This window comes from Triturus cristatus, chromosome 5_2, assembly GCF_964204655.1.
Source record: "Triturus cristatus chromosome 5_2, aTriCri1.1, whole genome shotgun sequence".
Lineage (NCBI taxonomy): Eukaryota > Metazoa > Chordata > Amphibia > Caudata > Salamandridae > Triturus > Triturus cristatus.
In genome coordinates, this window is record NC_140588.1 from 905,524,775 (window position 1) to 905,668,953 (window position 144,179).

General features: G+C 44.0%; 1 protein-coding gene across 1 annotated transcript; it reads left to right on the forward strand.

Annotated features, from left to right (window-relative positions):
• Positions 1–12,711: 12,711 nt before the first annotated feature.
• Positions 12,712–100,095, forward strand: LOC146829403 (putative defense protein Hdd11). The gene is made up of 5 exons (XM_085608077.1): positions 12,712–12,989; positions 55,673–55,785; positions 72,467–72,582; positions 80,367–80,431; positions 97,480–100,095. Exons 1-5 carry the CDS (start codon positions 12,788–12,790, stop codon positions 97,602–97,604), a joined length of 621 nt encoding a protein of 206 aa, XP_085464203.1. The 5' UTR covers positions 12,712–12,787; the 3' UTR covers positions 97,605–100,095.
• Positions 100,096–144,179: the final 44,084 nt, after the last annotated feature.

Genomic DNA, 144,179 nt, shown 5'->3' on the forward strand with positions numbered 1-144,179 from the left:
TCTTGAGAAGCTGCCCCCTTTGGACATACTTATTTGAAATGGGAGGTAGATGTAGGGAGAGAGATACCGGAAAGGGCTTGTGCTGAGATTGTAGAGTAAGCGTGGAGGTGCACCAGGCACGCGCGCTTTCAATGGCTTCTTTTTAATGTTTTACATCGCCTTACCTCACACCGGCAAAGAGTCAATGCATGTTTCAACACTGACTCAAGGGTTCGGGGAGAGGGGGCAAACTTCCCTCACATGATTTGGGGGTGACCACTTTGGGCAACTTATTGGACCGTAGTGATGGCACTACTGAAGGTGTTGACGAACAGGGAGGTAGATCTGGTGTTGGGGGCTTGTAGCCTGCATTGCTTCCCACACACAGCTCAAAGTGGGATCGCAGCAAGTTTATGGATAGGGGATTATTAGTGGCCATATTACGATGCACTGGAAGGCAAGTGGGGCCACGAGTTTAGATCAATGGATGTGAGAGTTCACCAAATGGGCAGAGTGTGATGGGATAGTTAGGCTACTACTGGTCAAGGGTACGGTGAGCAAGGGATCACTTGAGGCGGCTAGGGCATGGGAACATTTATTTGAACTACTGGTAGACCAAGACAGTGAGAGCGATGTCAACACTGAGCCAGGTGAGCTGGTACCAGGGTAGAGCCTTTATAGCAAGTAGATGTAACCATTCGACACCATTGTAGACATGCATGATGGGTGAATCTAAAGCGGCAGCCTGTATATTGGGTTTTTAGTATTTACCTTCTGGATACCACAGATTACGCACTGCTAATGGATATTAAAGAGTACAGAGCAACATGGGTTGTGACATGCCTTGAGGGAGTGTGAAATTGACTTTAGGATGGATTTATTTGTGGTAATGATGTTTGTTTATATGGCCTGTGTTGAATATTGGTTGTTATTCCCCTTATTACATGGTTCTTCATCTTAAAGGTAGTAGAGGAGAAATGTCAAAGTAACGAGCCAAGGATCCTATGTTCGGACACTTGTACATCATAGTGAAGGGAGAGGGACTAGGTTGGTGCTATTGGTAGATTTCAAGATCTAGCTTTCTCAGACCTAATGATTTTTTGAATTTGCAAGAGGAAATAGTACATGCCAGGTGTTGATGTGGGGCGGAGGAGGGTGGTGGGTAGTATGGACAGAGATATGTGTGAATGCAGGTAAGTAGACTTAGGATGACTGAATGGATTTCATGGTGCGCCCTGCATCGCATTTTGCAAAGGAGGGCACACAACTTAATCTGTATTTTTGTTGTGACATTGCATGTGTTGTCGGTATACAGAGTCACTCGTTACTTTCTCATCTTGCTGTACGCAGTACTGCATAGCATGTACAGGCAAGGGGGGCATTTTTGTAGAACATGCATGAGGTTGTCACAATGTCCTCCTTGCCTCATTACCACACATATCCAAATCATCTGCACAAGGCCGCATCTCCCATGTGCCAAAATGAGTATGCAGTGTGAATGTGACTGATCACGTGCACGAGTAAGCATGCCAGCGACAAGCTTGGCACACCTGCAACATTGCACATGTGTCTGGCTCATGTGCAAGGTTGTGTGTGGCCCTCCAAGTCACCCTTGTTGGCCACGCACATCCTTGCACACGAGTCACATGTGCAATGTTGCAGGTGTGCTAGGCTTGTTGTTGGCATGCTTACTCGTGCACGGGATCAGTCACATTCACACTGCATACTCATTTTGGCACATGGGAGTTGCGGCCTTGTGAAGATGATTTGGATATGGGTTTTGATGGTGCAAGGGGTGCATTTTGGCAGCATGCTGCGTCTCTATGTGATGTGGCATTTTGCTGTGTGATGTAGCACTTATTTTGTGGTCTGATGTTGTACCTGGACTGTGTTTTTCTTACTTTTCAGTGCACATTTCAATGTCAGTGTGTCCGGCAAAGTGTGTCTAGCAATGTTTATTGTGGATCAGATGATGTGTGTCCATGCCAACATACACAGGGCAATCTGGGACCTGAACCACAGTAATTGTGGGTGTGCAATGCTATTCTTGTACATGTGTGCCATTGTGCCCATCCACCCCCCGTCCACCTACTCCATAGTTTGTACTCACCCTGTGGTTGTGTCTGCTCACAGTCAGTAGTGACCCGACCCGGCACTCCAACCACCGTTTCCTCGGTGATGACTTGCGCCACCATTGCCTCCTGCTCATCCAGCTCCAGCAGGGGCCCAGGACTACCACCTCCAGTCGTCATAGCTGCCTTCCGGTTGGCTGCTATCTTCCCTTTGGTGTTCTTCTTGCTGTCATTCCAGCGCTTCTTTACCTCCTCCACTGTCCTCCTCTTGCTCTCTCCCACAGCATTGACCTTGGCTGTGATGTCCTCCCAGATTTCTTTTTTCCTGGACAATGGCACTGCCCTCCTGATGAACAGCTCCTGCTGATGTTCAGCCACCAGACAATACAGGACCTGATTTTCTTGGTGGCTGAACCTGGGGTTCCTCCTCTTGGCCTTCCCCTGGCTCTCTCTCTGCTCCTCCTGGCTGGCTGGGGGGTTTGCTGTTGACTCCGCACTTGTCCCAGCTTCCTCCATGTCTCTGCTCTCTTCTGTGTTCTCTATTTTGTTTTTCTTTTTTTCTGTCCTGCTTGGGGGCCTTTTATAGTGTATTTTCCCGCTTGCAGCATGCAAAATGCAGGCCTGTTAGCAATTGTAGGGTAGATTTTGGAGATAATTGGCCCATCGCGCGACCTTTCTTCTGTTAGCGTGTGTTTTTTTATCGCCGGCGCTCAGATTTTCTCGCCATCCATTGGCGCTGGAACTGCTAGCTATCGCCGGGTAGCGGCGCATTGCTAATACGTCGCTACCGCGGCGATAAAAACAGGACTTCGCCCTCGATAAAATGATCGCAATTTGTTGATGATATGCTCCCACATTAGGTGTTTGATTAAAAACGACTACTACTCTGTTCCTTTGCCTTAAATCAAGCAGGATGAACTTTAAGAAAGAACATTGTCACTTTACTGACTCTGTATACTGCAAATGAGATTCAGGGCCTTATTACGAGTTTGGCGGTCCATAGGGCTGCCGAACCCATGGTGACAGTCCGACCAGCACCACACTGTGGGCTCACCCGCAGTATTATGAGTGTTCCGGTACTACCACCATAGGACTGCAGCGACCGCCAGGGATCAAGGATCCCATGGCGACTGCACAGCGGTCAGGAGCACTAATATGCTGGTGGTGCCGCTGCGGCACAACCAAGCATATTAGGATTTGCCTGTCGGTGATTCCCACCATATAAAGGGTGCATGCAGGGAGCACGTTTAGTGCCCCCTGGTTTGTCACCCCCAGTTCCTGTACAGTGTGGCATGTGCAGGAAGGTGCAATCGGCGCTCTGAGTACAGCGGTCGGCATGTCAGGCTCTTCAAGAAGCCTGACAGACCGCCGCCTTAGACCGCCACAGTACCACCTGCCAGACCAGGATTTAACTCCTAATATAGAGGGCGGCTTTGGCGGTCCTGCACCGCCAAAGTCGTAATAAGGCCCTCAGTCTTACCTGATGGCTGCTATATTACTGAAAACGAAAAAAAGAACTGGTGAGGCTATGATTCTGCGTTATTGATGTAGGAGAGATCAAGCAATCATGGAGATACGATAGAGATATGTCCAATCATCTCAAAGATGCTGTTTCTGTAATAATTGGAAAGAATCAGTGGTCCACACCATCTGTTGCTGCTGGGAATTTTACATAGAACGGTTAAAATTTAGTTCCATCCTTCAGATGCTTGAAAATAAGATCTTGTGCCTCAGCAGTGAGAGAATGTTTTAACCCAACAGACATGAAATTAGCAACCAATTTTATATAATTCTTTACGGCTGTGTTAGATAAGTCAGAGAAGCTGTATAAGAAAAATTCAGAAAGTTGAGTGCAATCATAAAATTGGCTAATCCTGGAGTTTATGTTTGTAATACGCTAGTTTTAACCCTAGGATGCATTTTAAATGGTTCTGTCATCCATGCAAAGTCATGTGTTATGTATCCCCTTAGGGCACTTGGTGGGCATGTGGAACAAACGTGTGCCAAGGGTGTTGTCTCTGGAACTGAAAAGCTTAAGGACAACTGTGAATGGAGGAAAATCAATTTTAAATGGTAAACCCAGCCAGAAGTAATAAATGATGGAATAGATGCCTAACAATGCAAACATTCAGCCCCAGTCACAAGGATCTGGGTTCAGTCCATCATCCTTTTCCTAACCACGCCACCCCAGTTTAAACCCAGCCATATGCAAATCAGTCTTGACCCTGCTCCTCATGGGTACAGTTCAGCTCGACTGCCAAGCTAGGTCCTCCCTGGACCAGAAACACGCATCCTGGGACTGGTTTCGGTGCATCACCCCTCATCAGCCAGCCTAGCTTGAACCCAGTGGCGCAGTGAGAACAGGACCCATGTCTTGGCATATCCTTCCCACTTAGGGCGACAAAAGCAAAAATAACAAATTATGGAATGCATGCTGAACAAATGCAACAATTCACCTCCAGCCACAAAGATATGGGTTTAATCCATCATTGTTTTGCTCACCTTGCCACCCCAGTTTGTCACTTTTACAATTACGATTTTCTGCAGAAAGTCAGGTTCAATGGGAGGAAGGTGCCTATTGAGAGGGATACTGGAATTTTCAGGGCGATGGTTGAGAGGCAGTATCTCAAGCCCAAAGTGATTCAGGGGCGTAACACTGGCCCCCACAGTGCAGGGTGCCCCCAAGCTCCAGAGGGCCCCCTCAGCACAGTACTCCGGCCGGAGAGCTTCTGATTGAGCTCAGAGGGGGCCCCTCCACGTACCTTGCTGGGGGGCCCTTCAAGTTTCGTTACGCCACTGAAGTGATGTGTTTCTCCCTGGTGCATAGGAGGCAGGTTTGGTAGTCAGTGATGAAGGCATGGGGTACTCGCTTGCCTGAAGTGAAGTAGAGATCAATGGAAAGGCTCCATTGAAAATGTAAGGGTGAGAGAGAAGCAAGGTGCTGGTTGTCTCTTGGACATTGATTTGATTGCCTCTGTCTTAGTGCCAAGACCAGAAGAATGTATGCCTTGGACAGTGCCAGTTGTGTTTACCAGAGCAGAGGCTGCGCAGCAGTACAAGGTAGTTTATAGGAAAGAGCAGGATGGGAATGCACAGGCTGTGGAGGCCATCACTTCCACTCCAGATGGAAAGGAATAAGCAGACTAAGTGCAGGAGTCTGAGCTGCTTCCATAGCTTCACAGTTTGCTCACTTCTGGGGGACCTACCCAGGATAAATTCCTTAAGGCACAAGAGGAGTACCCTCAGCTTGTAGACTTTGCAAGGAAGCCCAGGACCAGATCTGGAAAGGAGGAGTCAGGAAACACTATGTTGCCTGGGAGAATGGCTTACTTTATAGTGAAGTATACAAAAAATGATGGATGAAACGTTGAATTAATCTCAGTCATGTGTAACTACTCTGACCACATTACAGTCCATAGTTATTTTGCACACTATGCCACCTCAGTTTGGACCCATACATATGCAAATCAGACTTGACCGTGCATTAATGTGAATTGTCCAGGTCAAACTGTCAGGCCAGGTCTTCCCTGACAACAACACAAGCAACTTATGACTTGTTTTGCCCTTAGGGCATGACATGAGTAATTATCAGTGGCTGAGATTAATTCAATCATATTCCATCCATCACTTTTTTGTATACTTCAGTAAGTCACCCTAAGTGGCACGGATATGACCATACATGGGTATCGGGCACACTGTGGCACTGGAACCAAGCTATACCTGTCTGATGAGCACTAATAAGAGCAAAACTGGTCCTGGGTTGCTTGTGTTCAGGGAGGACCTGGCCTGCCAGTTAAAGCTGCACTGTTTTCAAAGAAGCAGGTCACGTCTGATTTGCATATGTCCGGGTCCAAACTGAGGTGGCATGGTGGGTGAAATAACGATGGACAGGAATGTGGGCCGAGTAATTATCAGTGACCGAGATTAAATCAAGCATTCCGTCCATCACTTTGAGATGTTTAAGAGATGAAAAAGAACCATGGAAGTCAGCTAATGAAAGATTTGTGTTGACAGATTCAATGCCACTGCAGATGACAAGGTACATGCACAGACCATCACATTAGGGGAAGTGTTTAGTAATTGGCTGCTTTGTGTGTGTTACCCCCCACTGCACAACATACACAAGAAATGTTGCAGCTTCGATACTTTTGACAAAGGGCTAGTATTTATTCTTTGCACCTTTAATAACACCATTGTGCACACATGTCTTTACTTTGTGACTGATAAAAAAACCATAAATCCAGCAATTGTTACCGTGACAACAAAGCGAAATAAACGGAGGTTTAAGAGTGAATAGGACTGTTTCTTTAGAACAGGGCAAGGCATCCAAATTGCAAGTATTTCCTAAAGAAAACAGTCATAAATCAGCAATTAAAAAGTCAATGTTCTAGCAAAGTGGAGGTATCAAAGGCTACAAGATACTTGTTGCATCTGCAGTCTAACAACAAGTATTGGCAAAGCCAGTGGGTCTCGCCTTTGGAACCTATTGCCTTTTAGCGATGCTGTATAGCTTTGGGGGAAACACAAAATGCTCTTTCCCACTACTGTGCAGCATCAGCAACCAAATTATTTTTAAAAAACCAAAAAGGTGTGCTAACGTGTCCTCTGCTGGTGGTCGTGTCATTCTGCTGGCACATCCATGCATGATGACATATGCTTCCCTTTGCATCAATAAGTGAGCATGTGGCTGAATGAAATAGACGCCAATTGCTTTGGGATTTTACCGATCTGAGGGCCTGATTCATGAAGGTAACTTACACTTTTGAGTACGTTTTCACTTTTGAGTAAGTTTACTACTTCTTGTTATACACAGATTGCACTTTTGTAGTAACTTACACTTTTGCAGTAAACGCAACCTAACGTAACGTAACATAACATATCGTTACACAACATAACATGGCATGACATGACATAACATAACACTACACATGTCCAACTGCTGAATCTGTTTTACCCTCTAATAGATAATAGTAGAGGTAGGGAATTAAAATGAAACCCCATAGGAAATAATAGTACATTAAATTAGTTATTTAAAATAGTTAGAATATATATACATATAAATAATGTTCAAATATATAAATATAGTACATATATATTATTGTATTGTAAAATATTTAATACTCTATTTTTTATTTGAAACGTAAAATATAATATTATTTTGAGTAGAAATAATTACATTGATTGTAATTAATTCTATACATCACTTTTAATAATTGTTAATGCACATAAAAATATTTTTTTCTTCAGGAGAAAATAAAGTATTTCATTTGAACTTCAGAAAAAACATTTTAATTTAATTTAATATATTTTCATCAAATCAAATCAAATCAAAAATGACTTTATTCGATTGCTTTGTAAGACAATCATACAAGTACATAATAACAATAGACCTTTAAAAGTTATAAAAGATTTTTAAAAAGGAGAAAAGTAAACACAGTTAGAGGTCGTCATACTAAAAAGACATACTAAAATCTGTGATTACAAAACAATTGTTTTCCTGTACATAAGTACTTTCTTTAAAAACATACATATCCTCCAGGCTCTGTGAATATCATCCAGTAATTGCAGCGCGAGAAAGGCTGGACGACATTGTCTCAAACCCATCTCCCTCATTATTGGGACAAGCCAGACTTTCCTCAAGTTATGATAAAATTTACAAAATAAAAGAACATGCATAGTTGATTGCTCTGAACAATTGTCACACGGGCATGGGCCTAAGGTTCGTGACCAATCATTTATACATGGAAAACTCACGAGCCTATGATAGATACGGGTTAGTAGTAATCTATCATAGCCACCTGGTACAAACAACAAGTTTGACTGAATATTAAAAGAAGATAAAATCAATTGATTATGCTGAACAGAAGGTTTAGTACACTCCTTAGCTAATCTTATGGTATCTAAAAGAATCATTCCTTGTTTTTTTAATTCCTTTCTAGAAATCGTGTGCATTGTACCCGGAGACTTGTAATACTCTGGGTGGCCAAGATCTGACATAAAGTTTTTAATATATCTCAGCCACGGGATCAGCAACACTCCTTCAAGTTTCATACTGTCAGCTAAAATGTCCTGATTTTGCTTAGTCTCTGCTTTGGACCATATTCTGTGCCACAGCAGAATAGGCTCCATTTTTATCAAATCTGAAATGAATGGAAGTCCCAGCTCTGCGTGGCAAACGTATGCCGATGTACTACTAGGTACAGCTAAAATATATCGCAGGAAGATGTTTTCCACTGTCTGGAGTAACTGCGTATCCACAAAACCCCATACCGCCGCTCCGTACATGGCTGGTGAGACACACTTTACTTTATAAATCTGCAATATCTCCTGTGGTGGTCTCCTTCCCAATTTCTTTGCAAAATTGGCTAGTGCTATTGTTGATCTTGCCAGTATAGGTTTTTTAGCCATAATTGTACGCCACCAGCGGTCACAGCGATCAAACAGTATTCCCAGATAAGCAAAGCTAGGTGTATGCTCTATTTTCTGGCCCTCCAGGTACATATCCCTACATTTTTGGCTCCCAGGGCCACATCTCATAATGTATGTCTTTGAGGTATTGACCTTGAGATTCAATTGGCCCATAAACTTGATAAAACTATTTAGAACCCTCTGTAAACCTATTTGGGTGCGTGACATTAAAACTGCATTAGCTGCATATAGAGGTGCAGGTAAAGGGCATGCCGCTATTTGTGGGAAATCACAGTTATCCATAATTAAGGCATCGCAAAGGCCATTAATATAAAGATTAAAAAGAAAAGGGGCCAGGACACACCCTTGCCTAACTCCCTTTTTAATGGGAAATGAGTCTGTTCGATCTCCTCCAATCCCAAAACTTACCCGCGCCCTTGCGCCACTGTATAGGCGTCTCAGAAAGAGGACAATTTGCACATCTACCCCAAGGCGTTTGAGTATCTCCCACAATTCCTCATGCCTTACAGAGTCGAAAGCAGCTGTTAAGTCGACAAAGGCTAAGAAGAGTCTGCCTTTCTTTACTCGCATATATTTCTCCATTAGAATAGATAGGTTTAGACTCTGTTCTACTGTACCTAATCCAGCCCTGAAACCATATTGTATATCAGACAGAATATTATTTTCCTCGACCCAGTCATTCAAGCGTTCTAACAATATACGACCGGCCACTTTTGTCAGGGCATCTAGTAGATAAATGGGCCTATAACACTTTGGGTCCTCGCGATCACCCTTTTTGAAAATGGGGATAATAGTTGATTCCACCCATGTTTGTGTGTAGGACCTGAGTGATAATTGGCCCCCACAAGTCAACATTGAATTTGAAAAGATCTATGGGGACGCCATCTGGGCCTGGCGCCTTCCCCCTCAAACTTGCAGAAAGTGCACGAATCACCTCCTCCAGAGTAAACCTGAGGTCAGCATACATAGACTCAGGGTTACTAATAGTTTCCTCATAAGCAGCCACATTATTTCTAACGGAGGTTTCATCTATGTTATACACCCCCGAAAAATACTCAATCCATTCATTTTCAGCAATAGCAATCTTTACTGATGGCCCCTCCCCCGCGCTCAGGAAGGGTGCTTTTATCACCCTCCAGAACGCCGAGCTATCACCCCGCAGAGATGCTTGTTGCAGCAATTCCCATGTCTCATTTCTAACTGTAACTTTACGTACTCTAAGGGCGGTTCTATAGTCTCTTCTGGCCATCCTTATGTTGTCTACATTTTTAAGAATCCTGTGTAGTTCCCTTATTTTAATTTGGAATAAGCCTGGGAACACTTTTTGTCAAACCAACCTTGGCAGTTCTTTTTTTTCTTCAGCGGGACAGATAGAGAAATTCTAACTGCCTCAGAGATAGACGCAAAGGCGGAGAGAATACCAACTGGGGAGGCGGTCTCGTCCAAACATGTATTAATGGCTGGTCTACACTTGCCTATCACTTTACTAGTAATAACTGTAGGATCCACTTTTGACCATCGCAGGTTGTAACCATTTATCTTATGAAGCGAGATTTCCGAGAGAATCTGGTCTGATTGATCATGCCTACTAAATGTATTAATTGGTGACAAGACTGAAAGACACGACGGGAAATGGTCGCTCAAGGAGTTGTCATCCACATGGAGATTTTTCAATCTATGAGCATGGCTATTTGATATTAAGATATAATCTATTGTAGAGTGGAATCCCCTCCCATTAAAGGTGGTGGGCATGGGTATGGGTTTATTGATTAAATCATTTACAAAACCCATATTCATACTAAAAATCTAATTATTATACAGATCACCTAGAGGGTATGACAAACATGCGTGTTACACGACCCCTCCTCTGATGTGACACCGCAAATTTTGTCTCCTTCAGTTGAGCACAACACACAATTAAAGTTCATTAATTGAAGTTTTATTTCTGAATTAATTTAATAGTGTTGTAACATTTTTTTTCTATTTTACTTGCATTTTTTTTCTACATTTAAATGCATTTTTTAAATTCTCCCTTTACTTCACCAAAAGGTGACTCTGCAGATGAGGAGGAGATCTCAGTATGGTAAAGGTTATGGAAATTATTTAAAAGAATGACTTGTCCTCAAAAATAAATATTTTTAAATAAATGTGCATTAAATGTGACTGTAAATTAATTTTATGGATTTACTTCAGATGTAGAACAAAACAGAAAAATGGTACAGCACAATTAATTTTCAGTTAAAACTAATTATTGGAAATATATTAAGATATATTAAAATTATTTTTCTGAAGTTTAAATTTAAAAAGTTCTAACCCGACGAAAAAAGTTATTTTTTATTGTGCCTTAATAATTATTTAGAGCGATGTACAGAATTAATTGAAATAATGAAATTATTTTCCGTAAAATGTTATGTTGCATTACTTTCTATGGGAGGGTGTTGAAGCACCAGTGGTTAACCATGTGTAGTGCGGGACTTAATACAAAAGTGTAAGTTACTATAAAAGTGTAATGCTGGACTTAATACAAAAGTGTAAGTTACTATAAAAGTGTAAGTTACACATGTAAGTTACTACAAAAGTATAATTTACACATGTAAATTACTACAAAAGCGTAAACTACTACAAAAGTGTAAATTACATGTCCATATTACAACAAAAGTGTAAGCTAAACGTGAAAGTTACTACAAATTGTAGGTTACTTCAAAAGTGTAGTTTGCGCACAGCGCTTTGTAGTAAGTTTTATAGTACTACTGTAGTTGTGAATAAAGCCCTGAGGATGTGGATACCACATGGATCGGTAAATAAAAAAGGACCCTAAGGGCAGAGGGGCAATGGAAGAGGAGGAAGTGAGGGGAGCAGGAGGGTAGGGTAGGGTAGGGGAAAGCGGCACATTAGGGAGCTGACAATGAGGGTGTGGGGCGAGAAGCGCACTATTTAGAGAAAACAAAGGGGGCAGTGGGTGAGAAGCACAAGCGAGAGCAACACGGGGCAGTGAGAAGCAAATGAGGATGAACGCAATACTGGGAGCAAATGCCCAAATGGGGGGAAGAGCAACACAGAGAGCAGGGGGTGGTGGGGAAGTCCATGGGAGAAAGCAGAACACGTGTGAGAGCAACGCGCAGCACAGGGTGGGCTTAGAGGGGGAAGAAAACTAGGGGGAAAGCTTGAAAACGTGCGCACCCTCATGGAGTGCTCAATCAAAAAGAAAAGAGTTCCCTAACTGTGAGCAGCATAAGGATAGCAGTCAGCCAAACGGCGTGATGGGAAAAAGGCGGTGCTGCCTGGGACGGACAAGCATAAGATGGAGATACTGAAATAAGGGAAAACATTGAATAAGGAGCAAGCAAATAAGAGAGTCAATGAAGCCAACGAACAGTAGCCAATAGGCAGGCAGCAAGCCGCTGTAAGGTCTTGTAAGTCCACACAACAGGTCTTTCACACCCAGTCAGCACAAGACCTAAACAGAACTATGGCATACCCCCACACCGAAACCACAGAAAACACATGGAAGTCAATGACTCAACGGGGTTGACCCACACCCACACGCTGGCTGTATTACATCTTATAGTCATTTTTGAAATAATTGATATGAGGTATAGTTCTCTTTTCACAGACCTGAAATTGTGCATTACAACATGTATAACCCGGGCTGCGGCACTGGCTGGGACGGAAGAGGGTATTTCCTTTTAAATTGATATTCCAATAAGATTTTACTGCACTGGTGTACTCCAAGGAAACATTTTGCCAGGTCAAACGTGGTGGATTTCTACCCAGAATTTCCTGTGAAAACTGGTGTTGTAACTCGTCTGATTTGCTCGGTAATGAAGGATTTCAAAATCCAGAAATTCACTGCTATGCCGCAGCAAAAGTGGGTAGAACTTGTAACCCATCTATAATTCCATATGTTAATATTATGTGCTGCTGTAATTCGATGTTATGCCAATAATATAGTTATGAGTTTATTTCCTATAACACTGCTTTGTAAAGCGCCCTGGCGCCCTCCTAGACCATGTCCACGCTCTAAAATATATTAATAAAGTATATAATAGTAAGTCACGACAAAGTACTCGGCTATAACGCGCGAATGTTGTAACATCAGACGCCTAACATAAACTGCTGTGGATTATCCTGCAGCGTTGATTGCTTTACATAAGAATAATGGAATGATTGTGCGAACATGACTGGGAGTTCCCCTCCCACATCCCGCCCAGGTCCTCCCTCTCATGGTGGCTTCTTAGGTCGCAGCACAGGACGCCTCGCATCTTATTCTGGTGAAGAGCTCAGCCGGGACGGTGCCTGGGCCAACCATGGATAAACCCTGCGTTTTACCGGTTCTGGCCGCCTTGGCCCTCTGCCTGGTGCCTTTCTGTTCGGCCCTGCCCAATGGGGCGCCCCCCTCTGCGTGCGCAAGCATGATGCCCATGCATAAGGGTGTCGTGCCTCAGGGGAGCAGAGCCCCCTACACTATGAAAATAACGAAGCCTTACCAGATCGGCCAACCTGTGTCAGGTAACACTTTTTTTATTTCTACCTATTCGACTTACGTTAGCGGTAGTTCAATCAGATGTAGAGCGCTGCTACATCACCCGTCAGGGCTTCTAGGCGCTGTAGTTCAGCTGGAGAGGATGATAGACAGGGGCAAATCTTGGCCATTGGTTACAATCCCGGCATGGCTGACTCGCCGTTCATGCTTCTGAGGCGAGCAGAAGGAGGACACACCCTAACTCGGTATTGGTAACATGTTACTGCTGGTTGTTGAAGGGGGGGGGGAGAGAGTTTTTATTTTTAGTGGGATGGGCAGTAGAAGATTTAGAACAAAAAGATTTAAAAACAGATCGTTGGTGACACATTATGTATTTTGCAATATGTGTTTTCATCAGGTGGCCGAGCAAGTGTACGTGTTTTTCAAACCACAAAGCGGCATCAGAAGGGCTAATAGCGCAACCTCGTTCTTTTTGTATTTTCATACTGCTATTGCAGATGGTTGCTCTGGTGTAAACGTAGCTCCAAGAAGCAGCGCACGGCATTTTGGGGAACTTTTTAAACACAGAAATAGCATCTCTTACATGAGGCTCTGATCATAGAACAGTATGCGGCCGGATTAGGGGTGGGGGTAGGTTTGGCCCTGCTAAAGTATTAACACGATGGGGAGCGAATGAAGCCACATTTTTTAAACTAAGGGGTACATTTACTGAAGAGCTGTGTGGGAAGTTGCCGGGTGCACCATTATAAAGGCCAGGGAACTCAACCCTATGACATGGGTAAAAAAGTAAGAGCCGTACCCAACTTACCGGGCATCACACCACCCACTGCCCCTGTGAGGTTTTCTAAATGCCACTTCCGGTGCTACGCACTCACCATCACACAGATACAAGTGTGACCCTGTGGACGATTCCAGGCCACCTCACACTGTAAGGATGGACTAGACGAGCCAGTTCAGTGCGTTTTTTAAGTATATGGAACTGGTAACACTTTGCTGGTCTTAAAAACAGACAGGCATCCCCACCATGTGGTAGAGTGTCATAATGAAGAGCCGGTGTTTATACATAGGTGCCAGTGCCAAGCACCAGCTAACACTGGCACAAATTAAGCGCTGATAACAGGGCAGATTTCCCAATATTCTACATGTCCCTTCATGCACACAACACAGCACAAAAAGCAGTGTCCATTTATCATGCACTGTGAAGCCCCACTAACACAGTGCAAAATTGCATTGTACCCCATCGGCACCTGAGCAAACCTTAGCAGATCTAGGAGGGCACGCCTGCAGATTCATGGTAGGGGCGAAGCCAGAGCCGAGCCCGGTGCCCGACTTGCCTCTACGAGCCACAGCAGGAGCCGAGCCTGCTTGTAATATATATCCACTCTCACGATGCGTCATCCCTTTCTGGCTTGTCCATCTCTTTCCTCCTCTTTCTTTCTCTATCTCTACCCTTCCTCTCTGTTTCCTCCTCTCACTCACTACTTTCAGGCTGCACTTTCTCCTTGATCCCTTTTATTATTCCTCCTCCGTCTCTCCTGTTATCTTTCTCTTCTTCCCTCTGTCATTTTCTTTTTCTTTTGGTTCCTATTTTTCACTTTATCACATATCCTCTTGCCCCCTCTCTCGCCCTATCTTCTCCTTCTTTCTGTGTTTCTTTCTCAGTTTCTCTCCCCATCATCCAAACTATGGGGCATATTATCAAGCACGGCGTTAACATTATCGCCGCTTTAGCGGCAGAAAACTGCCGCTAAAGCGGCGATAATGGGCTTGATAATATGCCGCAGAGAATTCCAATAGAAGCTCATGTTGACACCAGAACATGGGCTTCTATGGGAATTCTCAAGCGCGTATTATCAAGCCCATTATCGCCGCTTTAGCGGCAGTTTTCTGCCGCTAAAGCGGCGATAATGTTAACGCCGATTCTTGATAATATGCCCCATAGTTATCAGACTCTGAACCTGCGCATTTTCATTGTGTTGAGCCAGAGACAGAGCTCAGAAGGGCCAGTGCCTGCTGGTCGGTGTACAGTTTAAAGGAGCGTGGTCTGAATCTCTGCTGGCTCCGCATTTCATCATTGTGAAAAGTGCTAAAGACCGAGAGCCATCAGGCCAGTTCTCTTCATCAACGCGCCAACAATAACTGGCTATGGGATTGATTTAATTTTGGAAAATTACTCCTACACCCAGAAAGAGGTGCCGCCCACCAAATTTGTAAATGTTCGCCAATCCGGCAGACATTTCAAACTTTGAAGGGAAACTTTGTTGTCACAAACGAGGAGCCATACGTCAAAGTTTCAATTTGTTTTTTTATTTTCAAAGCGAAAATCCTAAAGTGAGATTTTATTTTTGAAAATGAAACAGTGTCTCCATCACCCTGGGAGTTTCCTCCCACAGTGAGGGGGGCATTGAGCACTTCAATGCTACTCACCGTCAGATTTACTCATCATAGGGGCATATTATCAAGCTAACATGGGTTTCAATTGGAATTCCAGAGAGCATATTATCAAGCCCATTATCGGCATTTTAGCGGCAGTTTTCTGCCGCTAAAGCGGCGATAATTTTATCGCCTGGCTTGATAATATGCCCCTAAATTAGGCAGGTGGAGATACAGCCAGACGTTTCACTTCTATGCAGAGTCGACACACAAATATTGACTATTAAAGTAACACATTTCTGATCTAATCTAGATGTGCTGTGTTTCATTCAAGGCACTGAGATCGATGGAAATGTATTCCTTCCTAATTAGACAAGCATTGGCATAGCCAATAGGTCTCTTTGGGACCTTATAAGTGTTTAGTTATCCAGCACAATATCCTTGGTGCAACAACATAAAGTGTTGTATGGCTAAACACTTATAAGGTCCCAAAGGTGAGACCTATTGGCTATGCCAATGCTTGTCTTGAGTGAGTGGCTCGTGCAGGTATGCTACTGTGAGGTAGAGATGCTGCAAGTGCTTTTACAGGAGCCCCTGTGACATTGCGCCTCTTCAAAATGTATCTTGGGTCTGGTGTAATACTTCTAGCCCCTATTCCCGTCTTCCCGCACTCAATGCATCCTTAAATGTCCCATGTACAGCCGGGGTTGACACTCCTATTACCTCTGCCTTCCAGTGACACTTTACCTGTTATGGGTGGTGGTGGTGGGGGGAATGGTGGGGGGCGTGGTGGTGGGTGTGGTGGTGGTGGTGGTGGGTGTGGTGGTGGTGGTGGTGGATGTGGTGGTGTGGACGTGGTGGTGGTGGTGGTGATGGTGGTGGATGTGGTGGACATGGTTGTGGTGGACGTGGTGGTAGTGGACTTGGTGGTGGTGGACGTGGTGGTGGTGGACGTGGTGGTGGTGGACGTGGTGGTGGTGGTGGACGTGGTGGTGGTGGTGGATGTGGTGGACGTGGTTGTCGTGGACGTGGTGGTAGTGGACGTGGTGGTGGTGGACATGGTGGTGGTGGACGTGGTGGTGGTGGTGGACGTCGATTGGGTAGGAGGGTGCTGGCAAAATGCGGAAGGAGAGGAGGATCTCGAAAGGGGCACATGGGAGAGCAGAAAGAGGCCGAATAATAGAAACAAAAAACGGCGAGTAGATAAAACACGAAACAGATTTAACGGGCTGGTCCCTTCTTATAGCGCATGTGAATGTTCCTTAGCACCCCGTGTTTAGTAAACAGGGGGACCATGGGAGATTAATTGATTAATCACGCATGATGATCGCTCTGTATAGCCCAGTACTGCATTTAAAATTTAAAGCACAATGCTCCATTAATAATAAAACAAAAACACGTTGTGCCTGCAGTGAGAGTGGCTCATGTAATGTAACTGGGTGTCTTGTAAAGGTCTCTACTACTCTTGAGTTCAGTTTGCGCCGTATGAATTTGCTAAACAAACAGCCAGCAGACCTTGTAGAGCAAGAGTCTATTATATCCGTTCATGTAGCACACACACATTTGCAGAGTGCGTTGCGACCCCTAGATATCCCAGCGCTGGTTTTTCGACATAGACTATGAAGTATGCTCTGTCAGAGGTTGTTAGTTCTTGCATAACCTGGTTTTAAGGCATTTTCAGAAGGACAATTCATTGCCCACTGTCTGCATGGTCTGGGGAAGAGAGTTCCAGAGTTTGGCTATATTGAAGCTAAATGATCGTCCTCCACTTCTTCCCCTTCTACTAGAGGGAACACAAGCAAATTGCGCGTTGGAGTATCCGGTGGGCTCTCTTGGGGGTGTAAGGGGCAATGAGCAGCTGAGAGATGGGACGGCCTTGAGTTAGAAGAGCTCCATGTGCTATGCACAGAGCCTTGAATTTGATCCTTTGGGCAAACGGGAGCCAGTAGAGACATGCCAGGGCTTGCTGGACTGAGCTGTGTCTGGGAATATTTAGCAAGGTGTGTGCCTCTGTGTTCTGCACAACTTGCATTTACCTGATGACTGCTTTGGGCACACCCAGGTAGAGCGAGTTCCCGTAGTCCAGGGGGCAGAGGATCAGTGCTTGGATTACTAGCCTCCTCAGGAGCTGGGGGAGCAGGTGAAGTACTTTATGTTGCATTCGGAGGATACCCTAACAAGAGGCAGAAAGTTTAGTAGCCTGGGTTTCCATCAACAAAGTTTTGTCCAACCATACCCCCAAACTTTTTATAAGGATTTGCCGGCAGGCCCAGGCAGATCCGCCAACCCAGGGACTGTTGGGGGGGTTTGGATTGTTCTCTAGGTTTATACGTTCGGTCATGTTTCCATTTCGCTTGAGGCATGGCTTGTCCATCCAGCTTACTACTGCCTTCAGACATGGTCCCAGAGTGGGGCCTGCGGAGCCCGGTCTTACAAAATGTATTACCGTTTTGGGACATAAACAAGGAACCCTTGTGACTGCAAATCATAGGTTGGTGTATTAGTGGAGGAGACGAGACAGGAAAGCAGGAAAGTTATAGTGAGGAAATCATAGAACTAAAGTGTGAATTTCAAAATGCTGCAATGATGGGTGCAAAATGGACTTCTCACAACCATCATTATTAAGTACTGATTTTGGCAAGTAAACAGAGGAGCAAAAAGGGCTCTTTTTTAATGAACAGCTGGGCCGTCTGAACAGAACTGCCTTGCAGAACGGGTTTAAATTAACAAATTAATAAACATGAATGCAATAAAACTTGATGTTTTTCAAATATTTACCTGCACCGCTTCTTAGAAAAGCAGCGACTCAGCTTTTTATCCTTCGAGTGGGTGGGGGAGAGGGGGTATTCAAGTGGGTTTTATATATTTTTTTGTGCTTTCACTAATATTTACCTACCCTCAAATGCAGTGTTTGCTCACTCTGCCTTAACCTGAATCCTGTTCAAAGCACTTGCCTTCATTTTGCACCAGTGCGGGCTCATAGTGGCCACCGGCCTGGAAATCCAACAGTGCACTTCTCCACAAACACTCTGCGGTAAACTGTGTTCAGGGGCCTCCATAGTTCCTGCCTCTGTAACACCGCTAGATTCGTTCGACAGCTCTGGCACGTAGCCTATCCCTAGCTTCTTACAAGGTGGGGTGTGCCGATAAGAGTTGCCGACTCCACCCAACCCTTTGATTTAGAGAAGGGTGGGAGCTCATGGCTCCACTCACTGATGGGCCTGTAGCTCCTAACAGCGCAGAACTTCAGTCCTAGGAGCCTGGAGCGAACTTTACTTCCTTTTCATCCGACCAGGAGATCATGCCTTTGCTGGGCTGATCAGAGGTGTAGCTAGAGCTTGTGGCGCCCGGGGCTATCCCTCAGATTGCCGCCCCTGGGGGCGGGGGGTTGCTGGGGAAAAAGGATGGCAAGCACTTGAAAGAGGACCGAGAGACACTTAGTATCGCCGCTAATAGTTACCTCAATCATGCAAGTTACATGCACATACATGCACATACATGACACTGTCCAAGGCTACACAGTTGAATACACCGGTGACTGGCAGTACAAAAGAGAACACACAGACTGCATGATCTATCTGGGGACTCAGAAAAACCGCATGTGACATCCATCAGAGAGCTGCGTGAACAACTACCTGGTAATCCCCTCAGCACAATGCAAACATGCACATACATGACACTGTTCAGGGATCCATCATCTACAGCTGACATTAAATGACCATTCATCATGGTCCTCCCATTAAAGCAGTGCACTTTGTGATCTGCATGGTACATGTTCTTTTCAGCAGGCACATTAACCCTCTGCGCTACCTTTCCAGGAGTCAACCCTTCCACTAGACACAACTCGGATCTCTCTCTAGGAAGAACATTAATCACCGAAGTTATCCTTACATTTTTATTGTTTCTGAAAATTGCTGGAGGCCAGGAAGGAGGCAGCAAGTTTATTTTAAACCATAATATACTTGCAAACACTACGCACCCACCCGAAATAGGTACCCAGTGTGGTCACACCGTTCGCACTGCCCTAACCTGCTCAAGGTTCATGTGACCTCAGTGACAGTCACAGTGAGTGGATCACTGTTGCTCTAGGGTGTGCTGCTTCATAGGCCTGCCCGCAAGACTGGAGATGAACTTCAGTATGGATTGTGGTGGACAGGCCTTCAAGGTTAGCTCACAATTGACACCACTAGGTTACACCTGCTTGTGCTAAGACATCAAGCCTTCTAAGGTCTAGTGGGGCCTTCTAAGGTCTAGCATGGGAATATGCTCCCTCAGTAGAGTGGTCTGGTGGACTGGTCATGAAGGCTGAACCCAGTTCCCCATTCACAGTTTCGACAGCTCTGGCCATAGTGCCACATCCTCTCCTCCACTGAACACCATACTACCCCACTGAGAGAAACTCGCACTGCCTTCAGCTACAACCTAATTGTGCCAGCTAGAAACACTTGGATGTGGCTCAATTCAAATTATGCACTTGATAAGAGTAATATGCTGCCTAAAAAGTAAAAGCAAACACTCATAGGGAATGTAAGATTAAGTAAAGCATGTGAAAAGTAAGCAGAAACAACATGGTTACCGTAACGATCTCTCACTCACTATTCAGAAATCAGCGAGTGGTTTTACCTGAAAAGTTAAGGACATGGGCCCTGAAGGGAACCATTTCAATGTCCATTGCTTATATCCTTAATAAACGTAAGCAGTATGGTTTAAAAAGACCACATCCATAAACACAGAGCCATGGTACACATTTTGTTTTCCAATCCACCCATCAACGAGGTATTGCAGTCCCTCCAGGAATGGTACACTTCCCCACCTGGGGACAACAATGCTGTTCAAAGAAAGACGAGAAAACAAAAGTAGCGCTCCACTGGCAAACTCTGTAAAGTGAGGCTCATGTATTTGGATGTGAATAAAAAACAATCTGGCCACTTTGCAACCACTCTGTCTTGCTTTATTTAGTTATGTATTTATTTTTCATATTTAAAACCTAGTTCTCTCCATCCGGTTGCACTTTGGAATAGAAAAATGTCAGAAAAAGGGCATTTCCCGCAAGAGTGTTTTTCTTTTTTGGATCCATTTCACAGGGAAGCAACTAAATGAAAGAAGGAAAGATAGGTTGTGAACCGTTTCTTCAAGTTACGGTTTTTAGTAAGTGAGGAGCAAGACAGAAAGAGAGGGAATAATAGGAAGAGAGGGGGGGGACAGCTGCCAGCACGAAAAAGAAGAGGACATTGCCCGAGTCCTATTCCTTCTCTGCCCGTCCCCGAATGTCCACGAAAGCAAGCCGAGCCTTATCTGAATGCCTTTGTCCGCCCCCAAAATAGTGCCGCCTGGGGCGAACCGCCCCCCCCCCCCCCCTCTAGCTACGCCACTGGGGCTGATGATCTCAGAGGCGTCAGGCCCTGTATGTTCATCAGCCCAGCACATGTTGATTAAAGGTTGACCTGGCACCACGTACGTGTGCTGTGCACCTGGTTTAAATTTGCTGCAGCCCTCTACCTCCACTGCGTGTGACAAACACCGTAAACTAAGCTGGCAATCCAGTTGTCTGCATTTTATTTTAATTAACAAAATAAGACGCAAAAATGAAGGCATACAGTGGGGAGGGGCGGAGCCCTGAAGCCTGCATTGGTGGGCCGCCACTGGTCTACTCTGAGACGTGTGTGAATGTTACAAACCGGTGACAAAAGAATGCTTGCAGGCAAGAGTGCAACAATTAGGAATATGTTCTGAAACAATTGTACCCAATTCAGACACTTCACTACACAAACTCGCACACACCAGAGGCTCTATGAGAGGCAGTGCCTGGTGGACCCGCAGTTGTTTAACTGATGGGCAGACACTATCTGAAAGCAAGAGCTGTTTTATTCTTTCACTGAATTACTTTTTTGAGTTCAAATTACAAGAAAATTGTTTCAAAAAAGAATTTATCTGGAAACAAGAGCATTCGTTTTTAGCTAATGCAAACTCAATGTAGGAAGTCGTGGAAATCCCATATTTTGCTGAACCCGAATGGTAAGACTGTCTCTGTGTCCTTTCCTCGCTTGTATTCTACTAACAGGACTTTGGTAACCCTGCCCACATCAGCAGACTGGGACCTTGCTTTATCTCACTTCTCCTTGGAAAGTGAGATTAGGAGAGCACATGTCCTTGTGCCTGCACTCCAGCTGAAAGTTGAGTTAGATGTTTACGCTCCTCTTTTTTGATTTTGGAATCACAGTGGCCTTGATATCCCCTTGATAAACTCAGTAACCTCTCCTGGTGTGGATTTTATTTCTGTGGATCCTGCGGCATCATAAGCCACATTGCAGAGCTTAGTTGGAACACATTTCAATGCAATTCTAATTGAGGGTATGATAGCGGACTCTGAAAATGACTACTTTTGTTTCAATTTGTATTCAATTTGTGTTATTTCTTTCTTTTGCAAACATATGCAGTAGGCATTGAAAGCAATACAAAGTAAAACTGCAGCTGTCGAAACATAGTGTGCAAATGTTTGTAAAAAACATAAATTACCCATCACAAAAAATACATTTAAATAACATGAAATGAAAGCAGAGAATTGGCTCACCAACTCTGCCACTACAGTTTTAGGCAGATGTGCTAAAAAAAAATACTGTCACTCGCATTGAAGAGAGCCAGCGACTGAAGTAGGCTGACCCACTGTGCAATGGTGTATGCTCTCTGATGGGTGGAAACTGTGGGGCAGATTTACAAGCCCCTTGCGTCTCTTTGCACCGTTGTTGCGTCACTTTTGTGACGCAGCGGCAGCGTAAAAGTTGCGGCCGATTTACAACGTGACGCATCTAGGGAGATGCGTCACGTTGTGAAGCCCTGCGCTACATTAAACCTGCGTCAGGTTTAATGTATGCAGGGGGGGCGTTCCGTCGCAGGAAGCCCCGTAAAAGTGACGCAGTGAAATCTACAAGATTACACTGAGTCACTTTTGCGTCCATGCTGAGTCAAAACCCTGCACCTGCTTGAAGTAGGCGTAAGGAGTGACGCAGCATGTGAGGCATAGGGCGCCCCTGAGCATTGCTGGAGTTGTGTCGTGCTTGCGTCACGACTCCAGCAATGCGTGACTTTTCCGTCAACAGATGCGTCAGAATTTCTGACGCATCTGTCAATCCTTGCGCCATGGTGCGCCGTATTGTAAATACGGCGCATCCACGGTGACGCAAGGATTTGGCATGTTGGCGCTGGGAAAGTAACGCATCTCTACAGATGCGCCACTTTCTTGTAAATCTGCCCCAAAATGTGAATAGCACTTGAACAGACCCATGAATGAAGTAGGCTAACCGAGGATGCTGTCTCCCTCACACTCTCACTTTCTCTCACACACACGTTCTCTCACATTTTCTGGAATACACGAGGCTGGTGAGCCAGCTAATGGAGACTCTAGGCCAGACCTAAAAAAACAGGCCTAATTTAGATCTCTCACTTTGCAGACTGATGCTGCTGATCACTCTGAGTGTATTGATCTAACAGAGGGATTGGGATATGTCAATGGAGAAAACCTGTGACAGTCCTTAACAAATGTGGAGTTTCCACATTGGCACAAAAGATCTGCCCACGTTCAATTCTCTGCAAAAATGTCAAACAAAGTGTAAGACCGAATTACAGTCCAAAGAAGGGTGAGACAGTGCTGTAAATGAACACCTATTGTTTTGAATAACCCTGATTAAACACCACAAGCACCGATATTATTTCCCATATCCTTGGTGCTCACTGACTCCTGTGTTATTGTACTCCAAAATATACCTATTCCTAGCTGTACAGAGAATGCAGTCCATTTCTTTTCAAGAGTTCTCAAACTGCAGGTCATCTGTTAACATTTTTTGAAAACCCTGTTATGAGTTTTTACCATCGCAAGCCTGTGATGTTTAAATGCATTTGCCTTTTTCAGTTGCTCTACCCTGCTTATTCCTTTGTTAGATGTAGTATTTTTCTTCTTGTTTTCGTAGATTTGGAACAAGGTGGTTAGTTATAAAAACATAATATTACTTGAAGAGTTCATTGTTTAATACGATTCCTAGAAAAAGCAAACAATGAGAAACAGATTTGCACATCTTCTGGAGAGGAATGATATTTGCGAGTCTTAATGTTTTTTTTAAGACAAGCGACATTAAAGGGTTCATTTGCAGAAGCCTTTTTTTAATTTAATGTTACTTGATGTGTAGGCTTTTCATCTTGGATTATTTATTGCTAACTAACAGCAATGCCTCATTTAGAGTTTGTTCCTGGTGTAAATCGATCTCTTGCCCTTTGCTCTTAGGGGTTAAGGTTTGTTCTGAGATTAAAGGCCACAAATCCAACAAGTGATCGTGATCAAACATCAAAGCGGCCGTGTGGCCGCGAAGGTGAAAGTACTCGCGTCAAGCACGGCGCGCGTGGCCGCGCACATTCACTGTAGGTCTAGGCTGGCCTGGTAGCACTTTTTGGAGCCCTCTCAAAAAGTCTCGCCAGCCCAGCGCATGCGCTGGGTCAGACGAGACCTAAAACAAGCATTTGCAATGCAATAGGTCTCGCATTTACGCGAGTTTGAGCTATTGTCATTGTAAATGACAATCCCTTTTATTTATGTTTTAAAAACCAAAACATAAATAAAAGTGATTGTCATTTACAATGGCAATAGCTCAAACTCGCGTAAATGCGAGACCTATTGCATTGCAAATGCTTGTTTCCTATATGATAGCGAATCTATGAAATTAATTGCCCATTAGCTTAAGGAAAGTAGAAGATATGGGGTGTTTCAGAAGGCAGCTGGAAGCCTATCTAATTAGGATGAGTGGGCGCTAAACTTAGTCTGAGCGCTGGGAGGGGCGTTTTGGGTGGCCAAGCACTTCACAAGTTCCCATAAATTGAATTGAATTGACATGCACAGCCATCTCGCAATCGCCTTTGCATAACTCCATAATTGAAGCTACATGTTGGCAGCCTTTTATTACGAGAAGCCTTTGTGGTACCCATACAACTCTAAAGCATATCCTACATAGGCCACACTGCATTCACAAACATACACCTCCATCCATACACTTGTGCCTTGTAGGCTTAACTGTCTCATATTTCACTTCTTTTCCTACACTGCACACTATCGGCACAGCGAACCAAAAATGATAAGAACACAACTCTACCATTATGCACTACATCGAATCACAAGCCACACCGAAACACATTCACTCCCCTCCGAGCAAACCAATGGAATAACGTGCAATGTATCTGCAAGTGTGCTTTGCAACGTACATTACCATCTTTAAATTTATCTATCTCATTCTGAATTTTTGCAAGTCCATTAAAAAATGGATTTGTTTCCATAGTAAAACTTGATTCATCAATAACGCCCCCAATCATTGTCTAGGGAGTAGTTTAAATCATGCAATAGAAGAGACACCTCTATTGTGTACCTCCTCTTTTTGTGGGTGTTGGGACTGGAATGTCCTCTGCATAGTGTACAGTCATGTTCCCCCCACCATGTGTGTCTGGTACTCTGGTCTGTGATGTTGTCCCTGGAGTCATGATAATCTTGGGTGTATCGGAACCCTAGGCCTGTCCCTTGACATGAGTCAGGTCCTGGCCTGTCCTGTGACATGGGGTGGGGGTCGCACGAAGCATGTCCTCATTGACAGACAATGGAGCACTGTCCCTGTCATGGGTTTTTGCATATAGAGTGATGCTTTCTGTCTTTTGCGAATTCATAGTTGTGACCAACCTCTCTCTTTTGTTATCTGGCTGTCAGTCAGATCTTGTGTCTATTCCTCCTTTTTCCTCGCTTACGATGCACCCCTTGTGAACTGAAAATGGGGCGGTTTGTCAGTCAGCAATTCATTTGCCTTAAGGTAATGACTGGAGAAAGAGATTTTGAAAAGTTTTTATACATTTCAGACAGGAGCTCATCCTTCCCACAGGCTTTGCCGTTTGTATGGAAATGACCTGTTGTTGCCATTGCATCTTCCTTTGAGTAGTGTGGAAGCAGAATTTGGGATAAATGGTTCTTATCTACGTTAATTCCCATTGAGATGCTCTGAGCCCAATTCACAAAGTCTTGTAAGAGTATGTAAAAGTATGTACAGGAGTGCTACTAGCTGTGATAGAGGATGACTGAGGTGAAGGAGGGCAGCGTTTTAAAGGTGTTTATCTGTTAGCGGACATTACACCTAACCTCATGGCAATGTCATTTTAGAAGAACAACAGCCATCCACATATGTTCTGCAGAGGTGTGATGGAGTAAACTTTTCTATCTATACAGGATTTACTATTGAAGTGCAACAGAGAGCTAGATACACCATATAAAATGCTGTGTTGATTAATTATTTTGGAGATAAGAAACAGTGAAGCAACCTTTCTAAGTGACATCTACACAAATTATGCCAATAAGAAGGACACTAAAGAAGAGGACCTGAGGACGGTGGCTACGAATTATTGAAACAACCGAAACATGCTTTGACCGTGTGTGTTCCCTGGTCTAGACACATTGACGGAAGAAGGAAGCTGGGTCTCCTCTCTGTGTCTCCATGAGAACTTCTGGGGATTAATGATTAGTTTGTGGAGTATGTGTTAAGATTGACTGGTATGAATGGATGAACAGTTAGGGGTTTGTGGCTTGGATTTTATTCTCTTGCTTAGAAAGCGATAAAATTAGTATTATGGAATATTGTATTTTCAATGTAAAATTGGGCATATAGGAAACAATCATGTCGAAAGTATGTAGTAATGGAGTTTTGTTTGTTAGAATATAGTGGGTTAGTGAATATGTATTTAATTAATTCTTAGTAAATTCATCGGCCAGCAGGCTCTTTTAGTATACATTGTTCTGTTGTCCCCCGTTCCCAAGCCGCCAAATAATTGATTATGGGTACCCTTCATTGAATGGTCCAGGAGTGTTACTACTTCAGTACCGCAAAATGCCTTTTTGAAAATGACCCATAATCATTAAACCATACCAGGTTTCGACCAATGTTGCTCATTTAATATGCTTGTAGTGCACCATTTACCAAGGATGTGGCATAAGGCCAGAGCTGCTGACTTTGGAACTAGGGAACCAGATTCGAGTCTCAGTGTCAGCTCAACATCCTGTGATTCTGGGCACATCACGTAATCTCCCCATACATCCCAAAAATGAACCTGTCTTTGTGTAATGTAACTGGTGCTCATGTAAAGCGCTCCAATGCCTTCGGGTCCACTTTGCGCTATATAAGACTGAAACAAAAAATATATACTTATATCTTTGTCCCCCCTCCAAAATCCTCCCGCCCGTGCTTGCCAGAGAGGCAACACCCATAACCCGCTGCACCCTGAACAGCATCAGGACAGTGTACTTTAGTTTGCGCCCCATTGCTGTCCGCCTAATGACACCCCCACAAATATGTCATTGGTAAAAAAAAGCGACATCGTATCATTGATAAAAATGTGGATTGCAAATGGTTTTATATTTCCTAAATAACCGCATTGTGCTTGTCTGTGTACCCGACAGCTAAAAGTGAAATCAGACTCCCCTAAATCTTGAATTTGGATCGCTCCGCGCAGCTGAAATAACGTGGCCTGAGTGGGTCGAGACATGCGCCGATCCGAGATGTTTACTTTCACTCAGAACCATCGATCCTGGAGCAAAAGGAGATTAGAGATAAGCGCGCCCGCCGCCAATTGTTTTAAACACTCGCAAAATGTTGATTTGTTGCTTTGGCACATTCGCCATGTTTGACCGATTCCTGACAGGGCTCCAGGAGTCAGGTTGCACGGGCAGCAAGCACTGATGTCACTGTTCGTGAGTTGGACGGACCAGGATTGGTTTATCAGCTGTGGCTGAGGGTCCGGAGGCATGGACCATTATCACATTCAAGTACAGCGAGAACAAAAGTTTTAAAAAAATCAATCTGCCACAAAAGACTACAAGGACGGTAACAAAATTCACCCACACATGCATGTTATAAACAAGCGGCCGCGAAAGTGATCGCGATCAAACATCAAAGCGAAAGTGAAAGTAATCTCGGTCAAGTGCGGCGCGCGCGCCCGCGCACATGCACTGTAGCTCTAGGCTGGCCTGGTAGCACTTTTTGGAGCCCTCTCAAAAAGTCTCGCCAGATCAGCGCATGCGCTGGGTCAGGCGAGACCTAAAAAAGGAGTCTCCTTTGCAAAATCAGAATATTGTTGTGATGTGTGGCAACATTTTTTACAAGGGCCACTCGATACTTAATACTTAAATTTAATTCACGCCCTCTATTTTCTGAAGGAAGTCCTTCCATTATAGGAAATTCTGTTCTCCATGCCTATAGAAGTGCCTTCCCAGTGTGTTTTTGTGTTTTGAGTGTCTGCCATTTAGTGCAGTATTATACCTCTACTTGTACTTTGTACTCTTTTGTAACATGCACACGTCACCTTTCCTTTTGTAACGTATTGTTTGCTACCTCTTGCATTTTGTTTGCTTTTGATACATGCACAACGGCCACCACTGCCTCATGTAACGTAACTTTTGTTTTAGTGTTTTGAGTGTCTGCCATTTATTGCAACTTTTTACCTCTGTGTACTTTGTATGCTCTTGTAACCTGCACACGTCACTTTTTCCTTTTGTAACGTATCGTTTGCTACCTCTTGTATTTTGTTTGCTCCTGATACTTGCACAATTGTCACTATTGCCTCATGTAACGTAACGTTTGATTTTGTAACATGCTCACTTGTAATTTTTCTCCTTATGTATCATTACTGCTCCTATTGTGAAGCGCTCTGACACCTTCGGGTAAAGACCACGCTATATAAAAACGCATCAAATAAATAAAATAAATAAATACTTGGCCAGTGTGTTTATTGTTGCAATTGGTGACAAAGTCCAGGTCCCTTTCCCTTCCTACCCACCTCTACCCCCTCCCTCCTATTCCTGATGGTCCAGTAGTGAATAAAGGGGGCAAAAAGCCTGCAGCACTGGCAACGAAAGCCCCTGATCTGTACATAAATGGTAAGATTGTCCAGCTATTCACCAATTTTGGACTCAGTTTTGGCAGCAAATTAACAAAATATTTCACACTCATATCCCTTTTTCTTTTTCTCATATTTTTCTAGGTAGTGTTGCAGAAGTTTGGTCCTCTTCCACATCCCTTAATACTCTTATTATTGATTTACTTATAGCTGTTGCTTTTCAACAAATCACTAAATCGTGGAAAAATCCCTCAAACATTTCTTTTCAGGCCTGGTGGTATGGTGTTTGTTATAACCATCGATTATTTAGAGCTAATGTGCATCCGATTACATTGGCCATTAAACGTGACTTATTGTGGCTACCTGTCACCAACTTCCTAGATATATCTGCTCAATCACTACCTTTTCATTCTCCAGCTATAGAAGAAGTCTCTAAACCTCCTTAGATTATAGTTAATTAAATATTGTCTTATTTTGTGCTTATTCTTACTATATACTTAAGTTTGTAGTAGTGAGTTCAATATGATATATATGTTATATTTCTGAAAGTATTTTCAAGTGTATTACTATGGATAACTAAATCTTTTTTTACTTTCCTTCCCCCTCCTCCTTTTCTCTTTTTCTCTTTCTTATTTCTTTTTCCCTTCTCTCCTTCTTATTTCATCCTTCTTTATTATACACACCATATTTTCTATTTCTGTAGTATTATTATACACTGTACTGTTTTACTGTTATAATTTATACTTCTATCCAATAAACTTTCTTTAAACATAAAAAAAAAAATGGTAAGATTGAAGTATCAGGAGGGCGAGCTTTTGTTTCATGAACAGAGCCTCCTGGAGAGCGCCCCAGCAGGCGGCCAACTTTCCTTCACACAAACACCAAGGGGGCATTTCAACTGGGGGTGCAACAGGTGCTGCAGCACCCGCAGCCCTGGTTTCAGTTCAGAAAGACAATGGAAAGCAATAAGGCCTTAAAATCAGTTTTTTTAATGCAGCATGAGCTGATTGTTAAAATACTGTGAAAGGATGTCAGTAATTAACCAGCGGCCAGAGGACAACTTTCACTAGCCGCACTGCACATGTACTTGTCATGTTTACATTACGCGGGCTCAGAGTTGACCTTTGTTAACTACCCTTTGTCACGCTTGTGATCGGGTCCTACCGAGGATGAAATAATGAGGCAGGTGAAAGGCACCGGTGTAAACGATCGCTTCTTTTAAAAGTTTACAAATATTAAAACACTTGTGCTCACATTTTTTTTTAGTTGTGGAAAGCGGTGACAGACATGTTTTGAAGTAGGGTGCAAAAGCCCCCATTATATTTGATCCATTGTGTGCTCGCATGGCTAGAGCCATGCAGGGCACTCCACTGGCTCTCGATACACAAACACGCTCATTTCAAACTCCTCCCACACGTTCAAGGCACCGAACATTCTAGGCCCAACATACCTGAACATCCGCATCTCCTTCCAACAACCACCCAGACACCTCCGCTCTGCAGGACTCTTACTGGCACACACTGGGCATTCGATTGCATCTCTCCGAACGTGTGAAACGAGCTCCCACTCCACATCAGAGCCTCGTCCTCTCGTCTTGAATTCCGCAAGAAGTTGAAGACCTGGCTTTTCAGGTACTCAACCTACCCTAGGCACGGCAAGGCACACGCACCTGCTGAGCGCCAGCATACCCTCGTGGGTGGAAGTGTGCTTTACAAATACATGCACCATCTCATCCACCGCCTTCCCTCCCACAAACACAATCACTCCACTTATAGACTTGTGTTCTTTTGCTGCACCCCCTCTTTCAGTGACACCAGGATTCTTAGGACCCCAATGCATTAAGTGAGCTAATGCCCTTGGCCAACACCAGAATCAGAAAATCATTCCAGCACCCCCGTAGCCAACTGCTTCAGCTAAGGGCAGTGTCAGCGTGTGGATCCTTCACACATGATACATCATGGCTGCTGCAGTGCAAGAGGCCGAGCATCTCCAACATGGGCAGGACACGGGTGATCTCCGGCACATCATCAGCCCATGTGGCTCGGCGCCTACAAACAATGCAGGGTTTGCTGGACTCTGCTTGCCTCTCCCTGCTGCTGCATTGATCTGGCTTCACTCCCTCCAGAAAGTTTGAATTTGCAGATGCTGAAGTCCTGCTTTTCTGCTTCTCACTCCTCTCATAATATTTTCCAAAGCTTCTGTGATGAGAGCTGTTTGCATTTGGATTATGGGAATGTGAAAAGGCTAGCACCAGCATCACCTCCTCTGCTGCACAGGGGGGACGTGGAGAATTAATATGAGTGCACGAGATGGAGACGGAAGCCCGAAGCAGGATATTTGGATTTGAGAGACCTGAGGGACCTAGGGTCCAGCCAGAGCTGGCTCTCGCTCTAGCGCTCAGTGCCTTGCCCACCATGACTTGAAGAGCCAATGGTCACCCATATCGGTGCTGAGCAGCAGGTGCTTACGGTGCCATAACTCAAGGTTACTCATTTTAACACATCTTGTAAGGATGAGTGGACCCAACAGGAGTCAAGCTTGGGATCATGTAGTCGAGCACAGATTCCTGTAGCGGGTGTATTAGTCTACTGAGCCACTAGGCAAAGGATCCCAAGAGAAACTGCGTGCAGTAAAATTACCGGATAGAACACACAACTAAACTCATCTAAACAGTGTACTTTAGAGCATGAACAATGGTCTCATTAATATAGCTCCCGTTTCTGTATATAAAAAACAATTCATCTGTCGCCAAACCAGTTACAGCTTATAATTAGGTCACACACTCCCAGGGGCTCATGAATGTGTTTGCTTGCCATATTTGTAAGGCTCAGGCATGTCGACTCACTTGAGAGGCCTGGGACTGCGTGCTGACAAAGCATCTGTCTTGCTGAGTTTTGGGGGGTTTCACATTCAAAGAGTGATATAAAGTAAAAAAAAAGGAAGCAAGCAGGAAGGGAAATAGATTTTTCAAAACAGTCAGCAATTTATTCATACTGGATTGTCCCTAACATTCTGCCTTGATAATTCTATTTTTTTGTCACAGCGTGACCTTTTTCAGTGAACTAGGATATGGTTGTATTAAAAAAAAAAAAAAAAACATTTAAACAAGCATTGGCAATGCCAATATGTCTGACTTATAACTGGAAGTGCCTCTTCAGTGAATGATGAGTTTAGACACTCAATAAGTTAGGCATTATACCATCTGCAACAAAACAGACACACAAACTCAACAAGCATATGGAAGATCAATTAAAAGAATTTTTTTAAAAAAAATGAAAATATGCCACCACCTAAACGATGTGGACATAAGCTTACATTGCAAAAATAAAATTATAGAAAGCAGCAGATAGGTGTCTTGCAATGATATTGTACATAGTGTATTGTTTTTTAAAGTTCCAATATAGCTACCACGTTTAGGAACAATGCACTGACCAGCTTGAAGCAGTAAAATCAAGGGTACGCTATGCACAATACCATTCCAAGATGGCTGCTCAGTAGACAATGAACTGGGCAGATATCTTTGAATGCTAAATTATATTGAATATTGTATTTAGTGTATCACATAATAGTTCTAAATAAACAAGGTGGCCATGTTGAAACAGTAAAACAGTATTACAATGTGGACAGTATAATTCCAAAATTAGAAATATTGGCCACACAGAATGTTGAAAATTAAATGAGCAGCAGGCGAGCTAACTGACATTGCCGGTTGAGAAGCTGCTCTAAAAAACAGAGGAGAAGGAGAGAATTGAAAGGATGTCATGATCTGTCCTCCCATCCAGAAGCCACAGGGATTGGATTTCAAACCCCCTTGTTCAAAGACTTAGTTCAATGCACCAAAACAAATTAGAAATCAGTTAGACTGCAACCCATACTCAACCAACTGAGCAGTACTGTGCGGGAGGGGTATTCTGGTCGTGATTAGAGCCACCAGATGACTTCAGGAACGCAGTGGAGCTCCAAACTCTTTTTTATAAAGGAATAACAGACTCAAAATAAGACTAAGAAATAGGGGATAAAACTTCATAATGTTTATTGCTCAAACACAAATATAGTGCATAAAATATGAACGGTAATCGCACAGAATCAGAAAATAAATGCAGCAATGCCTGACATCCCCAGCAAAAAAATATGAACACTCCTAACATGTTTAGCAAGTTTCTAAGATCTTAACATCCTATTGCTACTTCTAATAGCTATGCTAGAATTTAGCGAAAGCAGAAATTAGCAAGCCAATAAATCGAGTTTCTTAAAATGGATTGCACAGCACACCGTCTCTCGGTAACATATATCTGTTAAGCTGTTCTTTATCACAGCCCTTGGCTGTGTTTGATAACCAGTGCCAAGCTAAAGGCCACTTCCCTGCACCGATACTGCAGTAGCCCCAGACCGGAATTCGTTGACACAGTGAACCGGTGTGACCCCTGTCTTGATAGTTCTGTCCTGAAGCCTCTCCAATTAATGGTCAGATACCTGAGTTTTTGTAGTATCTGATCGCCAATTTTAACTCATGTTTTTAGGTTTGGAGGTACTAAAGTAACAAGAAAAAATAAGTATGGCGATAAATGTGTCATCTCAATACACATATAGATAGTTTGCGCCATAACTAAAACATGCGCAACATGGTAGACTTCACTGTAACCATCCATATTGACATGGCAGTGACCACAACCTAAACAACATAGATAGGAGAAAGACATGATTCTAACACCTCTCATTTTCAAGCGGATGTCCACATGTGATCAGGGAAAATGTCTTTATTCATAGGACAATAGAGCCGATGGCAGAGATGGGATTATCTGTTACCCCATGGGAAGAAGTAGAATGGGATTGACTCTTGAACAGACAGAAGAGAGGGGACCCGCAGACCCTCTACCATACAAAGGCCTGACAGGCAGCGACACCTGCCCAAACCCCCTAAAATAGTCTAACAAGGATGATCAATGAACAAGTGTTCAACTCTGAGAGTTTGCTAAAGAAAGTAACCAACAGCAAATGTTTTACTTAGGACAGTTATCTGTGACATTCCACAGGGAGAGGCGTGGCACAGCGTGAAGAGCAGCTGACTCCGGAGCACGGGGCTCACGGTTCGATCCCCGGCGCTGATGGCAGCGCAGCTCAGCGTCAGGTGACTTGATCTTCCCGATGGCCTCCAGCGCCTTCAAACCTGAAGGGGTGATATGTTTGCGCTTTACAAAAGTAGGATTTACTATAACAAAACACCTGTCTACAGCCATTAACACATTATACCCCTAAAGGGCTATCAGCTTATTGGGATTATGGCACAACTTTTGCCTAATGTACTATTCAGGCCTAAGTCCTTCGTCATTGGCTCAACACCACACAAATACAGCGTAAGCAATTTTGGGCCCAGACACAAACTCACCAGTTTGCACAATGCCCAACTAAATATGCCCACAATTTCTCTCTCCAGCTCGTAACCACACATGCAGAGGTACACAAATAGAGGCACACACATACGTGCATATCACAAGGAGAAACGGAGACATACACACCCATATAAGTATACACACATGCAGTCACACATGCAGACGTACACCCAGAGAGGTACCCATGTTTAAACACCACAGGGCCTAACCACTCTACCTCACCAGCGGCTGGTGATCTCAGGCGGTTGGTGCACTAAAACGGCAAATGCACAGTAAATAGTAAGTTATTTTCACCCCAGCACACTGGCGGAGTTGTGTTTTGATTGACTGGCTCTGGTGTGATCACATTCACTCTCATAATGTTTTGATTGGCTGAGTTATCCTTCCAATGCTGATGCCAGACCTTGCTTTTCAGTACAGGTGAGGGACTCTTTTGCCTCTCTCGGTTTCTCCCCGGTCTCCGCCCTCCTCATCCTACTCTTTTTAGCCCCCCTCTTTCCTTTCCCATCCCCATTCATTGTTGGCTTACCTGTCAGCCCCTCTGCTGATTCGTCTAACTGCCATGTATTGACAGGTCCCAATGGTAAAAATGTATTTTTACCATTCTAAAATGACTGTGCATGCGTACGCCTGCTCATGTGCTGGGGATATTTCTTAATGCAATTTGTTCCTAAGAAAGGAGGCAGCGAATCCTTGCGCCAGTGCCTCTGTGCCGGACATCTGCTGCTTCAGAGCACCTCATGTCTGCTTCAAACCCCCGCCTCTTCTGTTTGACCTCAATAGGCTCCCCTCCTGCCCTGCACTTCATTCAACTTTCCCTCAAACCCCATTCCCTTTGGTTCCCCATTGTTCCTCGTGCCTCTAGGCCCGGCACTCATACTCAGTCCCCAATTAATCTCTCACGCCTGCTTTCCTCCCTTGCTCTCTCCTCTCCTCTCACAGACTGCTCGAAGCACTCTCTCTCTCTCTCTCTCTCTCTCTCTCTTTTCCCCCTCTAGTGAGCGTTATTATTCTTCAGGGCCGTACTGAGGAACCAATAGCTGCCCTGGTAAAAAAGCTTCGAACTAGCCTGCTTCCTTCATTTTCTCGAACAATCTTTTTCTTTCCATTCATCCTTTCTCTTGCCTCTCTCTTCCTTTCATATCACTTTCCCCCTCCCTCTCCACCTCCCTCCTCCCTCCCTCCCTTCCTTTCTCTCGCGAAGCCTCACCATGCCTACTACAATTAGCCTTGGGGACCTGGGGAAACTGAAAGAGGCTTCAGCACGTCTAGGCAGCTTCTGGTCAGAGTGCAGGGATGCTCGAACTGCACTGACTGGTCCTACGAAGCAACCATTCAGAGCCTCGCGCGGGTGCACGGCAACTGTAAAAAGTTAAAAACTTGCATAAGTGGGAGCAAGATGTTTTTAGAGTCGCAATCACCCCTTCTGTTGATTGACTCATGACACGCACTGTTGTCCTGGAATTTCTAATTCCTCGCCAGTTCCTTTCTACTAGGGCGTGTCTTGCACCCTTCATTTGTGTTATTCCCCAATCCAGTCAACATTCCAGCCATGTCATGAGGGCTACAATCGGCTCTTGTACATTGTCCAGTTTCAACTCAGAGGCTTTGGCATTCTGTTGAGAGTACAGAGCCAGGTGTTACTGCTGCACTCTGACGCTTCTTCTGGAATAATATGGGATACCGTGACCCCACAGATCAGGACAGACGAGTGTAGATCCAAGAAAGACGGACCCACGCCAGATATTCTGGATAGCTGCTAATTATGTAAATGAATTTCATTTAAATTCATTGGCTGTAAGATAATTGTTTGTAGATATCCTGAGAATCTGTGCTGGATCTGACCCTGATGGATCTATGTTGGACTTCCTGCTTTTTGATGCTCTTCAGCTTAATTCTCATTGCAGAAAGCAAGTGTCATGGAAGTGTCTTTCCTCAGATATCTTCTCTATACATGTCTTCCACATATGTTTCCTTCAAGCGTTCAATAGGGCTTCTCCAAGTTCTTCTCACCTGCAGCCCTGTCTGCATCCACCTCTTTGGCTTCTAAACCCCATGAGGGTAAGCTCCCTCACTGGAATAAATCTATGGATTTTGTGTAGCGGAACATGCTTTGTGCGATAGTGGCTCAGCATAGGGGGTGCACCTGCCTGAAGCCACTGAGACAACAATCCCACCCTTTCATCTAAACACAGCCTGTATCTGAAAGATGTTGCAAAATTAACCAATTCAGTTTCTTCCGAAGAAATTATTTCCTAGATCATGGATATAGGTTAGTTTCGATCACTGAAAACATCCACCTACCCGTCCAAGATGCCTAATGGAGTCAAAGGTGGCGGATGGTACATACTCCATGAGTAGGCTTCTCAACCAACTTTGTACCTCAGCTTTGTCCATGAATGCCAAAGGCATGTTTTATATCAAGCCCTACATCTTTACTAGTGCCATTTTGTACTGGTTTTAGACACTTGAATGCCCTTCATGAGAGGCAATAGGTTGTTGTGTCAGGAATGAGAGGGAAGAGTCTGCTGTGCTAGGAGCAAGAGTCAAGAGGTTGCTGGGTGAAGAATGAGAGACAGGGATTCTCCCTTCTTAGGGGTGTGGCTGGTGGCTTTAACGGGGATTCTGTGGCTCTGATACCGAGGCCTCTTTGCTGAGTGGCAAATCAATTTCTTGAAATAACAATCTGTACATGTCCCTCACAATTAGCAGTGCCACTGCTACAGCAGCAGTTCTGTCAGGCAACTCTGGAACCACTTGCATCATGACCACAAACACCTCAGTTTAGTTTCAGATGCTTGGAAATGAGGTACACGCTGAGCCTCGGCACATACCTGCTCAAATGAAGCACTTGGGGCAACGAGGGGTGGACAGCCCAATTAACTCAGTCTGGCTAATGGAGCAATGAGCAAGTCTTTGGATCACTGCTAGTTTTGCATCAGTCCTCTTCTGGTTTGAGTTCCCTCTGCAGATGTTAATATTCTCCAGGGCCGTTTTGGTGAACCAACAGCAGCCCTGGCACAAATGCTCAAATTACCCCACCCCCCCTTTGTATCTGGGACAATTTCTCTCTTCCCATCCACCCATTCTCTTGCTTCTCTCTTCGGTTTCTCTGATCACTTTCTCTCTCCTTCCCTCCATCGCTTCCTTTCTCTCTTGAAGCCTTGCCATGCTCTTGAAACTAACCTTGGGGATCTGGGGAAAGTAACTGAGGCTCTAGGAGTGGCCCTGGTCTTTGAAAACGGGTCTACCGGGGCTCCAGGCCATCGGGGAAATGCCCGGCGGAACAAAAGACCTGTCCGCCCCCCTTTCTGAAGATAAACATCTTTCCAAAGCTGCTTAGTTCACTCCCTGGTAACTAAACACTGCCCACTCACTGGTACTTCTAGGCAGCTTATGGTCAGAGAGCAAGGTTGCTCGGAATGTCACAGACTAGTCCTACGAAAGAACGTATTCAGAACCTAACGCGGGTGCACGGCAATTGTAAAAAGTTAGAAACTGTCATAAGTGGGACCAAGATGTGTTCAGAGTCACAATCACCCCCTTCTGTTGATTGACTCATGACCCGTGCTGTTGTCTTGGAATTTCTAATTTCTTGCCAGTTCCTTTCTACTAGGGTGTGTCTTGCACGCTTCATTTGTGTTATTCTCCAATCCAGTCAACATTCCAGCCATGTCATGAGGGCTACAATGAGCTCTTGTACATTGTCCAGTTACAACTAAGAGGCTTTGGCATTCTGTTGAGAGTACAGAGCCCAGTGTTACTGCTGCACTTTGACCACGTCTTCTAGAAGTAATATGGGATACCGTGACCCCACAGATCAGGATAGACGAGTGTAGATCCAAGAAAGACGGACCCACGCCAGGTATTCTGGATAGCTACTAATTATGTAAGGTATTTCCCTTGAATTCATTGTATGTAAGATCATTGTTTGTGGGTATACTGAAATCTTGGCCTGGATCTGACCCTGATGGATCCATGTTGGACTTCATGCTTCTGAAACTCTTCAGCTTGTTTCTCATTGCAGAAAGCAACTGTCATGGAAACGTTTGATAGAGCGCCACGTTATTCCGAAAATTGTAGGGGTGCACCATAATCACTGTTAGTCCGCACCCACATATGTTAAATGACTCATAGTAATATGTGGCTTAGAAATGTATTATTCAAATCTGCTTATAATAGTGTGATTAGAAATGTAACCATGCCTTTCATAAAGAGCAATGTCGTAATTCACTGCAAATGTATTTTAGTCAATGCGCAATGATTGGTTTTCATGTAATGTGATGCCTTAGATTTAAACGTGCACCATATTAAAGTCTGCACATGTAGTTTGCTTATCCATACATGAAGAGTAATGAAGTTAATGCTTATAGTGTGATTTTAGAAGTGTGGGTTTAAACTGTGTAAATGCCTGTTCGCACATACGTTTAAAGAAAAAGGCCTGTTCTTTTCTTCTGTTAGCTAAATATTGGAGGCTGAAAATTATTTCCCTTGGTAAGGCTTTGGGTTTCAGGACGTTGGAAAATCTCAGAGAAGTGGAAAGTTTCTCGTTCCCATGTTTCTGTTGCAGGTGCAAGGACACTTAGCTCGTTAGAGAGACTAACCTTTTCTTCTAGGAGTTATGATGGTACGAGAAGCCAATATGGGAGTATACTGGAATGTAGGGATGATACTTTTGGCAGAGAGGGTGCCTGGGACCCAAGGACGATTAAAACTGCGTTGGATGAGAGACAAGTTTCAGTGGAAAACTACTGGAAGGAGACCTGGCTGAGGAGGTGTCCCGGAGGGCGTGTTCTAGGTTTTTGGGATTTTAAATTAGAAACAGTGCTCTGTGGGTTGGGCGGTTGAGGTTTAGATGGGGAGCTAGAAGGAGCATCTTAGAGCGAGCTCTGACTAAGTGAGTGTACTTCTAAGGAAGTCTTCATTTCTGACACCTTTTTACTCTTGCCTGGGATAATGCTAAGCAGGGATGTCAAATTAGAGATAGGGTAGGGATAGACTGACTGATTTCCTTTTAGGTAAATGACTTCTAATGTAGAGATTGGAGTGATCATCACTTGCTTGATGTTATTGGAACTGACTATTCTTCGAATGAGACTCCTGCGTAGGATATTTTTTGTATTAGTGCCCATTTATTTTCTTAACCTCGTGCTGAGGTGTTTGTATGTGCATTTATTTTTGGCTTTGTATTAAATCCCTAAAATTTGAGATTCGGAGTCGGTGGTCCTTTGGAGTTAAGATTTGATTTTGTCGATTATGTACTAAAAATTGAATTTCCTCCCCTCTACACTATTTAGCAGATAAAAAGATCCTGGCGACCAGAGAGGATTCTTGGTGATGGTAAGGTAGATAAGAATCAGGCTTTATCACGTCTTTTCTCAGATATGTTCTCTGTACATATGTTTCCTTCAAGCGATAGACAGGGCTTCTCCAGCTTCTTCTCACCTGCAGCTTTGTCAGCATCCACCACTTTGGCTTGTAAAACTTGTGCGGGTAGGCTCCCTCAGTGGAATAAATCTTTGGATTTTGTGTAGCAGAACATGCTTTGTGCGATAGCGTATCAGCTTGTTCCCTCTATTCCTCAATTTACTAAACGCCCCTTGCCACTCACTTCCCTACATAGCGCGGCAGCTGAGACTGGAGCCTGGACCTCGGACCTCCAAAGGTCTTACGCTGTGGTACATAACGCGGCAGCTGAGACTGGAGCCTGGACCTCCAAAGTTCTTACGCTGTGGTACATAGCGCGGCAGCTGAGACTGGAACCTGGACCTCCAAAGGTCTTATGCTGTGGTACATAGCGCGGCAGCTGAGACTGGAGCCTGGACCTCTAAAGGTCCTATGCTGTGGTACATAGCGCGGCAGCTGAGACTGGAGCCTGGACCGCTAAAGGTCTTATGCTGTGGCACTTAGCGCAGCAGCAGAGACTTGAGCCTGGACCTCTAAAGGTCTTATGCTGTGGTACATAGCGCGGCAGCTGAGACTGGAGCCTGGACCTCTAAAGGTCTTATGCTGTCGTATATATCGCGGCAGCTGAGACTGGAGTCTGGCCCTCCAAAGGTCTTATGCTGTTGTACATAGCGCGGCAGCTGAGACTGGAGCCATGATCTCCAAAGGTCTTATGCTGTTGTATATAGCGCGGCAGCTGAGCCTGGAGCCGGGACCTATATAGGTCTTATGCTGTGGTACATAGCACGGCAGCTGAGTCTGGAGGCGGGGCCTCTAAAGGTCTTATGCTGTGGTACATAGCGCAGCAGCTGAGACTGGAGCCATGATCTCCAAAGGTCTTAAGCTGTTGGTCATAACATGGCAGCTGAGACCGGAGCCATGACCTCCAAAAGTCTTATGCTGTTGGTCATAGCACAGCAGCTGAGACTATAGCCATGATCTCCAAAGGTCTTATGCTGTTGGTCATAGCATGGCAGCTGAGACTGGAGCCTGGTCCTCTAAAGGTCTTCCGCTGTTGTACGTACCGCGGCAGCTGAGACTGGAGCCAGGACCTCTAAAGGTCTATGCTGCGGTACATAGCGCAGCAGCTGAGATAGGAGCCATGACCTCCAAAGGTCTTATGCTGTTGTACATTTGCATCAGTAGGTTTTTTTTAACACGAAAAGAAAACTATGGTATCTTATATGACAACCTAACTAGCACTTTGCTTCACCCATCTTTGTTGTTATCCAACATCAAACCACTCTTCTCAGCAGTGGCATAAAGGAGAAACAATGGTGTGATCCTACAGGAAGCACATTTGATATCTCCAGATGGGAGTGCAGAAGAGCAGGGGGGAAAGGCGAGTTCAGTTCAGCAGGAGGAGACAGAGTTGTGTTAGCAATGAGGGGAGTGAGGAAGCAGAGGTGAAATACAGACAAGAAGAGGGGGTGAAGGGACAGAGGACATAAGGAGGAAGGATGTTATGAAAAACCACATATGGCAGCAGTGTGGTGCAGGGACTGAAGTTAAGTCGGGTAAGTCTGAGAATCTAAACTTGTGAAAGACAGCTTACAACATCAGAGTCCTTCTCATTGCACTACAGTGGCTTAGTTACTTCATTATATTAGAACACAAACATTCGCTTGCATAATTGAAGTGACCTGGTTCCATAGGATGATGTGACACAGCAGACGTAGCCAGCATATATCTTTAGGTTATTTATTAAGATAGTAAAGTCCATAGTATAGCCCCACCAGGAGCAGCCTGCTAGCTGCTCAGCCCATCTTCCCAACTGTCTCACACACACACAAGCACCCAAGCATTCCACTCACACTAACATTCTACGCGGAACACTCACACTGGCTGAGCAGTTCGGTACAGAATGAAAGGGAACATATTAACAAGAACTGAGGATACTACACAAATGTAAGTGGAGACATCCAAATCTGTGGAAAGGTTGGTAAATTTCACCTCATGAGGAGGGGGAGGCTGATAAGAATACTGAAACTTCATTCAAAGTATTAGGGAAGTACCCTAGAAAATATAATGAAATATAAATGACATCAGTGTATTCCTTTATGGCAGAGGAATGGCGTGAGGTCTACATTGTCTGTCCCGCACATTGTGTTGAAAGATGCAGAATATATAGTAAACAACTGAGGTAGCACATCATTCACGCTGCACTTTACAGTATAAGGTGTATCTTTGCAAATGTAACCACATGTGCATGCATAGAAATCCCTTTAATTACACAGTGTGCACACCCAAACCATACAAACCACAGAGAATAACTACAGATCCCGCTAACAGCACAGACCTGATTACTGAGTCCTCCCTTAAATTGACTGAGCAGGACCGAACTCAGTCAACAGTCACAGCTGTGGGCACTTCAGTATCCTCAACAGAGACTACAACCAAGTGTCATTTTAGGGATTTGGGGTCCCGAGCAAGAAATATTTGGGGGTGGTAACTACTTTGCATTGTGTTACCCATTTTTTGCTAATTAAACCCCCATATTGCCTAGCAATATTACATTATAGGGCAGAAGGTTAAGACACAAGAATACACAGACGTTAACTAGACTGAAAGTGCACTCTTCCAGGGCCTATTGGGAACTGGGGGCCCAGGGCAATTACCCACTTTGCCCAGGACTTAAAAAGCCGCTGCTAGAACCAGATCCAACTCTGACACTTTGCCACATCTCAACACCAAAGGGCCACCATGCATTGCTGTGCTGTCAGCAAGGCAGGGGAAGTTCATATTAGGATGTGGGGACTCCAGCGTAGACTAGCAGTACATGCTGATTTTATGAATAATCACTAGAGGGTGGGAATAGCTGCATAGCTGTTCATAATACACACATTTACTCCATTTAATTATAAAGCACATCAAATGTATTCATCTCAGCAGATCATGTTTTCATTGAAGCAAATGCTCATAATTGCAATTCATAAAACTACTTCACTCCGCTGTCATGCTGTACCTTAAATGCCGTGAAAACTTTATAAACATGTAGCAACACAAAACAAGAAGTTTAGGAACTTTGTATTTATGGCATGTTCGGTGACGCTCTTTGTATAATTATGGAATGGACAAGTTCGGGCTGAACTGCTCCCGCTGGAGCAGGGTCAAGACTAATTTGCATATGGCTGGATCCAAACTTAGGTAGCATGGTGGGCGAAAAGCGTTGGACTGGGATGTGGCCTTGAGCGATTGCCAGTGGCTGAGATTCAATCAATCAATCAATCAGGGGCATTGTAAGCACGCTACTCACCCATGAGGGTCTCACGGCACTGAGGGGGGAGGGGAGGGTCCTCAGATCTGTTTAGCCAAAGAGCCAGGTCTTGAGGGTCTTCCTGAAGGTGTTTAGGGAGGGGGCACGTCTGATGTCTGCTGGTAGCTTGTTCCAGGTCTTGACTGCAATGTGAGAGAATAATCTTCCGCCTGCTCTGGCCCTGTGGATGCGAGGGGTTTCAGCCAGTGCGAGGTTGGCAGATCGGAGGTTTCTTTTGGGTGCGTGGAAGTTGATTCTGTCGTTGAGGTATTTGGGTACGTTCTTGTGTAGGCATTTGTAGGCGTAAGTGAGGATTTTGAAGGTGACTCTTTTCTCCACGGGGAGCCAGTGGAGTCTACGTAGGTGTTGGCTGATGTGTTCGTGCCACGGGATGCCGAGGACGAGTCTGGCGGGGGTGTTCTGAATAGTCTGGAGTTTGCGGAGCAGGGACTTGTTGATGCCAGCGTAGAGGGCGTTTCCTTAGTCCAGATTAGTTCAAGCATTTCATCCATCACCTTGTTATTGATACAGTTTGTGCAACCAGGAGCAGCGCAGGTGGTTTTCGCTGGTGGTTCTTGTATGTACACGTGTAAGGTATATGAGGGATGCTGTTTGAGAGGAGTTCCTAGTGCATGTGGCAGCCAGCTCGTCTTCTTGTTTGCTCCTTTTGGAGTCAGGGGAAATGCTGCCCTGTCTAATGTCATTTTATAGGAGTTTTATCGAAAGTCCTGACCTTGTGTTAGGAAACAAACCAGAACAGCTCCTTACATCCTTTAAAATGGAATGTGGATTCTTAGTTTTTTCCTCAAGGATTGGTTCTAAGAGGGCGTCTGGCTACCCCTCTGCTTGCCTCTTTTCTAGAGGCATGTCCCATTGTGGAAATGGAGCTTTGTAGCTATTTACCAACTCTGTCTGTGAATTATTGTTTCAGATGACTAAGGTGGCCTCTGCGCCGAGGGCATTTGTAGGGATACACACTGAACCCTTGAAATGTCTTCAGAATTAATCTGCGATAGGCCGGGAATGTACTGGAAGAGTCTTAAAAGGTTGCCTCCATTTAGAATACATTTCCTGCCATGCGAACAGTACTTTGGGATGAAAAGCTGATTGACGTTTGTCTGCCGGGCGGGGCCCTTCTGATATAGTGATGGTATTGCATTCATGGTATTAAGTTTGCTGACATTACTCATGGACTGTGAAGTCAGTCCTAGTTGACTTTGGTCATTGCTATTCACTCTGCAAGTATATGTTGTCTGTCTGTTATTGTAGAGGTGTGGTTTGAGCATCTCCAGGGTAGGCGGGGCCAATATTACCTTCTTCATCGTTCACTATTTTGATTGAGTTGTGAATGGGTGACTCCCCAATCTCAATTTGCTAACTTTGTATTGGCCCAATCTTCTGCTGAGAGAGGGCTTTTGGGCTTTTTTGTACAGCATTATTGTCAAATATTGTGTATAGGCTCTTATCCCCTGACACTTCATCCAGGTGCGCTCATCCCTTGCTTGCTTTCTCTTTTCTAAATGATGCTTTAATCACTTATATTTCTTCTTTAGTTTTTTACATTTTCCTTTTAAGTTAATGGTTCTATGATTGGATTGTCTCATTTAAATGTACATTTATCTGGGGATAGCAACTTCTCTGGATTCTTCTCTTGTTGTATTGTATTGTATATGTACTTATATAGCGCGGCTGTCACCCTGCGGGTATCCTGACGCTGCACCTTGCTCTGATAACACTAGGCAAGACAGATAACCTGTACACAATTTCCAGAAGCTCAGAATTACTCATTCCTCAGGATGAGCCACGTCTTCAGACTCTTTCTGAATGGAAGCAGCAGCTTGATCTGTCTGATATGCATGGGGAGAGTGTTCCACATTCGTGATGCGACTATCCCAAATACTCTTCCGCCCGACCAGGACTTCTTCAACCTGGCAAAGGTTAACAGGCATGCGTTGGAAGAGCGAAGATTTCGCCCAGGCTTATACCAGGTGAATTTGTCCTGCATGGCTATTGGGCCTAGACCGTGGACTGCTTTAAACACAGTACAGAGGGATTTAAACAGTATTCTCTCCTTAACGGGCAGCCAATGAAGATCCTTCAGGGCTGCCCTAGATGAAGACCTACGCTGCCTATTCAAGGACAATTTGGCTGCTATAGACGGGATCCTCTGCAATTTCAGTAGCACTGAGTGCGGTGCTCCTAAAAATAACGAGTTGCAGTAGTCCAGTCTACCTAAAATAATACTCCTCACTACTAAAGGTCTAGTTGCACTAGGTAAAAGTGGGAGAATCTGTCGCAGGGCTCTCAGCAAGAAGAAGCAGGTACTCATTATCTTGTTAGCTTGGAGATTTGGAGATTGTCATCAATTAAAACTCCTAGATTACGAACCGTTTTGTACTGGAACCAGTGGAGCATCCATTGGGGAAAAACTAAACTCAGATGGCAGAGGCCGCAACACTTTAGCCGTGGAGCAGTGTATAACCTCCGTTTTTCCACCATTAAATTGTAGGGAGTTTGTCCTGAGCCATTTGGAGGTCTGTCGCATACACTCCTGGAACGTATCTAACGACACTGCTTGATTACCTTCCATGGAGTACACCAATTGTGTGTTATCTGCATAGTTGACCATATCTATTCCAAAAGATTTAATTATAGGAATCAGGGGCCTCAGAGAGATGTTGAAAATAATAGGGCTTAATGCTGAGCCGTGAGGCACCCCATGGCACACAATAGTCTTGGAGGATGTAAACGGCAGGATAGTCACTGCCTGTTGTCTGCCCATCAAATATGATTGCAGCCACTTCAGCGCCCGCCCTCTAACTCCTATGTTCTCTAGTCTCTCAAGCAGTGTCTTATGGTTCACTGTGTCGAATGCGGCCGACATATCTAGCAATACCAGTACAGATGAATTACGATTATCGGCACACATTCTCAAGTTGTCCAAGACAGTCACCAAAGCCGTCTCAGTTCCGTGTCCTGGTCGGAATCCAAATTGATCCTTGTCAAGTAGATGGTTTTCCTCTAAAAATAAGGACAGGGATTTACTAACAGCCCTCTCCAGAATTTTTACTGGGTTGGGTAGAAGAGATATTGGTCTAAAACTCAAAGGGCTTGTTGGGTCCAGAGATGGCTTCTTAAGCAGTGGAGTAACCACTGCCTGTTTCCAGGCTTCAGGAACAGTTCCACTTTCCAGTGACTGAGAGCAAATCTGTTGCAGCCACGGGAATAGTTCCAGCTGAAACTCTTTCCAGATCCCATGTGGGAGAGGGTCTAGAGGGGAGCCTGAGGCCACACCATGGGCAAGGCCATTAAATGTGTCCTCAGTCAGAGTTTGAAAACACTCTAAAGCACTCGACTGGTATCCTGACAGCATCTCTGTTTGTTGCTCCATAGCAGATGTCTCAGAAGGCCCCTTTTCCTCCTCCAGATCACTGGTGCTATCTACAGTCAAGCCCCCAACAATCTTATCGATTTTATCCTCAAAATGAGCGGAAATATCATCACAAAGTTTCTGAGTTGCAATTACCTTATTGCCCATACAAGCCGGAATGGCTAGATCTTTTATAATACCGAATAGTGTTCTTGTACTTTTAAGTGCTTGCGCAATAGTCTTTGCGTAATATTTCGCTTTGGACTTGGAGATGGCTTCCTTATACGAGGCCTGTAACAGTTTCAGTTCTCTTTTATCTGCTTCTGCATATGACCTCCTCCACTTCCTCTCTGCTTGTTTGTGATTTTTCCACATTGATCTTAGCTCCTCGTTATACCAAGGGGCCGAGGGTTTTTTGAAATTCTTCAATCTTTTTTTGGGAATAACCTGGTCCAGAGTGCTAATTATATAATTGCAGTCGTTTTTATAGTTTTCCTCTACCAAGTTGGTAGGGGCAAAGAGATTCTGTACTGGAAAGGTCGGGTATATTCTATTTCTCAATAGTTTAGTCCATTCTCTACCCTTCCGATAGGTTGTTGCCTTATTACTACTATTGGCTGGACTAGGCAGTGTGATCTTAAAATGAATTAGAAAGTGATCAGTCTAATGTTGAGGTAATATCTCAATCACCTCTGTCTCCCTATAGTTTGCAAACAGGAGACCCAGAGTATGTCCTCCCTGGTGAGTAGGCTGATGCACAAGTTGGTGCAAATTAATTCTCTCACAGATATGTATTAAATCTGCGAGATGAGACCCTGAATTCCCATCATCTCTGAGGTTAAAATCCCCCAGTATGATCACCCTTGAGTGAGTTAAAGTCAAGTTAGTAAGGGTATCGAACAGAGATTGATATTGAGTATTAAGACTCGGGGGCCTATAGCAGATCAACCCTGTAAGTATCTTTCCTTTTGCCTCTTGTAACGAGAAACCTAACAGTTCAATGCCTTCTACATCATCAATATGTAGTGGAGTGAAGTCCCAGGTCTCTTTAAAAATCACCCCAACTCCCCCTCCCCGATACTCTGGGTTTATGAAAGATTGTATAGCCTTCTAGGCAGGCAAACCCTAGTTCTACTGTGGTGTCACTAGTAGTCCAAGTTTCGGTTAGAAACAGTGCATCCAAATCGGCGCATTCTATCATAGTTGACACTTCTTCATAATGTTTCACAAGGGACCTACTGTTGATCAATCCAAATTTTAATTCACACAGTGGCTGGGCCTCTACAGGAATGCTAACGTTTGTGGCCATGGTTTTATGGTCTCCCTTGTCATCCCTCTTACCAATATATAGAAAGTTGCTCCCTAGAATAGCACAGTCTCCTACTTCCTGGTGTAAAATTGGCAGCATGGCTGGCGCTGTCGGTGCTGTAGGTGTTGACCTAAGTTAAGTAGGTTTAGACCCTTCTCTTGTGATCTTGGGTGGAAGACACTTGGATTGCCTGTTGTCGTAATTGCTTCATCGTGTAGGTGAATCTTCTGACTCAGATATTTTGAGGGAGTCTATCTGAAGCTGTAATAAATTGGAAAATGGGCAACGTTTTCCTGCTGTCAGGCCGCAGGCACCAGTGCAAGCACAAGAAAGGGTTGATGCTACCGAATAAACTTCGTCATTAAGATTGAGAGTTCTTGTCGAGGCATTTGGTGCAGGTGGGGAGGGATTGCAGAAAATCCACCTGGAGCTCTAACTGATGTGATTGCCAAGTGAGAGCTTCTATTGCTGTGGAAAGACCAGAGTTGATGGATCTGAGAATATGGTCAGGTGATGGGACTAGTGAGGTCAGAGCACGGTATTGGTTTGAATGTGTAAGTGCTCCGCTTCTTCCAGTTGATGTGCACCAGAATCATTTAGAGTGGGTGTCTTAACTACATCGATATAGTTCTGTTTGCGGTGTCTCAGTGGTATAGAAGATATTTCAATGAGTGAGGTTTCACATGAGGATACATTGTTGTGATGGACTTGCGCTATTGCCTTAATTAACGTACAGTGGGGTCTTTCTAACCTTCTTTTCTCCACGGCCTTACTAAGTGGAAGGGAGGAGAACGCGACACTCTGGAGTTTCCTTGGATGAAGAGGAGAAATGCTGCGTAATGGACCACGTTTTAGGTTTCAGAGTCGTTTGGATGGTGTTCAGTCGTGTAGGTATCATGTTCCATCTGAGTCGGTGTCTATCTGCTTAATATTTCACACCAGGGTGGGACCCACCATAGTCCAGGGTGGGACCCATCGTAGTCCAGGGTGGGACCCACCGTAGTCCAGGGTGGGACCCACCGTAGTCCAGGGTGGGACCCACCGTAGTCCAGGGTGGGACCCACCGTAGTCCAGGGTGGGACCCAACGTAGTCCAGGGTGGGACCCAACGTAGTCCAGGGTGGGACCCAACGTAGTCCAGGGTGGGACCCACCGTAGTCCAGGGTGGGACCCACCGTAGTCCAGGGTGGGACCCACCGTAGTCCAGGGTGGGACCCACCGTAGTCCAGGGTGGGACCCACAGTAGTCCAGGGTGGGACCCAACGTAGTCCAGGGTGGGACCCAACGTAGTTCAGGGTGGGACCCAACGTAGTCCAGGGTGGGACCCACCGTAGTCCAGGGTGGGACCCACCGTAGTCCAGGGTGAGACCCACCATAGTCCAGGGTGGGTCCCACCCACCCAGGGTGGGTCCCACCCTAGTCCATGGTAGGACCCACCTTAGTCGCCTGCTACTGTAAGGTTGCCTGGGAATTAATGGCATAAGGATATCTGTTGGGATGTGTGTCAGGATGGGTAATATTCATGGGTGTGACTATCACAAATGCTCTATATGATGGATTAATTGTCTTGGATGGAATAGTTACTGCACATTAGATGTTAGGTGATCCCTCAGTGTACAAAGGGGTTCCATGACTTTACAGAGAAAGTCAACCTTCAGCCACGTTCATCTATATGACCACAGCCCCCCTCTGCGACTTTCAAAATCCTTACCAAGTACGGCAGGGGGTCCTTCATCCCATACAGTCATGGCAGACCGGCAATAACACATAGGCTCCTACTTACCGTTTTACATATTTCTCTTCTATGGCTACCTATATACTCATTACCTTACTAATGCTTTATGTAGTGGTTACGGCACACAAAAGCATACCCCAAAATGTCAGTTCCATAAAGAAGCCAGAGAAGAAGCAGGTAAAACGCGAAAAGGAGAGGGGGGAAATCGTGAAGACGTGCACCGATTACTTGCCTTCTGTGTGAATTGTTATTAGCAACAAGAATACGCGAGTTGTAATCCCTTTCTGTACTTGGTTGTCAGAGGGCTTGACTTCCGGTTGTTGATACTGGTAATGAATAATGCAGTTGTTAGTGCAGACAGTGTATAATGCAGTACTTGGTTGGTAGGTAGAAACACAACTTTCGCGCTTCATCTTTGGTGGTTGCAAGATTTTTTTCTTCCACTTTCACTTCCCAGTAACCCTGTTATCTACACTATTCCGACCATCTCCTCTGTCAGAACCACTCATCCACCTAAACCCTCCCGAGCACCCTCATATAAGTACAATATCCCCATCACCCCGCATAGCCCAAGTGCCCCCGTCACCAAAACAGTCGCGACAGAGCTGCGCTGTATGTTCCACAACTGCAGATCTGCAATAAAACACAAACTTGGAAATCTCCGATACCATCAACTTGCACAATATTGACATGCTCTTCCTCACAGAGACCTGGTTCAACGATACCTCTCACTCTATATTTGATCTCCTTGTACCCAGAGGCTATTCTATACTCAGAAATGACAGAATTGACAAAGTTGGGGGAGGTGTTGCAGTCGTCTTTAGAAACTCCCTTCAACTTAAGACTCTTCCTAACAGCTCCTTTCACTCTTTTGAATGCCTATCGCTTGAGCTTCAATTGCACCACCGCTCACCTCTCAGATTCCATGTTATTTACCACCCGCATGGTAGCAGCCCTTCGTTTATGGAGGAACTCACGAACTGCATCAGCGACCAATACTCGCAAAGTGACAATCAGATCTTCGTGGGTGACTTCAATGTCCACTGGGGCTCGCCTCAAGACACTTATGCGAATTTGCTGCCCACCTTCCTCTCTGCAAACGATCTTATCCAAAACTGCACTGAAACAACACACTCTAAGGGCTCAACCCTGGACCTTGTTATTTCTAAAGCAGGCTTGCTGACCATCGCTACCCCTATTCATGTAGACTGGTCTGACCACCTCCTCATCCCATTCTCTCTTCACCTATCACACTCTATAACTCTTGGCCAGCCTAAGACGGCTACTTCCTGGTTCCGTGACACTAAAAATATTGACCTCAGTACCCTCTGTGATTCTGCTTTGCTATCACTTCCAGACGCGGTCGTTAGTAGGAGTAACTGCAGGGTGGTGACGTGAGGAGGGGCAGGGTGGGGCTAGTAAACTATGGATTACGGAGGTTTACAGTTAAATTAACATATAAATTAATAAAACGAATTTCGTTGCGTGCACTGCATCGCATTTGGGGATGCAGTGCACGCAACAAAATTCGTTTTATAAATTTATATGTTAACTTACCTGTAAACCTCCGTAATCCATAGTTTACTACCCCCCACCCTGCCCCTCCCCACATCACCGCCCTGCAGTTACTCCTACTACCGACCGCGGCTGATCACTTCCAAGGCTAGACCCGGACCTAGATGTTAACGAACTCACCTCCCAATGCCTCACAGTCCTTGCAGTCGAAATCAATAAAGTCGCTCCTCTCCAAAGCAAAAAGAAAAGGCCCACTCCCTCAGCACCTTGGTTGAATAAAACACTCTATGAAGAAAGGAAGTACCTAAGAGTCCTTGAGAAACAATGGAGACAAGCGCCCTCCACCGAAAATTTGGCCACGCTTCGTTCAGCAAGATCCAAGTACCATAAGCACATCTTCCTTGAAAAAGCGTCGCATTTCAAATCCCTCCTTGACTCAGCCAAAAATAGACCCAAAAAACTATTCGACCTCATCAAGAACCCAAACAGCTCTCCCCCAACCTCCAAATTGGAGGATTCCACAAAGAAAGCAGCGGAATTCGCTATATTCTTTGACGAAAAGGTGAAATCACTTGTAGATCCGGTCATTCATCCTACCCCTACAGAGGAGCGCAAATCCTTTACCATTTGGCAAATCTTTGACCCCATCTCTGATGAGGCCCTCCTTAAATGCATCCTCGATACAAAGCCCTCTAACCATTCTCTTGACCCCATCCCTAGTGCCATTGCCATTGACTTCTATACCCATTCTCTTTCCTATTGGACCACTCTGGTCAACCTCTCCCTCAGTCGAGGCTTTCTTCCTGTTTCCTTCAAAACTGGGCAGGTCACCCCTCTGCTTAAAAAACCCACCGCAGATGCGAACGACCTCAACAACTACCGTCCCATCACTAACCTATCCTTTCTTGCGAAAATCACAGAAAAATGTGTAGCGAAACAACTCTCTCGCCATATCAAGGACAACGATCTTCTTGACAATTTCCAATCCGGCTTCATTCAAAACTGCAGCACTGAAACAGCCCTGCTGCTAGTGATTGATGACGCGCTGCGGATACTCGATTCAGGGGAGTCTTGTCTTCTAATTCTTCTTGACCTTTCTGCAGCCTTTGATTTTTCCGCATCTCAGTAGTCTTGTTACAAGCGTCAGGAGAAGCACCATAGTATTGTTACTCACTGTGTGTGAATCCGGGTTGGATGAGAGAGGAGCCAGGCAAAGGGGCTGGCGTCTGGCCAGGCCCTGAAATGTGTCAAATAGAATTTCACTTTCCTGTACATTCATTTAGAAAATCATTATTCTAAATGCACGCGTGGTTGCGAATAAAAGAGCGGGCTGCCCTTCATTGACGCTTACTGGATGGCGACCTTCCCAAATGTGTTCCTACCTCCTCCATCCACCACTGAGTCTCAGAGAAGCCCCTGCCTGGTGAGTAAGCAGAAGCACAGAAAGGATACATTTATGTGAACACAAATTAAAGCCAGAACAAGGCACAGTGTATGTTTAGGGACCAAATATGAAAGTGGAAAATAATTCTCAGATGCAGCCGAATTTGCACAGGTCACTTTTCTTGTTTCTTATTTTCCTCTTGTTCTACTTTTCGCGCAATGTCTTTTGGTGTCCAATTATCCGAGTAATACAGTATATTAGATTATTTTAGAAATGTAGATTCCTTCCACTGCGCCAGTGAAATAGGCTAAAAACATCTGCAATAGAGAAAACCAATGATTCGATACGTTTCGGAAACTGCAAATAACTAAAAAGCAGACTTTCTGTTTTTGTAAAGCAGAGCAAAACAAAGTAGAATTTTCTATTTATTGCAGCAGGCATGAACATCTAGCAGGGGCCTGCCCTGGACCTCCTGATCTGGGCTGGGGGCGTGGCCTTCAGCACAGCCCCTGTAGCTACTGAATCCTGGGCTCCTAGCCTCTGCTCCTGTACAGCAGGCACTCAGAACGCCTCTAGAACACACTGAGAGTGCTGGACTTACATAAAGAATTTTAAATGATCCCACATATTTTATACTGTGCCCAATATCCCAATGGGCGCAGAGGATCAGTACTGCTTCACAGTTTTACCCCATCTTTCATGTTGCATTTACAACCACGGATCCCACAGGCAACTAATATTTTTTCATAAAGGGATGCTGTTCATTTTCTTGACCACCCCACAAACTCCCTGGTATTTGGGCATATTCGGCCAGTTCCCTTATTCTCATACATTGTTTTTGCTTTGTCATTGGGTTTATGGGTGTGTCAGTGAAAGAAAATGGCCGACACTGATCTGTGTGTTCTTCAATCAGATGTCTGAACACCACATTGTAAATTAAATATTTGATGCTTTGATGAAGGCTCTGTTTATCCTTCCACCCCTATTACCGTACCACCACTCATTAAGGACCAGCAGATGTGAGGCCTGATAATACGATAAAATATCGGAGGATGCCAGCCCCCCACAGTAGGTGAAGAGTTAAGCACACAGGGGTAACCCTTTAACCCAAGGAACCTGGGCCTCGTAAATATATATGAACAATGGTTCCGTAGGGGAAATAATATTTGCAATGAAGAAAAATCAATAGAACAAAAACACAGCAATCAATGATCTAGCAAGCAATTAATCTTAAAGAATGAATAGTACTTCAAAAAACGTAACAATTTATTTTTAGTATTTCATGTGAATTTTAAATCATTCATCAACTCCTTTCGATATGTACAAAAAATGAGAACGGGCTGTATATACAAAAATATTTACAAAACAACGACGCAGTGACAAAGTGAATAGGGTGACTCTGTGTGATAGTGCAGAAGTGGATATTTACAATATTAATAAAATACAAAGGAAGTTTTTTGCACAAAAAGTCCTCGGCTAATTTATGGATAGGTAATGAGCCTTGTATGGCACACGTCCTGTAATCTGTATATACAAGGGATTCCAATTAGTGCAGGACTGTGGAACCGTCAACGTTTCGACCCTGTGTCGACCAGTTGTTCTATATGGTCATGTCGGGTCTTCTTCAGGACATTGGGGATGTATAACAGCCCAAATAGCGGTGAAGGGACCGATGTCAGACAATATGGCGTAGTGGCAGTCAGAGGAGATTACCAATATCACAGAAGGTCTAGATTCTTCTTCGCCTAGTTATCTACTCTTGTTCTCCTTTTATCATTCTGGTTAGCGTGCCCGCTGTCAGTCACTGACTTCAGGATAATTTATTTAGCGCTGCTGGAGTCTGGAGTTTTTTGAAGTACTATTCATTCTTTAAGATTAATTGCTTGCTAGATCATTGATTGCTGTGTTTTTGTTCTATTGATTTTTCTTCATTGCAAATATTATTTACCCTACGGAACCATTGTTCATATATATCCCCACAGTAGGTGGACAGGAAGCAGGTACGCAAAGCTACCCGTACCATTCCCCCTTCCTATAAGAACTGCCCAAACGCTGCATTAACCTGTCTGAACCATCGGGCGGGATCTGATAAGGGTGGTTCTGTAACTGATAAAGAAGCCGGGGGAGTACCACCATCTTAAAAATGGCTGATCTGCCATATATGGACAGTGGCATTCGAGACCAGCACTTGATATCATCCCGTATGCGTTCCCACACCGGAACCAGGTTGCGCTCCCAAGAGACCGCAGGGACATCCGACAGAAATACGCCTAGGTATTGTACAGAAGAGGTCCACGCGCCCGCAGTCTTCCAATCTCCAAGAACCCATAACGTAGACTTACGGGGATTCATATATAATCCAGATGAGTCCCCAAAAATATGCACGATACGCAGCAGCCGCGGTCCTGTTCTATCCATGGCCATGAGAAAGAAAAGGACATCATCTGAATATAATGTGATTCTATCCAATAATCCCTCAGTCCACTCGAATCCCCACACCTGTGCATTGATGCGAACCCATGCGGCCAACGGCTCCATAGGTAGAGCAAATGGATAAGGGGACAGAGGGCATCCCTGCCGCATGCCCCGCTGTATAGAGAAGGTGGATGAAGTCACACCGGCCACCCGCAGCGACCCCGTCAAATCTGTATACAGGAGCGTAAGATAAGAGAGGAAATGCGGTCCAAACTTAAGTCGTCGCAACAATGCGAACAAATATACCCAGCTCAGGGAATCAGATGCCCTGTCCATATCCGCTAAGAGAAGCACCACTGGCTCCCCCAGCCGCTGGATAGCTGCCACTGCTACATGAGCCCGCTTAATGTTATGTCTTGTCGCCCTCGGGGCATGAACCCAGCCTGATCCAGGTGGACCAAAGTGGCAATATGGGGCAGATGCCGATTGGCCAGGGCCTTGGCCAGAATTTCTACCTCCACATTCAAAAGAGAGATTGGGCAACATGAGGAAAATCACTTTTGAACCACCCCTATACCTTCTGCTCACATTGGCAGATCTTCAAATAAGTAAGGGGCATATCAACAAGGGATTTATCTCTGCTTTTTTGGCTTTAAAAGCCAAAAAAGGAGAGATAAAACTAGCACCCTATCAACAACAGGGTGCTAACATGCAAATTCGCATGTTAGCACCCTTTTACTCTACGCTTCCCCTTGCATCTCTAATGAGATGCAAAGGAGGCGTTCCAGAGTAAAATAATAGGAGAAATGTCGCTAAGCGACATTTCTCCTATTATCAAGAATGTTGCTAACCCTGTTAGAGACAAAAAAAGCAGCGCTAACCTCGGTTAACGCTGCTTTTTTACATCTGGTATTTTTCTGACTTAGCCATGATATCCTATGGAAGGAGGATTTCATGGCTAAGTTTGCCTGTCCCTATCAACAAGGTAACGTGAGATTATCGCTGGGTTTCCAGCGATAATCTCATGTTAGCCTGTTAGTGTGAGGATTTTTATCGCTATTGAGATAAGCGTTGCAAATAGCACGCTATCTCAGCGATAAAAATTCATGCTAGCCGGCGATAATTATCCTAGCGCTAAGTGTGCTTAGAGATAATTATCACCGGTTGTTGTTGATATGCCCCAAAGTTTGTTTTTAGTTGTTGCCAAATAGGAGCTGTGACTTCTCCAGGTGCCCGCCCTTTTTTGGGAGCAGGAAGACAGCATGCTGCTTCTAGAGAACCTCAAGGTAGCCCTGTTTCCATATTCAAGTATTCTGAAATTCACTGTTGATTGGAGGAGAACCAAGGTGACACTTTTAGTTCAGATAAATGATGAATTTGAATGTTGACATTGCAAGATTTATTGTCAGTTTGTGCTGTCAGTTACTGAGACTTGTACCACATGGCTGAAAACAAGAGCTTTTTAATACATTAAATAGAAAATATAAAGCAAGAAATTACAAATACTGGTACAGTCTAACTTGAAATATTTTGTAAGTAAAACTAAAACTTCAATATAATTCAATATATTGCTTAATGCATATGTGAAATAATGTGCCTTGTGTACTTGCAGTTCAGATCTTGGGTGCCGATTACAGAGGGGTGCTGCTGAAGGCTCTCATCCCTCCTGACACCACAGCAATTGGATCATGGATAAATCCTCCAGCTAACACCAAGAATCTGCTGGTAAGTTTAAAGATCCAGGCTTGAAAACTGCACTATGGACTATGCAGTACATTCTGAACTTTAAAATAAGACATCTGGTCATACAACAACTGGACCTGTAGCACAAACCAATGTCAAGATGCCCAGGGCCATATGTACAAAATCATTTTTGCTGTTGCAAACATCCCGATACTGTAAATCGGACTATGGGTGATTGCAAAAATGCCTTTTCAACTGTACAGAGCACAAATTGTGATTCGGTAACATGTTACCTAATCGTAATTTCTGTTTAGTGATTTGGCCTTTGGAAAAGTTGTGTTTAGGGCGTGCCTTCCAAATGCCGAATTGCAGTGCTATGTAAAAATGTTTTGCAACCGAATTTCAGTTGCAAAACATTATTTTTTTACCGACACTTTCAAAGATTGTATTAACCATTCGCAAATGGGATGGGGTGCCCATGGGACCCCTTCTCCATTGTGAATGTTGAAACAAATGTTTTTTAAGAGCAGGCAGTGCCTACGCTTAAAAACCTTAAACTTAAGCACTCATTTTACTTTTTGAAAGAATCCCATTTTTTCCAAGCCAAACGGCCTGTATTTATAACAAAAAAAAAAGATTGTTTTATTAAAAAGCAATAGAGACATGGTGGCCTGCTGATCCCAGCAGGTCATTGTTCCTGTGATACCTGTAATTACTAATGGGTTGCAAATTGCGACCTACCTAATATATATACATATATATATTAATGAGTTAGGCCAATTTGTGACCCATTAGGAATCTGAAGTTTGTTAGTTTACTTACATTAGGAATATCGATTTTCTAATTGCGATTTGGGGAAGAAAGCACAATTCCTATTTTCTGTGCATTTGGCCCTTAGTTCTGTGAGAAGCAGAATGACCAATGGCAGAACCCCTTTAATCAAAATATTAACTGCCAAGTAAATGCTCTAATGTTTCTTAATTTTTCTGCCTGATTGTATTGATGTTTCATATACTACAGAGGACTGGTTGACTTCCCAAGTCAAAATTGACCAAACACATACTTTCATTGAGACCTCTGATGAAAGCTTTAGGTTGACTGTCATTGGGCTGTGGGACATCTGAATAACACTAAACTCCTCAGAAAAAATGGTATTTGCATGTACAGGCTTTGAGCATTGACTCGGACCCTAACTAACATATTCTATGAATGCCTATGGTTTTGAGGACTTCCATGTATGAATTGATATGGCCTCTCAAATGTTGACTGTGTAGTCTAGGCTTTATGCTGGTGCCAATATTTCCTAAAGATTTATGTGAAAGCAATGCACATACATTGGCATTTAGTACATTGATAGACACAGGACAAATGGCAGATGAACTATATTTTCTGGAACAGGTCTTTTGAAACGCACATGTTGCAATCCCTAGTGCTATTTTCTAAAAATGTACAGAGCCCCATGTACCCAGCGACAGCTACACGACCTGCACTGTCGACGTGTGCCATCAGAGACTAACCAACCCACAGTAAAATGATTGCCTGCTGTGGGCTGAGTGCACAGCCCATGTGCCCACCGTACAATCAGAGCTATCTTTGTTTTGTTTGATTGATTACTCCAGTATTGGAACTTTCATAGATTCACATGCTTGAATCATTCCCTGTCATCATGACGGGAGTCCCCCGTACCTCATTATGGAAGTACCAGGGGTTTTAATAGGAGGAAACAAAATAGTCACATTGGAGGATCCGTAAGAGCAAAAAGTATGCTGCGATGCAAAACTCATAATTATGACTCACCACTAACACCAGTACTCATGACCTTCTGTTAACAACATAAGTTCAGTTGCTCCTGGGGACGCAGTGAGGGGGTTAATGCACCTAGCCCATGCTGACAATACATCTACCTAGAATAGAACCACACACTCAAAGCCTGGCAATACTGATGGGCCTGAAAGTCTGTGACCCCCTCATAGAACACGCATTCTAAAAATTATTGTAATCAATATGTATAAAGAATGGATCTTAAGTGACATCATGTTCAATAAATAAAAAAAACACAGACTGTATCTGCAATAAAACAATAAACAGTAATGCAGTATCAGACACAATACTACAAAAATAGCAGTGCAGGCTACCAATAGAATAACCTCACAAGAATCTCACAGAAACAATTAAAGTAAATAAATATTATTATACAGCTTCCCAAATACTGATTGCAAAGTATTTGTTAACTACTTCCAGAAAACCAACAGAGAGGGTACTGGGATGATTGTTTCCAGAGCCCTGGACATCCAGCAGAAAATACCTTTATCCTGGATGTAGCACACCAACCACACTCTCACAGTGTGTATTAGGCAGCTACCTTATGAGTCCATTTTTTAAAGAAATGCAGACAGTTCTTCAGGTATTGAATACTATGCAGCCTAATGTAGATGCATGATAGGTATAGAATTGGGTGGTAAGAGAAAATCCCTTGACTTCAGCAGGAAGAGGTAAATTCTCTTTTATAAATACACCACCAGTGAAGAACATTCCATCAGGATGACTTTCACCTAAAGCATAATATGGTGAAGATAATTCCACTAGAAGATTCTACTTATGAAGAGAATTTTCCATTACAACTAAATTGTAAATAAGCCATAGACGGTGCCACCAAAGCAACCTAGCAAAGAAAGATAAATACAGGGGAAAGGTAAACAATGCCACTAAACAGGCAGGTGAGTCAAAAGTGATTTAAATGGAACAAGAACACACTATTTATTGAGTTGGAAGAGCATTCTCTCCATCAATGTTAGAAAGTCCAACAGCTCCTGAACTAATAGGTGGAAAGGAAGGTTTATCATTCACTCAAATTTAGATTTACTGTACTTAAATCCACGTTTATATCTCTTGACGACTTACTCGTGATCAAGGTATGTGGATGTTGACTTTCTGCAATAAGCCTACTGTGTGCACCTTCACTAAATAATACCTTTAGATGATGCTGGCTCGACTCAGTCGGTGGATGGACTTGGGAGGGTGACTCTGGACACACTTGTTAGTGTCACATCGCAAAAACAACTCAAACACCCATTTCAATTATCCACACAAAATGAACTATCTGCATTCTTACAACCCCAGCAATACTAAATAGCACACATAACATCCAAAGACAGCAAAATGCCTCCCACCACGTATGAATGAATTGAAATGCATGCAGAAGCACAGCAGGAACAAAAACACGCCCGCCCCATGGGTGGTTGCTACATATGCACATAAGACAACAAGGATGAAAAAGAGAAAAAAGTACCACCTGTATCGACAGGGAACAAACAAAGACATATGACTCATGACAACAACAAAACAACATATAGTTTATCCCAACATGGGAATCTCATTAGTAGTGGGTGTAGTAGTAAATGTTTCTTTCAGAAATCTCATTCTATAAAACATACATTCGATAAAACATTTCATTCTGTAAAATACTCTAGCACTTAATACTGCATTAAAATCAAGTACCATCGAAAAAGTTCAATATGCATGTACAATAATCCTCCCCTTGCCTAATCACCCCCCCCCCCCTTTGAACTAATAATAGGTTTTTAAGCTGTTATACGCTTTTTTTAAAGTCAATAATACAAGGATTAAAATACAAATAAAAACAATTGCTATCTTTTTCTGCTTCATTACATTGATCAAAACTACTGTTTATTTAACATATTCCTACAGGTAGTTGTAGGCACTTACAAATATTAAAACTCAATTTCATTTCAGTTAAATATTTAAAAAAGGATAATAAAATCTCATTAAAAATAAATGCCACCACACACCCTAAGTGTGGTGAAGCACAATGCATGAAACTAACCACATCACAGAATTAGGCATATGTCTATTATCAGTGGGACACAAATGAACACGTTAGACCACAAAGATGTGTCAATGTAATCATGCCAGCACCTTTACACCCTTGTTGCGAGGTGGTGGCTACATTTCACTCCCTGTTGAAACAGGCGTTTGCACAGAGATTGGAATGCCAACTAAAGCTGTAATTACAATTCTCATGACACATTTCAGCAGGTCAAATCTGTCAAAATTAGCCAGGGGGAAATGGGTGGCACTTTCCAACGCATACATAATTCAGTGCATTAAACACCTAGTCCACAAGTGATTCCTTATTTTCCACTGGATCCACACACTCCACCGCGGTTACCAGTATTTACTGGGTCACTAACCAATGGACACCCACTGGTGAAAGGGTTGCATGACTGCGACGAGGAATGGTAGGGCTCGGATTAATTAATTTTATCCATAAGTAATCAGGGCATTACCTCCTCATCCACTTTATGTTGTCCCAGTCCCTAGGATATAGCAAGCAGAAAGCAGGCATCTAAAACATACACAGAAGAGTCAACCACTGACAGTGCATGTCACAAAGGGTTTACTGCAGTGCAGAGAACACATTTGAATCCAGATACTTAAAAGACAGAAAATGATCAATCAGCTGAGATGCAACCCACAATATCACCAGCAGTCCCACAGGAATCTGCAGACACATCCAGTTTATAGTGCAAAACAAATTTTGAGGAGGAAAGGGCCAGTTTCAGCTCCATAGATACCAGTCATGGGCACTGCCTTGCACTCAACCAAACACGCCCTTGTAAGGCGTCCTTTAACAGAAAAAGAAAGAAGAACTCCCAAATTAGCGTAAGCAGTGGCAATTTCAGAATAGACACAACCACATATAGTGGGGTAAATAAGCTTATCTTCTGTATGTATGAGACGGAATGAAACAAATAGACCATCCGCCGCATAAAATGCTTTGGTTGAGGTCAAACCTACATTGAATGCCAGACCTATATTCAACAAACCAAAAGACTGATCAACCTAACCAACAAACCTAGGGACCAATGTAGGCAAAACAGTGTCCAGAAAGAGATGAAAATGGAACAACATTTTGGCCCAAAAGAAGAAGGCCTCAACACCATTTCATTTAGGAGGAACTTTATACAAGGCTTTCTGTGAAAGAAGCTCCAGTATTTCTCAACTTTCTGACAAATGTAATAGCTACCCAAAATGCTATTTTCCAGGTCAAACAATTGATAGAAACCTCCTCTGAAGGTTGAAAAGGTGAAAGGGAACAGTTGTCAAGAACGATAGGACCAAGAACGAACCCCAACCCTAATCCTAAAATGATAAAATGATAATCAAGGAACCACAAGTCTAAACCCTAGGCCTAATCCTTAGGTTTGCCAGCTCAAACTCTCAAAATCTGGGATGGAAGCTTCTCAATTGGAGACTAAGCCCCCTTATGGTTCTCTAAATATCCGGATGTCTGACAGCCGGTCACAGAGAGATGAGGTATGGAACCCAAGCTTAAAACTATCTTGCAAAGAAATCCAGTATGTTAAAAGGTTTACAACCACAAGTTGATGTGTTGCAAACCTCACATCAGGAGCAGAAGGACCTTCAATATTTTGTCTCTGCAAATGGCTTAAAGTGGCAGATGTCTCCCTGAAGGTGGTCACTGAAAATCCAGTGATTGTAGCATAGAAAGACACCCAGGCAGCTGCATAACACCTACCACTTCATTAGACATACCCAACCTTAAGAGACTGTTGCACTTCGAAGATGTCAAGGCCCTTCAGGCCTGATTGACATCAGTTTAAAAGAGGCATCTAAGGCCAGGGACCTCCTGATGTTGTCTAGAACCCTAACCAAAGGAGGCAACAGGGAAAGGCAAACAACATCCCCTGAGGCTACTGAAAGAGGACTACATACAGTCAAAAAGCCGCCATTACTTTCCCCATTGGGAAAAAAGCAGGAAGCCGAGTGTTCTGTTTGGAGGCTAAATAGTCTACCTTTAGAATCTTTTGATCTCCTGAAAGACTTCCGGGCGCAGAGAGAAGTCTATTGAGGATGAAAATATCAGACTGACAGCGCTGGACCTATACAGTCTCTACTCTCGGAAGGTAAGAGGTCTTTATTCAATAAAAGTGAGACTCCGCTTATGCCAAGTAGTCAGTGTGCCAGAAGTTCCAAGATAGGAAATGGTGCCCCCCACTCACTGACCATCTGATCCGGAAGAGCCTTGAACTGTATGTGGGCTGCATATGACTGCATTGCCATCAAGACTTTAATCAGATTTCTCCAGTTGGAAGGCATCTTGAACTCCACCAAAAGCCTTCAGCCAAGACTAAATCCAGAGAGGAGTGCCGGCCCTCAGACTAGCATACATTTTCACGATTATAGATTATGGAGGCTGAAGCTCGACTCCCACCCAAAGATGAGGTTTCAGTATTCACCACTGGAGAGACAGTTTCACGGAAGGAGTCACAAAAATATGGAGATTGTAATTATGAGAAGCTTGATTACAATGCCCGAAACTATGCTGGGCTACACACTTGAGGCCCAGGGGACCACAAACATGCAATTTGCCATATAGCCTTGTCGCTGACAAAATACAGTACATGTCATCCTCAGGAGGCTCTCAACAAAGCACAAAGTTTGACAGCCCTGGCAGGTGAAAGAAATCTTTGCCCTGAAGAGTTATTACACAAGCCAACAATGAACTCTCCCTGACGGCAAGGAAGAGAGTTTGACGTCTTTTTGTTCGAGATCCAATGAAAGGATTGCAACACTCCACAATATAACAGTGTAGGCAGGAGACAGGGGAAGACAGGTTCCATTCATCAACCAATTATCTACATATGGATGCAACAGAACCCCTCTCGGGTGCACCATCTGAGCCAAGACCTTTGTAAAGACTCTTGGACTGAGTTCAGTTTAGAGCCAGAAACTAGAAGAGCTGTGAGGGAATGGAAACTTCAAGCATTTCTGGTACCTTGGATGGTTCAGAACTGAAAAATAGGAATCTTTCAGGTCTATAACAGTCAGAAAATCAAATGGAGCAATAATAGTTATGAACTTCTGTATAGAAACCATACAAAATGTCACACCCTGTTCACTCCTGTCAGATTAATATCCTGCCAAAGCACTTCTCCAGGTTGGACGACTAGAAAATAAGGAAGTACACTCCCAGACCCCATTCCCATTGTTCTATTCTTGCCATAGACCATCACTCTGTAGAGGGTCTGGATGTTAGTGTTTATTCTGGTCTCTGATTCTGGTGGACGATTCATAAAATAAACGGAGCACCCTTCGTGGGCATAGCATCTCCTAACCTGATTAAATGCAAGTTGACCCCTCTTCTGGGATACAAACCTGTGCAGGACTCTGGTGAGTAGCGTCCATATAGTCATGCTGGCTTTTGGTTGTGTGCCTGAAGATAGACCCTTACATTTCTGGTAGTTGTTCCTACAACGCCCTCCGAAACCTGCGGGAGGTATGTCCTTAGAAACAAAACCCCGTACAGACTGATTTTTGGGGTTATAATACCTACAGAAAACTACTGGAGACTTCGGTTGAAAGGGAAAAATAAAATTGGCAATGTCTATTGCCTGCTTGACTGCCTTCCCCAATGTTTGACCATGATGTTTTTGAGTCAAAAAAGAAGTGTCCTCTTTTCAGGTTCTCACCCGAGTTGTCTATGGGAGGCCACAACTGCCATCGTACTCCCAGAGCTGATGATTTCAAAGAATTGAAGCCAAATGAGAGGACAGCTGCTGGCTGGAGCTTCTTCAGAAGCTTACAGTCCACACTCAGCTCTCAGTAAGAACATTGCTGATGAATGAACCCTCTTTATTGCAGACTCATCCTTCCTATCCATAGGATCAGATGGGGCGGCATTCACTGTTGTCACATTCACGCACTCTTTAAGGCATTTAAGGAGATTCTTCTTTAAAACCCATGAGGGGATACAACTTCTGCAGAACCTTAGGAAGAAGCAACCTCTCTGACTCACCCACTCTTTCAAGATCATTGAAGGAATACTGTGCAAGACAGGGAGACCAGCATAAAAGAAAGGCAGCCCCAAACTGGAAGCATCATCCATCTGTAGCACATAGGCTTCGGTCATAGAGGCCATGTAGTCCTCCTGACGCGCGACACATTCCTCACGTCTGCAAACACCCATATGACATATTTACTCACAGAGTGTAACTCCAGCTTACCGTTGACCTCCGCAATGGGAGAAACTGGAACCGCTTCCTCTTTGAGATCCAAAAGTAGAGGTGAAAGAGGCACAATAGGTAAGTGTTTATCCAAAGGTGCCTTCACAGTGGCCTCAATTAAAGATGGAAGCTGTACAGACGATATACAAGCCAGGTGTGAATCCTGAGATGCCACAGGGGGTTCAGAATGAGATATTACCACAGAGAGGAAAGCAGAAGGAGAGGAGCAAAAAAGAAACATGTTTAGATTGAGGTCTTCCTCTTGCCGCCACCATGAGCAGCAGCGAATCTTCAAACTGTTAATATGGCCTCTGCAAATGGCTTAATGTGGCAGGTGTCTGAAGATGCCACTACCAACCCAATGAAGAGACAGCCCTGCATCAGGGGTTCCATTGAGGCGGCCTGTCAAAGCAGACTGGGTGGCGCTGAATTCTTAAAGGAAGAGACTGCGGCTCCACTGAGCCACACTCTACCATGGAGCAGCTCGCGGAGGGAATGGGTTCAGAAGCAAGGGTGCACAGCGGGTATCCCAAGCTACAGGTGAGCCCAGGGACGGGGAAGGAGAACCCACTCGTGGTCATGAACCAATGGCCGCTCTGCGTCTTGGATAGCTCCTACAACGCAGGTGCAATGGACATCTACAATGCTGAAGGGCCTGCAGAAAATAAATAATAATAAAAAAAAGATTAGACACAAAACTTAGCTGCTTGTCAGTGTCCTAAAGGCACAGGTAAAAAAGGAGGTGCTGTGGGAAAAGAAGCTTTTAAAGGAGCTGCTCCATGTGGATGGCGTTTATTTGAGTATTTCTTGTAATTACCTTCTATGTAAGTAGGATAAACCTTCATTAGTATGAATTGGGACAAGACAGATTGGACGAATGCGTAATGATGCACCACCACTGTGGTATAAGAGTAAACATTACAAGCAGGCAAATGACACCAAGCAAAATGCAATACATGTATAGCATCCAAGCAAACTACCATGCTTGAGCTCATGTCAGTTCCTCACAAAAGCCTAACTTGAACCAGTAGCAATGACCACATACTCCCACATGTACCTAACAAGTTCACACAACGGTACCAAACAGCTGCCATAAACACCAGCCATAAAAAGCCTGCCAAATAAGTACACATCACTTAGCCTTAAGAGAACACACATGCTTGCAGAATAGTTTTCAACAAAATATAGGATGACAGCGCAGCGCACATAATGCACAATAAAATCCGCAGACAGATAAAACATTGTAAGACCAGCCATACCACTTTAAATGTAGTGCTCAAAGGCAATGACATCTTGGCATTAGCACTGAACCTTAAATAACAGAGGGCCATCTGAAAAGTTCCCCAGCAAGGAAAGAAACTGGAAACACCCACCACTGAGCACTCTCATCACTGACAAACTGACATGGGAGCTGCATTCGAAATAAAAAAAAAACCTTTAGCATATCAATGCACTCTCTTTATCATTGTTAGCAAGAAACAGGAAGCAAAATGTCACACCGACAACAAATTAAAATGTAATACATGTAAACCAGCACTACTTAAAACAAGCATTTGCAATGCAATCGCTCTCGCCTTTGGGACCTTATATGTATTTAGCTATGCAGCACATTAGCCTGGGTGCTGAAACTTCTACTGTTCTTTAATATGGAGGGAAAGTAAGCACCAAACTGCGTGACATGCCAGGTATGAGTACACATGAAGAGAAATGTTGCCTTTCACTGGGAAATGGCATAGTCCAAAGCTCTGTTTTTTAATATAAAATCACGGCCTTCGGTGGTCATGTCACTGAAAATACAAGATTTGAGAAAAATATTATTGTCTACGGGTGCTCGTGGAAGACAATTTCTATGGACTGGAATCTAGAGAAAGCTGAAGTGATTCTGGTATTTTACTGACCTTTGCTGGTCGTTTTCTATCAAGAAAGGTAAATAGAGGCAGTTGCCAGAAAAATTAAAAAAATAAAGTCCCTCAGCAGAAAGCAATTCTGGTATTTTACTGACCTCTACTGTTTGTTTTCTATCAATACAGTTAAATAGAGGCAGTTGAACAGAGTCTTTCCATCAGCTAGCCTGGGATGCACTGAATGCACTGGAAAAAAAGCTAAACATTGGCTCCAAATTGAATCAGAATTGTCTATTATTCTGTTGGCAAACGCAGCATGAGGGAGCACACTACCAACTTAATATATTTAGTAAGATCTTTCTACTACTTAAGCCAAGGAACCAGTACATAACCAGGTCTTTGATCATCTCAAGGGAATCTCAAGCATGGACTATTGTAAGATTCTATGCACAGAAGTAAACAAACCACAGGTCTAGAAAGAGAAATCCACTTGCTTCTAATACAGTAAATGATAATAAACAATGGGGGATATTCTCAAGAACGTGTGATAACCATCGCAAAAGTAACTTAACGCAACCTACAAAATCGCAGTCCATCGTGGGAAACTTTCGCCGTGTTAATCAAGTATTCACAACGCGGCAGTACCATGCGATAGTCACCAGACAACGCGTCAAATGGCCACAATAAAATCAAAGCCACGCCGCAAAAATGCGAAACGCGAACGCAATAAATCCTGCGATGAGGCCAATCGCGGTACAAAAAGCATCGAAAACCAGCGACCGGCCTGCAAATCCCACGCGTCTGGTGGGAAAATGCAACATAAAAGCAGAGTAAACAAACGGTGAGATGACAACCTGCGAGCACAACCCCACAGCTGTGACGCAGAACAAATGACCATTGTCCAAATCAGATAGGCATTTCCTCACAAACAGCCACAATGCACATAGACATGCATTCAGTATGTAACCTACGCCAATGGGGAAACAAACATGGTACACACTGTGAAACCGCATCTCCCCCTCACATTACAGAGGGACAAGCAACACCCCCTGCACACCGACGTGCCATGTTCATGACCAAACAAGAATGAAAGCACGGACTACTGTAGGGGCAGTGACTCCCCCTTACGCACATGTTGCCCGTGTCGTGGGACTTGAGTCACAGGGTGCATCCCTGCATCATGGCGGTACATATCAGAGCACAAAAGAATCCCTGTTGTCACCTGTAGGCCACAAATGACAGCCAAAATGAAATGATTTGGGACACATGTGAAACACCGAAGAGTGGGATACTGTAACAACTGTGACACACAGAACTGGCAGTTAGAATACGTGACACCATAAACAGACTCACTGCTCAGAGGTGACACACCCACCACCCATCAACAAATCTCTCAATTGACAGCATAACATGTCACACCCACACTTGTCTGAGTGAAGTGCCTGTACAGATGAGTGACATGTACGCAGGGAATGTGTATCGGAATGCTTTTATTAGCACATGCAGTGGCTGTGGCAGTCAACGTACTGTGCCATTACTGCGAAGGACTCACATAATGTGACGTCAACCTGAGAAGAAATTGTCAATGATGTAGTCCCTACGGACTATTCCTACTGCGGCTGCAGTGGGGTGTGGTCCACCTGCCTCATCTTCATCATCATCGTCCGGTGCATCTGGCACTCGTATCCATGGGACTGCGTACACATATGTTGTGCAACACACAAAATGCAACGATCATCTTGCACACGAGGTCTGGGCTGTACTGGAGCTTACCACCTGTGAAGTCCAGGCACCTGAAACGTGACTTCAACACACCAAATGTGCATTCCACAATGCCCCTGGTGCGTTTGTGGGCCAAATTGTACTGCCTTTGGGGCTCTGTGTTCGGGGCTCGAAGGGATGTCATCATCCAAGTGCAGAGTGCATATCCTTAGTCACCTATGACAGTGCAGAGAGACATGAGTCACGACTACATACTGCATGATGTGTTGGTAGGCTGACTGGTTCATTGGTGTGTGAGATGTGTGACTTAGTGATTCCTGTATGACATGTACTGCGTGTTGCAAATGAGCTGCATCACTGTGTACTACGTAGCCTCACTGCTGAACCTCCCCCCGAGCACATTCACTATTGTGCGCAGCGTGATTACATCACATGCACCCTTACGGCAAACCATTGACATGCCTGTCTGTGCATGTCTACAAGCCAGAGTACGACACAGTGATGATGCTGCGCAGAATGTGGCCGGCCACGTGTGTGCAGGACCATTGCAAGGACAGTTCTGACACAGATGTAGAGCACCTGCCTGGCTGAACTCGACATGCAGTTGAGGGTACATCTTTGGCTCATGCTGCGCTAAAAGCAACACACCCAACAGTTGGCATGTGTGATCCCTGACCCCGAGCGGGCATCCCCTCTCCCATGTATCCCTTCGGCCGACCACGCACACTGGGGACATGCCACATAGCAACATATTCGATTGCGTGACAGGTGGCGCAGACACTACAACAGAGACACACGCATCAGCCACATCCTTGGCAAGGCCCACACTGAACTACACCCAGATCCACGTGTGCAGGAGCCACAACCCTACGCAGCACTGTCGTACGCCTGTCCACCCCGCTTGCGCTCACATGAAGATACGACACAGTTACATGTCCCAGGTCTACACCACTGCCTGCAGTGACATGGTTGCGCACGCTGTACACAGCACAATGTACTGTGGAATGGGCCCGGTCCCACATGCATATATAATGACCACATGGACACACTGAGTGAGTCTCTGGGACTGGCTACGGGCACGTGCGCACGGCCCCTTTTATTGCCAGTGTCACATGTCCAGTGACGCCTGTGCTGGATGAGTGTTGGGTAGTGTAAGCCACCACTCAGGGGTTGGTTGCTGCTGGCAAAAACTACAACAGTGAGCAGACAATCAGCAGTACAAGGTACGGACATCATGGGTCCCTGACTTGAGCAGCACAGAGTTTGTGGCCCCAGATGCACAGCGGCTGACACAGGCACACCTCCACGGGACGGTGACTTGCAGTGCACTGAGGTAGGACCACGCGAGCTGAGCGTGTACTCGTTGATGTCCAAGGGGAATGTCACAGTGGGTTGCCGGGGACAGTGGAAGGTGTCCCTCCAGGGCATGATACAGAGGGCAGAAGCAAGCAGGAACAGGCAAATTGCGGAGTTGATTGCTACAGACTCCACTTTTCCACCTTGTCAGTATCAGCTACATGTAGAGGAAGACAACCTCCAGCCCATGGGCCCAGACGCCACAGACGTACAGACAGATATCGACCATAAAATTCAGGGCACACACTCAGGGGCAACAGAGCTGGAAGGGAATGCAGTATGCGATGAGGCCTGTACAATGACATGGACTCTGCCATGTAGAGGGCATGACTCAGTTCCAAATGTGTGACCTACTAGTCCGCTGTGTATGCCGGTGGAGTGCGTCAACAAGAAAGGAGAACTCCGGGCCTGTGTCACAAAGGCCGTGATGCTCTGAGGAGGCTGACAAGGTCGCGGGCCTCGGGCCTCGGGCGTGGAGCTTGCACCGGCATGTGGTGGGCCCTCTTCGACATGCGCCTGTGTCGGCAGCTGGGCATTGAGGGATGTGTGCGCAGGGAACCAGCTGCCTGGAGTGCATCAGGCCCACAGGATCGCAGGCAACACCGCTCATCGTGACGGCATCGGCCTCGTGGGGGGGCGAGAGGCGCCGCCCTGGCAGAGACGTTGGGCATTCCGGAAGAGGACCACGCCCAGAGCTACTTGCTTTTTATTCACACCCCTACGCTGGCCTGGCGTACGCCGGGCCAGCCCACTCGGCTCACGCTTTAAGGGGGGACGTAACAGCTGCATTTCCGTGATCTTCCCCACTGGCTGGGGTGGCATGGCTGCATCCACTGTCCACTACACTCCATACACCAGCGGTGTGTGTCGACATGGATATGTGTGTGGTCTGCATACTGCAGTCTGGCCAGCACATCCACGCCACACTTGGCATTGTGTACATGCTTATTAATGGGTCACTTGTCTCCTTCGCACATGCCTGGTTCCCACCTCTCCCCACAATCTGCTATTGTGTGGCTGAGGCGCCATGCCATTGATGGCTTGTGTACATGGCTGGCCCAGGTTACCACAGTAAGTTGTACTGTTGTGTCTGATAGGTGGGCATGTTGTTTGGCATGTTGTATGTGAGTTTGTAATGTGTGCATTCCCAGAGTTGTGAGTTGCACGATTGTGGAGTTGAGGTGTGTGGTGTGTTCATTTGGTATTTACCAACGAGCAGAGCGTTTCCGTAGGTGCCATCCTGGAAGCGCCGGTTGATGATGGACTGTCGGAAGATGTATGAGTCATGCACACTGCCTGTGTAGTTGGCGACGACATTGGTGAAGAGTACCCGGTGGTCCACTATTGCCTGCACATTGATGGAATGCATGTGCTTTCTGTTGCTGTAGTTGTGTGCAGTGTCGGTAGGGGGCACAAGTAGGACATGTGTGCAGTCAATTGCCCCCAACACGTGCGGGAATGCAGCTATGGCGCAGGAGCCTTGCTTGGTCTCCAGCTGTTCCTGTGCAGTTGGGGAAGAATAGGTACTGGGGTACCAAGCTGATGATGGCATCCAGGATAGGTTTGAGGAACTTTGATAGGGCTGGCTAAGAGACTCTGGTGGTTGTTAGTTGGAAGGTACCAGAGGCCAACAGGTGCAGCTCAGCCAGCAGCTTTGTCTGAGGTGGGATGTTGGTTACCGCTGTGTTGGTACCGTCAGCTTGTGGGCAATGATGTTCAGGATGCGGAGAATGGTTGTCCTTTTGAGCCTGTAGTGGGCAATGACATACTCTGGTGTCATGACTGTGAGGCTGGTGCGTTTTCTGAAGGTCCGCTGTCAGTGTCTGCGCTGCCTCTGTGGTGGTCCGGGGGGGGGTGGTGGCGGTGGGTGTTGTGGGCCTGTTGGGGTCCCGAGCTGCATGATGAGTAGCTCCATGGCATCTGTTGTTCTTCAGGTGTGGCTGTGGGCTGGGCTCCCTTTTCTGGTGCCGTCCGACTTTACACCAGGTTAGAGCAGGTGTTAATTTCCTGCTGCTAACGCGCCTTATCGCATGTTTTGTGGTCATATCGCTGATGTGGCTGGTCGTTGAGAATGTTGCGAAGTGGTGTTGTTGTGGCTTTTTGCTCGGGAACACCTACTCTACATCTTATTAGTGATAGTTGCCGGGGTAATCTGTGGCGATATTTTTTGCGGCTGCTATCGCAGGTAAACTGGTGCTATGGGCTGTTGGCACCAGCTTGCGAATGGCGTGATAGATTTATCGCGACTTTGGCTGAGATAAAGTGCCGTTAACTCGGTGATAGCTCCTTGAGAATATGACCCTATGAACATTGCATAAGGCAGTCTGTGGTAGAAGTCCGAATACCAGCAAAATTTGGCACCACACTAAGTAGCTATCAAGAATCTACACTAATCCACCCAAAAAGATTTGGGTAGAAAATCTCAGATTAAATTTAAACAGGCTCGTGCTACCCTGAACTTGTTCCTGAGAACATAACATATGCACTATCTGCTGATAAAAACCTTAAAAACATTAAATAGTACATAGACAGCTTGGACAACATGGCAGGAACATCCCCTTGTTGTATGAAGCTCAATATACTATGAACCTCAAACTCTACATTGTATCCTCCTGAATCACCAAATTGGGATCCATCTCTCGATCCTATGGACGTGATCTCAGAGATAATTGCCAGGATGATACCTATGCTACTGAACATGTCTGAGACCTTGTGTCTACTGTCTACAAGTGAGATGTGTCATCTATCTGACAAGAGCTCTGAAGTGGCCATAAGGCAACTTATTCTTGCACTTTAAAACGTACAATATAAAGAAGCCTGGGCAAACGTTCGTCTTTCTGTCAATCGGTCAGTCTCTATAAATGATAATCTGCCTGTCCATCCATCCATCCACCCATCCATCCACCCATCCACCCATCCACCCATCCATCCATCCATCCATCCATCCATTTTGGCCAAGAAATATGTGTGAGGAACAGTCTCTCCACTCTGCACTCTAAGTGCTCACTTGAGGAAACTAAGAGGTGACAACAAGGAGGGGAAGGTACTCCAAGGGGAGCATCCTGGCCATTAATCAGTACATGCTCCTGTCCACGTGTCCTATGCTTTTACTGCCTCCACTGACAACAGAGACAGACACAAAAGCACAGCTAGTAGGCGTTACTGTGTGGCTTTAGCCCCGCCTACAGAACAATATGCGAGGGAGTAAGGAGAGTTTACGCAATCAGGACCTTTAAAGTCTTCTGTTCCTGGGTCATTTCTGGTTATATACTCTGACCTCTAAACTAGTTCTCCATCACCGGTAGTGATGTCTACACTATAGTGAACACTATTCAGCAAAGAAGCCTGCTTCCCATGCCTTTGATACACAATGCCTAACAGGTACCCCTGCTTCCAGATACCTTAAAAAGCAGAAACCCTTTGGGTCTCAAGCCTTGTGTACCGGATGTGGAATAATTTACTCTTAATACGGATCAATCTTATGTTTTTTTAAAATTAAGAACAGTCATAGTAAATTATACAGGCATAGCAAAATGACATTGTGATGCTGGGTATTTTCTGCTTTTTTGTTTGGCCAGCTGCTTGTCTGTGCATAATTAAATGGCTTTGGCTTCTTTAGTGCTGACTCTTTGAAAGGAGATGGTTATTTGAAATACAAAGCATCTACAGAAGTATGTTTTCTGCACACAAAAAAGTAGCTAAAATACAACTTTCTCTGTCTGCTACTATTTCACAAACACATTTTTTTCCTAGTGTTCTCAAAATGAAAGAGGGGCTATCACTCACGCCAATACAAATGTGAAGGACAATGCTACAACATATACCTGGATGCCACCAGTTTCCAGCTGCCCAAAAGCTGTCACATTCAAGTAAGTGCTTTTGCAATTCTCTCCACTACTTTAGAACTCACCTTGACTTTCAGCATATGTGAGACAAACCATCAATAGATTGAACGAATACAGGCATTGTCTTAACTATGAGTGCGGGAAGATGAAAATGTGTTTTTTTGGCAACCCTGTTGAAGGTCTTCAGGTCCGAACCATGACTGCAACAATTTCCGGCACCTGTGGTGACAGGCGGGTCTGTCTTGCCTCTGAAGGCTCACTCCTTTGGATCCCTCTTGGCATTGGGTCATCATCATAGATGTGGCTTCTCTCCCTAATAGGTTGAACTTGAGACTCAGCTCCAGCATCCCAGGAACAATGTCATCCTTTAAAAGATCCATAGGACCATCCAAGATGAACATTAGCTTCTATGCTCTCCCTTTGCTTATAAGTAAAGCTCCAGGTGTTCTGTTTTTGTTGATTAGTACACACAAATATAGACTAAAATCAATGTTTCCCCGTCTGTATTTTATTTTTTTTAAACTAAAAAATATAGAGTCTTGATCTTCTGAACGTCTCTCCATGCTGTCAATCATGATTAGCAGGACAGTCAATAAGGTTTTATTTACAGCCCCAGGCAAAGGACCAATGATGCAAGGCAGAATGTTTGTCTATCAAGTTTGTCATTTGTCCTAGTTTCTGAACCAATTTATGTACAATGTGGAACATCTCAATATGTATAAATCGAGGTGTCTCCGAAAAAGGTTTTTGGGTGTCCAAAGGGAATGCGTCAAAGTTCCCTTTTTCACTAAACCTTCCCTTAATGATAAGGAGGTGCTGGACAAAGTTTGAAAAGAAACCATTTACTTCTGCAACTAATGTCCAAAGTTTTAGAGAACTATTTATTGTGCTGGAAAAAGTCTAAGTTCATGGGCCCATATCCCTTAATTGTTTGGTTGTGGCTGAACTGTTTCAGGTGGTGGTACACCCCCTGGAGCCTGGAGCACCAACTGGAATCATTAGTTTCCAGTAAGCACTGGGAAATTTCAATGCAGAGTTAAAGACAGGTATATTTTCAAATCACAATTTAAATTAGGGCAATCAGCGTCAGCCAATTTAATGGTGCCCCATGGCCAAGTGAAAGAACACCTCCATCACTCTAGGACATTAAACATGATTATATTTGTCCTTGTAGTGGCAGGGCTGGTGCAGGAAGGACAGTGTGATTCAGGCTCTGTCCTAAAAAGTCCCCAGTGTATCCTCAACCATCTCTAAGATGTCTTCATTTCTGTTGTCATCAGCAAGGTCTTCCTGCCTCCCGTACAACTCACCCCCCCTGTGACAGTGACTTTGCAGGATTCACTCTACAGGGCCCTTCTTCCTGTCCTCAAGGCTGCCTATGGACAGCTCCTCTCTTCTCTCCAGACAGGTCTTCTAGATCAGTAGGGCTGATTCCTGCGTCTTAGATTTCTTACATGCCATGGGGAGAACTATTCATAGTTAGACTTCTCTCTACTGGTGCCGCAGTTTCGACAGCGGTCCAGGCAAATGAAAACTAGTGGTGCCAAGGTGGTTAGTATGTATCTAAATGTCGGAGCACATGTGAGAATCCAAGTAGATTGAAGTCATGGTGTCAGGCTAGGATATTGTAACCTCTGCCAATTAAAGTAGAAATAATATTTGCAGATGCTTTTTGTTGGTTTTCACAAAGGAGGAAAGAGAAAAACACAAACTTGTCAAACTGAATGAGCAGTAGAAAGGAGGCAGTGCAGAATCCAACAGTGGGGACTCAACAGTTTCTAGAGAAGCCATTGTCAGATGACAAAGGGACAAAGCTGCAGAAGACCACAGGGTGCCAAAGGGTCAGAATCCATGAATGACCATTGTAAGAGGACAAAGGGAGAAGGCTACAGATGTGTAAATAGGGCCTCACACAAGTAAGACATTGTTGCTTGAACATGAAATACCTTGAAAAAGCAAAAGACAAGAGGTGTTTGGCAAAACAGTAACAGTTCATTTAATTAAACAGTGTTGATAGGAGAACAGTTACGGCATAGGGTCTGAGGATTGTCTCGACTTACAATCATTCTGACATAGGTTTTTATCCAATTAATTGAATGCCATAAAATAGTTCATGCGATCCTTTTTTGGTAAGGAATGTGAACCTCCATCTTTGGAGCCATCAATGATTGTATTTGATGAGGAATCAAGGTGGGTCTCGACCTTGCACGGACACGATGTGGCCAGTGGGTAACGTGTCCAGATGCCCGGCATGGGGATCGCGTGATCACTGCATGTACTGTGTGTGCTGTGTTCTGATTGGCTATGTGTTCCTAACTTCATGTGGAATCTGACTTTATGGTGTTTTGGGAACGCGCGTACCCCTCTGGCCATGTGTGCTTTATTGTGGCCAATCTTCCAGGACCATTGTGGCGTCGCTGCCCCTGTCTGTGGGATTGATCCAGGATTTCCTGTTTGGACGTTTGTCTGCCAGCTGCGTGCCACCCCACCTGTGTCCTGTCAATCAGTGACCTTAGGCCTGGGTCTCAGAGCCTGCCTGACTACATATTTCTGAGTCAGGTTGACGTGCAGTTCATAGTGGGCAAATTCATCAAGAAAGATGCAATTTCGTTTTTATATATGAATATATCGTTATTCATATTGACATTGGCTTTCTCAATATTAACAACATGCATATCAGGTGTCAGCTAGCTTCAGGTCGATCATGTGGTGAAATGAGTTCAAGGCAGTCTTTTATGTTCATGCAGAGCTCATATGTTGAATCTATAGCCTGAAACCAGACCGGTGTGACCTGCCTTTGGGTTTCTGAGGGGCAGCTCCAGGGCTATTCCAGGCAAAGTGAAGCTATACTGATACCACTCTGTATTGTGAACCAGAATCTTGTGCTGCATGTAACAGACATCATACTATCCATGCACCCCACTTGTAAGCCCAAAGACAAAGCACACTACATATATGCAGGGTTAAACGTAGGGCCCCCGCTACTAGGGACTGAGTTGATTTTGCATAGAAAGGATTGTTAGACTCCACTCCCATGGTTACAGGCTAAAGTCTTGTGCTCCTCACTTGAATCCCATCTGCTATCAATTGCCAGTCTCTCCACATTATGGTTAGAGGGCGTCTTCCTCCACTGAGTGTTGGTACACAATTTAGATGTACTCCCTTGCCAATAGAGTTTTGTGTTCTGATGTTGGAATATTAAAAACATGCTCCTATTCCCATTATTCCATGTTTCCATTTAGATTCAGGGAACCTATTGTACTGCTGTCTGTCTAGTGCGCACCACACGGCCTTCCCCATGGCCATGGGCAGGTGATGGGTAGAGGGTACATTGTCTCCACCAACCTGCACTGTATATCAGCATGGGAAAAAACAAGAGTTCTCTAAAGGTCAGTCACGCATCTGAGAGTGACAGCCCGGGCTCTGGTGCGGCTCCTATTGGTGTCTTCATAGGGTGGAACAGTGACCCATAGGACTGCCTGAAGCTCTGGTCTAGAAGTCTCCCAGATCCCGGATGTACCTCACTGAAAAGAGCTATAAACATGGCAGTGGTACAGGGCACCTGGCCATAATGGGTTCATCTCACTGAGGTGGACACATACACTACTGGACAATGAACCCTGCTTTCTTCTAGGATTGACTACCATTAGATAATATATTTTCACTACAGAGGAGACCTGGGCCTTAAACGAAAGATGACCATCAAACAACACCTCCAAAATTCTCCCTACCTCCGTGCAGAACAAGGGGCCCGGACAGTCCCTAGCCAACATTCTGTCCAACCAGGAAGTGGGTTGGTGCCAAAAAGCAGTATTTCCACTTACCTGGATTGCATTACAGATTATTAGATTTGAGCCAACTCATGGCAGCCTTCGTGCATGCTGAAAAGGTTTCCTTGGCTGAGGCTATGTTGCCCTCAAAAGAGAGCAATAACTGAATGTCATCTACATATAAGATGATTTTAATGCTGTAAGATTCCACTAAGAAAGCAAGTGGGGACATACAAATATTGAATAGGGTGGGGCTTAGTGCTGAACTCTGCAGCACTCCACATTTAAACATCTTAGCATCCGAGGAATGGGGCTTCATCCAAGCTGTCTGTTCTCTGAGGTTCAGCAAGGAGCTGAACCACATCAGTGTTGATCCTCCCACTCCAATTGCTGGCAGGCGATGGAATAAAATATCGAGAGAGACGGTGTCGAAAGCCGCCAAAAAGTCTAATAGGATCAAGGCGACATTATGACCAAGATCTTAGGTCATTTTAATAGATTATTTTATTTCTAGTAGGGCGGTTGCTATGGCAAGATCTAAAATCAGATCGCAAGGGATGTAGAAGTTTGAAAGTCTCCAAAAACTCTGTGAGTTGAGTATTAACGATTTTTTTCAAAAATATTTGAGACAGCTGGTCACAGAAAGGTGTAAAATTTGAAAAAGCCGAAGTATCTATATTTGTGTTTTTTAAAAAGAGGAATGACACATGCCCGCTTCCATGACTAAGGAACCATGCCCGAATGCAAGTAGGGGGTGAACAAATTGAGATAGACTGGGCAGGTGGTATCCAAAATCTGTCTCAGAATGTGAGGGGAAAATGAATTGATTGGGGAGGCAGATTTGCACTTCCTAAAGCAAGCTCCCTCCTTTGAATGGGGTCAAAGTTATAAGAGCTTACAGAGGCGGCTCTCTATGGGGGTGGGGGAGGGGCAGGGTGAGGGGGTAATAGAGTCCGACATACGACGGACAGGAGTGAGGTAAGTAATTAAATAAATAAAACAATTTAACTTGCACGTGCTGCATCGCCAACTCGGCGATGCAGCGCGCTCAAGGTAAATTGTTTTATTTATTTAATTACTTACCTTACTCCTGTCTGTCGTATGTCGGACTCTACTACCCTCCCACCCTAGCCCTCCCCCACCCCTTTACCGCCCCGCAGCCGCCACTGAGAGCTTACCTTCTGAAGTCGATGTCCAAGCGTTAAGGGATGGGTCAGTGGTAGCATCAGAATTTTATGACAGCAAATAGATCTAAATGTTGATGATTTTATTTTCCAATAAATTACTCAACCTGGAGGAAAGGTTCCAATTAGCTTCAAGAGGAGGGGAGAATACATTAGGATCTGTAAAGTGAGATATAATTTAAAAAAATCTTCCTACTATTATTATTTGCCTCACTTATCTTCTTGGTATAACAATTTTTCCTAGCAAGTTTAACATTTTAATGATATTTGCTATGTCATCCTTACTGACATCTCCAGTTACTACGGGGCCAGAGGATAGTTAAGGCTTCCTGCTGGCCGGAGAGCACATCTTTTTTCCAAAAAGCAGGCTGAGACAACTTCTACAACTGATTTATCCTCCCCCTTCCGCGCATTTGCAGAGGCCAAAAAAAGACATGAAATAGTGGTGAGACCAAAGGACCTTCACAGGGGTTTCCATAAGAATGGGGGTATTTCATAAAACTAAATCAATGATAACCTCCAATAGAATAACATCCTTGAGAAGAATGTGGCCAGAAGGGTTTGTGATTACGTATAGGAAGCAGACTGGCCCAAGGTGTGTCCCTTCAAGCTTCTTTACAGCCCACATCGCTCCTCTGTTCATGCTTAAATAGCTGCACCACACCAACTAGTAGTGCTGTCCAGCGCCATCTTGGTTTCACAGCCAGTGGTAGACACTCGGACCAAGGTTAAATCTTCAACAGTGTTGGCTCTTTTACCGCGCATGGCGCCGCTACACAATGCAAAGCTGGCCAAGAGGCCATGTTGCTAAGTGTTTGGGTAAGAAAATGTGCTGCAAGTTGAAGCGAGTGAGAACCAATATTGCTTGGCATTGTTAGCTTCAGTGCAGATATTATCTATATATAGGGGTGTAATGGAGCGGAAAGCATTTTTTTACCCTGGGGGTAACTGGAGACATAATCGGCACACCACTCTTTCTAGATATGGAGCCCCTCTTTCTAGATATGGCGCCCCTCTTTCTAGATATGGTACCACTCTTTCTAGATATGGAGCCCCTCTTTCTAGATATGGCGCCCCTCTTTCTAGATATCGTGCCCCTCTTTCTAGATATGGCACCCCTCTTTCTAGATATGGCGCCCCTCTTTCTAGATATGGTGCCCCTCTTTCTAGATATGGCGCCCCTCATTCTAGATATAGTGCCCCTCTTTCTAGATATGGTGCTCCTCTTTCTAGATATGGCACCCCTCTTTCTAGATATGGCGCCCCTCTTTCTAGATATGGCGCCCCTCTTTCTAGATATGGTGCCCCTCTTTCTAGATATGGTACCCCTCTTTCTAGATATGGTGCCCCTCTTTCTAGATATAGTGCCCCTCTTTCTTGATATAGAGCCTCTCTTTCTATATATAGTGCCCCTCCTTCTAGATATGGTATCCCTCTTTCTAGATATAGTGCCCCTCTTTCTAGTTATGGTGCCCCTCTTTCTAGATATGGTGCCCCTCTTTCTAGACATGGTGCCCCTCTTTCAAGATATGGTGTCACTCTTTCTAGATATGGAGCCCCTGTTTCTAGCTATGGTGCCCCTCTTTCTAGATATGGTGCCCCTCTTTCTAGATATAGTGCCCCTCTTTCTAGATATAGTGCCCCTCTTTCAAGACATGGTGCCCCTCTTTCAAGATATGGTGCCCCTCTTTCAAGATATGGTGTCACACTTTCTAAATATGGTGCCCCTCTTTCTAAAATCCACTCTGTCTAAATATGGTGCTGCCACGTGGCACTGGCAGTAAGGGCACGGGGGTGCTGTAGCACCCCACAAAACCTTGATGGAGTTTAGATGGAGAATAAATAAGGAAGGTGCATCCTTTATTAGTCCTGAAGCAGTTATTGTGTGTCCAAGTACAAACTGTGTCATGCAAGTATGTTTGCGTGACAATTCGCTGCTAATGCTTTAACGTGGAGAACTTTGTTTGCTATCCCTTTCTCTGACTGCATATTTAGGGTATGATGCAATTTTAACTAGTTACATGTTTGCCGGGACACAGGTGAAAGGAAAAGCCACAGCATTCCAGAGGTTTCTAACGTATACACATTAAGACTACTTAATATACAAAGTAGAAATAATTCAAAATAGATATCAGTGGCATGGAAGTTTCACTCAAAGCACTGAAGTGAGGTGATGCTAGCCAGCACCCAGACTCGAAAAACTGTTCCAGCGCCACTGGGTCTGCGCCAGGTCTTCCTGTTCGTGCAATGAGGCTGGCTAGATTTCCACGGGGGTTGCATGAAGTTTAGTATATCTGGGCCAGGGTCTCAAAATTTGTGTGGAAAATTGGGACTGGGGTATACGTGTTTTCAGTAACAGGCATCATTGTATTTATTTATACACTGAAAAAATCTATCTATCAAGTTGGTTTAGGCCCATCAATACACAAAATAATAAAATCCAGTCAGCGTTTCAATACAACCACATTTCATATGTATGAGTCACATTCTCATAGAATTAATTAGTTTAAATTATATAGAATATCTGTCGGACATTTTTCATTTCAGCAGGGAAAACACAAAATTCAAATTAGGAAGGACAGAATAAAACACGTCGGCTATTCAAGGGGATATATTAAGATACTGTCTGAGTACATGAGCCAGCAATCTGGGTTAAGGAGGGTCTGCACCCCTGAATTTGGCATACCTCAGAGGAAACCTTAACTATCATCCATTAATGCCCGGCCTTCTTGGGTTTCTCTTAGCTCCGTCATGTGTTATCGTCCTGTCATGAACCTGTTACATGCATCTCCATTAATAGCTTCAAAGCATCAAGATGAGGTTTCAGTTTATATTATGTTTTTAATTTTCACAGAGCAACTGTTGCACAAAGTCATGATGTATATTGGCTCGACGTGCTATCTACGCCGCTCCCAATAGGTAAGCTTATTTCTAAATATATTGCTTCAATGTGAAAGATATCCCCGGATACATGGATTCTGTCAATAATTAGTTTTCTTCTGGCAAACTGTGTATGTTAGTGGATATATGTTATATGCGTGTGTGTGTGTGGAGGGGCCATGACTCACAAGAGACGAAGTTTTGAGTCTGCCATGGTGCAGATCTACTCGATCGTTCAATATTGATCATAACTAGCATATTACATTCCGCACATCTGAATACATGGTTTACGTATGGCATTTTTCGTGGTTATTTCTTGTAGAAAGCAACAATTAAGTTATCAACAATTAACCAAAACCAGGATGCAAGTATATAGTATATATGCAGATGTGCGGAGTGAAACATGCTATTTATTACTGTTGTTGAGTGTGGGGAGCGGCCAGGACTCACGAAAGGTCTGGGATGGGGAATCAGAGGGACTGGACTTTTTGCGTATTACCACTGCTTCCATAAAACAGTTGAAACAATTAAAGGCTTTTCCAGATGCACCTGCAAGAGGATGTGGGTTTAAGACCAGGGCTGACGACTTTGGAACTGGGGAACCAGGTTCGAGTCTCGGCGCCAGCTCAACATCCTGTGAATCTGGGCAAATCACGTAATCTCTCCTTGCCTACCAAAAAAAAATAACATATTTGAGCTGATCTTGGAGGATTTGGTGTAGAGCACCACCATGCAAGAGACAGAGTAAGCCTGAGTCTGCTTAGCAATTTTCATCAAATTAGGGTGGTACAGTTCCATGTTCTGGATGGAAGCAGACTTCTCGTGGTTCAAGGGCTATATTTCAGACGGCTGTCCTCAGGAATGTTGTGTGATGTAACAATTGCGTTCTAAATTTTGTTTGCAAACATATTGTCCCATTTTATGTAGATTATGTAGATTTTCTGGGCTGGTATTTTTGCACAGAACATATACTAATGGTGGATGATATTCTGACAACAATCTTCTGGTACCATATTGGCTGCAGAGAAAGGGAGGGTGTAAACAAGCCTGAAATTGGAGGGTTACACCATGATATTCTCCTGGTTTTGTTAGGATAAATTAATATTTCAGAGATTTGCACAATTCCAAAGGTTGTTATGGCCATTCCCTACTACATTGTAGTAAACTGGACATTTAAGCAACCCACAGATGGCCCAATCAGGTGCTTGCAGTGCGACAAATGCAGTAACTACCTTTGATACAATGCCAACGCGCTACTGAGAATTCTGGTAGCTTTACATTAAAGGAATTATAGTCCAGTATACAAGGACTGGATCAGTCAAATGCTATTACTACCCCATTAGATATATGTCATTGATGCTGTGAAGTGCTGGCAATATAACTCATTTCCTGCATCAATTCTCCCCAAATCTTATCAAATTACTCCCTTGTCTCGTTTAATGCTTCTAGTCACAGATTTCATATTTTCGGAAATTAGTCAAATCACTCGGGTAAATTCACCGAATTGTCAGTGCAGTTCTCAAACAATCTACTCCATGAATGCCAATCGGGCTTCGCCTTCACCTGTACGGCGACTGACATTTTTCAGGTACAGGGAGTTGCTATTCACATTTTGTGAATATGTTTTCTTGCAGTAAATCTGAATTAATGGCAATCACTTAAAATAACAAAAAAGTGCTGGTACCAAGAATGGAAACACACAAACAGAAAAAAACACAAAAAATAACAGCAAATAAAATTCCAGCACTAATCTCAATTTACAAGGTGATGAACAGGTATGTAAACATAATGCCTGTGCCAGTAAAATTATTCTGAAATAATGTTTTTCTTTCGTTTACACTGATCTTCCTGGGAAAAATGAATTTACGTATTATTTGTCTTGTAAAGTTTTTTTTGCCTACCTTTTGTTAGCCAAAATTCAAAATAAACTTCACAAATTTTACAAAAATTCCAAAAAGTTGTAACATTCTCCATAGATTCTCACAAGATTTTGCATAACCCCAGTGCCAAACAGTAAATCATTTTCATTGCCTCGTAAAACACTCAAAAATATAATCTGAGGTAACAATATTCAATTTTGTCAAAAACATGCACTCAGCTTTTGAAAGAAACTCGTTCTAGACCATCTTGACGTTTAATTTCTCCTAATCATAAAAACACATTGGAGCTCCTTGTTGATTCCTGGATGTACGTTGCTTTTGATAATATCATCTGTCGTTATGAAAGACTTGACCCATCTTGAAAGGAATTTTGCAGTGGCAATGTCATTCAGCACTAAAAAGAAGAACTTTCTTTAGGAAAACAAATTTTAATATTTCACATGCATCCTGCCAAAAGCTCCAAGTCAGCTTTATTATAAGACAGCGTAACGCATTTATCAGTAGGATGTCTGGCAGCGAGCACAAGCTCCAGGTCCCTTTTGGAAGCCTAGGAGAAGAATCGAATCAAGAGGTTTGTACTGAAGTGTTCTAGGTTTAACCATTACTTCCTTTTGCTTTTATCAAACCATTTCCCCTTTTGCAGTAAGCACAACAATTGCAATTGTATTTCACCTGAATACCTGGACAGACTGCAAGGATCCTTTGGCCGCAGGGTTCCTCTCGGCGAACGGCTAGAGCAGGAAAACAAATGGACAGACTTTTCTAATAGGCGAGTACTGGTACTCTCCAATTCAAAATGTCTGCCCATTTAAATGATCATATGCTTGATGTAATTTTTCTTATCATATGCAACAACTGGACTGTTCCCATTGGAGCAGGGTAAAGACTGATTTGCATATGGCTGGGTCCAAACTGAGGTGGAAAACCATCCCCTTCAGCTTCAACAAGTTTCCTCTTAAGGACTTGAGTGCCTTTAAAAGTGGTCTTAATAATCAGCAATCCACGCTCCCAGGTACAAATATAAATCCTAACTATGCTACTTGAAATATTTCTCCTTCCCTCATAGTCTGTGACAAGTCTCTTTCTATCCATAGTGACACTCACCCTACCTTCAAAACTCACACTGCCAAAAACAGTTTCATACCAGCTCAGTACCTTTCAAGAATCGGAAGCATATGTTCAGAAAAACAGGTTCTTAGCTACAACTCAAGGTGTGCTACATATGCACACCTAGATGGGCTAACACCCCTTTCTTCCCCATTACATCTGCACTCCAAACCTATGACAATGAAAGGCAGAAAAAAGTGTATCTCCTGTGTCTTCAATCAGCAGCTGTGCCTCAGGGGCGTGGCTTGCCGGGCAGCAGAATGGCGGCTCACTGAGTGCACTCCGTTGGCCGAGACGGCATCCGACATCAATCCGCACATAATATAGGACAGACTTTCGACTTTTGACAGCCTCCGAGCATCAGGGCATCTGTGGCACCGAGCAGGGCGAACTTGGAGCACATTGGGAGCTTGCGTGATCGCCTCCAGGGATCGCGAGGCAGGCAGCGAGACATAGTGGAGTAGGCTGTGGACCCCGGTCGTGGCCGCGCGGACTACCTGGGGCCGCGGCTGCGGGTCGGGTCTGCGGAGGACTGTATTCGGCGGCATAGGAGCGTCGGGGACGCTGGCCCAGAGGCATGTGGCGGACGAGGAAGGCTGCCGCTGCCCGCTAGAAGGTGAGGAGGTGCATAGGTGCTGCGGGAAGCGTGCCCGGTGGCGGCCCGTGCAGCGGCGGCCGCCATTTCGACTGTGGTGGAGGTCTGGCTGGGAGTGGCATCGTGGCGGCGCCCAGTGTATCCATGTAGCTGGACTTCGTTGGTAATGCTGCTTGACACATTTGAAAATCAGGAAGGGGTGCCTTGTGCCTGAATCTTGCCTGCGGGTGACTGTTGGCGATTGGCAGGCTGTACTGCGGGCTTGCTGCTGGACGGTTGCTAATTCACTGACGGCTGGGGAAGATCAGTCCTGGGGCTATATGTAGAGGGCCCCCCGGCATTGTGCTATCCTGCAATCCCAATACTGCTTTACATGCTGCAACGGTGGGGTGCAACCACTTGGTGCAGGAGACGGGGTGTTGCATGCACATGCCTGCTGCAGTTGGTGGCCACAAGTCTTGTGCATGTGTTGTCTGTCTGCTGAGCCCTGGGGTACCGGCGGTGGAGGAAGTAGAAGACGGCGCCCCCATACCCTGGGAGGTTGGATGGACCAATTTAAGCAAACATAAGAGGACACATACACTGCGGTGAAGTACATCGCAACGTTGGCAGTGCAGAGGTCAAGTCCGCTGAGACTTGGGGGCACTAGTGTTGTTGTACCGTCATGGGGAAACAGGACGCCAAGCAGCCTAAGATTAGCTTCGAACAGCGTAGGTCGACTAGGCAAATGGAGCCGGATGCGGAGTCAGCCTCTGAAAAAGCAGAGGGGGGGCAGTACGAAAACCGCGGCGAAGACATGCGTACCCTTATGCTAGAAATGCTCTCCAGTTAAGGCACTATTGATGCAAAACTAGACACACTGACCACACAGATGGAGTCTGTGAAAACCCAGATCGGTGTACACGAGCATAGGTTGCACGTTCTTGAAAATAAACAATCTGATTTCCACGAGTTCCAAGTCGAGACCAAGGACCAGCTGTCGCAAATGGATACACTATTAGGTGTGATCAGAGCGAAGAACGAGGATTTGGAAGCCAGATCGCGACGGAACAACATACGCATCATGGGCGTCCCAGAGACGACGGCGATCACCAAGATGGAACATTATGTTGCGGACCTGCTAAAGGATTTGTTAGCTGAACACTTATCACCTACATTTGCTGTGGAAAGAGCACATCGTACCTTGGGAGCTCGGCCGCCAGTTGGGGCTCTGCCGCGTCCTATTTTGGTGAGGATTTTAAATTATCAGGACCGGGATGTGGTGCTACGTCAAGCTCGAATCAAGGGGACTACGACGTACCAAGGAAATCAGATTGCTTTTTATCCGGATTTCACTCCGGCAGTTCAGGCGGCCAGGAGGGAATTTTTGGCAGCGAAACGGATCCTACTACAAGCACAAATTCCCTATTCTCTGTTATACCAAGCCAAACTTAAAGTGTCCTATAATGGTTCCGCCCACTTATTTACAGATGCCAAATTGGCTTTGAAGTTCGCCAAACACATAGGAGGCAGGCAGAATAAATCGGGCCCTAGCTCTGAGGATGCCACTGAAAATCAGCTAAGTGATAATGACTGATGTATATGATATGACATTCCATTTGCTATGTTCTACCTTTCTCGATATGCTACTGGGACTATATTGTTTGGTCTATTGGGGGGTATAGGACTCTGAACCGTTCTGTACGCTATTCGTTATATAGCATTGTGTAGATCTTGCTAGGTGTAGGTAGAAAAATGAGTAAGATGTTTCCTTGAAGTATTCTGTGGCTCTGTCTTGCACTTGCAAGTTGGTTACGGCTGAAATTCCAAATGACGGGAGGTATTTGATCGTAATAAAAAGCGTTGGAGGGAGGAGGAAATATTGCTCGGGCCAGAGACAGCTCTATTCATGATTGAAACGAGGTCTTGTCCTTGCAGTTTCTTGGCCACCCCACTTCGGTAGGGATGTCATTCGGTATTCACACGTCCCCATGGGAGAGTTCCCAGATAAATATTTGTTGTTGGTTTGTATGGGTGGGGACATACTTCAACCTAATTGGGGGGTTGTTGTGGGTGGGTGGGGGTGTTTTGGGGAGGTTTTGTACTGGATTGGTAGAGTGTGGCATTGCTGGGTTTTGTATGATGTGCGGGACAAGGTGACATTTGTAGTTTTGGGCGGGACACGAATTGAGATGTGTGGTCGGGCCTTGCAATGCCTGAAACTATAATAAATTGTTTAACCTGGAACATACGCGGACTTAACAACAGCAGAAAAGCCCGTATGGTGCATGCTTATCTTACACGACATAATATTGATATATGTATGTTGCAGCAGACCCACCTGCGATCCCTGATCTCTATGAAACTTAAACATTATAGATGGGGTTCATTGTACACCTCAGTGCACTCCAACTATTCAAGGGGAGTGGCAGTGTTGGTAAGACTGGGACTGGACTGGAGAGAGCGTGAAGTCTATACAGACCAAGAGGGACGATACATTGTTTTATTGGGGTACCTGGTGGCACTTTGGTAACATTGGTGGCATTATATGGCCCAAATTTGGATGCACCTGAATTTTTTCAAGAAATGTGGGCCAAGGTGCGCGCTTCCGGTTGCACCACGACCCTTTGGGGGGGGATTTCAACGCCATTCTACACGACGAACTAGATAGACAGGGTACAGCGCGTAACCACCACCCAGCGGCAAGCAGAGTCCTCAATGCTCTGCTGGTCGAAGTGGATATGGTAGATATATGGCGATTGCAGAATCCGCTAACCAAGGAAGGCACGTGTTTTTCAGAACATCGTCACGCTTGTTCCAGGCTGGATTACTGGCAGATGACTAAAGATAAGGCTAGTTGGGTGGTTGGGGTGAAACATTTGGCTAGAACGTTATCTGATCACTCTCTGTGTTTGTTGACGCTCTCCCTTCCCGATAGCACATGTAGAGCATTCTCCTGGAGGCTCTCCCCGCATGCACTATTGGACGAAGCATTCACGGAAGAAATCCGCAATGATATCACAGAGGCCTCGTTATGGGAAGCCTTTAAAGAGATCATCAGGGGGAAATGTATATTGAGACAAGCAGGAGTCCTAAAGGCCATTAGAACCACTCTGGGTACCATAGAATCCCAAATAAAAGATCTAGAGGTGCGCATTCAAGGGGAGGGTGACTCGGCCTTACCGGCAGATTTGAAAAACAAGTTGTTGGAATACGAGGAGGAAGCACAAAGGGAAGTCAAATTCTTGGGGAAATATGCGGAAGCCCGCAGATATGGGGAGGGGGATAGACCAGGGCGCACGCTTGCCAGCATGCTGCGGGCTCCGCGTTCCATGGCCTTTGTTTCCGAAATTAGTGATGAGTGTGGAGCCCCAATTAGAGGCTCTCCAGCTATTCTAGATAAATTCTTGTCGTTCTATGCAAATTTATACACTGCAACTCAAACCGAATGCCCAGAAGGTATGGGGGAATTTTTAGACTCCGTGGCGTTGGCGTGGTTCAATGACCGTCATAGAGAATATATGCACATGCCCATTACCGTTGAAGACGTCGCTGACGTGATCAGAAGTATGCCGCCTGACAAAGCTCCTGGGTCGGATGGGCTAACAACTGCATTTTACAAGGCATATGTTGAGGAGCTGGCGCCCAGATTATTAGCGGTGTTTGGGGAGGCGCATGAAACTGGCATATTGCCTCATTCAATGCGCAAAGCAATTATTATTACATTACTTAAGCCAGGGAAACCTGAGAATGAGCTAGACTCCTATAGGCCACTGTCTCTTATAAATGTTGATGTTAAGATCTTAGCTAAGCTAATAGCAAATAGACTGCAGCCTATGCTCCCTATGATTACCTTACCTGACCAATCTGGTCCACCTCTCATAACCTGCGTACGGTATTTTCGGTTCTGCATTATCTCCACCCCGACGTGCAGGCTGCGGAGGTGTTCCTGGATGCCACATAGGCATTCGATTCACTCGAATGGCCATACCTGTTTAAAATTCTGGAACGAATGGGATTCGGACCGCTGTTTATCAGGTGGATAAAATTATTGTACTCCGCACCGACTGCCAGAGTTCCTGTAAATAACCTTATCTCAGACACATTCCCGATCACGCGTGGCACGCGGCAGGGATGTCCATTATCCCCACTACTTTTTGCCATAGCAATGGAACCCCTGGTCGCGCGGATTCGACAACACCATACAGACAAAGGTATAGTTTTTAGCGTTCGGAGTCTTTTAATATCGCTATATGCCGATGACGTCACCCTCTACATACTAAACGCCGAGCGCAACCTTGATGTGGTGCTGAGGGAATTTATCAAATTTGGAGGATTATCGGGAATATCCATAAATTGGAGCAAGTCGGTGATATTTCCCCTAACTGACAATACTAAGGCAATCAACTCGGAATTCCCGCTAAAATGGGAGGAGGATGCAGTGAAATATCTAGGCATATGGATTCGCCGGGATATGCAAGATCTCTGGAACCTGAACTATGGCAAGACGATTAATTGGTTGGAGGATAGGGTGGCGCTGTGGAGCAAACTCCTGTTGTCTCTGGCCGGTAGAATTGCGCTGGTCAAAGTGATAATTTTGCCTAAGTTTTTGTACTTGTTCGTAAATCTGCCACTCATCCTCACTCAGCATTTCTTTAAGACTCTGAGATCGCTGCTTATTTCATTGGTGTGGGCGAGAGGCCAAGCTAGGGTATCATGGAAACTGCTAACGCTACCTACCAGGATGGGAGGGTTAGGCGCCCCTGACATGAAACTCTATGCACTTTGTGCGCAGGCACAATTTTTACAGTATTGGGTTCATCCGACGCCATTTCAGCCGCATGTGGCTATGGAAGGGGATGCAGTGTCGCCTATTCCGCTCAGCGTGGCAGTCTATCAGAAACATAGACGGCCCACCGATGGGATCGACACGGCCGAAACACTCAGATGGGCGTGGCAGGGCATGCGGAGACGGGCAGGGATACCTATGTTGTATGCACCCTTGATTCCCCTTGCACATAATTCTTTGTTGCCTAACGTCAGCGATGAAATCGGTGGCAAGAGTGCTCAAGCAATGAAATTTAAAACATTTGCGGACCTGTACCCGGGTGGTAAATTCAGGGACCCCCCGTCGGCAGAAGAGGGGGAGAGAACTCCGTTCGGAGAGGTGTTTTTGTATCATAGACTTAAGGCGGTCAGCTGGCAGACGCATACAGATTTCCCATCCCCACCACCTATCCTAACTGCATTGGAAAACGTATTGACCTCTCCCTCGCCACGTAAATTGATTACCAGACTATACTCCCGTATGCAGACGGATGCCCCGAGGACGACCTTGTATGCTCGTACTAAATTGGATTCTGAGTTACCTAATCCCATGATGGATGAGGAGTGGGCATACTGTTGCGCTCGGATGACTGAGCTCTCCCCTAACTACAAACTCAGATTAATCCATTTTAAATTCCTACACCGCTACTATAGAACGCCACTTAGTCTATACAAAATGGGAGTAAGAGAAAATGACTGTTGTTGGCGGTGCGGGACGGATGCCGCGTCGTTCCTCCATATGGCTTGGGAGTGTCCTACAATTGGCGCATATTGGTCTAGTAATTTTGACTCTATTAACCAAATCCTAGACCTAAGGGTGGTTCCTTCCCCTCTGGTGGAATTACTAGGCTACGTCAAGACCACGCATATTAAAAAACGCAAGTTGCAAGCGCTATTTCTATTATTTGCTGGACGTCAGTTAGCAATTGTTTGGGGGAAAAGAAGGACGCCCACATTCAGAGATTGGCTAAGGGAGGCAACATATGGCCAAACGCAGCTGGGAACATATTGGGACATCATGCCACCAGCCTCTAGGCCTAGGGAGATATGGGAGCCCTTTATTGAATGGGTTCGGGTACATGTTGCTGACTCTGTTAATACTGGTGAAGCTGGGGATGCGGAAGCTTCTGTTTGAGCCTTTGGCAACAATATATGAAGCAGGATTGAAGGGGGGTTATAAGACGTTAACACATGTTGTAAGAAAATGATAAATGTATACGGTAATGCATTGCCCGTGGAGGTTATAATTCATCTGTATGTCAGGAAAGTCGCGCCTGTCGGAAGATATATACAAAGTTGGTTGATATTGTTGTAGGTCTATAATGTAATTGCTGCCCTTACAATATAAAATGTCTGTTTGATTGTGCATGTCAAATGTTCCCGCTCTGGATCAAAATGGTTACACTCTACCAAGCTGTACTGTTTTTGCACTGTATTGTATCGTTTTTTTGTTGTTTTTGTGTGAAAATTAATAAATAAAATATAAAATAAAAACCAAAAAAACAAGGACGGCATAACCATTTGACAAAAATAAGCATCCATCCCTAAAAGGGTCCACATTTGGGACATAGTGACAGTAGTGGGATGGGGTACCTTTAAAACTACTTGGATGGAAATCACAGACTAGCATCTTTCTGAAAGTAATATGGTGACCCAATAAATGTACAGGAGAGGGTAAAAAAATAAATCAGCAGCTGTGCCTCTGATATACAACCCCAGGCTCCTAGCTTCAGCCACCCTGGCCCGACCCCGACCAACAAGGAAACGCCATCTTACTTGGACGGCCGCCTATTTGCATCCCCTTTGCCTTTGAAGTTGTCAATCTTTCTATAAGGTGCTGATACCGTCCTATTAAAATAATTGGTGTTCCAATGAAAGATACAGGTACAGACATACATGTTGCTGTTGCTTTAAAAAGAGTTCGGTCTTGAGGAGAACTGGTGGGGTTGACATGAGAGAAATGTGGATCCAAACACAGCTCTGCAATTATTGAGCACAGTGAGAAAGTGGAAGGGGGATGGGAGCACACTGCTTCACCTCCCAGCACAGTTCGCACTTCGGTGAAACACTTCAACAAAAACTCAAGTAAGTATTTAAACTAAACTGCATTTACCAGGATGCTAAGGGGCGAACTGTGCTGGGAGGTGAAGCAGTGTGCTCCCATCCCCCTTCTGTTTAAATAGGCTCCCTTGAGCCACTGAGCTGACGAGCTCTTGGAGATGCACCTGTGTGCCAAGGAGAGGTACAGCGACCTGTGAAGATTGTGGCAGCTTTCTCAGCAACCCCAATTTAATTAAATTTGTATCTCTACTGATGAAGGATAATATCCAGAAACACAGGTATCTAGAGATTAACAGCACTAACCTGCATCATCTTTTGTGAAACACTTCAACAAAAATTCAAGTAAGCATTTAAACTGAACTGCATTTACAAGGATGCTAAGGGGCGAACTGTACTGGGAGGTGAAGCAGTGTGCTCCCATCCCCCATCTGTTTCTAAAGACTCCCTTGAGCCACTGAGCGCTTGGATTCTCGGAGGTCCGTGGTGAACCAGGTGGCTTTCGCGTTGTGTCGTCTGGTGGGATTTTGGAGGGAGACGAGAGTGTTGGCGTAGTTAGCTATCCATTGGTGAAGATCGTTTACTGCTGTGTTAGCATCAGTCGTAGTAGGGGGAGGAATGCAGCTGAGGGCAGAGGTGAGGTGTTCTTTGGTGATATTGCTCCAGTTTCTGTGTGGGGGGCGTGACGTGAGCTTGTATGTGGTGGGTTTCAAGAAGGAGAAATGGACGCAGTGGTGATCCGTCCAGAGAGGTTGCATGGTCTGACCGAAGCAAATGTTGTTTCCTCCGGCGAAGATGGGGTCAAGAGTGTGTCCTGCCGTGTGGGTCGGGGTGGAGATGAGTTGCTTCAGTCCAATGTTCGCGAGATTCTCTAGGAGGGCGATGGTTTTGGGGGTCGCTGAGGTTGTCTAGGTGGAAGTTCAGGTCTCTGCGCAGTATTTAGTCTGTGAATTCGAGGGCGTGGGAAGCGATGTAGTCAGCAATGGCATTGGTGAATGGGGAGCGGGGTCCAAGCAGTCTGTATGCGAGTGTTCCACGGAGCATCGTTCTGGGGTTGGGCTGGATCTGGAAGTGAATGTGTTCCATGGGGGACGAGGCGTCATCCGAGTTGGAGATTGTCAGTCGGAGGGACCTTTTGTGAATGATGGCGAGGCCTCCTCCACGGCGGTTGGGGCGGTCTTTCCTCAAGATCTTGTATCCCTTGGGGATGGCGGTTGCGATGTCCAGTGCAGAGCTAGTGTTGGTCCAGGTCTCTGTGAGCAAGGCGACGTCAGGCGAGTGAGTGTTGAGGAGGTTCCAAACTTCTACTGAGTGTCTGTGCAGGGAGCGCACGTTGAGGAGAATCCAGCTCAGGGGTTTGTCTACGCTGGCGTCCGGTGGGTTGGGGGTGGTTGTCTGGGTACGGAGGTGGGTGAAGGTGCGGCGGCAGTGTCGGTAGGAGAATGGGCCTTGGGAGGGGCTAGGTGACGAGAGCTGGCAGTTGTTGCGCCCAGAGTTGAGAGCGTGGAGAGTGCTGGGATCGTAGTTGCGGGGGGTTGGTGGACCAGGTTCCCTGGCACTGGTTGCGGTCGGGTCACAGACGGGCGCAGATGGGCTTGCCTCACAGCAGCTACCATTAAGAGGGTGGTGGACGGAGAGCAGCTGTGAGGCAGGAAGTGGGAGTGGGAACACACTGGCTGGTAGGGGCTACAGGGGCAGCAGCGGCGGGGAGATGGGCAAAAGGCAAGAAAAACAGAGGCAAAAATAAAGGCAAAAAGGCAGATTACAAAGGCAAAGACAGAAAAACAGAAACTGCGAGAATAAAGAGAAAAACTGAAAAAGACAGAAAAAGGCTGACAACCACAGAGCGGACCACCAGAAGAGCAGGCTCTTCCACTGGACCACCAGGGATGAGGCGAAGGCAGGAGCCGGTGGGGGGAGGAGGGCCTCCAGCAGCTACCTAGGACAAGAAGGCGCTGGGGGCAGTGCCTTAACGACAGAGTTGCGTGAGGGAAGAGCAGTTACCCTGAACAGGAGATCAGAGTTTTTGCTCGCCTTATCGCGTAGTGGTCACCATTAGGTAGGGGTGGGCGGGAGGGAGAGCAGCTGGGAGGCGGGAGGTGGGAGCTGGAACACGCTGGGGGGGGGAGGCGGCGGGGCAGCACTGGCGGGTAGAAAGGCAAAAGGCAAGAAAAACAGAGGCAAAAATAAAGGCAAAAAGGCAGATTACAAAGGCAAAGACAGAAAAACAGAAAGAGACAGAATAAAGAGAAAAACAGAAAAAGACAGAAAAAGGCTGACAACCACAGAGTGGACCAGCAGAACAGCAGGCTCTTCCACTGGACCCCCGGGGATGAGGCAAAGGCAGGGGCATGAGGGTGGAGGAGGGCCTCGAACACCTACCTGGGACCAGAAGGCGCTGGGGTAGTGCCTTAACGACTGAGCTGTGCAAGGGGAGAGAAGTTACCCTCACCAGGAGGTCATATATTCCTACCTATATTATCTGAAGAGCCATATGTTTAAGACCGCTTTCTCAAGAGAAGTCCAGCTAAGTCTGGTGTACCCTGAGGTTTAACACCGTCCAAGCCAATAGCATTATTCCTCTGCAGCAGATAAACTTGTGCGCCCATTAAACAATTATAGGGTACCAGTGAAACCACTTGTGGTGGGACTGCAGATGCCCGGTTCTGCTAATTATTACAGAGGGACCATTTGGAAATGCCAATATATGTCACAAGTTGGTGCGGTTTTGTTCCATTTGTTTTTGTTTTGTGGCAGAGAATATATTTTTTATGTCGGCTTCATAGAGAAAATTCAAACCTTAGTTTTGCTCTTGCAAAACAGCACTGGCTGCTGAAAAAAGAAGTGGAACAAAATAGCACAGGTTACAATAAGTTACAGCGAGCTAAATGCGCGTCTCTTCAAAGCACATGCACAGAAAGCACTGTCGAAAGGCAAGGAGGGTTTTTTTTTGTTGACGGAGGTACATGGTGTAGGATCGTCGGGGACAGAGGAGACACGGACACGGGGTTAGCTCTGTCAGGTTCTTTATTCCACTCCTGCCTCGTCCAGGGCTTACGGCTAACTGCCGTCCCTAGCCCTCTGCTCCTCCCTTTCCGCCCGCCCTGGTCTCCCCACTCAGGCCGGTCCTAGTGCCTGACATGGTGGCGTCATTACACATGGTCGCATCCATTACTTAGCCCACATCTATTAAGCATCATGAGGGGCATTTGTTACATATTATTATCAGTCTCTGTGACGATCGCAAGGTGTGTCTGTGTTTCTGTCTTAGTGCGATTGTATGATGTTTGGTGTTCTGCTTTCGCAGGGGGCCATATATATGGGTGAACGTTTGGTCTGCGTCGCCGACCACCTGAACGTTTAGGAGAAGGTCATTTATCTATTTCTGTACACCTCCACCCTGTCCTTGAGTAGTCCCAGCTGGGTGTGATTATAGCCAAGGGCGCTGACAACATTTAAGAAGTTGACAACGGCAAAAAACACAGTTTGATAACATTATCTGTGCTCATCGGTTGAAAAGTGAGGCACTGTCCTATTTGTCTCATTCAGAAATCTGAGACTTGCTGCAGTGTTTGAGACTAGACTGGTTGAGAGCTGAGTTGTATGTTTTTAAGGCAAAAACCAAAAACTGAAAAACTTTCTGAGAAACTTTAATAACGAATGTTTCACCTAAATTGGCTTTCACTGGGCAGGGGAAGCCACTGTGATGAATGCCTTTCTCAGTGATTTTTTTTTAATTCCAGGTTGCCTTTTCTGTTTTTTTTGTCTTTAAAAGGATATTCCCTCCCTTTAAACCGACCCATTTCTTTTTATCTATTCTTTCTCAACCCCCTACTTTTAAGGGATTGTACTCAGTTCAAACCATTTTCTTCCTCTTTTTGCTTTCTTTTCTAATTTTCTCTGGGGTGTAGCCCCCTCCCGTTTAAACCCTCAAATCCCCATTGAGCCCGTTCCTCTCATCTACACGCTGCTCCCCTGCCCTGAGGGGGCGCGGACCTCTATCTTCCTTCTCTATTTTTTGATCTTCCTACTTGAATCTCATTTTCTTCTACTTCCCTATACTTCTCTCCACTTCTCTTCTTTTTTCTTTGCTGTGAACCATTACACAGATTGGCAGTAACCCCTCTGTCGTTATAGTTAGGGTTACCAGAGATATGATTTCCTCGTGTTTTTTGCCCCTTAATAACTTTGCACCCATTTGGCGAATCAGTGAAACTTTGCAGACCTGTTCCATTGGCAGGGGAGGTGAAATTTTTCGGCGTTCGGTGAAGGGGTGCAAAGATGAAAAGGCAGTCCCAAAACACGTTTTGACCCTAGTGCATTTTACATAGACTTTTTTTATTTCTTGGAGCACGAAAACGGCTGAAAGGATTTATTGAAATTTGGCAGGATTAGACTGTGTGATGCGCAGAGTATTTTTTAAAAGTTATAAGACATTATTTTGCAGAAGTACTGCAGTACATAGTGATGACAAGTCATTATGTAATTGTCTTTTTAAAAGTTAAAGACAGCCATGTTGTTTTAGGTACACTTTGTCTGTGTTCTGCGTTACAACTTCATGTATAGGTCATTATTAGGTTTGATGTTTTTCATCTCCCTACTACCACTTTATTAAAGCGGTAATAGGTAGGGAAATATATTTAGTATTGAAATTTCTATATATAGTATTTATGTTTCTATATATTTAAGCAAAAATGTACGGAGTATCGTGGTGTTGCCTCCGGAGTATTGAGGCGCTTAATATAACTACAATTTAAAAAATGTAAAAAATTTGAAAATACACTGTAATACATTATATTTTACAAATATACTGTAATAAAGTGTTGTTTTAACATATTTAAATATGCACAATAAAATCTACAGGATAGTATGGTAACATCTAGAAATTACTGCGCTACTTAAAGAATGTTAACAAATGTGCAGTTCTCCCTAAACTGCGGTTTAAATAGATAGAAATGTATTTAGAAATGTCTCTACTTAGTGCCACTTTCACAAAGTGATAGTAGGTTGGGAACACATTAAAGCCTACTATTTACCTACATCCAAGACCCTAACCCAGAATGCAACAAAACGCAGAATGCAGTCAAACTGTGCTAAAAATTGAATAATTTTTATTTTGATATGACCATGACAAACAGACTCTCTATATATACATGGATATGCATGCTGTGCATTATGGTTGTAATAGTCCAACGCGTTATATTTCCAAAGTTTTGTGCCGTCGCCCCCCAAAAAACACTATTAAATTAAAAACCACAGCGGGTTGCTCAATATGGCATGGCGCTGATACCCTTACTTATAATGTCCATCCAACACACGCCCACTGAAGCAGGACATTAAAATCGGTCCCAGGTTCGACGTAATTTTTCTGCCGCTGCCCTCCATGAGCCACGCCATGATCAAGGGCGAAGGATTGGCCGAAACATATTGGCTGAAAGAACTTGATTTAATGAAAATGCTAAAATGAGGCTCGAGGGATGGTGCTGAATCCCTTAAAAACCAACCAATAAAGAAGGTGAAAATAAGTACGCTGTGTGTGGCTCTTAAACGTTAGGAGCTTTTTTGTTTGGAGATGTGTATATATATATATATCAGCTCCAGTTCCAGAAATTAGACAGGCACTCGCTGGACAGTTTAATCCTTAATTAGGATTTATTTGTGACATTGAAAAAGGCGCACTGCCGAAATGCATTTATTTGCACAAATAAATCCTAATTGAGGATTAAACTCTCCCGTGAGTGCTCGTCTAATTTCTGGAACTGGAGCTGGTCATTTATATGTGAGCCTGCCCTCGCGTGACCAGGCACCAGCTAGAACAATGGGCAAGGAAACGAACCAAGGATATATATGTATACACACACACACTAGGATCAAAGCAAGTTTGGTATACCTTCGCCATGAAAATCATTGTATTTTTATCATCATGACATTGTGTTCTGTCATTATGACAATTCCCCCAAAAATGAGTTTTGTCTGGTTAATTACGTCAGGCAGTAATTCTTCATTATGGAGTTAAAGCATAATGGCTGAGTACCAAGAGGTGCCGCATGTCAGGGCAACTGCATTCTGATTGTAGATAGAGCAATACTAGTCAGGCGCGGCTGGTACAGGTAAGAGCGGTGGGGTGGGGGCAATGGGTTAAGTTCACATACGACAGGATAGGGAAAATAAAATAAATACATTTAAAAAAAACACTTATCTTGTGCACGCCGCAGCTCTCAACCTCCCTACCGCTGTTACCTGTACTGACCATACCTGATACTAGTAACTTCAAATTAAGGTTTATGGATGTCCCTTTGCCTATGCTAGGCCTGCCTCTAACTTGTAATACTGATTTTTGCACATGTTGTTTTCACATGCATGTTCTATGCTATATTTGTGATTCTTTTTTTTATGCTGTAGATATTTCAGAAGTTTTATTATTGAACATTTAATTCATACACTTAATTTACTGTGGCTTAGATACTTGTGGTATTTCGGTTGCAGCTATTTTGTACCTTTAGAATGATTTCTAATTGAGTTGCTAAATGTTTAAGGCCATGTGTCAAAAATAATGGTTGATACTTCACAGCAGTCTGATTTGCTATACTGCCAAGAAAAGTTACACTGATGAAAAATATCTGTTTTCTCCGAACTAACAGATGGCACAACTCTCTGTAAAGCAGTCGCTTCCGGATCATCTAGCATTAAGAAGACCACGTGGACATCCGGCATCCTACTGCTCCTGGCTGGGCATCTCTTTCTCTTTCTTGGTTGTACTTACTAGCTCTTCTACTGGACTGCTGGTGTATGGTCCTTCATTATCAACTTCTTAAAGGATAGGTGTTTAATGTTGATCAGCGTGAACCATTTCCATGACAAATTGTCTGGATAGCCACCGAAAGATAAATTATTTCTCCCCTCTCTCTTACTCTTCCTATTCCTTACATTTGAGGTATTTTGCTTTACATCAGACATACTTTTCTCTACAAAACTCTGCTTATAGTCTTCCTTCTATTTCTTGTTAGATATTTCACCCTCACTTCACGTGAAATAATTTAGGGGCATATCTACAAGGCGGCGATAGAAAATTATCGCCACCTTTGTGGCCGTTTTCGGCCGAAAAGCAGCAATAATTTTATCGCCTAATTAGCAAGCTCAAGCTAACGCGTGAAACATTGCATTAGCGCACAAATTCTTAACGCCCAGCTTTGCATCTCTAATGAGATGCAAAGTGGGCGTTCCTGACCTGACATGACAGGAAAAATGTTGCTAAGCGACATTTCTCCTATCATCAAGCCTCACGCTATGACTGAAGCTTATCGGCAAGAAAAGTAGCAATAACCCCTGTTATCGCTACTTTCCTTACGCCTGCTTCAGGACTGACTTAGCCATGATATCCTATGGAAGGTGGATATCAAGGCTAATTATGTGAGGCCCTATCAACAAGCTAACGCCACATTTTGTGAGATTGTCGCTGGGTTTCCAGCGATAATCTCACGTTAGGCAGTTAGCGCTAGGATTTTTATCGCTATTGAGATAAGCGTTGCTGATAGCACGCTATCTCAACGATAAAAATCCACGTTAGCCAGCGATAATTATCCTAGTGCTAAGTGCGCTTAGCGATAATTATCGCCGGTTGTTGCTGATATGCCCCTTATATAAGTAGCACTTCCTCTAATGATTCTTCTTGTTCCTTTGGCTTAACTCACTTAGAAGTTTAAAAAAACAAATCATAGGATTTAACAAATACCTCTCAGGGTATGTGGTTTATTTGCTTTTCTGTCCTCTGTGGAGGTAATGCACAAGACGGCAGGGCATTGCTCATATGGCTTCTGGATAAGTCATCCTTGCATTCAGAAGCGGGGTAGGTATTAGATGCCCGTATCAAGTGCCCCCCAACTGTTTCCGGGTTCAGAAAGAAGAGATGTATGGAGCTAATTTAGGAGGCAGCCGCAAGGGAGATAAGTGCTCTGCTGTATTGGATGGAGTTGGCATTACCAACTGCATTCTTACACTGGATCACTATTCTTTGAGATGCTGAAAGCAAAAGATAACGCTCGAGGGCTGAAAGAGCCCTTCCTTGAGGTCCAGCTCCTTATCAAGATCCAGGTTGAGAGTGCAAACTCCTTCCTCTTAGAGAAAAATGCACTGTTATTCGAAAGGTTCATCTTTGCTCATATTCAAGGAGAATTACAGAGCAAGCTACTATCACTACTGTTGTAAAAATAAGAGGCAGATGATTTTCTTCTCATAGGTCAATGAAAGGAGAAAATGAAGATTTCCTCAAGATTTATGCCCAGGTTAAAGGTCAAGTTATTGTTGGAGAATATCAGAAGTAATGCCGGGCTACCCCCTGTGTCACAAAATAGGGATCAAGATGCTGAACTCTTTAGCAAATAAGAACAATTCAATATTTCACAGATGCCTCTTCACTGCTCTAAACTGCCATTCAGAGGAAATAGCATAATTAGATGATATTCAAATTTCCAATATTTATCTCAAAACTGCACCCTGTTTTGGATGTCATTTCTTGACTTCCCACCCTCCTGGACCTTTTGAATGTTGAAGGAGGTGAATGACCGTGGTAAATACAGGGATAAGTATTACAGGAAGAAATACTTATATATGTTATTCCCCAGGAACACCAACATTTTGCCTATACAGAGAACAGAGAATATTAAACAAAGCAAAATTGGCGTAAAATGGGGTAAACTAATTCACATGTATGTCGGTCAAGAGGGACGAAGAACCTGACGAGGAACGCTCTTTAATACTCAAATTACTTACCAAACTTGAGTGGGCAAAATAGTGTGCTAAATCTTGATCATCATAGGTTTTGCTGTTCCCCCCAACAAAGAGAAGCAGATTTTCATTAATTGTTCATGCAATGAGAAGCTTGTCCTTAACCAAAAATGCCTTAGATTTTTCAATCAGAATTTCAATGTGTTTACTACACTTCTGTACAACTCCTGGTTGGTGAAACTGATTAAGTTTATAATTTTAGTTTAAAAAGTTGGTACTGTTTGTTTTACATTTCTGAATAATGAATTAAACCTTTTTAAAAGTCAAGTTAATTTGGTCAAGCAACATATATGAATTATATAAGGGTAAAAATGTTTCTTAAGCATTATAAGTAACTTTTTTAGTATTATCACAATGGTAAAATGACGTGTTTCTGATTTTTATATAAAATGTGCATGTTTGATGAGTGTCACCAAATTAATTTACATGATCATAAAGAGACAACATTTAAATAAAATACAATTTTTATGGTATTTGCAAGCTATTCATAATGTTTTGAAAAAATAAGCCAGTTTTTGGAAATCTGTATACATTATTTAGGAATGTTATAAAAACCATAGCCATTTGTTTGCTACCCTTAAATAGCTTTTATAATTTATGTTTTTAAGGCAGTATTTTCACCCAAGTGGATGCCTTACCCACTTAAAAGATTGTTTCATCTTTGTTCCATTCTTAGATTCTATCTGAGCCAGACTTTTTGACAAATATTTCCACAAGAGTTACATTTGGAGTTTTGCCCAAATATACATTTCAAAACGTGAATCCAATGAAACTCTGAGACTTCTGAACGACCTCCTTTGAACTTTGGGGGTAGCTGGGGTAATACAAGGCTGAAAAAGCAGAAGGGTAAATTATGTGAGGTAATCAATAGCTTCCCGATAATACAGAACAGGAAATGTAATCCACACACTGTACAAGCTATAACGTGATAGTCTGGACCCTTACACTCGTCTGGTAGTCATTCGTTTGCTAGTTCCCTTGTTGTTGAACACAGTTGTGTTTTACGGTTATTTTCTGTTGTATTCCGCTTCTTAACTTGTATTTCTGCAGTTTTGGCCTCTGAAAACTTTCTAAATATATCTTATTAGCAAAGATTATGCTTTATGCTGCCACTTCTGTTTCAGAAACCGGCTTAGAGGTAGGGTCTCATACTTGTATAACTTTGTGAGTATTATGTAGATAGACAAGTCCTGCAGGAGGAAACATGCTTTCATAAAGGCATCACTTCACGCCTGAGGCAATGTGGCTATACGTAAATGCAACCCCCATAATTACAAAATGTACTTTTTGTCTCAAATGTTTCGCAGTGTTGCGAAATGCTTCTTTGCACTTACAGGTATTACAGTTCCAGAAATATATAATTTATATTTTCACAGTTTTATCTTCATATCAATTAAACAAGCCTGCCTGTGCGTTATACTAGCTCAGCCGGAACCTTTGTTCAAACCAGGAACATGCTGATGCATGCAGTTTAAAGCATGATCAGATTATTAACACAGAGCAATATATTGAAGCATACAACCTAAAGCCCAACAATTTAAAAGAAGTGAGATATAGATGTTTTCAGAATGAAGATCATTCCGCTGAATGCATGTGATTCCATGACTGCTTGCTGTCCACATAGACATCAAATGTTCAAATTTTAGCATAGTCTGGTTACACATACCTGTGACTGTGATTAAGGTGAAAAATCCCCTCATCTGGGACCATCTCTCCTATTCTGCCCGGGTGGTACTAATTTCCACCGAGTTCCTATTTTCCACCATATTACATATTGTAAGAGTATGGTAATTGACCCTATTTCTTTTTTTATTGTATTATGTGCTCTTTATCATTAGAAAAACACAATACTCCTATTTTGTGTATGCTGAGAAACAGTGAACTTTGATTTAGACTTCCACTGCGCATTATGTACATAGTTGCTTACCTAATGAATGTGAGAAGCTAAGAGAAATTAAAGTGTTTTTCAGCACATCAGTAAAGGATGGAATAAATTGTATTTTTTCTAGTCATTTTGTGGAATCAGTTTCCTACAATGCAAACAGTTTCTAAGCAGGAGCGGCTCGTATCGGGGAAAATAGGCGGGGGGGACAGGGGCAGGAGACAACAGAGACAAACATAAAAAGAATAAAACAAAACTTACCTGCTGTCCTGCTGCCCTCCTGTATCGCGTCGCACTCTTGTGCTCCTCTTCACTGCAGGCAGGTACAGGCTCCCAGCCTGCCCTGCGGCCAATCTTGAAGCTGCTCTCATGCGAGAGCAGCTTCAGGATTGGTCTGAGCACCGAGGATTTGCGATTTAGGACAGACTGAGAGCCTGTGCCTGTTCTGTCTCCAATCCAGCAATGCAGCTGGGTTGTAGAGAGCTTCACTGCACATGTGGGTTTGGCCGGCCTGTGACTGCCAGCCAAACCTACATGCCCAGTTAAGGTAGTGCCCAGCACTCCCCACCCAGCCTATCACTATCCCGGTCCCGCCCCCACGCCTGGCACAAGGAAGAAAAAGTGAATAAAAGGGTTTTTAAATCCATTTTATTATCGTTTTATTTTTCACATTTGTTTAAGTGCTGGCGGGGGGGGCGACGCTCCTCCACCATGGCGGAAGAGCCGCCGCTAATTCTAAGTAAAGAATAGAGGTCAGTTGCTTATATTGTGGTTTTCTATTCACCACACTGGCCGGAGCAGCAAGTGTCTGCAGCTCCATTTCAAAACTCTGTATTTGGCTAAACCTTGTAGGTCAGCCATTTGTGTTCACTGGTGACTGTGGGAGAGCAATGAGGCAGCACAGGCGGTTCATGCACAACACACTATATTGTATTGTCTCAGCTGAGAGAGCTCCGTCCTTAATGGGGGGTGAGGGATGACCATGCTAACTTATTTTTGAGGGAACCCTAAATCAGCAGAGGGCCAGATCTGGAGACTTTGATGCAGCTCCCTGACAGGGTGTTCGTCCTGCTAGGTTAATGATCAGTCTACCCCCAAGAATCTATAAAAACAGTACTCAAACTGATTTTCTTTTGTGTTTCTTGATTGTCTTTTTCGAGCACATATCCGCTCATACTGGTTGTTTGGTTCAATACAGTCGTTGCATTGTGACATACATTTTTTTTCTCCAAAACCTACACTGGTGTCGACCACCGCTTTGTCAAAACTGAGAAAACATTTGAACTAACTTTGTAATACCCTCACTGTGCTTATTTTCCAGTGTGGATCCTTTGACCCACAAAAATCCGGGGGTTATCGTGTAAATCCCCCAACCTGGCAGCACCGTACTTACTTAGATCCTCATGAACATAACGCACACCAGTCAGAGCGCCACTTCTTCCTGTCCTCACTAAAAAACCCATCCCTAGCTCTCGTACAAATACATTATTTTGTTATTAAACAGAAGCACATACATCAAGAAAAACACTTAAAATCAAATGTAATGTTGGTGAACGACAGCCTGGGACCCTCTTGTTAGTTTTAGTACATATGACAGATGTTCTAAGATGAACACTGTGCATTTCATGTTGAGTATTTCACAACTTCAGTCTAAGCCCACCACAGATCGGAGCTATTTGTTTGGCCAGGGACATATTTATATATTCATCTCATATCCAGACCAATTCATGGGAGTTATTTAAAATCACTTCAGAGAGTGATTGGTTCTTTAACCTCAAGCTAACACACTCAAAAGCTTGTTGATATGCCACTTTAGTGTTTTCATTATTGAACAGAATCATGTAGATACTTTGAGCCTAATTAGGATGTTGCAGGTTCTCCGACCGACATCCTTGGTTTGAATTCTGACCGCCTCATTACATTATGGTAGGCAGAATACAAACCGGCCGGTCATTCTGGTTGGTTTTATGATGAGCTCAAGGAGCCCGTCGGCCAGTTGGAACCGCCACCATAATCCCATACGGAAGGCGTTTCTGACGTCTGGATTATAATTAAGGATTTCCGTTTTTACTGATTTTTACAGATAATTACAGACAGAAAACATTTATTTCCTTGTCTGTATTTATTTTTAAATGTGGATAAAAACGGAAATTGGGTTGCTTTTTGAGGGATTCTAAATACTCTCTACCATGACTGCCAGGCCAATAGCTGTGTGGGTTGATAGGTAAGGGAGTTAAAAAAAGAAGTGACGTTTAGTAAAGAGGCCTAAACAGCTGGGATATGCACATGGTTGATTATGAAATTTGCATAGTCTCATATAGGGCATTGATTTATGTTCTGCAGATCTTCCTATCACTGAAACCTGGCAGGCATTCAAGCATGAGTGCTTATTTATTTCTTAAATAAATGTGGAAATATACCAGTTTAAGCTTCATTTTTTTCACAAAACCTAAAATAAATATGGATAAATACAGATGGAAATGTAAAAAAAAAAAATACCATAAAACCGGGAGCCCTAATTATAATATCGGTTTCCAACAGGCTTTCCATGCCGTGCTTTCCGACATGGAAAGCCTATCGGAAAGCGACTTTGAGGGTCCCTAGCAGGGCCTCCCTTCTTTAGTGGCCTCCGGTTGGGGGCCAAGGGGGCACATTTAGTGCCCCCCTGTAAACCACTTGCACCGTGGAACACATTGCAGAAGGTTACATTGACTCCCATTTCGCTATGAGAGCTTGTGCTACGGCCTGTTCCGACCGTCTCACAAGCTCCCATAAGGAAGTGGGAGTCTGCGGCTGCACCATATGCGTTGCATTGTAATTGCGGATTCGGATTGCCAAGCCGAGGTCGGTTGGTTTCGAAACCAGAGAGATGTCCGACATCCTAATTAGGCCCTCAGATGCAAAGCATCAATTATGATTCTGCATTGTTCTTGGCAGCCTGGTACCGGGCAGGTAAGGAAGTGATTGGATCAATTAGGCCCATTCCACCAGATCATGATGCCCTCCATCCTTACTCGTTTAATCAGAATCTCTTCAACTACTGACCATTCACCATGCCCCTCAGCGATTTATTGAGACAAGGTGATTTTAAGGTGAGCCATTGTATGGCTATCATTCTATTGGCCAAGAGAGTTCCTAGCATAACAAATGTACTACGCATTTCTCCCCTTTTTCTTTTTGGGGACCAGTTCTAGTAAGCATCACCTGATCATCAGCCGAAGTAATTCTTCTGTGAAGCCCTTTAAATGATTTATTACATAAGTGCATAATTTCTGGATGTTATGAGACTGCCAAGACATGCATGACGTCAGCCATGACCACTCAAAAGTGAGTACAGATGGATGTGTGTTTTGAGTAGCTCATGCTTAATTTAAATGATATCAGATAGGTCACTTGGAAATAGTTATGTTGTACTCATTTAAATCAGTAAAAGTCACCATTTTCATCCACAATGTGCCTTATTCCATTCCCTTTCTGTTAGGAGATTGTCTAAGCTTGCCTGCCACTTTCATCGGTTACCAACTCTGCTCCCACCTTCTCTATTTAGTGTTTTATTCAGCAGGCTATTCATTTTCTATTTTGAGCCAGTATCAACAATGTATCGATGATTTTTGTGGTCTTTGGGGACTTCAGGAAGGTATTCCAGATGTCTTTAGTAGTTTCGGCTTTCCAAACATATTGTAGGAATTTCCTGTCCCAAAATTGAACCACTTGTCTTCAGAAAATGTAATAAACTTGGTATAAGCCGCTTTGTGTTTTGCATCCACCCGCCCTCCATTGTTCCTCAGTCATGCAACGCACAATAAACTTAATTACAGCTTACAACTTATTATCCTATCCTATATTCTGCACATCTGCCTATTACTATAGGGCATGTGAGATGGAACATTCCTGCCTACATGAAGAGATCTTGCAGAGCAATGTTACATGTGTCTCTTTCAGCAGAGTTTTCTCCCAGTTGTTGCTTTCATGGAACCAGTGGGCAGCGTGCTAGTATAGGGTAGGCATGTAACACAGTTCCATGTCAGAGAGTTCCAACCAACCCTTACGCCAGTATGATTTTCCAGTGTCCTGTTGGACCCTGCTTCTTTCATCTGCCCATTAACAATTGATCCAGTTCCTTAAAGATGCTCCATGGGATCAGTGATGTTGTCACCTGTGTAAATGAAAAAACAACATTAAAGAACCCACTTAGAGAAGCCTAAAAGTCTAACCTGGATTTAATACAAGAATAGCCTGTAAGTAAGCAAACCATTATGCACCAATTGCCAAGCAACAGCTCTGAGCTTCTGCCCAACATCCAGATGAGGCACAGTATAATTATCAAATAATTATTTTCTATGCAATCTTTTTATACCGTTTTTCTCAAAACAAATAAATTGAACCATGAACTAGTGATTGGAACAGTTGCATCAAAATTAGCTAACGAGCAGAAAAACAACGTGAGAAGTCCGAGAAGACTAGATAATAAAATACTGACTCCACTACTTTCTAAGATTCATACTGTGTGGTTCCAATCCTCAAAAAGGCAAAGCTGACCACACAGTAGAGAAAATGTGCAATTGTACAGTGATTGTATACAGAATCAAAAGGCTTCTAGACCTCAGAATTACAAGCAACTTTGCAGAAAGATAAACGTTAATGTGCACTTCTGATTAACATAAAATCGATATTGCAATTCAGTCATGAGACATGCCAGTACTTGTTAATGCATTTACCATAGGAGAAGACTCAGCATCCATTCATTCTTATCATATCTAATAATGTACAGATCAATTCAAAGTTGAAGAATTGAAGCAAAGTTCAAACATATAAATGCAGAGATTAAATTGCGCTTTTTCTTTCAAAGTCAATCACTTTATTCATGTACTTTTATCCAAAAGGACTTCTTCGGGGCTAAAAAACACATGAAAATTAAAAACAAATGAAATATATACAAACGTTTAAAAACAGTATCACAACATGTTGATATGATACACATAAAGCAACATGTACATCCAAAAAATCGCCTTCACTATCAATGAGTGTACAATCTTATTCAGAGAAATACGTATTATCAAAAGATAGCATGATTTTCTGTAAATATCAAATGATACAGGCGTATGTGCGTCTCAATTTTCTGAATTATTCAATTCCTTATTACAGTGAGACCACATGTTACCATGATTAGGGGGTAGAGGCATTTAGGGTAAGAAATATTATAGAACAAACAGGGACACCTTTCTGCACATAAACAATCATCCCCCAACGCAGGCACCCGTGCACTACGGTGCAAGGGTGCCTGAGTTGGTGCTAAGGTAAGTGCAGTGGACAACCCAATATACCCTTGAGGGCTCGGGCAAATATGAATAAACAAGTAGAAAGGTGCCTTCAAGGGATTTGTTTGGTAAATAATTTGTAAAATTATTTACCAAACAAATCCCTTGAAGGCACCTTTCTACCTGAGTTGGTGCTAGGCAGCTTAATTTAGCTCCAGTGAAATCGCAGGGGTGCACCGTATAATTGTAAATACTGCGCATCCCAGCGTTTTCGAACTGACTAACTAATCCGTGCTCCAGTTCATTGTAAATATGCCCCCAACATTTCTAAACAAAACAAAAAATTGCAAAACAACATGCACCTTTCATTATGTATGCACTCAATTGTAGGAGGGAATAGCGGTAAGCCGTGAAACAGGTATGAAGAACACGGGCGTCATATTTAGCTGCATAATGTTCTATGTGTGTATGGTGTATGATGCTGTATCCCTTTCAAGCTCGATTGAATACATCCTAATCAGCCCTGTTAGAAGTGCTTGAAACACACACCAACCACTATGTTAGCGCTGCCTGTTCCACCTGGTAATCAGTGTCACTTGCCGTAATCGTAATGATGAGCAGTATAGTTTCTCCAGCATGGCTGCCATTTTGAAATGTCTAGAAAAGCCAGACTTTAAGAAAGACGATAGCCACAGCTGGGTTGAATGTAAAGGTGTATTACAATTCCTGTCATCAGAGAAATAAATCTATATATGTACTTTGCATGTGTATATGTAATTTAAAAGTAAATACTCAATAGTAATTGTTAGAAATGGAGATGTCTATTTGGCAATGGTTTGTACCTTTGTCCAAGTAGTGACCCTTCTTACTAGTCAGGGTAAGGGGGATACACTTCTAAAATAACTCCTGCTCACCGGCTTGCTAGCTTGGCACGAGCAGACAGAGCCAGTGTGTAAAGCATTGGTGCACACATACAGTAACACAGTGAAAACACCACAAATGGACTCCACACCAGTTTAGAAAAATAAGCAAAACTCAATCTAAACCAACAAGACCCAAATATGACATATATTCAACATACAATACTGTAAAAATAGTTCCTTTGCAAGAAAACCTTAAAATTCCCAAAATATCCACAAACACAGTTCTTCCAAAGCGGTAGCTCCGTCCGGGGCTACAGCAAAGCTGAAAACAACAGTCTAACAATTCCAGCCGACCACGTCGGTATAGGACAGCTAAAGCTACGACAGACTTGTGAACAGTACCTTTCTTGTTGCAGCCGACACGTTGGTGCGAGTCGGTCGGGGCAACCTTCACAGTTGATTTACAAAATAGAAGCGGTGCAGGGTCCGGTGCCCTCACGATGCGGTGCAGGCAGCAGCTCCGTGACGATCGTCCAGACGGCGTCGGTGAGACCAAGGCTTACGCTGCTGGGTGAGCCTGTGCGTGATGCGGTGCTGGCAGCTTGTGGTGCAGGCGACGGAGATGTTAGGTTGTGCAGCACTGGTGTCACTGACCTCTACGCAGGGTGAAGCAAGGCGGTGTGCAGTGCGTTGCCCATAGGACACGGTGCAAGCAATGGGTCGTTGACGATCGTCCAGACAGCATTGGTGAGACCAAGGATGCGGTGCGAAGTGTGGCGGTGCCTTCATGACACGGAACCTGCGATGGACTCAGTGACAGAGTCGGTTGCTCTTTTCTTCTGTGGTGACTAAAACCATCCATTCCAGACACGGTGCCCAGAAGAATGGTGAGGTCTTTGCTGTTCCTGAGACCTCTTAAACAGGGTGCAAGCCCTACTTCCAAGCCCTTGGAGATACTTTTCAAGCAGGATACACACACAGTTCCTCTCCTTAGTAGAAACAGCTGCTGCAGGCCAACCCCCGACAGCGCACAGCAAAGGAGCAGTACTCCTCCTCCTGCTTCTTCCAGCTGTTCTCCTTGGCAGAGGTTCCTTTGAAGTCCCAAAGTGATCTAAGATTCAGGGGTCTGGGCCCCACTTTTTATTGCACAAATGCCTTTGTTCTCTAGTGGCAGAGAAGCTCTTTGCCCAGCCAAAACCAGTTCTGACTTCTCTGGTGCAGCTGCCCGGCAGAAGGTGGATACAACTTTGTCCAAGGCAGACCAGGCCCATTCAGGTGTGAAAGAAATCTCCTACCCCAACTCTGAATGCAGCCCAGGTCTATTCTATTCAGCTATGACTCATTCAGGAAAAAAAACAGGTCACACATCAACGCCCCCCCACCCCCGGTGGCTGTCTGAGAGAATGCACATCCCCAAACCCTGTCACTCTAAAGCCAGACAGTCAATCCACAAACCAGCAAAGGCACACGACTAAGCAAGAAAATACCTACTTTCTAAAATTTGTATTTTCAAACACACGCTATAAAAATCATCTTTACCAAAAGGTGCATTTTTATATTCTGAGTTCAGGCATACTAAACTCCATCTTTCCATCTTGTTCCAAAGGGAAGTTATATTTATAAGATGTTATAAATAAACTCCAATTCTATCCTATGGGACAGATAGACTTACAATAGTGAAAAACACAATTGGCAGTATTTTACTATCAGGACATGCTACACAACTCAGTACATGCCCTACTTTTCACATGGACTGCACTCTGCCCATGGGCCTACCTTAGAGGTGTCATACATGTAAGAAATGGGAAGGTTAGGGGCTGGCAAGTGGGTGCACATGCCAGGTGGACATGGCAGTACCAAACTGCGCACAGACACTACAGTGGCAGGTCTGAGTTACATTTACAGGCTGCTCATGTGGGTGGCACAATCAATACTGCAGGGCCACTTGCAACATTTGATTTACAGGCCCTGGGCACCCACAGTGCACTGTACTAGGGACTTAATAGTAAATCAAATAACTAATCATGGAAACACCAATCCATAAACACAATTTACAGGGCGAGCATATGCACTTTAGCACTGATCAGCAGTGGTAAAGTTCCCAGAGTCATAACACCAACAAAAACAGGTCAGAAACAGAAGTTCAAAAAGCAAACAAAAATTCTGGGGATACACCCGCTGGACAAGCCAGATCTAACACAACCCCCTTCCAGCCTAGAGCCAGGGCAGACTAATCAATCCCTTTATAGACTTCCATGCTTGAGGCCTAGCCCACAACAGCAGGGACACGTTCTGGTACTACGTCTTTCTGAACCTAGTCGGATTCCTCTGTCCATTCTTTCAGGGCCCACTAAGCTAACCCATGGGAACCCTTCTCCTCACCTGTAGACACCATCTGTGCAGCCCCTAATCTTAGCGTGCCCCAGCAGGCAGACAGTACCCACATGGGCAACACAGTGGTGTGTCCCAGTCCACCCCCAAGGTGTGACTCCTGTCCCCCTCCCAGGGGCAACTCTGTCCACCAGGACAGCAAACCAGAGTGGTCGGTGACAGTTGGCAGTGATGAGACCCAGGCCTTATGCCTCTCATGTGGCATCAGAGAGTGGGGGCAGTTGCCCCAGTTGCCTTGCACCCTTTGTCCACTCTCCCTCCTGTCAGGTCAGGGATGGCATCCTGACACTGACCCACCAGCCCAGACAGGAGACTGGGGTGGGCTCTCTCATACCCAGTCCTCCTACTTGCGTCTGTGCACCCTGCCACCTGGAGTGGTACACCCTTCCAGAATTGTCAAGGCACCTGTGGCAGGTGTCCAGCACAAGTCACCCACCAGTTCAGGGGTTCTATTCTGCAACTGGGATCCCAGCTTAGGGTCTGTACCCTTAGACTGGGCAGGGGTCAGGGGTGACACTGTCCTCTTCCCGTCCCCCCTACACTGCACTGCACCCTCCCACCTGGAGCAGTGCCCCCAGAATACAAACCGGTAGGGGCACTGTTAGCAGTAGCCCTTTCCTCCAGGTCCGGGGGGACACCCTGAACCTGGCCCTCCAACCCAGGGTCTATACCCTTAGGCTGGACCTGTGCCTGGAAACCCAGGACTTATGGGGGGAGTACACTACACCCCCCCTCCAAGGGAGTTGTGCAAAAGCCTGCCTGTCGTGGGTCTGCAGCCTCCTGTCCACCTAACAGAGCATGAAGACAACCTAGGCCAGAGATGGCTTCACCACAGTCAGTCCAGGGGTTCTCTGACCTCAGAGCTTACCAAAGAACATAAAAGTATAAGCACAGAACTATGAATTAGCGCTGTGTTAGTGTGTCCAAATGAAAAGGATTGTATATATTAAACATACAGTAAAAGGATCAATTCATTAACAATTTAGTGGGTAACGTAGCAGGGTATGGAAATCAGCAGATTTCCAGAACTCAGGCATTCACTTCAAAAAGTGACATTAGCAATACATGTTTAAAACAGTCACACTGCGAAAAAACAACTTGTGCTCCACATAATTCATCATACAATAGGAGTCATGGTGTGGGTGTCGATGATGTTTCGATCCCTGCTGAAAAATGGAGGGATCATCATCAGGACTGGAGGTTTTTAAATGCCTGAGACAGCCTAAAATGTGGCAACGAAAGAAGAAGGTAGAAAACTGGGGGTGGGCGGTACAAAAAGAGACAGGGTTAGGACAGGGCGGTTGAGTAGTCATAATATAAAATTAAGAATATGCTTTTGTAGGTGAGGGATGAAAAAACAGAGCGGCCTGTGATGGAGCAGGTAAAACAAAATTTTGTATACCTCCTCTAATTTGCATGAAATTAATTACGTAATCATTCTAAAAATTAATTTAAGTAACATGTTTGCAGTGAAAATTTATTAATCAACTTTTGCACCTTGATAAACACGAGATACACGTGGGACTAAATTGCTAATTGCACGGCAGAACAATTAATTAATTAACTATGGTACAAAAACTAATCATAGATTGTGGTGAAATAGAAATTGCACGATTTATGTTGCTTTGTGATTGTCTGTGCTTTAAAATCATCAAATGGTAAGTATTATTGCTTTAAATGTTGCCACAGCTAGGAAAATACTAATATATAATGGGATTAGTGTGGGTTTAAACATTAGCATCTTCATTCCTATATTTTAATTACTGTTATGTCTATTTTTGCTTAAGTTGGCATTCGGGCCTACTAGGCCGCAGTACCCAAGATGGCGTTCTCTGAAGCAGATGCCACCATGTGAGCACGATGATTTCTGCGCATGCCCAGATGGCTCTGGAGATCACCAAGTAACCTGAACCCCTGACACCACGTTCCCTACCAAGGACAGGAATTGAAATTGACTGCAAGCCAATAGATGACTATGTGGGAACAGCGGAAAAGACAACACAGAACCTGTGAAAAGATGACTTCTTTGCCTTGAAGTGTTACATTCGCTGCTCTCGCCTGGGAGCCAGAACGAAACTTAACAATTTGTGCCTTCCTATGCCAAGTCATCATGTAGAACTGGTTTTGCGCAGGGAAACTTTCAATAACCTACAGATAACACCAAACTGTCCAATCAGAACATTTTCTCTGCCCCTAAATGTTACTGTGTTAGCATGAAGTAAGACGGAAAAAAGGGTATATGAAGCCCTCATCCGCCATTGGATGTCGTCAATGGGTTTGATCGTCCATGGCGTTGGGTTGCATTGAGCTGGTGGTGATTTGTTGGTTTGCCTTGGGTTTATTTGGCTTTGGGAGAAGAGTTTGCAGTGCATCCTATATTTATGTCTGACGGTTTGATCCTTTGCTGTGGGTCAGACAGCCTGTCCTGGGGGTTGTACCTGAGAATGCGGAGAACTCTCTGTTTGACCAGAAGTCATCGTCGCTTGCTAATTGGTAATTCATTAACTGCGTTTTTCTAAATTCATGTCTATCTACAAAATGTTTGATTTCTCTTTAATAAAAATAAACATTTGAGATTATAGGCTGTAGTTAACACATGCAAATGTAAAGAAACATATTATTATTAGTAGATAAACAACAATTGAAATAATAAGAAATTAGTTTGTGGTTCTTTAATTAATTACAGAAAATATCAAATGTTTCCTAGGCTTTAATTGTGTTTTAGCTGGTTCTAATTCTCCATCAACCAGTCCAACTAATTGGTCCATCGACCAAGTGGTGGAGTGCCTTGATGTTAAGGTCAGGATTCTGAAGATGTATATGTATAATGTGTATATAATGTAAAGAAAATTAATCCTGATAGGTAAGAAGGTACCCACATGTCCAGCACTTTTCTCCTGTGTACAGATTCGAGTGAGTTTTATTGAATGATGTGTGTGTGTTGGTGTTATAGGCCCCACCAACGAGTGAGTGTACGAATGAGCTGTTGTGGTTAAGTATCTGTGACATAAGGAGAATATGTAAATCTTGTCCTCCGCGCTGCAACACCTGCGCACACTACATGGCCAGATGTACAAAGCTACTGCGGCAAATTACACATGCTGAGTAATTAAGTGATGTGGTAAACATGGGCGAAAAGTGCAGAGGTACATGGGGAATAAAGGTCCTATGGCTGGTGCGGTGGTAGCGCAGGGTGTTCTACTGCGTGCAAAGTAGTCCGGTGGTAGGATTGACCTGTGTCTTATAAACCAGAGAAGGAATGGTATCCGTGTGAGTTATCCTCGGGGGGAATCCAATATAAAAGAGGACCCGATGATTAGAATGCTGAAGCGATAGATTAAACAAAACCACGGTGGGTGAGTGAATTTAAAAGCACTTACGGCCAGCCGATGCTTTGAGGAATAATTAGGCTGAGAAGAGGTCAGGAAACAATGTCCTGGCTGTGCAGCCCTGTGTTCCGTGTACGATGCAACGGTTGGGGGAGCACCTGGGGAGAGAAGGTAGGCGATGGCTGAGAGAATTACCGTAATTACATATTTGACATTTCGCCTACAAGGACACCCACCAGTAGATGGCCAGGAGTCATGAGCCTGGGAGAACGTCGAATGCGTGTGCTAGTGAGTCAATTGTGAAAGGCAGCTGAGAGCCGCACATGCGTAGTTAAGGCCAGTGTCTGGAGGACGAGTGGTGCAGCGACCCGCAGGCGCAATATTAGTTGAGGAGGAAGACAGTAGAGTATGGAGGCGAAATAGAAGAGGAGCAACTTCACAGGAACATGTCCAAAATTAGAAAGAAAAGGTATCATAGGATACGAGCATAAATACCAAGTGTACACAAGGAAAATGCTGCAATGTTTGTTCCAAGATAAGCAACGCATGGAGGGGACATGACAAAATTAGATGCAGTATACTGGCCAGGTGTAAGGTTAAGTACAATTCAATTGTAAAACCGAAACCGAAACCGAAGAGCCGCTCGCAACAGTAGGCATCATCACCAGAACCAAGGTAAAGGGAAATTGTATGAACACTATTGATGGAGCCAGTCTCTCTATGCATGTAAGGTTAATAAAAATATACCCATGTACAACAGTGCAGAAGACAGTAATATCCATCATTGTGCATGCCGGGGTTTAAAGAAACAGCACATATTGGTCTCAGGTATCACAGTGCAGAAGGCAGGAATAGTTATGGGGACTAAGTGGGAACAGTACGCAGTTCATGAAGATTTCCAGCTAAAGTTTGTGGTGGAGTGCCCATAATCTAGATTGAAAGAGAAACATAGAGGACCATACAGTCTGGACACAACTTAGGGTCATGCAGTGGTTCGAACAAGAATCAGATCAGGTTGGTCCAATCCTCCATGCGGTTCAGACCTGACTCTAGACTGTTTGTGAGTAGAATCCACTTCAGTTCTTCTTTATTGAGAATTCCGTTGATGTCTGTGCTGCGTGGTGGTGCTTGAATCACATTGATAACTTGCCATTGCATATCATCCTCTGTATGTCCATGACTTGTAAAGTGTTCCACCAAAGGTGCATTAGGTGTTTGGCATCTTAGTCAGCTCCGTTGCTGGCAAATCCGGATCCTGACTTTTTGAGTTGTTTGACCTATATAGATCTGATTACATAGGCATACAATAGCATAAACAACATTGCTGGTATTATAGTTGGAGAAATTCAGTGGTGCCATAGACACATTTTTTACTCTCAATGGTTAGGTGACACACACTGCATCCTCCACATTTAAAATGGCATAGCACGGGTAGTATGCCCCACATCTCAGTAAGTGGTTGGGAGTTTTTTTTGGTGGGTAATGCTGCTCTTACCAGATGGTTTTTGATGGTTTTGTTTTTTCTAAATGCTAAGAGAGGACGTTCTAATTCCATGTTGCCTGAACTCAGTATATGCCAGAGTTTTATGATACATTTCCTCACACCATGCGGTCGCTGTTAGTCTTCAGACTTGGGGGTCAAAAGAAGTTTCCGAGGGCAATACAACGCACGTTTAAGAGATTTCTTAACAAGTTTACGGGGATAGCCTCTACTGACGAGTTTGTTAGAGTTTGCGCTTCATGGAAGTAGCCCTGCTTGAGAGAGCAGTTCCTTCTGATGCGTTGGAATTGTGAAAAAGGTAGAGAGTCTTGCAGTGCACGAGGGTGATGGCTGTTGTATGCAAGTAAGGTATTCCTCTCACTAGACTTGCGGAAGAGTGTAGTGTATAATTTGCCTTCATGGGGTATTATCAAAAGGTCAAGAAAGGCAATCTGGGTCATGCTATGGTTTACGTAGTGGGTCGCGACACTGCTCGTCATACTTGCAAATAACCCCAAAGGATTCTGGATAGTGTAGTGGCAGCGGTGAGTACGCCTACGCCACGAGTATGTAAAATTAAAGCCATCCCTGGACACGTGTTTCGAGGTAATTGCCTCTCGTCAGCAGGGAGCAGGTAGGTATGCGGGGTGCCGTAGACTGCCAAAAATATAGGTAAACTACCTTTCAAGGCGCGCAGGTGCAGACACCAGGCTCGTCAGCCCAAAGTCGCTCGAATGAGCTTTAAATAGTTTACGTAGTGGGTCGCGACACTGCTCGTCATACTTGCAAATAACCCCAAAGGATTCTGGATAGTGTAGTGGCAGCGGTGAGTACGCCTACGCCACGAGTATGTAAAATTAAAGCCATCCCTGGACACGTGTTTCGAGGTAATTGCCTCTCGTCAGCAGGGAGCAGGTAGGTATGCGGGGTGCCGTAGACTGCCAAAAATATAGGTAAAGTACCTTTCAAGGCGCGCAGGTGCAGACACCAGGCTCGTCAGCCCAAAGTCGCTCGAATGAGCTTTAAATAGTTTACGTAGTGGGTCGCGACACTGCTCGTCATACTTGCAAATAACCCCAAAGGATTCTGGATAGTGTAGTGGCAGCGGTGAGTACGCCTACGCCACGAGTATGTAAAATTAAAGCCATCCCTGGACACGTGTTTCGAGGTAATTGCCTCTCGTCAGCAGGGAGCAGGTAGGTATGCGGGGTGCCGTAGACTGCCAAAAATATAGGTAAAGTACCTTTCAAGGCGCGCAGGTGCAGACACCAGGCTCGTCAGCCCAAAGTCGCTCGAATGAGCTTTAAATAGTTTACGTAGTGGGTCGCGACACTGCTCGTCATACTTGCAAATAACCCCAAAGGATTCTGGATAGTGTAGTGGCAGCGGTGAGTACGCCTACGCCATGAGTATGTAAAATTAAAGCCATCCCTGGACACGTGTTTCGAGGTAATTGCCTCTCGTCAGCAGGGAGCAGGTAGGTATGCGGGGTGCCGTAGACTGCCAAAAATATAGGTAAAGTACCTTTCAAGGCGCGCAGGTGCAGACACCAGGCTCGTCAGCCCAAAGTCGCTCGAATGAGCTTTAAATAGTTTACGTAGTGGGTCGCGACACTGCTCGTCATACTTGCAAATAACCCCAAAGGATTCTGGATAGTGTAGTGGCAGCGGTGAGTACGCCTACGCCACGAGTATGTAAAATTAAAGCCATCCCTGGACACGTGTTTCGAGGTAATTGCCTCTCGTCAGCAGGGAGCAGGTAGGTATGCGGGGTGCCGTAGACTGCCAAAAATATAGGTAAAGTACCTTTCAAGGCGCGCAGGTGCAGACACCAGGCTCGTCAGCCCAAAGTCGCTCGAATGAGCTTTAAATAGTTTACGTAGTGGGTCGCGACACTGCTCGTCATACTTGCAAATAATGGGTCATGCTATGTGTTAATGTGAACTTAAGTCCATTGCAATGGGCATTGAGCTATTCAAGGAACTCGAGCAAGGAGGTCTCACACCCCTTCCAAATCGAGAAGATATCATCAATATATCTTTTCCATTCTAAAACGTTGGATACAAAGGAATTGGCCACTGACAAAATCGTATTTATTTCAAGCCAGTCCATGTACAGAATAGCAAAATTGGGAGCGAAAACCACTCCCATTGATGTTCCCTTTACTTATTGGTAGAATATACCATCGAATGATAAGAAATTGCGGGATAAGCAAATCTTAAGCAGGTACAAAATAAAAGAAGAAGGGACCGAATGAGGGTGGGTTCTTGTTGCGAGCGGCTCTTTAAAGTTCTCTGTAATTTTCGGTTTTACGATTGAATTGTACTTAACCTTACACGTGGCGAGTATACTGTATCTAATTTTGTCATGTCCCCTCCATGCGTTCCTCATCTTGGTTCACAAACATCGTGGCGTTTTCCTTGTGTACACTTGGTATTTATACTCGTATCCTATGATACCTTTTCTTTAGAATTCTGGACAATTACCTGTGAAGTTGCCCCTCTTCTATTTCGCCTCCACACTCTACTGTCTTCCACCTCACCTAATATGGCACCTACGGGTCCCCGCACCAGTCCTCCTCCAGACACTGGCCTTAACTACGCATGCGCGGCTCTCAGCTGCCTTTCACAATTGACTCACCCGCACACGCATTCGGCGTTCTCCCCGGCTCAGGACTCCTGTGATTCCGGATTTCGTCCCGGCCATCTGCAGGTGGGTGTCCTTGCAGGCGGTATGGCAAATATGTAACTATGGTAACTCGCTCAGCCTTCGCCTTCCTTCTCTGCCCAGCTGCTCCCTCAATCGTTGCATCATACGCGGAACACAGGGCTGCACAGGCAGGACATTCTGTCCTGATCTCTTCTCAGCCTAATTAATCCTCGACCCATCGGCTGGTCGTAAGTGCTTTTAAATTCACTCACCCACTGTGGTTTTGTTTCATCTATCGCTTCAGCATTCTAATCATCGGATCCTCTTTTATATTGGATTCCCCCCGAGGATAACCCACACGGATACCATTCCTACTCGGGTCTATGAGACACAGGTTGGTCCTACCACCGGACTACTTTGCATGCTGTAGAACACCCTGCGCTACCACCGCACCGGCCATAGCACCTTTATTCCCCTTGTACCTCGGCACTTTTCGTTCATGTTTACCACGGCACTTAATTACTCAGCATGTGTAATTAACCACAGTACCTTTGTACATCTGGCCATATATTGCGCACAGGCCACTTTGGGTTTTCATTCTTCACCTACAAAAGCATGTTCCTAATTTTATATTATGACTACTCAAGCGCTCTCTCCTAACCCTGTCTCTTCTTGTTCCTCCTTCCCACCCCTTTTATCCCTTCTTCTTTCCTTGCCACAATTTAGGCTCTCTCAGGCATTTAAAAACTTCCAGTCCTGATGATGATCCCTCCATTTTTCAGCAGGGATTGAAAGGTCGTCTACACACACACCGTGACTCCTATTGTATGATGATTTATGTGGAGCACAAGATGTTTATTCACATTTTGACTGTTTCTAAACATGTATTGCTAACGTCACTTTTTGAAGTGAATGCCTGAGGTCTGGAGATCTGCTGATTTCCATACCCTGCTACGGTACCCACTAGATTGTTAATTAATTGTTCCTTTTGCTGTATGTTTAATAAATACATTCCTTCTCATTTAGACACACTAACACAGCGCTCATGCGTAGTTCTGTGCTTATACTTTATGTTCTTTAGTAGGGACCTATGTCTCTTGTAAAAATACTGTATACCCTCGGTCCCTCTTGACAGACAGGGTTCCCTTGTTTCCTGTTATTCTCTGACCCACTGTTCCTTCCACTGGAGACTGCGTCCCCCCCTCACCCCTCTCTCTGGACTCATGCCCTCTCCCAACTGGAGAGGTGCTGCCAAAAACCAGAGCTGGTGAAAACTAGTTACAGCAGTTTCCCCAGCTCCCCCAGCTCAACAGAAACCTTCTGATCCCCCTCAGGGTATGGCCTCTTGGTACAGACCAGGCCCCCCTCCCAGTGTTCCCTCATGGAACCATCCAGGCCTTGAGACTGAGTTTCGGCCACCTCGGGACATAGCCCCTCCCACTCCTTCTCCTCTGAGACAGGACTTAGGACCCTAATCACCCCTCCCATTACTCTGAGATCCATCTGGGCCACCACAACCTTCCCCTACCTCACTTGGTTAGGGAAAACCTGGGCCACCTCCTTCAGGATCACCCCCAGATGCATCTTCAGACCCTCTGGAATCCACAATAAGGTCTGCCTCCAGTGTGAACTTCCTGGGGTCAGAGAACTCACACTCCACCGGGTGTTAGCATGGCTCTGGAAAATAGGGACTTCAAATATGCTCCCCAACAATTGAATCACACAGCCCCTTACAGGTGTTAACCAAGCTACCCTTAGCCTCACCATCCAGTGGCTCGCAAAAGTACCCCACATCCCTCTCCTGAGATTGGCAAGACAGTGCCTGACTGTCTCTGTCACTCAACCCACACTCTTCCGGGTGGTCTCCACACTCACAGACCAGGACCTCTACCATGGCGGAGCCCCTCTCACTGTACCTCTCATCTAGAGTAAGTAGAGTGTCCCTCCCACCACTAGGAATATGATCCCTTGTACCAGTTACCCAATCCACTTCATGGACACCGCACACCAATGGAGCTACCTCATAAACCTGAACCCACTGGATATAAAAAATACTTCCAGGAGGACACCAGAAAGCTAAAAAAAACAGTATGTGGTTTCCTAATGGTCTGCACTATACTAGTAGTGTACACCAATTACTCTATGTAAGGCACAAATGCAAGTCCAGATCCTCACCACTGACCACCAATGTTAGAAATGGGGGTCTCTAGATGGCAATGGTTTGCAAAGTTGTCCAAGTAGGGACCCTTCTTCCTAGTCAGAGTAAGGAGGATACCCTTCTAAAATACCCCCGCTCATCCCCTTGGTAGCTTGACACGAACAGAAAGGCTTATCTCAGAGCCAGTGTGTAAAGCATTTGTGCACGCATACAGTAACACAGTGAAAACACTACAAATGAACACCACACTAGTTTAGAAAAATAAGCAAAACTTTATTTAAACCAACAAGACCAAAATACTACAAAAATCCAACATACAATACTGTAAAAATAGGTACTTTGTAAGAAAACCTTAAAATTGTAAAAATATCCACAAAACACAGTTCTTCCAAGTCGAAGAGTCTAACAATTCCAGCCGACCACGTTGGTACGAGCCGGCTAAAGCATCCACAGACTCGTTAACAGTACCTTTCTCGTTGCGGCTGACATGTTGGTGCGAGTTGGTCGGGGCAACCGTCGCGTTTGTGTTGCAAAATGGAAGCGGTGCAAAGTGCTGTGCCCTCATAATGCGGTGCAGGCAGCAGCTCAGTGATGATCGTCTAGACAGCGTCGGTGAGACCAAGGCTTACGGTGCTCGGTGAGGCGGTGCTCGATGCGGTACTGGCAGGTTGCGGTGCAGGCGACGGAGCCCTCGATGTTCGGGTCGTGCAGCGACGGTGTCGGTGATGTCCAGGCAGGGTGAAACGAGGCGGTGCGGAGTGCGGTGCCCACAGGATGCGGTGGAAGTAACGGCTCGGTGACGATTGTCCAGATGGCGTCAGTGAGACCAAGGATGCGGTGCAAAGTGTAGCAGTGCCTTCTACAATGCCTTTATGACACAGAAACTGCAACAGACTCGGTGACGGAGTTGGTTGCTCTTTTTTCTACGGCAACTGAAACCAGTGGTTCCAGAGATGGTGCCCAGAAACATGGTGAGGTCTTTGATGTTCCTGAGACCTCTTGAAGAGGGGCAAGCTCTACTTCCAAGACCTTGGAGATACTTTACAAGCAGGATACACACTCAGTTCCTCTCCTGGGCACAAACAGCTACTGCAGGCCAACCACAGACAGCACATAGCAAAGGGCAGTACTCCTCTTCCAGCTTCCTCCAGCTCTTCTCCGTGGCAGAGGTTTCTCTTTAAATCCAAAAGTGATCTAAAATTCAGGGGTCTGGGCCCCACTTTTTATAGCACAAATTACTTTGTTCTCTGGTGGCAGAGAAGCTCTTTGCCCAGCCAAAATCAGTTCTGTCCTCTCTGGTGCTGCTGCCCGGCAGAAGGTGAAGACCGCTTTGTCCAAGGCAGACCAGGCCCATTCAGGTATGAAATAAATCTCCTACCCCTACTCTGAATGCAGCCCACGTCTTTTCAGCCCAGTCCTGACTCACTCATGAAAGGCAGGACACACATCAACCCTCCTCCGATGGCTGTCTGAGAGAAAGCACATCCCCAGCCCCTATCACTGCAAAGCCAGTCAATCCACAAACCAGCAGAGGTAGACGGCTAAGCAAGAAAATACCCGCTTTCTAAAAGTGGTATTTTCAAACACACAATTTAAAAATCATCTTTACTAAAATATGCATTTTTATATTCTGAGTTCAGGCACACTAAACTCCAACTTTACATCTTGTCCCAATAGGAAGTTATATTTATAAGATGTTATAAATAAACTCCCATTCTATCCTATGAAACAGATAGTCTTTCAATAGTGAAAAACAAAATTGGCAGTATTTCACTATCAGGACATGCTACACACATCAGTACATGTCCTACCCTTCCCATACACTGCACTCTGCCCACGGGGATACCTCAGGGGTGTCTTACATGTAAGAAAAGGGAATGTAAGGGCCTGGCAAGTGGATGCACTTGCCAGGTCAACATGGCAGTACCAAACTGCGCACAGACACTGCAGTGGCAGGTCTGAGTTACATTTACAGGCTTCTCATCTGGGTGGCACAATCAGTGCTGCAGGCCCACTAGCTCTTGATTTACAGGCCCTGGGCACCCACAGTGAACTGTACTAGGGACTTAATAGTAAATTAACTAATCATGGAATCATTAGTCCAAAAACACAATTTACAGGGAGAGCATATGCACTTTAGCACTGATCAGTAGTGGTAAAGCACCCTAGGTCATAACACCAACAAAAACAGGTCAGAAACAGAAGATAAAAAGCAAAAAGTCTTTGGATAAACCCGCTGGACAAGCCAGGTCTAACAGTAATTTAGGGGTAGCAATTTCCTGCAATCAGACAATCCAAGCAAGGGAAGGGGAAATGACCCCAGCAAACATTTATATCCACACAGTTCACTAAGACTTCTACAAGGGCTAAGAGAAGTGACATTGACACCTCCACCAGCTTGTAACATCGAAAAAAGGGAAAGAAAATGTATGGCAATGATACTAATGATCCAAACTTTTCTGTGGCTCATTTCTAATATTCCTCCATTGAAATAGCATGTCTTAAGACTTTCGCTGCCAGGCCTCCCCTGTGCCACACCCTTTTTAGCTGTTTGGAATAGTTTGCGCTTAGGCCCACATAATCTTTTGTCCAAATAAGGTATCCAGGCCAAATTTGCATCCTTTTCTTCCAACATACTGAAGATTCTAAAGGTACCCAGGGTTTGTGGATTCCCCTGGAAAGGACCAAGAAATTAGGCACAATACAGCAAAAGTTTGGATTTTGGGGGGAAAATGGGAAGAAAATGCTGCAGAAGAAAGAGTAGTTTTTTTCCCTGCAAATGGTATCAATGAAGTGTTTGTGATGCTAAAATCACCATCTTCCAACCTTTCAGGAACAAACAGACTTTTGTCAGGAAACCAACATTTTCTACACAGTTTTGGCCTTTTAATGGGAAGTAGCCTATTTCTCCTGTTTTTTGTGATTTCAACCTCCTTCCAGTTAGTGGTAGAAATGGGTGTGAAACCAATAATGGCTCCCATAAAACTATACATTTCTGAAAGGTAGATAACATTTGGAATTCAGCAAAGTGTCATTTGTGTAGATCCTTCAAGGTTTTCCTATAGAAAGTAACAGTTGAAATAAACAAATATTGAAATTGATTTGAAAAGAACAACCATTTGGGCCTACATTTTTACCTGTAACTTCTAACTATGGCAGATTTTTTAAAGCTCCGACGGCAGACGATGTGTCCTATGAGGTTGATCAGCGGTGCGGTGTCCTTGACGAATGTTTGACTACAGGACAGCACCCTAACACATGAGAGCTGCATGATGCTAGTAGGCATCAACCAGTAGAAAATCTACTGAAGTTGGAGTACAAATACGTACAGGTGAGTGCATTAGGCCTCACGTTTGGGTTGCATGTAGCACATGCACTACTACACGGCAGGGACCTTAAAAATAAGGAACAGAAACATAACGCCCTGACGAAGGCCCTCAGACCCGACCGGGCTACCCATATGGGCCGAAACATGTTGGCATACAATTGAGGGTACATTTGAATGGAATCAAGTTCAAAACAACCCCAAGATAAAGATTTTTAATGATACCAAGAGTACCCTAGAATAAAGGATTTAGGAGGGGTATACTCGTAGGTATTTTTAATTCAAATCTGGTTCCCTGCTTAACCAGTCACTCATTTATCTAAGCACTCCCATTACATCTTTGGTTGAGTCCGCCCAGAGAGTACAATCTTCTCTGGGTGTGGAGTATTTGCCTATGATGAAGCATGTCACTATTATGTGAGTGAGGCTTTTACTTTAATATCTTTGATATTCCACCTGATGAGTAGGTAGCAGAATAATACCCCAATACATCTTTAGATCGTGTTATTCTACTTGTTTAACAATAGTTGCTGATTGTGAAAAAAAGTTTATTCGGGAGAACGCAACTATGTTGTTTATTCTCTCACTCTCTGTGTGTGAAAAACCAGATTTTTTAAAGCAACATACCATTACATTCCCAGGACCCTTCTGGTTGCAGGAATATATATTTAACTGAGTTTTATATAGCGCAAACATGATCCGAAGGAATGGGCATCAGAGCACTTTACACGAGTACCAGTTGCATTACATGTGGACATATTCATTTTTGTTAGGCACGAGGAGATACTGGGCCCGATTCACAGAACTAACCTAAGACAAAATCCTAAACTTACTACCATTTTCGTATTCACAGAAGGCACTTACTCATTTTGGTATTCACAAAAGACACTTACTCACTTCGGTATTCACAAAAGTTAGGAGTCCTAAGTTTAGGACTCCTAACTTTACTACTACTAAACTGAGAAAAATCATAGTTTTAAGGCTTTCGGTATTCACAAAAGGCATTTAGGAGTTCTAAAGTTAGGAGTCCTAACTTTACTACTACTAAATTGAAAAAAATCCTAATTTTAAGACTTTCGGTATTCACAGAAGGCATTTAGGAGTCCTAAAGTTAGGAGTCCTAACTATACTACTACTAAACTGAGAAACATCCTTATTTTAAGGCTTTTGATATTCACAGAAGGCATTTAGGAGTTCTAAAGTTAGGAGTCCTAACTTTACTACTACTAAATTGAGAAAAATCCTAATTTTAAGACTTTCGGTATTCACAGAAGGCATTTAGGAGTCCTAAAGTTAGGAGTCTTAACTATACTACTACTAAACTGAGAAAAATCCTAATTTTAAGACTTTTGGTATTCACAGAAGGCATTTAGGAGTCCTAAAGTTAGGACTCCTAACTTCTGTGAATGCCGAAATGAGTAACTGCCTTCTGTGAATACCAAAATGAGTAAGTGCCTTCTGTGAATACCAAAATGGTAGTAAGTTTAGGATTTTGTCTTAAGTTAGTTCTGTGAATCGGGCCCTAAGTGATTTGCCCAGAATCCCAGGATGTTGCGTGTCCTTGCCGAGACTCAAACTTGGTTCCTCAAATTTGACGTCGACCGCTCCTAGCCGTTAGGCCAACTCCTCTCCAAGAACCCGAGGTACACAGAGCCAAATACTGAGATGCACTTTGTAATGGTTTTTAATTGGGTACTGGGTATACAGCAATTCATTTGGTAAGATGTAAAGAGTGAAAAATAGGTATCAAGGAAACCTATGTATTTCTGAAATGGGAACAAGATATTTGTGGGTAGCCATAATAGCATGTGAATTAGAGGGCATTTTTCAAAAGGTCTTCTTTGTTTACACACTGTTTTACATTTGGAAGGTAGAAATGCATATAAAGACAACTAGTAATAACACTTGTTCTACTATTCTATGTTCCCTACATCTCCCAATAAAAACGGTACCTCATTTGTGTGGGAAGGCCTAGTGCCCGCGACAGAAAACAGGTAAAACATAACATGGAAACATCACATTTTTACACTGAAAACTGACCCTTTTTTTGCAAAGCGCCTAGCTGTAGATTTTGAGCCCTAGCTCAACCGGCATCTAGAGAAACCTGTTCATTTTTAAAAACTAGACACCCATGGAAATTCAGGATGGGGTGGCTTGTATGACTATTGGTGCAGTTCAGAACACAAAATCTCCTCCTGCTTCCACGGACGGAATGATTCCTCAGTCATACACACATCATACGCTGGTGGGGCCCATAACACCAACATTCATTCTCATCAATCTATCCGTGCCTACAGAGTGATCCTCAAATATCCCGAACTACAGTTCTATTTTCCTTGGATGGAGGAAACCATATCTATTTAATTTCACCCTAACAATTCCTCCATCTGGAGGTCAATCGGATCATTTAGTTGTTCTAGAAATTTGATAAACACTTTAATTCTTATAGTAATCAATAAACATTTCAAGAAATAACCACCCGACACAGTTCTTCAAACAATGATCTTTCTTTATCTAATTAAATTGCAGGTTAAAATCCTAACAAATGCAATAGTATCTTTTGTCATAATTACCTATTCTGGCTAATGGTCGTTCTCTAAGTCAGAAACTGGTCCTCAGAAATTCATCAGAGATTCTACCGTCCCGTCCTCTGCTGTCAGCGTGGTGAATCGCATAGAGTAGCATCGATCAGGGTGCGTCTCGCGCTCATTGGGTGGTAACCTAATTTCCCTCTCTAGACTACTAATATTTATACCAAATTTTACATATTCATGTTACATTTTATCTATTTCCAGGCTGCTTATTGGTTGAATTCAGCCCCGTCCCAAATTTAAAGAAACAATTTTAATATTTCTCCCTTACGGATGATGTATAAACTAGGCGTATGGGAAAATCGTTCCCAGGTCAGGAAAGTATCAGTCTATTGAGAATAGGTGGCTTTTGGTTCCCAGTTTGCAACATTTCTTCCGTGTTCAGGGACATTGGCATCTCGCCCAGAGTAGTCTTCATGGACCTGGCTTGGAAGTTCAAGGAGAGGGCACTACATAGTCAGTGCAGACGCCTTCCTTCATTGACAATATCATGAAGTCATGTACTTTAGTGAGGATTCAGTCGGCAGCCATCTTTTAGTAGGCCGAAATAGTCAACTTAAGGTAAAAGAAACACAAAACGTAATTAATACATAGAAATGAATAAAACAATGTTATTCCCTCACTAATACCCTTATGTGTATGCATTTATCTAGCCATATGCGACATTTTAAAGCCGTTAATGCTGGTTTATTTAAGCGCAAATCACATTAACACTGCTTAAGCTAAACATATAAATTTAATATGCGTACAAACTTAGTTCACTTATTATTTTAGCCATGCAAATGCATTCCCACGTGTATTCTCTTGGTTAATAAGGTTGATTAATTCAATTACCACACTTAATTACTTATTAGAATTAGTTCTTAGTCATTTTAATAAAACTTATATAAATGGATTGGGTATACCAAAATATTTTATTTTACCTGCTCCATCAATCCCCCCTTTGGTGATTTTATCACCACCAAAACATCCCACCAAATTTCCAATTTATCTCCACTTTTGCGGAAACTTTGAAATGTCTTTTTGCTTAATTAAAATTCTGTTTCCCTTTCGTCTTCTCTCTTGGTCTTATCATACATACTCTCCTTCCACTCTTCCATTTCTATTTCATTGAGATCTTTTTCTGGTTTCTTTTCTCTCTTTTTGTAAATTTCTCTTTTAACCTTCTTTTTATTTCTTCTATATCTACAACATATACATCCTAATCTAAGTAGTAATAATACGAAAATCACACATGTTAATGGAAATAATATTTTCCCTATTATAGTACTACCTAATTTACCTAAGAAAGCTTTTATAGCAGCCATCTTATTACTAATTCTAGTCCAGATACTTTCAACCTCCAGTGGTTTTATTTCGTCATGCAATTCTGTAATATTTTTTATATAGACTTTTAGATCTCTGCTTTCGTCAGGAATGTAAGTGCAACAATGTTGAACTTTCAACATTCCACAGACTCCACCCTCTTTTGCCAATAAAATGTCAAGGGCAAGTCGATTTTGCAGAATCATAGCACGCATGGCAACTAATTCAGTGTTTACCAATAGAAATCCTCCAGCTGTGCTTGTTGACAAACGATCCACTATGGTGGACAGCTTCCGAATATTATTTGCATTCAAAGATATTCCCACTGCTGGTATCAAGGCTCCAAAAATATCACCTACAATTTCTAACCAAGTTTCTCTTCTGCTACGCATTAGTAGGTTATTTGGTCCACTATTTTCTACTCTATCCATGTGAAAGATCTTTGGAAAGACCAGGCCTACATAACATGTGCCATACCAATGGTCAGGCAGCCTGTAATAAGCCTTGTTCCCACAAATATAATAAAATCCAGGAAAAACTGGGTCTTCTCCACCTCTAAATCCCCATCCAGATGCAATGAAGTATGTATCATGACACTCACTTGTCCCTATGTATATGTAATCATACTGGGATCTTTCTCTCATGATGCATAATTTGCCTTTCTGTGGTGAATCTATAGCTATTGTTGGTCTAACATCACATTGCGTTTCCTTGTTCCCATCTATTGCCCAAATGTTTTCCCCTTCTTTATGTCCTTCTGCATTCTTGTGTATTTTCAATCTTCTCTCCTCAACCATATCCAAGAATGTTTTCTCTTCTGGTTTCAAACTACAAGTTAAATTGTTCTTAAAAATATACTCTAGGGTTAGTCCTTTAGTTTCTATAAAGATTTCTCCTAATGTATTAGCTTCCTTAGCTGGATTTAATTCTTTATTCATGGGCAATCGTCCAAGAATATTATCTATGTTAGACAAATTGTACTCTAATTTACCTACTTGATAAAATATACTAGTTAAGACGCTACATGTTATTCCATAAGTTGCTGGGAGGTGATGATAAGTCACCCCTTCTGAAACAGATGCAGGTAATTGCATGCAGACGTAGCAATCCCTTACTTCCATTGTTTTAACATATTCATACAACAATTTTGAAAACACATTACTAGAGAAATCATTTATTGACCTATCCTGATGCACACGCTCTGTGCTTGTTCTAAACGGTATTACTTTTTGTGAGTTCTTCACTATATTAGTCATATTCTCAGTATGTCCTGCTAATGTATCTAAAGTTACTTTGAAAGAGATCAACAGAGTGAGTATGCTCCAAAAAAGCATTAATAGTCCTGTACAACAGCAACATGTCTTGCACCATCTTCTCATGAAGGTACATCTACTTATCATCTATGTTAGCCATCTTGTTAGATCTAACCGTGTCTTTTGACTTAGCCTCTTCTACTCCGCCTCTTATAGCTTTAAGAGCTAAAACTTATCAGGTTTGTCCAAATATTTCAATTTTCTTATTTAATCCTGTGTATTTCTACAAGGATCAATACAAATTACTCAGCTTGGCTTTTCGTCGTTTTTCACTTCTTTCTCATCATCCACATGCAGGATTTCCTGATCTTCCGCTTCTTCTCCAATGTCGGATAAGATAACTCTCAGGATTTCCCCAGTTTCTTCTTCTTTTATCAATTTCAGCCAAGTCTCCTCTGGATTTCCTTGACTATCTGCCTCTTCTGCTTGTTCAGGCAGTGCCACGTACGTCCATTCAGGTGACTTATACTTCTGGTTTGGTTTTCTTGCTCGTTTGTTTGCTTCTGACACTTCTGTTTCTCCCTCTTTCTCTGGATGCTGACTAGTTACTTCATTCACTTGTTCAGCCTCTGAGGGTTTAGCTCGTGTCAATCTGTATCTTAGTTTCTTAATTTTATTGGGCCAAATATCTCTTTGGCGTTCCTTCTTGTTTTGCCGTCTTTGCCGTTTCTTTCCTCGATCCAAGTTCTCTTTCTCAGAACTCGACCTTCTGGTATCTCAGTTTCACTGTCTTCAGATTCTGTTTCATTTGATTTTTCTTTTTCAGAAGTCTCCTTTTCCACCTCTTGGGTTGGCCCTACTTCTGTCCCTCCTCGGGTCTCCGGCACGCAATCTTCTTGCTGACTAATTGTCCCTTCACCTATCTGGGTGTTGCAATTCCCTACACCTCCTCGGGGATTTTCCTCAATCTATCCCTCTCTTTCTGCAACTGTCCCTTTTTCTTCTTCCAGTATTTTCTCAGGTGGAATTTCTTCTACTCTTTCATCTGGTGTAAAAGTTACTTCTGACAGGATGTTCTTTTCTTTTCTTTTCTTCTTTCTGTGTTCACCGCTAGCGTTTTGCTCACCTCCAGAATCTGAAGTATCTGAAATCTGCAATCTTTTTCTCAGAATTTCTTCTCTGGGGGTCTGAACTAGTCTTGGCTCATTCTCCCCCCTTTCAGGATTTTCTTTTGTTTTTAGGTTCTCATTGCTTGACTCATCACTTGATTCTGATTCGTCAAAGTATTCTTTCCCGATGCCGTCTGCTGGATTTGGAACTCTCAGTGTGTGACTAGCATGTATCCAGTTCTTCAGTCCTGCACACTTTACAGCAGTTGTTGTGGTCAAGATGACCTGTCTTGGCCTTCCCCACCTTGGAACCAGGCAATTTCTTCTTCTGTGTACTTTTATCCTTACCCAGTCCCCTGGGCTCAAATCATGGGCTGGTTTCTTTTCAAGTGTGGTGGCATCCGCTCCATCCTGGTGAAACACAGAATGAACTGCGTCAGCCAGGCCTTTACAGTAATCCAAAATCATGTCATCAGTTATAGTCATCAGCTTGTTGACTGGCACAAACACGTGTCTCATGGCACGTCCCATGATGATCTCGTGTGGACTCAAACCTGTGGTTCTATCTGGAGTAGACCTAATGGTCATCAAAACCAGAGGCAAGACATCAGGCCATTTCAAACCTGTGGCTAAACACATTTTTCCAATTCTATTTTTGATGGTACCATTCATTTGCTCAACCACACCAGAAGCCTCTGGTCGGTAGGCACAATGCAGTTTTTGTTGTACACCCAATGCTTCACAAATTAGTTTCATGATCTCATTGTAGAAATGTCCTCCTCTGTCTGATTCAATGGTTATTGGGAACCCGTACCTTGGGATGAATTCCCTCAACAATAGCTTGGCCACTGTGATTCCATCATTTCTTCTGGTTGGGTATGCCTCCACCCACCTAGAGAACAGACAAACTACCACCAAAACATACCTCAGTTTGTTATAAGGGGGCATTTCAATGAAATCTACTTGCATTGTGGTGAAAGATCCTCCCTCCCGACCTATGGTACCCAGACTCACCACTGTTTTTCTTCCAGGATTGTACTGCTGACATGTCAAACATCTCTGACAGAGACTCTCTGCAATCAGCCTGAATTTTGGATTATACCAGGTCTGTTTAAAGGCCCTTATCATGGCATCCCTTCCCAGATGTCCTTGGCCATGATACATCCGTGCCATGGTTGACATCATGCTATCAGGCATTACTGGTCTTCCATCCAGATAGACCCACACATGATCCTTTTCCCTGGGCGCACATCCTGCTTTTACCCACTGCCCCATTTCTTCATCCCCTGCCTCATCCTGCAATTGCCTCACTTCATCCCATGTTCCCACAACGTTAGTAAACATTATGGAGCAAAAAGACATTTCCTTTTCCTTTGACCGATTTATGGAGTATTTGTTTCGGGCACAATACTGAGCCATGTCATTAGCGAACCGGTTTCCGGTAGTGATGTAGTCACTACCTTGTCCATGAGCAGCACATTTTACCACAGCCAACTCTTTGGGCATTTGTATTGCCTCGAGCAATTTTCCAACCACTTCTGCATTCCTTATGGGAGTTCCACTTGAGGTCAGGAAACCTCTTTGCAGCCATAGTTGGCCGAAATCGTGGACAACTCCGAAGCCATACTGGCTATCAGTCATCACAGTCACTCTCGCATTCCTCCCAATCTTGCATGCCTTGGTTAATGCCACTATTTCTGCTACTTGAGCGGATCTAACTCCTTTCAAGGGCGATGCCTCTATAACTGCTGAAACTGTAGATACTGCATAGGCTGCGCTCAACACTCCTTCTTCCGTTCTCAAACAGGATCCATCCACAAAAAACACATGATCACTCTCTGGCAGTGGTAGATCTCTTATATCAGGACGAGGTTTCGTGCAGTAGTCAAGCACATCCAGACAATCATGATCAGCCTCTTCCCTTATCTCCACTCTCTCTGCATCAGGCAAAAGTGTAGCTGGATTCACATTCACACATCTTTGCAGACTCACATTGTTTGCACCTAGAATGACCTTTTCATACTTAGTCAGCCGAATATGTGACATGAACTGTGTTCGACTCCTTGTTAAAAGGATCGCCACACTATGGGGTACAAACACTCTTACTGGATACCCCATCACGATTACCTCACTCTGTTCTAGGCTTCGGCATGTAGCCGCTACTGCTTTCAGGCATCCTGGCAACCCTATTGCCACTGGGTCTAACATTGACGAGAAATATGCCACTGGTCTCCTTTGTCTTCCATGTTTCTGTATTGACACTGAAAGTGCGCACCCATTTCGCTCACTACAGTATAGCTCAAACTCCTTTTCATAGTCTGGCATGCCCAGTGCAGGGGCTTCACAAAGACTGTTCTTCAGCTGTTTGAATGCTGCCAATTCTTCTTTGTTCAGTTCAAGGGGGTCTTTTGCCTCACTTTTTGTCAATTTCACCAATGGTTTGGCAATCAGGGAAAAATTACTTATCCACTGACGACAATAACCAACCATTCCTAGGAACATTCTTACTTCTCTTTGAGTCATTGGAGCTCTCATTCCTCTAATGATTCTGATTCTGTCTATGGTTACTTTTCTCAGGCCTTTCTCAATATTATGACCCAAGTATGTCACTTCCTTCTTACAGTATTGCAGTTTTGTTGGAGATACCTTAAGTCCTCCATCTGCCAAATGATTTAGCAAAGCTATGGTGTCTGTTTCACAAGCCTCACGTGTCTTTGACGCTACCAAAAGGTCGTCAATATATTGGACTAAAACTGAATTCTCAGGCATAGTAAGACTTTCCAGAGATTTCTTTAACAACTGATTGAAAATGGAGGGGCTCTCTGTGTACCCCTGTGGGATTCGGCACCATGCCAAAATACGTTTTCCAAACCGAAATGCAAAAAGTGGCTGGCTGTCATGATGCAATGGAATGGAAAAGAAAGCATGACACAAATCAATTACTGTGTACCATTCTGCATCATGTGGGATCTGATACAAAATTACTGAGGGATTTGGAACAATTGGACAACATGAGACGACAATCTTGTTAATCTTTCTCAAATCTTGCACAATCCTGAATTTTCCACTTGGCTTTTTCAGTCCCATAATAGGCGAATTACATGGACTGCTCATTATCTCCCTCAACACTCCTTGCTGGATCATTTTCTCAATCAATGGGGTTACTCCTGCTATTATTTCAGGGGTCAGTCTGTATTGTGGAATGTTTGGGTAAACAGCTCCTTCCTTTACTGCAATTCTTACTGGTTCTACATTTCTCATCAGACCTACATCTTCCCCAGTAAAATCCCAAACTGCTGCTTTCACTGTCTGTTTCAATTCCGGGGGCAATTCATCTGGATTGAATACTGCATAGGTTCCAGCAACCTCACACTCTTGGTTAGCTATGGTCATTTTATACAGAACATCCTCATCTGGTGTTTCAAAGGCTATTCCATCTGGTGTACAGAATATGGTGCAATTCATCTTGCACAATAGATCCCTTCCTAGTAAATTCACAGGACTGGTGTCACACACCACAAATCGGTGCATGTCTGAAAATTTCCCTATTCTGACCTTTACAGGATCAGTAAGGTACATTTTAATCTGGGTGTTGGACACACCAACTACTTGGATTGTTTCATCCGAAAGAGGAAGATTTTTCACATCTGCTGATCTGACAGTAGATCGTGTAGCTCCAGTGTCTACTAGAACAGTAATGTTTTCATCATTAACTTTCCCATCTACAAATGGTCCTGTCTGATCTATTTCTAGAGATGCGCCAAGTACGCACTCTGCTTCCTCTTTTCGGCACCGTCAATAAATTTCTTCTGGCTCACTTTCATCATTTTGCATCCAATATTGTGACACAGCGCTCGCGCATTGCTGTTTGTTTACCTGTTCTTCATTGTAGAATCCCGTTTCCTTGCTATATCTCTGTATACTCCGGCTCTGTGGTAAGGACGGTTTTGGCACATGATTCTGTAGATTAACAGCCTTCTGCTGTTGCGGCGATGGGCCTCTCCCCTCACACTGCACCTGTGGATTTAATGACGGATTTTCATCATTAGCAAGAGGTGGATTTTTACACTCGGATTTCCAATGCCCTAATCTGCCACAGTTGTGACAGGGAAACTTTTTCTTGGCTTCTTCTATGTTACCCTTTCCCTTTCCTGGACCAAACTTTGATTTTATACCTGGATTATTTGCTTATTCTATTAGCTGAGCTTCCTGTCTCTCTGCAACCTTCACTTGAGCCCACATTGCCTTTTCTTTTAGTTTCCGCTGCTTTGCCTCGATTTCATCACTAAAGTATTTAGCATGCCTCAGGATCTCATCTATTTTCTTGCTCTGCCTGTCCACGGTGTGCTGCTTGATCATGTCCCCAATCTCAGGACGCAGACCATACACAAATCTGTACACAAAATGACTCAGGTCCTTTTCTCCCAGACTGTCATCCCCACTAAACTGTTTGAAAGCCAAAATTAACCTCTCATAGTATGCGTGGACTGACTCTTTTGCTTCCTGATGTGTTCGATCTATCTTAACCCAATCTGTTTCTTTTGGAGGCACTTTGTTCTTCAGGAAGGCCATAACCTGTTCGTATTTCTTCATTACCTCAGGGTCTGGGGCTCCTGTTTTGGGATCTCTCGGGTATTCTTTAGTGGGCCAGTCTATGACTATCTTACATTCTGCCCACAAGTCTGCTGGTACTATTATATCAAACAGACTATTCAAAACAATCCACAGCACTTTGGATAATTTCACAAATCTGTCTACCTGTCTGTACCACTCGACTGGTTTTTCCCGTAATCTAGGGAAGTCATTTGTAAATGACAAAATGTCCTGTCTGGTCCATGGGACATGCACATATCCCCCTCCGGGAATCTCTCTCATAGGGAGCTCCATCATCACTTTCTCCTTTTCTCTCACAGGAAATGCTGGAAATGTTCTGTCTGAGGTGTCATCCCGCTTCCTATACCACCTGCTTTTCCATTTGTCCACATCTCCCCATTTCCTTAATAATGTGATTATGTCCCTAATCTGCCCTATTCTTCCTGCAGCATTCAGATTCTCAATGTCTTTTTCTGTAAAATCCACTCGGTATGGCTTCTGTAAAGCTTTTACCTTGTCTATGTCAATTCCCATTTCACTCGCTATTTATGCTAGTCTGTCATGTAAATTCTTTGCTCTCCAAGTGACACTTTTACAGAGGAACAGTAGTTCCTCATCTTGGTAGTTTTTCAGCTTCTCTGTGGGAATAGTCCCTACAATCAACTCTTCTAACACCATCCGTAATTTCGCTACATCAATGGTATGAGATTCTTTTTCTTTCTCCTGTAAACCCTTTAGCCAGTCATTCAATTCTTCAGTAGTTATGCTCACTGACTTCTCTGCATTCCCTGGTTCTGTCAGTCTCTGTCGTTCTAACATTGATCCTTCTACCCTTCGGCTTCTCTCAGCAGTATCGGAACAATAAAATGGATTCTTTGACATAGGTAGTTCACCTTTACCCATAGCAGATCCCCAGGAACTTTCTTTCGTTTTCATCAGGGGCTGTTCTGCCTGTCTTTGGTTCACATACGGAACTGTTAGCCCATGCTCACTGTTTTTCTGCTTCTCAAAAATAGGCATAACAGGACCTATGGTCACAGGAACTGTAACTGCTTCTAGATTTTTCGTTAATTCTCTTATTTTCTCTGTCAATTCCAATGTGCTTTCTGCTTGTTCTCTAGAATTTTCGTTTTCGACCCTATTTCCCTTTTCTTTAAGTGAATTTCTTCTTTTCACTTCTGGGGTCATAACTTCTGTTTTAATGATTCTCAGAGTCTCCCTTACTGGTGTGCCTGTGGTTGGCGTTTCTGGTTCCTGTCTGTACGGAGGCGGGCTCTTGTAAAACATATCATCTAGGACATCATCATCAGTTTCATTAGCCCCATACCTCCGGGTTTCTACATGATTTCTCTTTTCTAGGCATTTTCTTCCACTTTCTCCTTCTGTTCTAACAGGAAATAATCCTTCTGTCATACTAGCATCTCGCCACCTTCTCATTCGATCACTATGAGTTTCCGGATCATTTGGCCGTCCAAACATGTACCTATACCTATTGCCATTTCTCTGTTTTTCTCGCTCATGCATCTCATCTTCCCATTCCGTTAATGCCTCAAACTGGGTAGGCCTAGGTCGCGGATCTAAGCTCATCACCCTCTCCCGTAAGTTCCTTAATATTGCCAAATTAAAAGACCCGTCCTCTGGAAATGCTAGAACTCCGTCTTCCTTGGTATACTTTGCCCAATTGTCTAACCAGATACAGGTATGGTACCCATATTTCGCAACCATGAAGGATGCGGGGGTCTTTGCCGGAGGGAGTAACTGTCCTTCCCTAGTCACAATCTTCTTGTCCTTCACAAACAAATTCTTCAATTTACTGAACACAGACTTTTTCTTTCTCTCGGGTGAATGATAATACATTTTCCTGTCTTTTGTGAACTCTTTAGTCTTTTCTACCACTGTACGATCTCTAATCCAATAGTAGCGCGACTCCCACTAATGCACCAATCCTGGAGCGTCTACGTCGTTGTCGCAACTTCCAATCCCTGCGCGACTCACACTAACACACCAATCCTGGAGCGTCTACGTCACTGACTAGCTGTCCAATCTCAGTGCGGTCCTTCTGACGTCTACAGTCGCTGCAGCAGCTTCTGCTCCTGACTCCTATCCTCAGTCTACCCCTCCTTTACAAAACTACACGATAGACTTTGTTTCAATTTTACAATACTTGTTAGTTACAACGTACAAACATCTTCATTGTCTGCTCCGCTAACCACAGAATAGCAAAAGACCTTTCACACGAGAATCCCGTTTTGCCGAGAGCAGCGCTTACCTCTGCCCTACTACAGAATTATTACGTCCATTGGCAAAGTAGCGCATCCCCCTACTTCACCATTTCTATCAAGCATCAATTAACTGTTCTCTCCGGAATTAAAACACATAGTCGGAAACGCAATGCTCCTGAGAAATAAAACCAGAGTTTCGCAATTAACCCGAATGCTATTTCATTCACACACTTTCACACAAGGAAATACCGTTCATTCACACAGAATCCTGCTTTTCTGATTACAGCGAACAGTCTGTCCTACTACAGAATTATAACATATGTTAACAAAGCAGCGCTTACCTCTACTTTGTCCTTCTAACAAGCTCAGAGAACACCTGCTACCTTTTCAGTGATAAGCGTTATCGGCATACCAATTGGTTTCCTGGTACTTAAGACCAAAATTTCACAGGTAACCCTTTGCTATCATACGCACTTCTCTCACACAGAAATTGTCTCTAATGGCAACACACAGCGATGTCACCGAATCGAACCCAGACAATGCGACGCGCAACTTCTATTGTCACACGTTTTCCCCGTGTACCTACGGGCAACCACAATCCCGTCTTTCCCGAGAGCAGGCTTACCTCCGCCCTACTACGGAACTGTCACCGACTTCTTACATTCCAGAAGCTGTACAGACAACATAGAACTCAATACGACTTCAACATATAGTGTTAATACATACATCAATACCAATCAATAATCGATAAGATATATATACATGCCATATCATCAAACCAAAACAATAAAAACCATCTCTAGCTACCAAGAATACTTGTGCAGTTCAGAAAACAAAATCTCCTCCTGCTTCCACGGACGGAATGATTCCTCAGTCATACACGCATACACACATCATTCGCTGGTGGGGCCCATAACACCAACATTCATTCTCATCAATCTATCCGTGCCTACAGAGGGATCCTCAATTATCCCGAACTACAGTTCTATTTTCCTTGGATGGAGGAAACCATATCTATTTAATTTCACCCTAACAATTCCTCCATCCGGAGGTCAATCGGATCATTTAGTTGTTCTAGAAATTTGATGAAAACACTTTAATTCTTATAGTAATCAATAAACATTTCAAGAAATAACCACCCGACACAGTTCTTCAAACAATGATCTTTCTTTATCTAATTAAATTGCAGGTTAAAATCCTAACAAATGCAATAGTATCTTTTGTCATAATTACCTATTCTGGCTAATGGTCGTTCTCTAAGTCAGAAACTGGTCCTCAGAAATTCATCAGAGATTCTATCGTCCCATTCCTCTGCTGTCAGCGTGGTGAATCGCATAGAGTAGCATCGATCAGGGTGCATCTCGAGCTCATTCGGTGGTAACCTAATTTCCCTCTCTAGACTACTAATATTTATACCAAATTTTACATATTCATGTTACATTTTCTCTATTTCCAGGCTGCTTATTGGTTGAATTCAGCCCCGTCCCAAATTTAAAGAAACAATTTTAATATTTCTCCCTTACGGATGATGTATAAACTAGGCGTATGGGAAAATCGTTCCCAGGTCAGGAAAGTATCAGTCTATTGTGAATAGGTGGCTTTTGGTTCCCAGTTTGCAACATTTCTTCCGTGTTCAGGGACATTGGCATCTCGCCCAGAGTAGTCTTCATGGACCTGGCTTGGAAGTTCAAGGAGAGGGCACTACATAGTCAGTGCAGACGCCTTCCTTCATTGACAATTGCATGAAGTCATGTACTTTAGTGAGGATTCAGTCGGCAGCCATCTTTTAGTAGGCCGAAATAGTCAACTTAAGGTAAAAGAAACACAAAACGTAATTAATACATAGAAATGAATAAAATAATGTTATTCCCTCACTAATACCCTTATGTGTTTGCATTTATCTAGCCATATGCGACATTTTAAAGCCGTTAATGCTGGTTTATTTAAGCGCAAATCACATTAACACTGCTTAAGCTAAACATATAAATTTAATATGCGTACAAACGTAGTTCACTTATTATTTTAGCCATGCAAATGCATTCCCACGTGTATTCTCTTGGTTAATAAGGTTGATTAATTCAATTACCACACTTAATTATTTATTAGAATTAGTTCTTAGTCATTTTAATAAAACTTATATAAATGGATTGGGTATACCAAAATATTTTATTTTACCCGCTCCATCACTATCACCAGGTTATTGAATCCCTTGCAAACCTCAAATTGGTCGAAAACACATTTTCCTCACATTTCTGTGATGGAAAGTTCTCAAATCTGCGGGAAGCCACACACTTACATCCACCCAGCATTTCCCCAAGTCCCCGATAAAATGGTACCTCACTTGTGTGGGTAGGCCTAGTGCCCGCGGCAGGGAACAGCCCAAAACTCAATGTGGACACATCACATTTTTCCACAGAAAACTGACCCTTTTTTGTGCAAAGTGCCTAGCTGTGGATTTTGAGCCCCCGCTCAGCCTGCACCTAGATAAACGTAGCAAACCTGTACATTTTTTAAAACTAGATACCCAGGGTAATCCTGGATGTGGTGACATGTGTGGCTCTCACCTGGTTATGTTACCCAGAATCCCTCCCAAACACATTTTTGTCACATTTCTGTGATGGAAAGTTCTGGAATCCGTGGGGAGCCACAGACTTCCACCCACCCAGCATCTCCCCAAGTCTTTCAATAAAAATGGTACCTAACTTGTGTGGGTAGTCCTTGTGCCAACAAGAAGAAAAGGCCCTAAATGTACAATGGAGACTTAAAAATTATCTGTCACAAAAAGACTATGGGCCCGATTCACAGAACTAACTTAAGACAAAATCCTAAACTTACTACCATTTTGGTATTCACAGAAGGCACTTACTCATTTTGGTATTCACAGAAGGCACTTACTCATTTCGGTATTCACAGAAGTTAGGAGTCCTAACTTTAGGACTCCTAAATGCCTTCTGTGAATACCGAAAGTCTAAAAATGAGGATTGTTCTCAGTTTAGTAGTAGTATAATTAGGACTCCTAACTTTAGGACTCCTAAATGCCTTCTGTGAATACCGAAAGTCTTAAAATTAGGATTTTTCTCAATTTAGTAGTCCTAAGTTTAGGACTCCTAACTTTAGGACTCCTAAATGCCTTCTGTGAATACCGAAAGCCTTAAAATTAGGATTTTTCTCAGTTTAGTAGTTGTAAAGTTAGGAGTCCTAACCTTAGGACTCCTAAACTGAGAAAAATCCTAATTTTAAGGCTTTCGGTATTCGCAGAAGGCATTTAGGAGTCCTAAAGTTAGGAGTCCTAAACTTAGGACTACTAAATTGAGAAAAATCCTATTTTTAAGACTTTCGGTATTCACAGAAGGCATTTAGGAGTCCTAAAGTTAGGAGTCCTAACTATACTACTACTAAACTGAGAAAAATCCTAATTTTAAGACTTTCGGTATTCACAGAAGGCATTTAGGAGTCCTAAAGTTAGGACTCCTAACTTCTGTGAATACCGAAATGAGCAAGTGCCTTCTGTGAATACCAAAATGAGTAAGTGCCTTCTGTGAATACCAAAATGGTAGTAAGTTTAGGATTTTGTCTTAAGTTAGTTCTGTGAATCGGGCCCTTGGTTTTTGGGAGGGAGCCACCTGCGTTTTTGGTGCTGGGCTTGGCGGCCATGTAGGGAACAATGTCTGGGTTTGGTAGGCTTCCCTAGATGGCCGCTGAGCCCATGCCCAAAAATGCATGCGACCCCCTTGCAAAACCAGGTCCTTTTGTGTTCAATAACTTTGAGGGCTCCACAATACGTTTTAGGCCCTTCACTGTCACAGTACTTGGCCCACCCACACAAGTGAGGTAGTATTTATTTGGGAGACCTGGTGGAATGCTGGGTGGTGGGGAATTTGTGCGCTCCTGGTGATTCCACATCTTTCCCACACAGAAATGTGAGCAACACCTGATTTATTTTAGCTAGAATTGCGATTTTTCGGGGGATTCTGGGTAAAAAAAACTTTAGGGGATCCACTCAAGCCACACCTCCCTGGACTAGACTGGATGTCTAGTCTTCAGAAATGTCTGGGTTTGGTACAGGTCCCTACATGGCCGCCAAGCCCAGGACTAAAACAAAAGGTGCCCCCCCCCCCCCTTGTACAAACGTTTTGTTTTGTGATAGATAGTGGCCCCTGCGTTTTTAGACCCAGGCTGGCCAGCCATCTAGGGAAACCTACTAAGCCCAGACATTTCTGAAAACTAGACACCCAGCAAAGTTCAGGAATGTGTGGCCTGTGTGTAACATTTTCTTACTCAGAATCCCCTACCAACCTTAAATTTTGCAAAAAAAAGTCACATTTTCCTCAGATTTCTGGGTGGCAAGGTTGTGAGATCATCGCACCGGCACAAATTTCCCACCACCCACCATTGCACTCAGTCTCCTGATAAGAATTATACCTCACTTGTGTGGGTGCCCAAGACGGAGTCAGCTTAAAAATAAATGGGAAAAAAATGCCCCTCTGGGCCCACTTTGGTTCCACCTCAGTTTTTCCTTTTATAAGTGTTCTGGTTTTCTGCTTTGGGCACCTACGCAAGTATTGTATTGTATTGTATTGTATGCAACATTTGTAAAGCGCAACAAACACCCACGGCGCTACAGTACAAACTTCATTATCAAATGGCAAAGAGAGGAGCGAAACTTAGATCAGATGGAGCACTTCCAGAGCTATCAAGCTCTGGGAAACAGCCATGTTTTAATCTGTTTTCTAAACTGCAAAAGATCATTGATTGTCTGAGCTCCAAAGGGAGGCTGTTCCAGAGCTTAGCTGCAGCAAAGCTAAAGGCCCTACCCCCTGCCTTGGCTCCTCGAATCTTGGGAACTTTCACCAAGTAAGCAGTGGCGGAGCGAAGACACCTTGTAGGTGTATACAAGTGAGGTATCATTTTCATCAGGAGGCCGAGGTGAACGCTGGGTGGTGAGAAATTTGTGCGGGCGCAGTGGTCCCCCAACTTTTCTACAGAAATGTGAGGAAATTGTGACTTTTTAGCAAAATGTTAGGTTTGCAGGGGATTCTGGGTAATACAACACTGGAGGATTCACGCAAGCCTCACCACCAGCCAAGAGCTATCCATGCACACCACCAGCCAAATGCCATCCACGTACATTGCCAGCCAAGCGACAGCCCGCACACACAGCCAGACATATCCCATCCACACAGACCGGTAGCCAAGATAAAGTCCGCGCACATTGCCAGCCAAGCGCTGTCCACACACACTGCCAGTTAAGCACAAGTCCACCTACACCACCAGCAAAATGCAGGTTCACACACAGCCAGCCAAATGCCAGTAAATAGACCATCAGCTGAACTCCAGTTCACACACATAAAGAAACTTTCGCTAGTGTCTAGTGTTTTTTCCCTTGGGGCAGACAATAGCCTATAACATATAGCTGATATGCCCCAATGAGACTGAACAACCAAAAATGTGTTTACAAAAAAAGGGGTGCCACCCTTGCCTAAGGGGCCGCTACTTGACATGCCCACAAAAATATCTCAGGTGCCTAGTGGGCTTTCTGCCCTCCGGGCGGGGGGCAGGTCGAGGTTTATTGCTCCCCTCTGCCCCCCAGGGGAAGCATTAAGACTGTTGCTATATTTTGTGGGAGGCAGGGGCATTGCCTATTATGGGCAGCCCCCAACACTCTTTTATTTAAAAACAAATCCATAGTGTCTACTTTCCTTTTTGCCCCCTCCCCAGACAGATCAGGGGTAAAAGCCCCATATCCCCCAAGAGGGAGCAGAAATATTTTCCATTTTTTGTTTGGGGGATGGGGCATTGGCATAGCCATTTCGGGCAGTCCCCACCCCTACATATTCAAAACAAAAAATCCTGGTGCCTTGTGAGATTTTTGTCCCCCACGGGGGTGGATAGGGTGCTGGTACCCCCATCAGCCCCCCCAGGGGGGACAGAAAAACTTCTGTTTTTATAATTGTGGATGGGGACGTGCCCATCATTGGAAGCCCAATCCCTCTTTTATAATTTAAAAAAAAATCCCGGTGTTCAATGGGCTTTCTGCCCCCCCCTCCCCTTCCAGGAGGAAGTCCATTTCTCATTTGTGGCGCATGAGAGTTAGCTTTACATTAAAGATGTTGTCATTTAAGAATGCATGGTAAGCCAGAAGATTGCTCTTCTGGCCATTCCAGATGATCAATATGTCATCTATCAAATGACCATAGAAAATAATGTTGTTCATCCAGTTCCGTGCCCTTTAGCACCATCCCACCATTTGGCAAGTTCATGATTTTGTAGCATTTCTAACCCAATAAACTTAATTTTTAAGCCCCCACTTTTAGAGGAGGAAGATAAGTGTTGTACTCTTACATGAAGTAAACGTAAAGTTAATTAGTACCTTTATTCCAGTTGTACAGCATGAAAGTAAGTAGGTACATCAGCCAGGTAATCCAGGTAACAGGAGAAGGTAAAGTAGATTAGCCAGTAGTCAGCCCTTGGTCCTATGCCACAGCAAACCCCACCAGGAGCAGCCTGCCTGCTGCTCAGCCCATCTGTAACTGTCATATCTCACTCAGTCAGACACCCAACATTCCACGCATCATAGCATTACCAACATTCTACTCCAAACACACACAGTGGCTGATCAGCAGGTGGACTGGTAAACTGCAAGATAAGAAAATACTATGCAGGGCATAACATATCCCCCTCCTTTTAAAATGAAAAACAAAAGTGACTTTGTTATCAAAAACAACCATGCAAAGAGAAAACTGTCGTCAAGAAAGAAATAATTCACAACTCTGGTATGCATGAAAGTGAAAGGCTAAACGAAAGAATATGAAGCAATAAGCCTGTGAGAAAGGAAATAAACCCACACAGTGTACAAAATCCCAAACTATAAAACATTCTGTTGCATAATGTACAGATTACTAATTTCGCAAAAATAGCAAAATTACAAATGTAAGGAATGGATCAAAACCAGGGATGTGCAATTAAGAGAACATCACGAGAGATAAAGAACCATTCAAAGTGGAAAGAACGGATAATATACAACAACTGAAAAATTGAGTACAGCAACCCATCCTCTCCCAAAAACAAAATAAGCAAATGTCATTGGTTAGGCAAAAGGTAAACACCCCGCCACTGTATTTGGGTCTAACTCCCATGTATGCACATCCTGTGTAGGAATGACCTTGTATAGCATAGATAGGACCCAACCAATGCACACCAATCCTATTTAGGAGTTCTGTGCGACATATTGGGAAAAGACCCATGACCTAAAGTAATGTAAATTGGTGAAAACCCAATAAACAAACCACGAAAATACACTCCCTACTGAAAGGGAACAAATGAAAATCTAAATTCCTAGCATAAGGAAACTTACCTACGTTGTGAAGATGGATATAAAAGCCAAAGCTTCACTCCTCATGTGAGGTACAAAACCCAGGGATTAAGACCCTGACGACCACCCTAATGTAAGGGTCTAAAACTAAAACGATGAATATGGGACCATAACACTAGAAGATACACCCTGTTTAGGGAACCGTACCCATAAATCTAAACTGACCCTGAAACAATGAATATGGGACCATAAAACTAGAAGATACACCCTGTGTAGGGGAACCGTACCCATAAATCTAAACCAACCCTGAAAGGGTAATATGTCATGTTAAATGGTGAAAACCAAATAAACATGACCCGTGTCCGGGTTCACACAAAACACTAATCTAACAAGCTTGAATGGGAACAATACCCATGGACTCACCTCAGTAGAGGCTGCGTGTAGCACACTATAGAAAGGGGCTAGTACCCAAACTACGACCATCCCTTTTGTAAGGGAACTGTGAGTGGGAATCACACTCACCAACCCGCCTCAATGAAGAGCCCGCGTGTAACGCTTAATGCGAACCATAACCACGAACCCACCCCAGAGCAGGGGGTTCCGTTAACGTTTTATGGGAAGGAACTAGTACCAAACCCATACCCATCCCTAAATTAAGGGAGCGTGTAACATCTGCCCAATAACAACACTAATAGGGCATCCCTTGCGTAAGGGAACTAAACCTGTGGAAATTGAACCACTGAGAACAAAACACCTCCAACGTACACTCTCTAACCGTGCAAGGCATAGAAAGCATTGACTGTTAACACTTGCATTGTGAAAACACATTGAGGAACAA

Bases quoted from the DNA above. Each gene is read 5' to 3' on its own strand.
- LOC146829403 (XM_085608077.1), top strand. From the start codon at position 12,788: ATGGATAAACCCTGCGTTTTACCGGTTCTGGCCGCCTTGGCCCTCTGC. The intron at 55,786-72,466 runs GTAAGTTTAAAG...TTTTTTTCCTAG, and splicing joins CTAACACCAAGAATCTGCTG to TGTTCTCAAAATGAAAGAGG. The intron at 80,432-97,479 runs GTAAGCTTATTT...CCGAACTAACAG, and splicing joins ATCTACGCCGCTCCCAATAG to ATGGCACAACTCTCTGTAAA.